The sequence below is a fragment of the Gymnoscopelus braueri genome, assembly GCF_963280865.1.
Source record: "Gymnoscopelus braueri genome assembly, chromosome: 11".
NCBI classification, from domain to species: Eukaryota; Metazoa; Chordata; class Actinopteri; order Myctophiformes; family Myctophidae; genus Gymnoscopelus; species Gymnoscopelus braueri.
In genome coordinates, this window is record NC_137613.1 from 35097218 (window position 1) to 35224379 (window position 127162).

The window sequence follows — 127162 nt, forward strand, 5'->3', positions numbered from 1 at the left end:
TCCTACTTTATTGTTTTGTATATATTTGGCCGACTACCTTCCTGTAACCTTTGGCATCAATCACTTAAAGTGATGGATGATGCCAAAAGAGAGGTACTTTAATATGTCTACATGTACAAGATCAGATTAAGTTTAGTAGTAAGTAAACTATCACAGTGTATTTCACCAGGCCAGCCCAGGAGAAGAACAGTGGGTTACTATAAAACATGTCGAAGATATTTAGGAAAATTGGCAGAGGAAGACTTGCTCTCTGCATAAGCCTTTAAGCAAGACCCCTTAGACAGAGGCTAAGAAAATAGGTTCTCTTTTCTTTTAACATGCTCATAAAGTGCACTGTGCTCAAAGTGAAACTGCAAAAAAGCAGCAAACATTTCGGACATAGGACCTACGTCAGTGCATGGACTTTGGTGTCTAATTTGAAAGGTACAATTGACACGGAATTGTGTTCCAGGAAATGCAATGGTGGGGAGCTGGGACTAGGCATTCAGTGATGCAGAGTGAGCAGCGGAACAAAGTACAACAGGCTATTGTGCAGTCTAAACGGAAGTGGTCCTTTGATGGAAAACCCAAAAAGCAACCTACCGTGGCATTATCCATGTGTGTGTATTGGCCGCAACCACATAGGAGTGTATGTAGGCCACTGGTTCTCAAGGTGGGGTCCGGGGACCCCCAGGGGTCCTTGAGGGGGTTCCAGGGGGTCTCAGCAAAATTAGTTATAGCATCAAAATCCCTTTAACCACTTCAACCCTATTTTATACTTTGGCTATTCGAGAAAAGCCGATCTACAAGCTCACGATGTGATGCGTTGTGAGCTTGTAGATCAGCTACATTTTACACAAATCTTCTTTTCTCAATTTTTTTTCATACGGGCGTCCGCAGACAAATGTGTCAATTTGGGGGTCCTTGACATGAAAATGTGAGAAACACTGATGTAGGCTACTTAGTTCAGCTACTAGAAGGTACTGACAAGCACAAGTACAAATGGTTGTAAACATGTGCGCTTACATGATACAAAGTATCATGTTTAGGTCAACTGTAAATGAGATGGTGGAATTGGAACATTTCTCAACAGAACAAATGGTGGAAAATATTATGACAAAGCCTGTAACAAAGATCACGTTGATCATGTTTGGAATGATGGCCTTTTTGAATGACGTTTGTCTTTTGAGTTAAGAGGCTAAGATCATGAGATCAAGCGGGGGTGTGTGTAATGGGATAATATGTATGACGTCCTCTCAAGATTGTGTTTTGCATATGGACAATGGACGATATGAAGCAGGCAGCCACTGGTGGATGTATTTTAGGAGAACTTTTAAGTTGTTTGGTCGGACGGCACCCCAAATTATGCCCGGGACAGACATACACAGAGGTTTTGTGAATGTTTAGATATTACATTTGGGAAGAAACTTTACCAGCAGCACTGCCGTCTAATGCCCTTATTCACTATGCCACACTACATTGATAAGAGCAGCCAAGCTATGTTTAATACTGAATGAAATTCTTGTTTGGATCTTACATTTTGACAACTGGAAATTCCAGAATGGATGAGCACAGCTCTGTGAGATGATCCATGCAGTAACAGCACTGCAAACAGCTAGAGGACATTCATTATTCAAAGCAAGCTATGCAGCACTGAACTATTACCACTCCGTTTGTTTGCACTTTTGCTGGCTGAATTTGGGTTTATTACCATAAATTCATGACTCATACTGATTGATTACAAACAGTGACAAGTACTGACATTTCATAGTTGTTTATTAAGACATAAAAATGAGCCACCATTTCATTCATTCACAGAACTTTGCACATTGTAAGACTTGGGACACATCTAGAGACGTGATGTGTGAAGTATGTGTGGGCCTATGGATGTGAAACCTAGGTGGTGTTACAGATAAAATTACAAAAGCCTCTTTCATATGAAGTTCTGAGATGTCTCACTTTGCATTGTCAGACAGTGGTGATTACAGGGATAAGACAGCAGGGGGTGCATTTGAACCGGTTTGGCTATTACAAGTCGTGAATGACTCACCCTCATCTGTCCCACGCTGTCCACGTGGTGCTGAGTCACTAGTCTATTGGGAAAAGGTCATGATGCAGACTATTGACTGTCTCCCTCTGAGTACAGTGTGAGCACATTGACAGTCTGCCAATCATTTAACATGTCCATTTCCAAGAAATTGAAATGACACATCTCCATCTGTGTGTATGTATACATTTAGATATTTTATATATACACACACATATTGTATATACCGTATACACACACTGCACCAGAAGCCGATAAATAAAATCTATGCCGTTGTCAAATGTTCCTATGCAAGATGTAAACTTGAATACTTGTTCCACAACTATAACCTACAGAACCACACCCTTCACAAAACAATGGCTAACAATCAAAGTGGTGTGCAGGTATTAAGAGAGCAAGAAAAATAAGACAGATATGCTTTTTATTTCAATTTATTTGTCTTTTAAGAACCAATATGAATTGGGGATGTCTTCAAAATGAGTACAATAATAAAAAACTGACCATTGCCTTTCTTTCCACCTATTTTCCTTCAGAGTGAGAGTAAGGGTTAACAGCTGGATCTTAGGCTCCGTGTCTGTGTTTTTAATAATGTCATGTTCCGGGAAGTCCTATTATAAAACCCAGTCAAAAGGAGTGAGCAGCCATAGTGAATGGACTAAGTACCTGTCAAAACAATTGCCAAGTGTCTTCACATGTTCAACTGCCTGTGTGAGTGGATAGACAGCGTGTGTGTCAGTGTGTTTGTGTGCACACAAAGGACGGTCAACAGTGTTTGGTGGACTTTTCCAAGGTGGATTGATTATTGCACTCCCGTGAGATTTAAAGAAAAAAAACAAAGTGGAAAAACAACATGGCTCTAAAATAATAATAAAAAATAAAATAAAAAAATTGGATGACTAAGAGTCCTTACCCCTGCCAAACTCTAGACTGCCACACTAATCATAGCAAGTGAATAAATATAGCCGACATATTTAAAACTAAGGAAAACCCCCTAAACTGAAAGTGACTTGAAGCAAGTAAAGGAGGAAGAGACATTACTGCATTTTCAGTGGAACCTTTTCGAGATAGTTTTGTGTGCAAAAAAATAATAAACACACCAATACCAAAATGGACTGTTGTAGTAATATTATAATCATGTGCTGAAGGGTTTAAAAGTAGTTTTAAAAAGGTACATATCCCCTGGGCAATATTAAATGAAATAAAATTCATAACATTTTTCATCATTGTACAACTTACATACGTGTGTTTGTGTGTGTCTGTGTATGTTTTTGTGTGTGTTTGTGTAAAATAGAAATACACAAATGAAAAAAACAATTCATGCCATGATTAAATCTGATAAAAAAAGGAAAAAAAAGAAAGAGAAAAAAAAGAAAAAAGAAACAGGATGGACTTCAGTTGAAAAATCTGGCCCGTGGTTGAACACTAGTAACCGGGAGGCGGGCCTATCTGTGTGCTTTGACCTTCTCATTCATTGGTTCGGCTGGTGAATCCCTAGATCTGGACTCAATTCATTCGATCACCCGTTCGCTCGTGTGATCAATTTACCATGATTCCATGTTTACAAATCATCACAATAATTACTTGATAGCTTTCTGTTCATTTGCATCTCCCCTTTGTTGGAATAGTTTCCCCCACTAGTTGCACATTAAGAGTGTTGCGCTGACTGATAGCCTACTGCATGCAGCAGTTGTGGCCGTTGTTATCCTTGAACCGCAGGCGCATTTTGGGTCTGTATTTCTCGAGGTACATAAGCTGTTTGGAGTTGAAGGCTCCACGTCTCTTCCTGTGGAGGACAAATGAGAGAAAATAAATTACATGATTGATGGGACACATAAATCCGTGAGCACTAGTAAAATAGTAAAATAGAGACATCATCCTTGGCTAACAAGACACAGGCTGTCACCAAACTCTTAAAGCTCAATCGCACTTAAAGCAGCAATCAGAAATGTATTTCTATGAACAAAACGTTGATTTTACCCAATATGTCTGACAAACAACGTTAATACAATATAACTAATACATCTGCAGTAGTTGGAGGTGGTCTCCCTACTCTTCCATTGGTTAATTTAGACACCGGTGTTGGGTAGGTCACCTAATGGTTGACAAGTAGTACTGTCTGAAACTCATAGGTGCAATATATTCCTGGGACAAGCGGGTATTCCTTCAGAGAAAGCAATCTGTCTGTTTTTATGTCCATTTCCAATACAAATATTTATTTCTACCGTTTTATAGTCAGATGTCAAAATGTGTGAAAATATTTATGACATCATATGAATAATAATATATGACAGTAATGAAAGCATTATGACCCGAATCACGATATACATGTTCACAATATAGAGGTTTACATTTGGCTGATCAACAGCTATTTTAACACATTCAATCCGGGGACGCTTCTGTGTCATTTTAGATTTCTTTGGGCTATTTTTGAAATATATATTTTTTAAAGCAAACATTTGTAAAACATTTTGTTCCAGGAACCCCAGAAGCAAAGTTTTGAGTTACAAATGTTCGCTTTTAAAAAAAAAAGAAAAAAAAAAAAATTATATATATATATTATATATATATATATATATATATATATATATATATTCAAAGATTTGCACCAATTTTCAAGATTTTTCAAAAAATAGCAGATCTACAAGCTCGTAGCATATGAGCTTGTAGATCTGCTATTTTTGAATAGCCCAAAGAAATCTAAAATGACAGAGATGCGTTCCCGGATCGAATGGGTTAATAGCAACCATATATCAACGAGATAGTGTATGCGTGGTCAAAGATAACTGTGTAGCGTATGGGGTACTTACTGCCTTATGAACTGCACCGCATCCTCGTACTTCATCCCACATTCAATGAGGGCTAAGGCCACCAAGACCGGAGCTCTGATAGAGGGGAAGGGGAGGGGAGGGGGGAAAGCGAGTATAGGGAATAAAGCATGGAGGAGGAGACATGGGGGAAAGGGAGAGAAGAAAATAGTTAAATGCCAAGGTTCACATGGTTTCATAGTTATAAAAGGTGGGGGGGGGGGGGGGGGGGACCTGGGAAATGGGCCTGGGAAATCAACATGGGGTCCACGGGTTCACTAAGCTGCCCTGCTGGTGTGCCACGCTCACACCCAGGGCCTCATATACACACACACACAAAGCGCGATAAGTTACAGTAAGACAACTTTCTCACCAGAGAGATACTGAGAGGGGAGGGAGGGTGGGGGTGAGGAGAACTTTTCTCTTCTTTTCGGACAACTCGTCGTGTCACATATCCATGCTGACGGAGCATTTGCTCAAGTGGGTTTCCTCTCTCTCTCTCTCCCTCAAACACAAACAAGGACATGCATCAGGGATGAAAGTGTGCGGGGAGGGGGGGATTGAGAAAAAGGAGAATAAGATGGATAAGAATGAGAAAGTTGTGACAGGCGGGGGTGAGAAGAGCGCAACGGAACAGACAAACAACAAACTTCCAAATAGTAGCCTCCCACGCTGGGGGGGGACTTAACCCATTAAGACCTGGAACGCATATGTGTCATTTTTTGATTCGAGCTAAAAAGCGTTATTTTACACTTTGGCTATTCAAAAATAGCAGATCTACAAGCTCATAGCGCGGCACCGAGTGCCGCGCTACGAGCTTGTAGATCTGCTATTTTTGAAAAATCATGAAAATGTGTGAAATTCTTTGAATATATTATTTTAAAGCGATTTTTTTTAAACTCAAATCTTTGCTTCTGGGGGTCCCTGGAACAACATATTTTGAGATGGGGGTCCGCGGCCAAATTCATATCGTTTTGGGGGTCCTTGACATGAAAAAGTTTGAGCACCACTGATATAGAAACATGTGTAGTTCAGAATACTGTTGGGATTTAGAAGACCTTTGTAGAATCGGGTCTTAATGGGTTAAAGAGAATGTTGGCTGGCGCGTGGTGCCGGACATAAGAGAATGTTGGCTGGTGTAAACAGACGGGAGTGTGGTGCCGCTGCGGGCCTAAATGACTGCGGTAAACAAAGGAGGGGGGGGGGGTGGAGGTGGTTTGAAGGGAAGATGAACACAGAATCACCAGCCTGACCAATACTGGGGGAAATTATACAGCCTCTGGAATGCCACAGCAATGCTAAAAGATGGATTAATTGATTGGCTCATTGAGTAGCTACAGTATTGTCGGAAGAGAAGCAGACTAGTGTGTGCCTGTGCATGGCAAAAATAGCATTTGCCAACAACATGCCAACAAAACAAGCTCACAATGTGTCGCGCTGCAATGTGAGCTTGTAGATCTGCTATATTCGGTGCGTGTCACCAAGGCCATACTCGTCAACGTGATTCCCCTTGTAATTCCCAGTCACATGGGCCGCTTTTCGGTGTGTGTGTGTGTGTGTGCGCGTGCAAATCACCTCTGCCTCTACCTCATGACCAAAAGGCACAGGCTATAATTGTGCCTTTTTGCTTCCCTAGACCCAGTCACTTACTGGCTCTTGTCACTCTTGATAGATGACCAAACCAGCTGATTGTCTATTTACAGATGCCCCACACAGTGGCAGAGAGAGGAGAGGCCAACCACTTGAGACCTGGAATGAATCACCAGCCTGTGATAAAGACGACACCCCGAGCAGCACGGGGACAGCTACAAAGAGTGCGGGCTGTCTGGCTCGCACTCAGCCAAGATGGTGTGAGCCGGACGATCGATACCAAAGGAGCCGAGAATGGAGACGGGTGGGAGGGGAGCTGGGGTGAAGGTTGACCTGAGTTTATAAGCAGACGCCAGAAGAAATGGGATTTTTGGAGCCAATAGCGATTTGACAGCCAAAAATGAGTGATTACCATTTCCTCTCTCTGATTTTTAAACTCCTCGCTGCAGGATGGAATAAACCACATTTCCCTGCACAGATTGTGCCAGTACATTTGCCATTTAATTTTCACATCAGAACCAGAAGTGATATTTTCAAGAGTGCAGAAAATAAATACAAATTGTACAAGTAAGGACTCGTAAACACCTAGAGTGTGTTGTGGACCTAATGGGAATGGGCTGAGGAGTGCATGAGGAGTTGCTGGTCTCTCTAAGGCCAAGGGAAATTAAATGGGCCCTGGTCCAGTGCACACTCCAGGGGCCAGTGAAACAGCAGCACTACACTAACTGACTGATACTAACAGAGAGGTGGCTAGAGGAGGAGAGTTGACATTAAAGGCACTAAAGTCCAGTGGGAAACAGCCAGGATCATCCACGAGAACAAGGCTGGCACTAAGTGTCTAATGGTCTAGTGAGATACTGCAAGCTTAGTATCAGGTACCAAATCTTCAGAGGCTAACATCTTAAGAGTATACGAGCCAAAGTGATTATACACAGAAGCTAAAGGTAATAGTCTCATTAGCTTCAACTCCATCCAGCTATAAGCAAAGCCCTAACTACTCAACAGGTGGCCCGACAACGATATCCAGCCCCAACATGGCCCGGATATCAAATCATAATTGTTAGTTAGCCGAATTCTTACGCTACACTTTAGTTTGAGCCACATCTCAATAGCATGGTAACTGAAAATAGATTAATAGTCTGTTATCGGTATTTATCACAAGCTTATTTGACAATAAGCCACCATCAAAGTTATACCTTTACAAAGGACATTTAGACAGTGTCCAAAGCTTTTTCTCCCCCAGCTGAAAACAAAAGGCGCTCTTCTAAAACAGACAGTGATGAGCGCAGCGTAAACCATTGCTGTCAAAGTGGGCAAATCTGCAAGCCCACCATGAACAGCTCATCCAGTTTTTAGAGACTCCCACCCATCAGCCAACTCAGAAATTCAAACGCTTTCAAGCCCAGCAATACAGTCATAGTGTTGTGATAAGCAGTGAAGATTAATAGAAACAAAATACAAACCCAAAGAGCCGTGAGGATATTGCAAGTGGGCACCAAAATCATTGGCCAAGACAAGATTTTAATGATAATATAACCGTATAACGTCAATATAAAAAAAATGCATGTAAAACAATGTCACTGTATTTCTTTAAAAGCCTTGAAAAACTCATTTTGATTGTGATACAGATAAATAGTAAAAAGATATATATATATACACTATGTTAGTTCCATTGATCCAAGCCGGAACACAAAGGATTGATGGTTCATTAAAATAAACATGCTCTGAAAATGTCAGATCTGACCACGTAACGCGGAAGCCAGATCGCTGCCGTGTTAAGCAATGGGTGGGCCACAAACAACACTTTCAAGATTTGGGAACCGCTGCTGTACATAGTAGCAGCAATAAATATATCTGTACAAACAATGTTAATAATAAATAAGCTACAGCCCTTTGCATCTGTTGTGGTTTTACATTGTGGCCTCTGAAGTTAAGTACCTTACCGCTGAGCTGGCCTATAGGACAAATTTACTACACTGTTCTTTCTTCTCCATTTTTTTAGATAATTGTAGGTTTTTCATATCAATTGTCCTATTGCTGCTGTACAGCTTTAGGGTGACCAAAATACCCGTTTGATGTACTCACCGGCCTAGGCCCGCCACACAATGCACAGCGATGCAGCAGCCAGGTTCCTCACGGAACTTTGTCTTCAGCAGGTTGAGCCAGTCGTCCACAATCTGTGTGGGAGGAGGGGCGCCATCATCGAAGGGCCAGTCCTGTGGTGACAGGAGCAAAAAAGATTGAACGTTTTTGGCATTGTATGCATTATTTCATATAGACGTGAATAGAGAGAAAGCTGGGAGACAGGGGGTTCTCCGCATTTTTACTATTAATCTTGATAAATGAAACCTGTTCCTAGAAGTGTTCTTTGTTCTTCATAAGTATTCTTTTTTATAAGTATTGTGAGTTTTTTTTTATTCAGATTTTATGTATTTCTTTACTTTCAACAGCTGCGTGGAATCATGATGATTTTGATACTCTTCCCCCCTGAATTAACCTCTGATGCAATTTCTTCGTTTTTTTTAGACAATGTTGCCTTCTCTGTTTGTTGCGCTTTACCATTTGTATGCGTTTCTCTATACCATAAGTGCGTGTTTACTGACGTGTGCATGCTGATAAGGTCCACTCACACACACATGCCAAGGAAGGCACAGAAAAGAGACAGGATGAACTTTTGCTTGTGCTTTATAAGTATCAGGCTGGTTTTATCTCCAAGCGGGGCTGCCAAAGCAAAGAATAGATGGTTGATATGATCCGCACTACAATCCTAACTACTCTATACAAGTATCCAAATGTACAGAGCTGGTTAGACTTGGAGAACTTAGAAAGTTAGATAGAGAGAAGGGTCAGGGTGGAGCCCCACCAGGGTTTATTTATCTGGGCCAGGGAAGCCTTCAACACAGCAGGTCACAGACACTTGAGGACAGAGCAAGCCCACATGAAAGCATGCATGCAGATCCACGCTCAGACAGGCTGACAGGCATACAAGAACCAACAGTACACTAACAAACTGGGTTAGAACTGTTTTAAGTGAGTGCAATTAATTTACTGTTAGCCGCCTACAGTTTATTTGTTTTATTTCAAGGATGTATTTTACATAAGAAACGTTTCACAGCTTCTATTTTCTATTATGTTTTAGCTCAAGTGGGAAATTGGCATCAGCCACCAGGCAAGCCTTTGGTGGTCTTGTTTGTTGACTCTACCAGCCACTTTGACAGGTAATTAGCAAATCATTGGTAGGATTTGTGAAAATCCATGTGGTGGTTAGAGTTTTAGAACCCATCAGGTACACTAGTTCATGGATAAAGACTTTTTTGTGCCAGTTTTTTTCCTTCAGTTCTAGTAAGTAAAATCAACATTTCTTTGAACTTTGAGACATGCAGGCACATTTAAGAAATAATAAACTAAAAAACCAAACAAAAAAGACAGTTCCCGTTTCTCTTGAGAAGTTACCGGAAAGAACATGTAACATGAAACCATCAAACAGTCTCACGTGTGTGTACACGAGCTGTTTGCTGTGTGTGTGTGTATATGTATACAGTATGGTATGAACTGGTATGTGTACATTCTTACCATGACCTGGATCCCCTCCTTCTCGATTGGAGCCTTGTCATAGGTGGCGTCACAAACTCTCACTAGTGTGTTCACCTCACACTTTTTCAGCTCCTGACAGACATAGAGAGGATGATATTATACATGCAGAAGAATCTGCACATACATTTTGTTTTGTATTGCTATACTTGGAACTGTTAATCCGTTGACTTCATGCATTCTCCAAGCCAAAACTTCACCACTGTATGTCTAATCTTAAGCCATACCCTATTATTCAACCCAAAGTCTTTACCAAAACTATTGCAAAGTAATGACCCATACAAATTCTCACTTTGCAGGCTTGTACGCATCTTTTTATATTATTGTGAGGACATCTGGTCCTCAGAAAAGACAACATGACAAGACCATGCACACGCAAAAAAGTTCGTACCTCGGTGAACTTGTTGAGCGTGGCATTGGTGGGATTGTGGGTGATGAGGAACCTCATGCACTCGTAGGAAATCTCGACTGCAGCGGGGCGGTTCATGTTGGCAAGACGGCTTAAAAAACAATTACAATAAAAATACTCTTACAAAATGAAGGTGACTTTTGGCTCAGATGACAGCAAGGACTTCTAGTAGGTTTCTTTTTTTTTTTTTTTTTTTTTTCTTAAAAAAAAAAAGGTAAAATAAATTAAAAAGAAAAATAACAAGTGTAAAGGGATGGGTCAGGAAGATATTATAAACAGGTGCACAACTATGGGATGATGTACAAAGAGGGAGGGGGGTAAAAAAATAATATGAACTAGTCCTCCAGGATGTAAAAAATAAAATTATACAAAAATAATAATTAAAAAAAAAAAATTAGGAGACTATCCAGGAGTTATCCAATCAGTTTACCCCATTCAGGAGAGCTGTTTGTGATTGGCTGTTCAAGAAGAAAGCGGAAATGATAGATGTCTCTTATCGGCTGGGACAGAGCAGAGCAGTCTGGCCAAGGACTACGCGATTTCCCAGGGGGCTTTTGGAAGATCCAGAGTTTCGCAGTGCTGGCAGTCAGGGGGGTTTCTGGGTAGCGTAGTCCCGCAGGGGGCGGCCGATTCACTTCTCCACGAAGGCGAGGTGCTGAGCCTGGCAAAAGTCTCCGCTGACACTCACCTTCGCCATATATGTACGGCCCAAATCAACACAGAAACACTGTGGACAGAAAAAAAAGAGAGGTCAGTTTAACCATTTGAAAAGAGGTCAGTTTAACCAGTTGATAAACACATCTACCTTAACTGTTCACTCATCTTTGATTTGTAGCTATATGTGATCCAGTGGTACTGTGATTTTTCACCACTTAAGTTTTGCAATGAATTAAAGTAAAGTTCGCTGATGAGAGCCATTTGCACTGGCGCCACCATAACAGTTTTTACCTTACTTACTCAACACTGTGTGTCCACCCCGCAATTACCACAATTCTAGGTTACATCATCCACTCAATGCACCCGAAGAAAAGTGAGCGACAACATGGGTGTGCACACATGCTTTTTAAGAACGGTGCCTCACAGAGCCTGTAATGTCTGGTCTTTAACCAAATAGAGAGGACTCAGTCATCCTGTGCCAAGACCTCAGCAATCTAACACCGGCCGCCGCAAACTGGCTGGAACTGTCTCAAAGCAACACGGGGAGGGAGAGAGAGTGAGTGGTAGGGAGGGAGTAAGGGAGATAGGCAGATGAGGAAAAGTCGACACAGAGTGCAGGCTATCACTCGGCTGGAGCACACAAGGTAGTAGGAGGGAGGGAGGGAGGGAGGGAGGGTGGGAGAAAGGGTCTGGACTTTAGCACCATGTCACAGCCCATAGTCACAAGGTGAGGATTACAGGGTGGGCAAGGCTTCAAACGGCCTGGCATTTTTAACATCCCACGCTCCCCTCCTCTTTCACCTCCTCAAGACCCTGACATTTGACTCTCTCTCTCTCAACGTACCTCTTACAGTACTTCACCTTCTCTCACTTTGCTATGGCAAACTATCACGTATGGGGTTTTTCTTTTAGGTGGAGGTCATGCGGTGTGTGAGCAACGACCATATACAGTATTTTTGGTTCAATCGTCAAGTCTCTTCTTCCTGGCCCACCTGGTTTCTATTGGCAAAACCAACGCTACATCTCCAATTTATTTAACTCTCTGACAATGTCCCACTCTCACTTATTCTCAAAAAAATGGCTAACCACAGAGCCTGTGTCAAGTGTGTCATCAAAGGGGAGTGCCGTAAAACAACTCTTCCCTCATGGTTTCTCCTCTTTGTGTGCCTCCTCTGCAGCCCTTCGCACTTCTTTTTTTTCATATTTGGCGTCTGCTGCGAGGCCACGCAACAAAATGGCCTCTGCTCTTTTAGAGGGCTGAGATTCTCTCTGATGCCTTTAATTACGCTTCTGAAATGTACAGAACACAATGTGGCAATGTGACCACGCAGGCAGGCCGAGTTTGGAGTGGAAAGATGAGTGCTTAGGGAAGGGGCGGCACAAAGGAAAGCTCTTCAGAGGTTTGTTTTTCATCGGCTTCTAATCCTTCAGCAAGACAGCGGGTGGGGACAGGAGCAGAGATGGGTAGAGTATAGAGGCTGTTAACAAGCCATTCACCTGTGGATTATTACTGGGCACATGAAAGGGGGGCAGACTCAAGCAGCAGACAGAGAGAGGGGGAGACGGACAGACAGACAGAGAGAGAGAGAGAGAGAGAAGGACAGACAGACAGACAGACAGAGAGAGGCAGAGAGAGCTTGGGCTCAAGATGATAAGAAACTGAATAGATGCAGAGACCTGGGCATAAGACAAGACAAACACAGCCTCAAAGCAGACTTTAGTATGCACACGAGATTAAGTTCATCCAGGGACAGCCGAGAAGATCCATGACTGTTGACTAAGTATCCGTAGCATAATTCTCCACGCAGTCTTCATGCACGGGCCCAATCTATTCCGCTATCTGTACAAGTGGGGTTAATTTGAGGAAGCTACTGTTGTAGACTGGCTCCGGCCACAGAGCTCTGTGAGAGCTTGTCATCACAGCCGCCTGCCTTCCCCGTCAGTGTCGGGAACTCATGCAAATCACTCAACTGCGTAGACTGGTTCTGCTGTTGTACAGAGCACCAACAGAGAAAGGATAAAACAAACTGGGGTCGACAGTGTTTGCAACAGAGTACACGTGGTCTAACCACACAGGAAAGACAACAAGTAGTATACAGAGGCGTTAAAAATTGTCAACAGGCTGTGAGCCCAATAGACATTTTCACTTCAGTCGAGTCAACACAAATATACTATACGTGTTTGAGTTGACCAATGAGCAAACGGTTTTCCTGTGTTCACAAATATACTATACATGTTTGAGTTGACTAATGCGCAAACAGTTTTCCTGTGTTCACTTTAAAACGTCCAAACATTCAATGTCTTGGAGATGTTGGTAAACAAGTGCTGACAAAGATAACCACAACATACCACAGACTCAGAGTCACAGAACACAAATTACACGATTATAAGATGCATGCCTTCCACATCATACCACATACAGCTACTTCCTCATTGGGTGTAGAAATGCTTCTATAGGCAGCTCATGTACAGTTAGGCATAACAAACAAGCAAAGCAATAAAGCATGATCTTAACACTAAGATCCTAAAAGCACATGCCTGTCAGGTAAGTACAGGTTAGAGCTGAACGATAGACAGAATTTCATCTCAATAACGACACGATATACGATGACTATGTGTTCACATTTGTTGTTTGACATTTTAAGAGTAGAAACAGTGGAAAGTAAGTATTCTTCAAAATAAAACAGCCTCTTTTAGGGAGAGGCCAGCCGCCCGTCAGAGAAAACTCATTTTGGCCGCTTGTATGCACGATCTTATTCTTTCGGTCATTACCCACACATCATGACCATAAGTGAGAGTAGGAACTAAGATTGCACGGTATATCGAGAGCTCTGCCTTCGGGCTCAGCTCTCTTTTCGTCAGTGCTGTACAGCGACTGAAATACCGCTCCTGCTGCTCCGATTCTCCGGCTGATCGCCTGCTCCATCCTCCCCTAACTCATGAACAAGACCCAGAGATACTTAAAATCCTTCAAAATATAAAACATTTGTAAAAAAGTTTGGAATCTTGCTTGAAATTTCCAAACCTGGCTACTGATACTGTGAAGTGCTCCTTTAACATTAACAACCAAGCCCTGCCACAGTACTTAAAGGGGAATTTTAGAACATGGGTTTTCTTACCTTTTCTATGATGTTATGATATCTTAGGATGAATGGTACAGTAGATCGCGTATCTTAATAGCTTTTTTTTGTTGTTTTTTGGTGAGTCCTGACGTTCATAGTGACAGAACACTATGCAACCGGGAAAAAACGGAAGTCTCGCTAGACGAGATTGAGATCTCAAGATTTCAATCTCGTCTAGCGAGACTTTTTTTTTTGCATAGTGTTCTGTCACTATGATCTGTCAGATCTCACAAAAAAAAAAAAAAGGCTGTTAAAATACGCGATCTAACGCAAGGCCTATTGGCGCACGTTTTAAGCTGTGGCGGACCCGGGATGGAGTTGATGACATTTTTCTACTGTACCATTCATCCTAAGAATCATATAATAGAAAAGGTAAGCAAACCGTGGTCCAAAATTCCCCTTTAACCCATTAAGACCTGAGGCGATTCTTTAAAAAAATCTAAATCCTAACAGTTTTTTGAAAAAAGAAAAAAAAAATAGCAGATCTACAAGCTCGTAGCGCGGCACTCGGTGCCGCGCTATGAGCTTGTAGATCTGCTACTTTTGAATAGCCAAAGAAATCTGAAGTGACACAGATACGTTCCAGGTCTTAATGGGTTAAGTTTAAGGAAGTAAATTCATGTTATAATAGCCTTGATGGCATTTCTCTAGAACAAAAATCAACCATTGTAAAGCGAAACAAACAATGTACCAGGACTTGTTTGATTAAATATGTCCGAATCATGCAAAAATTGTCCTGATACGTAGCATCGGCACCTGTCATATCAAGACTAGCCCGAAACAATCAAATGAACAAGGAGCATAAACAACTCCTTGGGAAAAGAGAGGAATATCTCCACTGCATCAAGCGTGTGCACGCACTCATGCACACACACACACACACACAGACGGCCGGGCCACGGCCACTTGGCTCAAGAGACATCGAACAGATATTTGAGGGGTGAAATGAATACATCGCTGCTCACTTCGCTGTTGCTCGCGACAGGATAGTCTGATTGAAAACAAATGCCTTTTAATCACTTTCTTTCTCCTTGGCTCACACTCATACTGCTGTATGTGTCAGCTGGCGCACAGAAAGTACTTTCACAGAAAGTGAAAGTACGAGGACATCAATTGTATTTGTGGGCAGATATATCTCATGTTGTGTGAATAGCGAACCAAGGAAAGTCTCTCTATACACTCCAAAAAGAAAGGAAAAATAACCCTGTAAATACCCACTTGCCCGTTTGGGCGACCAGAAAACAAACTTCACTTGCCTTAACAGATTTGTTACTTGCTCCGGGCAATCGGGCAACCGTTAGTGTCAACCTCTGATAATGATTGTACCGTAGCTAGATCTAACAAGAGTGTAGCCTAGGTCGCTCAACATTAGCCTCAGATTTCTTTTTTTTTTGTGATCCAGCTTGCACGTATGCACAAATACACACACTTCTGAGAAATGTCAGCTCCACTTACATAAAGGATAGGATGTGTGTGTGTGTGTGTGTGTGTGTGTGTGTGTGTGTGTGTGTGTGTGTTCTAAACTGGGAGAAAGGTCAGCGAGTTAAGGCAGAGGCCTAGGCATTGGCCCAGAGAGAGAGTTCCCTTGATGCTCTGCTCCAAAGTCACGTGTTCCCTTGGAGTAGCAGTGTGATTGTAAGTTGGGGTGGGGGGCCAGCTGATAGGGAGACCAGCCCCAATCAGCTGGCCTCTGAAAGAAATCTCCCACACTGTGGCCACAGAGACAGAGATAGAAAGAGAGAGGACAGAGGGGAAAAGAAAATATGGAACAAGAGATGGAAAGTGTGGGAGAACAAAAGCATTGGTTGTACCAACCAAGTGATAAAGAACCATGCTATCTAGAAACAGACAGAACAGGAGGACCTAAACATGTGATAAAGAGAATGGGAACAAGCAGTATTGCGATTAGAGTTCTCAATGTCATCCCGAGTCAGAATGCACCCGATGGAACCCGAAGGGTTATGGCTGGGACAGACTGTATGGTAAATGGGAGTCTAGCTGGTCCAGGCTGCAATATTAATTTAAAATGTCTCCCTCTTCCACACTCTCACTGTGTTGGGCTAGTTACTGCTGCTGCAGATTCTCACTCTCCTTCTCCATTTCTCATTCTTATGTGCAAAAATGTGAAAGATTAATAAAATAGCCTACTGCTTGGCGGTAGCTATGTATTCACCATGATTTCTCAGATTCCAAACACCACCAGCTGGTAACTTTGACCAACAACTTAAACTAGCAATTAGCCCATCAGTCCATTAGACTCTAATGGACTGATAGGCTAATTGCTAGTTTTAGAGTAACGGTTAATAGCAACACATCACTATACAATTACTCCACACAGCTTGAGTGCCAGATAATTCAAAAATCTATTTTAAACAAATAAACATGAAATGGGTAAAATGCATCTAATCGCGAAGTTAATAAAAGCATCTCGTTTAATGCATGCTCCAGATCAGTTTTTAATTTTTTGGCCTAAGTTAAAACATGAAATTACAAAACATAGAATGACCATTAGCATTATATGGAAGAGTAGCTTGTCTACAAGTATGATTAATAACGATAGTGCTGCAACAGTTAATCCAACTAATCGATTATAATAGACGAGAAGAGCAATAACAACATTTTAAGTTTGAAATCTATAGATATTTCTACGCTCGAGTAGTACGAGTACATGTGATATCTACTGGTAATGTTCGATTGAATGTATACACACAATTCAAAGAGAAAAATGCATCCTATGTTTGTACATGTATTCAAATACACCAGCATAAATGAGCCATCAAGTCCAATAGTGACACAAATTTAGATTCAATCATCAATTAGAACGTTTTCCCTGTTGATTCATTGATATATGAATCATGAACACTGTAAGCTGTGGACTGTTTTGCGCCGCAATCTTCATGTTATCACAGCTTGAGCACATAAGGTGAGGGCTGTGAGTGATCCTCTCTAACACAAGGCTAATTGAACGCCTTTCACCATCTAAGGGATTTAACCCATTCAATCCGGGAACGCATCTACAAATGTCTTCTAAATCCTAACAGTTTCCTGAAAAACCGTATGTTGCTATATCAGAAATATATATAATATTTGCACAAATGTTCAAGACTTTTCAAAAAAATTGCAGATGTACAAGCTCATAGTGTGGCACTCGGTGCCACACTATGAGCTTGTATATCTGCTATTTTGGAATAGGCAAAGTATAAAATAATGGTTATAGCTAAAACAATGACCGATGCGTTCCCGGTCTTAACACATTGCCTGCCAGAATTATTTCAGATTTTTTGCAGTTTTATGCCAGAGATTTTTCATTGAGAAAAAAAAAGTACTCAGGAGCCGAGATACAGAATTTTTAAGTTTTAAGTTAACAAGGAAGTGGATAGGAGTCTAGATCTTCAAAAAATCATATCTCCTTGGTCTTTGGGTCAAATATTCTTTTTGATTTTTTTTTTTGAAAGATCAAGTTAACTTGATCTTGGCAATCAATGTTGTTAACATCCGAGGCAAGCGTGGTTACCTCTGCCAAATACGGGGTCAAATATTGGGTCTGCGGCCAAATACATATCATTTTGGGGGTCCTTGACATGAAAAAGGTTTGAGAACCACTGAATCACATACTCAATTCATGGAGTGTGCGTTAAGCTCAGGACTTCCGTTAAAATCAGGTGTTCAGAAACACGGGAAAATGGAAGATCATCATCGCTCGACTAGGCTGACGTTATCTTTAATATTATTAAAGCAACATACGCTTCTTCAAAAGGTAAGAAAATCGAAAAATCGCTGACAGTGGGTGCACGCAGCCAGAAATAAGTCTGGCAGTGAAAGAGTTAATGGCTTAACTGCCACAGGAGTTCATAATGGTGGAGGTGAGGCAGCGCCCTGACACGCAAAACCTGGGCCACCGGGGAGCACCACCACATACGGCCCAAGAGCCCCATCTAATGATCTCCCAAAGCTTCCCTCTCCTCCTCCTTACCCCGCATACATACATCTCTGAACTGTGTGAAAATATAGGGGATTAGAAGAATTGTTGAATAGCCCAGTGGTTCTCAGGTCGCGACCCCCCCCAAAATAATCATATTTGAGCTGTGGACCCCTCCCCCACCCTGACAAGCACTTGGAATTGTAGAAGTTGAGGCATTCAATTTAGTTTGACTCGGTTTCCACAGATAAACATTGTGAAAATAGCATTATCTACAAGCTCACAATGCCTCGCATTTTTTTCCTCTTTCTTATATTATTAGACAATTTGGCTAATGTTTGACCAGTTTTTATAGTATCGTTTGTGATTACTTTTGATGCAGTAATGGTTTTCTTCTTTTCTTTCTTTGGTATTAAAAAGGTCTTAAAATTGTCACTTCTCTGTCATCTGAGGACCCCACAAAAGGTCATGTGGGGACGCCCCTGGTGGTCCTGACCCACAGGTTGAGAACCAAATAGCCACTATAACCACTGTCGTATCCTAATCCCAACCGATCTGGACGACATATCCAGCTGAGCTGCTGGCACAGAAGTGGTCACAAGCAAACAGGGACTTTTAGCCTATGCAAGAGTTGTCATAGCAGCAGCAGTATCAACGGCACTTTGTGGTCTAATTTGCATAGTGCAATTTAAATAGCTTTGAATGAATTCTTTCAAAACTGGCTTGGGTCATGATGACATGAAGCAATAATAAAATTAGACAAACAGCGCCGGAGGGAAGCAGGGCCTTAGCGCTTAGAAACAGAGCACACAGCCTGGAACTGGGAAAGAAGGCTGGAGCAACACATTAACCTTATACACAAAATGTGGAATGTCTGAATTCATCCTCTTCCTCCCATTGGGTCAGATGTTAGTATTGCGTCCAGCCAGTGTCTGGTGGTCTATGGGTGTGCCTGGGTGTCTTGCTGCTGTTTTGTCTGGGATCAGACCGGGCTTGACTGGCCTGTGCTGCCTCGGAGCAGCCGGAGGACTAATTTGCTGTGTGGGCGTCAGGCCAGGGAGCACGGGAGTGCCTGCCATCCCTGCCTGGGTTGGAGGGCGGAGGGAGAGACGAGGGACATGGGAGGGAGCCCTGCACTGCTTCTGAGACCTTGGCCTCGGGGACAAGGAGAACAGCATGGACAGCATGAGGGAGATAAAATACCATGGCAGCGCTGCCCCATACACACTAGGGCTGCACAGTTTATGGAATATAATCAAAAATCTTTATTTTAGGTTTCACAATGATATAATCGTGGAACTTGGCAATTCATTAAAACTATTGCAACTTTTTCTTCTATTGCAATCCCCATCGCCTCACCATTAATAATCACAACTTTGTACAACCGGCCACCTCTCTAGCCAACAGGCTCACAGAGGAACAATAAAATCATAGAGACATGGACATGGTATATTTGACCAAAGATATGACACCGAGAGTCACAATGAAATCTGGCATTAAAGAATACTGTAAAATCCAAGTTCCAACCAAAAATCATCATTGTTATTTATGAATAATAATCACAACATTCAGTAAAATAATAGGGACGCATTTAGCAACTGCTAGATATGCTAAGCTACCAACTTGGGTCACTTGCAATCTGCGTTAAATCCCCCTTGATTGTATGACATTCAGTTAATCCACATTCAGACCACCTCTGTACTCCATTTACTGCTCAATCCTTAGATCCGGTCTAGACACTGAAGACCGCCTACTGTATCCGGTAATTTTCACAACACGCATAGTCGCATACATGCACGCTAGGGCTGTCACCAAAAATTCCATATTAAATATATATATTTGAATATTAACAAATGGAGATGAAACGGAGAGAGATGGAGTAGGGGGAGAAAAACGTTTATATATATATATATATATATATATATATATATATATATATATATATATATATATGTATTAGCTAGGTGAGGGGGCTCATGCTTCTACCCTTGAAGAGAATGACACAGACCAGAATGGCTCTGGAGAAAGACTGCACGCCACGCAGCTCTCCTCTTCCAACTATTTTCTCTTGCATTCAGGTTGGCTGAATACATTAACATCGCTGTATGTGTTTGCGAATTGCCCGTATTATTAAGTGCTAAACCTGCGCAATTCCCACAATCCTGTGCCAAAATTCAGGCCCTGCTCTCAGACAAACACACGCATGGACTTAAAGGGGAAGTTGCCGATAATTTACATAAATCCTAGGGGTGTGCCGATATATCGTCCCGCGATATATCGCGATACGTTTTCGTGACGATATGTATCGTTTTGGGGGAAAAAAATATCGTTTTGAAATTATTATTGTTATTTTTTTTTTTTACAATAATAATAATCAGGCATGCAAACAGCCCAGAGGTGAAAAGGGTGACAACATGTTTTTTTCGGGTCAGGTGTCACACTATTGCCCTATTTGGATTCAAAACGGCTATTGTAGCTGAAAAGCTACAAGTTTGCATGTCTGAATAATGCAAAAACAGAATTATTTGTTTGCATTTGCTTTTTTCTCCCCCATATATTTTCATAATAAAAAAGTGCGTATCGTATCGAAGTTGTGAGCCCAATATCGTATTGTATCGTTTCGTGAAATTAGTGTATCGGCACACCCCTAATAAATCCTATCACATAAATCCTAGCATTCTATCGTGAGGACATGTGAAAATCGGACTAAACACTTCCCGATGCATTGTGCGTGCAAGGAGAGAACTGACCAGAGGGTTCCCTTCATTCCTGTGGTCCCTCTTGGTTTTTGATTGTGCTCAACCTATGCTTACTGGACAGCCTTTCGTCTACTAAAGGGCAGCAAGAGATATACAACTGAGTGATAGTTTGCCCTAGATAAAGCTGTAGTTCACACCTGCCCTGAGGACCCAGCTGGTTGCCTGCCATGACGTCAGCGGTGCGATAGGCTGCGCGGGTGGCTCACACTTAAAGACAAGGCCACTCTCACACTGACACACACACACACACGAGCAAATACACACACCCACACAGACAATGTAGTCACATTGAGCCTCTAGCGTGTCACAAGCAAAGGGAAATACCACCATACTTTAACAAGACGGCTATCAGCTACCCGCTCCTGGGTCAGAGTCCAGCACTGACGGGACTCAATGCAGGGCATGTTGACAGGTCGCTGCTGCAATCGGCACACAGGAAGCACCCTGGACAACAGCCCACTCGCCCTATCAGTCATGCATGAACACACATAATGGCAAACTCCCATACAGGCAAGCAAAACGCATCATGCACGCACCTACACTGGATCAATGCCTATGCACAGCACTGTGCTTCTTATCCCTTTCCTGGGCCTCTGCCATGTACAATAGCCCAAGTACCAGTCAAGAAAATAAAAGCCCAGGCATGTCTGGACAAGATGGGACGGGGGCAGAGGAGCTTTCCCTCCCATTCAACACAAACTCGAAACTCCAGCTGGGAGCACAGGCTCTGTTGCTCTGCCTCTCATAAATGGCACACCAAGTTTTGCATACCCGTCACTGGACCAGAAAGCGATACTGAGATTTGGCATTTTGTGTGGCATTCTGCTTTGTTGACTTTATTCCAGTGACAGGGTGATAATGTGGTAAATTCCTATGACTCTACCCAAGGGTTCTTAGAAAGCAGCCAGTCATCATCATGGGAGAGTTGATTTAACAGGTGCAGCTTAATCAGGACTCTCTCCTTAAAGCACTACCCTGGGCTGAACTGCTATATGGTTAGGCAAGGTAATCTAAGGCAATGGTTAATATTAGCAGATGGTGGCAATGCAATATTAAAATATATTCGGTATAAGAATAGTCCTTTCTAGCAGACTGGAGCCTTAGGATTTAAAAAGTAAGTCAAAGAGAGTAATAGGCACGTCTGTGTTTACCTCTGTAAAGGTAGCAGCATGAGCAGACGGTCTGACTCAGGCTTGTGGTTGTCACCGTCTGGAATATTAAAGCAGTCGTTTTTTTCTTCACAAGACTACTATGGCAGCCCTTGAAGACATACAAGCCTCTCTCTTTGAGTATTAATCTGAAATTGACTCAGAGATAGCACAGTCAGCCTTTCATACAAGATGGAAGGGTACTCTTTTAATGCAAAATGAAATCCCAGTTATAGGTTTCCATCAGCCAAAGCTAACAATTACTTATTTTTGCAATGGCCACAAAAAGCTTGTTTTTGTAGCTATATGTAAAACTGAAAAACTCTCACTTTACATAGAAATGCTGTTAGTTTTACAATTGCTTCTAAACCACACCTACTAATAGCCTTCATGTATGGCTGGGTACTGAACTTCAATACCTTTATGGCACCACCTTAATTGCTTTAATTTGATACTATTGAGTGTCAAAAAAAGCCTTATCATTTTGGTACCACATGTTCACACCTAAATCTCATCAGTGTCAATGAGCCATGCAGCATGCTTGTATCAAGATCTAATAATTTTGGTGAGATAATGGCTGTCTAATAGGCATGCTAAACGTTATATACGTTTCATTTTTTTTCATTTCAAACCTTTATTTATTCTCGAAAGACATTGAGGTTGCCCTCATTTGCAGTGTCGTCGAGATACATACGTGTGTGCGCATGTGTGTGTGTGATGCCAACATTAAAAGTGGAGGCGCGCTGGACTTTACACGCGGTAGCTGTGCCTTCATTGTTTGTGCCTTCATTGTCTGTGTGACAATTATATAAAAAAATGTGTAGTCATGGATAACATTTTGCCATATACTTAGTAGGGCTGAACGATATATCGTTATCGTATCGTTATCTCAATATGAACATGCAGGATATTAGCATTGCAAAGGAAACATATGGGCGATATAAATTCCCCCTGCTTGCCTAGTCCAAAGCCAGTAACATCCCTTTGTTTTTAGCCAGTACCTAAGGAAAATAAATCCCCTCTGTTTCTCTGCACGCTTGTTGTTGTCAACTTGTTGCAAGCCAGTTCAGCTCTGGCACGGGAAGGGTGTGTGTGTGTGTGTGTGTGTGTGTGTGTGTGTGTGTGTGTGTGTGTGTGTGTGTGCAACGAGCATACGTTTGTGTCATATTACTAATAGTTCCTCCTACCTGCTTCATAGTTTGCTACCCTTAGATAGAATATCAAATAACAAGTGAGAGCAACCATTAACAGCCTACTTAAAATTAAGAGTGATATTGACTCATTACATTTAGTTTTTTTGAAGAATGCTTAGATTTCACTGTTGCTACACTTGTAATTGTTGTTATAAGCTGTTTTTTGAAGAATGATTAGTTTAGAATACTTAAAGGGATACTTCACTTTCACATAAAATAAACATTAAAAATATATATAAAAAAAAATGAAAGAAGTTATGGCAAAATAAAGGCCCCCTCACACATTAGTAGGACACTCTAATGCGTGAGGGGGCCATGAATTTTCCATTACTTTTTTCATTTATTTTTAATATATTTTTTAAATGTTTCCCCCCGCCGAAAGTGAAGTATCCCTTTAAGAACACTTAAAATATTATATCGATATTAACATATTTGGCATAAATATGAGATTTTGTCCATATCGCCCTAGTACTTAGAAACACCAACAAATGTCAGAACCCTAATAAATGGGTTTGAGGCCAGCCCTACTAGAACGGCTATTTTGTTGTACAACAAAGTGTAAATCAGGCTTTAATGTATGTACTAGACTGGGATCAATTTGCTTTCCAGGTTGCAGATCTGGTCTAGAAATGGCTACACAATATTTTTTATGTTATGAAGCTGCTTTCTACCAAAGATTTCTACCGTAATGTATAATGCAATTTGCTTTTGTTTATAAAACTGTATGTAGAAAATGCATTCGGATATCGAAGTAAAGATATCGGTTCCAGTATCAAAACTTTCCTAACTACACGTGATTGAACCCTTATTTTATGTCACCCAGAAATAGACGAAAAACATACAGCTCTACCAAACATACCCATTTACCCCCCCCCCAAAAAAAAAACTGACACAAACATACACACAATTCCTGAGGCCTGCCTCTCTGCATTCCTTGGGTGCCTCTGGCTATACTATCGTACTTTGAAGGCTTTCCAAGTTCGCCACAAAGTAAGTCTTACCTCGCCTATTCAGTCCTGTTTGATCCACTCAAGACAACAGCAAAAGGTCTGTTGACATGGTGAGCTATGAAGCATAGAAACATCAAAAGGAAAATAGGCTATGTGCATTTGACAAATGGTTAAGCAGTAAGCACTACTGTTCACAATTCAACACAAAGCCTAGACTAGTCTCAAGCGGCTTCATGAGCCTTAAAATGAAGCACCAAGTATTCACGCACACACCTACACACAAACAATCTTTTGGCGGTGTTGCAGATGTTATTCTGATTTGTTCTCTGTGTGGTGAGAGAATGAGCAACCCAGCCTGTGTTTTCCTGAACATACGAAGCCCCTATGCGCGCATGCATGCATACATACACGCGCAGCAAAGCCTACTTATCACCTTGTGGCCTCTGAGTGAGCACAGATAAACAGTGTGACGATCAAAGGCCTGCGATAGCACTTAGATGGAGGGTGTGGGGAGGACATGCTCTGCTCTTTCTTTGGAAAAGGAGTGGACTGTCACTGTACCAGGGCTCGGTACCTTAGAAAAGGAGAATGGAAAGAGGAATGGGGTTTGAGAAAAGAGATTGAGTCTAAGGCCAGACATGTAGCAGCCTGGCTGCTCCTTTCCTCAAACCTGACACAAATTCAGCTACCAGCCTCCGATCAATTAAGTTTACAATTAGGAGAAAATGGGTAGTATAGAACAACATCTGACTATTATTTGTTGGGAAGGGGACAATATTGTTACACTGATGGCCAAGTCGCAGGATTCATGCAGGTTTCATCAAACTTTCATAAACTTTTTAAGACCACTATGAATGCAACGCAAGACATCCATACTGGCAAAAACAAAAACAAAACAAAAAAAACAGGAAGGATATGAAGTAAAACCAGAGTGAAATGTGTACACATTAAACATGAATGTTGAACTGAACATGACTACACTGCGTATGCGTGTGTGTACAATAACTAGGGTACAATAATCTGAGCTTTTCTCCCTTGGCCGGTTAACAGGGCCTGGCCCCTTAACTTCTCAGATGAGGTCTCTCTAAAATAAATCACGTAATGTAAGACATCTTTTCCTTTCCCCACTTGAATGGTTTAGTGATGTCAGAATTACGGAACATAGTTTGAAACAGCTCACCTTGACGATGTTTAGCTACCGTGTTTAAAGTCCAGAGCGCCCCTACTATTAATGTTGGCAGATTGATCCAAGCGTTTTCAGGAGGTCGCTAAGAGGAACTGAAGGAGTTAACGTTGCTTGAGCAGAGTGGGCTGCTCTCTGCCTGGGGCCAGACTTCGTTAACACAGAGCAATATTGGGAGAACGCCTGCGTTTGCCATACTAACCAAATTTGTTTGGTTTGGCTGGCCCAAAAACTACAATATGACATCATTCAGAGGTTTGGGTGTGCACTGTGCAGGATCAGAACACAAGGCAATTTCCAGTAGGTACAAACACCTCTGAAATCTCTCTAGTGACCATTCATAAACACAACTTTATCGCTAGAAAACCTCCATACCCAAGTCACGAATTCCCCACAGCGCGTCACGATATCGAGGTATTAAATTAACCATTGGTCCCAGCAGTGCTGCCTGGCTGTAGTGTACAACACTGCTTGAGCAAGTCTCCACTCGTCAGTCGCAAACAGCGCGAGCCGTGGTGGGCGGGGTCTGGCTTCCAGAAAACAGGAGCCCTCCCGAACCGAACATTTACATAATAAATGCATGTTCCGCATGAGAAGCATTTCCGGATCTGGAGATCTAGATTAGAGAGAGCAAGGGAAATGCACAACGCAGAGCTCGGTTTGGGACCATTGCACGAAGAAGGACAGTGTCAAAGTTGTATGTAAACTTATCAAAACGCTTCTCATGCTTCTACAACATAAGCATGAGCAACATGTTAAAAAGCGATCCATTATGCACAGATGGGGACACAAAGAAGAATTCTGCTGGTCTCAGCAGCAAACCTTACGATCAACAGACTAACCTACAAGCGTTGAAGCGGCCAGCCTGGGACAAGTCAAACGGAGTAGGCTGCCCACCGCATTTGAGGTGCACAAACAGGAGCCAAAATCATTCATTCTGTGTACATTCATTTCGATGATATGGCTTCATAACTGTATAACCCTGAATGATGTCGCTAACCATTTGCAAAAACCATCTGTTGACATCCCTATTCCTAATGTGCGGGCGGCCACTCCAGCCCCAATTGCATCACAAGAATCTAATTTACCTAGATTTAAACATTTAAAGAAAAAAGGTTCCAGGCCTTGCATTTGCAAGTCAAATCCAGTGCAATATCAAGCCTAAGAAGCAATTGGAAAGACGGTGGCAGAATGTTCTTGGCTATATATACGAGTAGAGCCAAATGCCCGGATCGGCCAGTTTGAACATTCACCCGTTTCATTGGCGTAACGACTAACATTTCTCCTTAACTCTTTAAATGGATCACCAAATGACTGCTGAGACGTTATCCATCTAGAACAACCATGGATAATTGGATATAGCTTCCGCAACGTAACTTAGTAACAATACTTTTGCAATAACAGAGGTCATTCATTTATGAACTCCAATGTAATATTTACATTTTAAGATAACTGACCATTTTTAAAGACCCACTCCAGGCATTCAGTTGATGCAACTTGCAAGTTCAGCAGCAGAACAAGCAGCATTTTAAATCTATACCTGCTATTGTGGAGCACCTACCCTACTCCGTTCTTTATCTAGGTTCATCATGTCTGCCTGAAAATGCACTAGACAGCCCTATTGTTCTGGAAAATGGGTCTTAGGACTGTTCTCCAGCTGCCTCTGAGCTCTTTAATGAGTCATAATCTCCTGTCACAAATCTAAATCGGCTCCCATCCAGAAGGTCATCTCACTGCCTGGTCAGACACACACACCCACACACACACCCACCCACCCACCCACCCAGGCAGCGACGCATGTAGAGTGGGGCCAGGGCTCCGACTCTATCTACATGTATGGCTGCAGAGTGCAGACAGACTAACCATAGACATTTAGTGGTGGTAATCCCTATTCTATGAGGTCACTCTATTCTGTTTAACAAATTAGTAGTAGGGCCATGGTCTATGTGACAACAACATTGATTAGATCAATTGGACCATGCGTGGCTTCCTGTCATGAATAGTGCCAAGATATAACCAAACACTGTCCTCAGTGAAATTTCCATACTGGCAAATTACTGACAGCAGCCATTTTCTATGCCATCCGTCTGTGTTGTAGTTAGTGGGGGCAATGTGATTAACACAGTGCAATCATGCCATTACAATGAGACAAAAAAAAACAGAAAGCACAATGTGCATGTGGCCAGCATCATGGTCCTTGCAGGAGGGGAAAGCCTGCTCACATTCCTGCCGAGAGGTGTGGAATCCCACCACAGCATCAATCCTTCTGACATTTGGAGAATAACATGGCCTTCTGACAGCAACGTCAGGGGATGCCTGTTGCCATACCAACAAATCATCTCAAGGGTAGCAACGGGTGCTCATGCCCGGCTTGTTTGTGTCTCGAGGAGATCAGAGGAGAGCAGTGGTGCGCCACTTTAAACATTTACACAGACAGGCAGAAGGAACAGATAGAGGTGTTAAGGTGGCAGGGGTTTAGATTGCTACCTATGGCACAGATCTATGAACAATTTAAGCTACCTTCATTTCAACATTTACCTGAGATATAAAATATAGCCAGCAATCTTCGATCAGATGTAGTGGCCAAACCCTTTCCCTCTGTCTTATGGTCCCAATGAACACAGAGCTGCCTTGGGCGATGTTGTGAGTAGGAGCCACACGTTTCATGTTTTTTAATAAGCCACTGAAGTAGCTTAAAAAAGACCCTACATCCTCCAATGAGAAAACAGCACAGTGGCAAGGGAATGGGAAAAACACAGCAAGCTTGTTTGTGTGTGTGTGTCAGGCCAGCACTTTCCAGACCACTGTGCCACATAAAAACAATAAATCTTTCTGGATCAGGAAAGGTGGGTAATAAAGGTACCGGAGCAAAAACAACAGCTCCAATAACAACAACAGCCTTTACATTAGCATGTTTTGGCACAGGGCTGTGTTTTTCCATCTGTAACTATGGTCTAGCTGTAGCTACACACAGGAACTGTAAACACTACTGACAATGGAAATCCTATTCCTACCTGTTGCTAGTGTCAGCGGATGGCCTTGCAGCAGCATCTAGAAGAGCTGTCAGTCCGTCAGAGACACTGTCTGTGCTACCTAGCTTGGTCCTTTGCTTTATTGCATTGCTGTGGCAACAACAGTAAACAAGCACAGTGCCAGCATAGGCAGGATTCGCCAAACAACACATTAAAGACAGTACAGAAGGTGCCCATGGCTACCGATTAGATGTGCCTACTGCCTATTCAATTAATGCTCCAAATGATGAAAAGGAGGTGGCACGGGTTAATTCCAGGGCATCACTTTAGGCCAGTCTCAAATAAACAAAATTAGTTGGGGGTCAGGGGGCTTCACTATCAAGTACATAATAAAACCAATGCTTGTGCTCCTTTCTCTTTCTCCTTTCCCTGCAGCCAGGCACGTCTGGGCATACGATTTTTTTAAATGGACAAATCTGTTAAGCCAGTTGCCGTGGAACTGGACCTCTTTGACCCCACCTTTCAACAACGAGGCACCCTGTTGTCAGCCAAAAGCACTACAACACAGAACCCCACCCCCTGCCAGTCCTCCAGGTCCTCATGTTACCGGACAGTGAGCTCACCTTTCACAGTTACGGTAACCAAGGCTGAGGACTTCCCTTCCTGTCACACTCTCCTTTTTTATGCTGCTCATACAGAGAGGGGTACCAGCCCGTTGTTAGTGTGAAATGTCACACACCCATCCGGCTATATTTATGTCTGCTACTCTCAACGCCAGACCAACTGTTCAGGTGAACCAACGTCAGACAATGATCTTGGAAGCAAGAGTTTATAGGCAGATTATGAACCAATATATTAACACTGAATGTAGCAAATGGGATAACAAAGAACAATTGCGATCTTGAATAATATCCAGCAAAAAGTTCTTCAACAGCTGACAGCCTAGATCCAAGGCTTTAAAACCAGATCAGACAAAGCTAGATTTTTAAAATGGCTCACATTACTGGCTCCCAATAGAAACTCAACATGCTATGCTGCTAACGAAGCCTCTGGTGTAGATCTTATGTCAGTTTTACAGCCCTTTGACAAACATTGTTATGCTATTGCTGTGCTGATATTACAAAAATGCGGAACTCCCCACAATAGATCCTCATTAACTGCATGCAACAAAAGGTGCAGCAGAGCACAGGCAGGGACACATATGAACTGAAATGTAATGCAATTTACTGAGAGTGGATACACGCAGGCAATGTGACTGTGACATGTGGTATGGCATCCCATGAATGAGGGCCTCCCATTCCATGGGCCTACCCTTGGGCTGTACTGTATTTGCACTGAGTGACGCTAGGCTATTTCTGGGCCCAAGCATCATGTGACAATTAGCATTCATATAAAGAGGTCAACCTTATACATGACCGACTTATTTAATAAAATGCAACTTAGGAACAAACACTGGATGTGCTCTAATTGTACTCAATTAAGACAGTAATGTACAAAGCTTAAAAGGGCAAGACCACTTTGGTAGAGGTTTGGGTTGTGTAGTTACCTTGCCATGATGTCGGCAAGAAATCAAAATAATTGCATCATTGACTAGAAATTGATAATTCAAAATATGCTCCTCAATGACTTACATTGCATGGCAAAACCCCCCTGGGGGGGTTTTTAGCCCGTAAACGAATGCAAACAAAGTTTGCAACCACAAAACCCAGTACTGTTTGTTGTTTAAATAAAAATGTCAACTTCCTGTTTGAAGATCCGGATCCAGGGGTCTCTTCTTAACACAAATAGCTAAATCGATAGGAAGTTGACAATTTTATTTTAAAAAGAAAACGTACTGGGTTTAGTGATGTTCTATATTGTCAGAATCAGGTTTGTTTGGTTTGTTTACAGGCTAAAAGAGCTCCTCCTGAGCCTCTTCCCCGTGCAACATAATATTGCACGGAGAATATATAGTCAATGAGGAGCATATTTTAAATGATCAATTTATAGTCAATGGAGAAATTATTTTTGATTACTTGCCCACCTTTGTTGCTACATCATGGCAAGGTAACTACATAACACAACCCAACCCTCTACCAAAGTGGTCTTGCCCTTTAACTGGCAAATTATGAATTGGTATCTCAGCATGAAGGATCATCTACAAATGATTAAAGTATCCTTCATGCTCATCTTGTACTTGTACTACGCATGTGGGAGGAAAATTAGGTCACCTTGCAGTGACTCATAGGCAGGAATGTACAATTAGCTTACCTGTTACACCAGTTACTCATTGACTCATCCACCAATTATAGGTGTGTACAGAGCTATTCATTCACATTGGTAACCCATTGATAATGATTACTCGGGGGGGGCGGGGGGGTCAGAAAACTGAAAGGCATGAGAACTTGCTACTGTCAGTGGCTGTCCGATCATCTACCCTAGTCAATTTCCTTCCCAAACAGGTTTCCTCAATTGCAGTCTAACTAAACTAACCCACATGTCTAAATGGTTTTGATCCTTTCCGTTTTGGGAAACATGGGGAGAGGACTAAATTACACAGGCACCTAAACTCCGGCGTTAGCCAAATCTTTCTGGAAAGCTGAACAACTTATTCTGACAAGAACTGTCTACTACTAGCCTTGCATTAACAAGTCAATGATTGAATTAATCGAAAAACGTATAGACTGCACTACCGGTCAGACTTAACCAAATTAAATCTTAGACCAACTAACAGACAGATACCCGGTCCTTATGCTCAAATGTCCATCGTCACAATGACAATACTAAAATGACTTGGGGGGGGGGGGGGGCAATGGCCAACCATGCGCTGGGTCAGATTTTCATAAAGGGCGGAAGGCTTTAAAAGGCTAACGCTAACCCTTTCACAAACAAAAGTATAGCACTGCCAAGCACCAAAATTAATCTAACAAATAGTGACTATTGTATGCATTCCACTGATCCACCACTGTCAGCGGGGGACGAAGCATAATTAAATACTATCTTAGCCATCCTCCGCCCCAAGACCACAATGTCTAAGGTTATAGTTTGCTGCTGTAACCAAGCCTGATGATTCCAGCAGCAAAAGTGTGGGCTGTAATTTAGCAATAACGCAGAAAGCATGAGCAATATTTCAACTATGAAACGCTCTTCACGTGCAGTGGTTCTTCAAAAAATTGCAAAAAACATACTTGGAATATACGACAATAACGGTGTTGATGTCAATAACGGCCAAGTCGCCTTTTAAAAAAAAGGTTCCCCAGGAAATACCCCGAGCCTTGTCAGTAGGCTAAAGCAGCTAGCGAAGTTAGCCGGGCTAGCTAGCTCAACTGGCTAGCTCCACTTCCCCACTTAAAAACCCCTGTTTAGTTTCTCTCTCGCTACACCTCCAAACAAAGCACACTTTCTGACCAAAAACAACGGTCTCGACACCTCGCCAATTTCCAATGAGGGTTTGAAACGCTGACTGTCATTATGTTGGGGGGCGATACTTTTTAGCCAACACCTGCTAGCTTCCTTCCATAGCCACTTATCTTGTGTTGTGCTCTCTCTCGGGTGGTGTGGCTAACCTCGTTAGCTGCTAACTTTTAACGCTCGAGCGTTTTATCCAACGGTTGCTTTTTTAGTTTAGCGTGACACTCATGATCAAGAAACGGAACCAAGATATCCAAAACCCGTTGGTTGGCCCGGGTACTTACATAGAGCAGGTTGAACATTGAAATCCCGTTGCTATCCCGGAGAAAGTGGAGGGAGAGCTAGAAACTGCTGTCAGTAAAAAGGTAAGGTCGCCTTTTTTTTGTTCTTCTTCTTCTTCAATGTGGCAGCAACGAGCAGCTTGAAATCTCCTCGTTCGGTTTGGAATTGAGCTGCCCGAGGAGGAGGAGGGAGGCGGCGTTGCCAGGTTTTGTGAGAGAAACAAGCGATCGAGGTCTGATGAAAACAAGCCTAAAAGAAGCACTTTAAACCTTGGCTTCAACGTTGGCTATTTGAAAATAGCTGATCTACAAGCTCACAACGTCAGCTTATAGATCTGCTGTTTTCAAAAACTCTTGCAATAAAATGTGGAATATTTGGAATGTTTTCGAAACATTATAACAACACAATGCTCCCTGGCACAAAACATTTTCATGAAAATATTTGAGAACCATAATAATCAGAATCAGAATCAGTTTTATTGTCACATCACAGGTTTACAAGGTAAAGAAGTGGGTGAAATTCGTTTTTGTACATCGTTCCCATCGCAACGTTAATTTCCATAGAAAGAAGAGGGGGGGGGAGAAGAAGAGGGGTGGGGGGCAAGTGGGAAGGAGATCAATAAAATAATATATTTTTTCAAACGGAAGCAAGCAAGCCTAAATAAGCAACTACACTTCAGAAACATGCCCAACAAACCACAACCCGCAACTAACTATTTACAAGCCACTTTACAGAAAAACAAGCCCAAAGTCGCTTATAATAAACGGACATGGCAACACTAGGGAGGAGCCTCGTCTCCTCAGTTTGTCTCGATGCCATCGTGTGGAGGGATGGTCGCGTTGTGATTGGCTAGTTGGTTGCCAAGGAGGAGACTGTATCAAAATTACTCCCGTGGACAGCAGCTGTATATACATTCGACACTTCGACAGAGGTGGTTTGTTTTCCTGCACAATATTGTTATTTTTCTCCTTGATATAGTGTTATTTATTATTAGATTTAGTAATTGTTATTGTTGTGTTGTTATAGACCATATTCACACGGCGGCCATATTGGAATTTAACATTGAAAATGCCGCCACCCGGGGTGGCTACTTTCATTGACTTCATAGAAACATGGCCGCCGTGTGAATATGGTCTATAGTCGACAACAAGTGACTCTGACAACCAAACTATCCAATCACAACGCGACCATCCCTCCGGGCGATGTGATCTTGACCCTGCCAGGGAGGAGTTTCCGCGGTCTGTTTTCTCGAGCGTCATTGCTACGCAAGGAGCGTGGATGGTGACACGCGGGTCATCGTAATGACGACAGTCTTGAAAATGACCACCACGAGTTGTTTTGCAACAAAACATGAAAGATTCACCTTAAGCAGTGGTGGAAAGTAACAAAGTACATTTACTCAAGTATTGTACTTAAGTACCATTTGGATGGGGTTTTTTTTAACTTGGAGTATTTCCAATCGTCTGTACTCCACTACAGTTGAAAACTTTAGTTACTAGTTACTTTGTAGATTTGGATTCTTATTACAAAACATGCATTACCCACTTCAGCCCGGGTACATTTCGGCCATTTGAAAATAGCCGATCTACAAGCTCACAATGCCTTGTGTGAGCTTGTAGATCTGCTATTTTCAAAAGATTTGTATACATTTGAAAACTTGTGAAATGGGACATTCTGCATGATGAGTACTTTCTACTTTTGGTACTTTATGTACATTTTGATAACAATACTTTTGTACTTTTACTCAAGTAAATTTTGAATTCTGGACCCAGCCAGCACGCCCACGTGGGACCCATATGGGCCCAATGCGGGCTACTTGGGTACCAAGTGGGCATGGGCTTGAACTGGGCAAATTATGAGGGTCCCAGGTGGGCTGCATGTGGGCTAACTGGGCGTGGGTTGGAAGCGGGCAAGCACACGTGGTTCCCGCGTGGGCTGCATATGGGCTAACTGGGCGTGGGTTGGAAGCGGGCAAGCCCACGTGGTTCCCGCGTGGGCTGCATGTGGGCTAACTGGGCATGGGTTGGAAGCGGGCAAGCCCACGTGGTTCCCGCGTGGGCTGCATGTGGGCTAACTGGGCATGGGTTGGAAGCGGGCAAGCACACGTGGTTCCCGCGTGGGCTGCATATGGGCTAACTGGGCGTGGGTTGGAAGCGGGCAAGCCCACGTGGTTCCCGCGTGGGCTGCATGTGGGCTAACTGGGCATGGGTTGGAAGCGGGCAAGCCCACGTGGTTCCCGCGTGGGCTGCATGTGGGCTAACTGGGCATGGGTTGGAAGCGGGCAAGCCCACGTGGTTCCCGCGTGGGCTGCATGTGGGCTAACCGGCATGGGTTGGAAGCGGGCAAGCCCACGTGGTTCCCGCGTGGTCTGCATGTGGGCTAACTGGCATGGGTTGGAAGCGGGCAAGCCCACGTGGTTCCCACGTGGGCTGCATGTGGGCTAACTGGGCGTGGGTTGGAAGCGGGCAAGCCCACGTGGTTCCCGCATGGGCTGCATGTGGGCTAACCGGCATGGGTTGGAAGCGGGCAAGCCCACGTGGTTCCCGCGTGGGCTGCATGTGGGCTAACCGGCATGGGTTGGAAGCGGGCAAGCCCACGTGGTTCCCGCGTGGGCTGCATGTGGGCTAACCGGCGTGGGTTGGAAGCGGGCAAGCCCACGTGGTTCCCGCGTGGGCTGCATGTGGGCTAACTGGGCGTGGGTTGGAAGCGGGCAAGCCCACGTGGTTCCCGCGTGGGCTGCATGTGGGCTAACCGGCATGGGTTGGAAGCGGGCAAGCCCACGTGGTTCCTGCGTGGGCTGCATGTGGGCTAACCGGCATGGGTTGGAAGAGGGCAAGCCCACGTGGTTCCCGCGTGGGCTGCATGTGGGCTAACCGGCATGGGTTGGAAGCGGGCAATCCCACGTGGTTCCCGCGTGGGCTGCATGTGGGCTAACCGGCATGGGTTGGAAGCGGGCAAGCCCACGTGGTTCCCGCGTGGGCTGCATGTGGGCTAACCGGCGTGGGTTGGAAGCGGGCAAGCCCACGTGGTTCCCGCGTGGGCTGCATGTGGGCTAACTGGGCGTGGGTTGGAAGCGGGCAAGCCCACGTGGTTCCCGCGTGGGCTGCATGTGGGCTAACCGGCATGGGTTGGAAGCGGGCAAGCCCACGTGGTTCCTGCGTGGGCTGCATGTGGGCTAACCGGCATGGGTTGGAAGAGGGCAAGCCCACGTGGTTCCCGCGTGGGCTGCATGTGGGCTAACCGGCATGGGTTGGAAGCGGGCAATCCCACGTGGTTCCCGCGTGGGCTGCATGTGGGCTAACCGGCATGGGTTGGAAGCGGGCAAGCCCACGTGGTTCCCGCGTGGGCTGCATGTGGGCTAACTGGGCGTGGGTTGGAAGCGGACAAGCCCACGTGGTTCCCGCGTGGGCTGTATGTGGGCTAACCGGCATGGGTTGGAAGCGGGCAAGCCTACGTGGTTCCCGCGTGGGCTGCATGTGGGCTAACCGGTATGGGTTGGAAGCGGGCAAGCCCACGTGGTTCCCGCGTGGGCTGCATGTGGGCTAACCGGCATGGGTTGGAAGCGGGCAAGCCCACGTGGTTCACGCATGGGCTGCATGTGGGCTAACCGGCATGGGTTGGAAGCGGGCAAGCCCACGTGGTTCCCGCGTGGTCTGCATGTGGGCTAACCGGTATGGGTTGGAAGCGGGGAAGCCCATGTGATTCCCACGTGGTGTGACTGGTTAACTGCTGGCTAACTGACATGTACATATGGGCTAACTGGGCATGGGTTGGAACACACACACACACACACACACACACGCGCACTCAATCACTCACTATAAATCGTATAATGTGTAAACAGATTTGTTTTTGTTTTTTGTTTTACCACTGCCAAACTAAACACTAATGCCAAAAACAGCCAATCTACAAGCTCACAAAGACGGACAAACTATTCAACCCCATTTTAAGTTGTACTATATCTTCCTCTTTTACCCCAGATTTTAACCCAGTTTCCTGCACAAATGCTGACATATTTTACCATTAAGATAGAGCTTGTCTGCTCAGGGGATGATTTCAATCTTGACCATCAGGTCAGAATTTGTGTCAGATCCTGTGTCTAGGTGAGACATGACCTCTGACACAATCGAAATGTCTCAATAGAAGAGCAGGGAGACTAAATGCAACCACCCCAATTATATATATAGTATAAATTATATTGTATGAACATACTCTACCATACAGATTGGACATTACATTGTATTTTTAAGTATTTAAGTATTTGTTTTTATTTATTAGAGATGGCCATGGCAGGTTAACTGTTTAACTGTTAACCGTTTAACTGGTAACCATTTAAAGGATCCCTGGCTAATAAACCAATCTACAAGCTCAAGCTTGTAGATCGGCTATTTTTGGCAAAGAGGTTTGGTGTAGAGAGGGGAAAAAGAGCAGACCAAGTACAAGTTTACTAAGGGTTTAAGTGGTTAAAGCCCAACTCACTTTTTCTTAGATTTTAGCAAGTATAAATGTGTCGTTTGTGATAGGGAGCAATGATAATACAATTTGTTCATAAGCTTGTGGATTCAGAGCTTTCTGCTTTATTTCAGTTACATGTGCTGCTTCAAGTCAAACTACATTTGTATTCTCCAGTTCAAGTCCAGACTAAATCCCCTCCCCCTGACTGCCTGTTAATGGCCCTATCTGAGTGTGACCCTGTGGGGGTCACACACAGATAGCAACAATGGAACAATGGGTATTCAAATTATCACTTCAAGGCATGCCAGACTAGTCTGGGTTTGGAGGGGTGGGTGGTTTAGTTTATTTATTTCTTTAAAGTTTAGTTTTAATTTTTTATTGTAATATGGATTAGTCAGAAACGTTTTTTTTTAAATAGCCGATCTACAAGCTCTTTTTCAGATAGATTGTTTTAGTTAACTTTGAAAATACACAATCCTGTTTCAGTTAGTTATATTTTTTGTAAAGCCTTGTTTCTTGGCTTAGGCAGCAGTGGGGACACACATATCTTCCTTTTAGAAAGACAGAGAGTCTTTTATTAAAACATAATGAAAACAAGAAGTGCAGTTGGAGGGGGTACAGCATTGTGTTAAACAGAGGTGTGTGTGTGTGTGTGTGTGTGTGTGTGTGTGTGTGTGTGTGTGTGTGTGTGTGTGTGTGTGTGTGTGTGTGTGTGTGTGTGTGTGTGTGTGTGTGTGTGTGTGTGTGTGAGAGAGAGAGAGAGAGAGAGAGAGAGAGAGAGCTCGGGTGTTCATTTAGAAAGCCGAATGTTTACATCCGCACAGGTTATGTTTATAAAGGCTGGTGATGTTTGCTTTAATGCAGTATTACACACTTTACTTAAGACAGGCAAGGCCATTGTATTTAGTTTTCAGTTTGTATTTTATTGTTATTTATTTATTGTTTATTTGCTCAGGCATTTCTAAGGACAGCTAAAGGTCCTGCTTGCTTTGGGTCCTAAAGGCCCCCTCTGTTTGTCCACTAAATTCAAATTTAAACTGACAAAGGACTCAAGGAGCAAAGCAGAGAGGAGGATTGCCTTGTGATGGATTTCTGCTTTCATAACTAAGTAAGTAAATATTTAAATGCAGTACTGATCTCTTTAAGTAGTAGATTGTGCATTACTCTGTTCTCAAGCTAAACTTTATTTTCATGCTGTTTTATGCTGCTCAGTTTGGGCATTCTTCCTGCTCGTCTTGGTGAATCATTGTGTGTGTGTGTGCGCGTGTGTGTGTGTGTGTGTGTGTGTGTGTGTGTGTGTGTGTGTGTGTGTGTGTGTGTGTGTGTGTGTGTGTGTGTGTGTGTGTGTGTGTGTGTGTGTGTGTGTGTGTGTGTGTGTGTGTGTGTGTGTGTGTGATTAATTTTCCTTTATCTGTCTAACTTTAAATGTAATTTGGCAACACATTTGATGTGTACCAGTATATACAGTAATGGAAAGTTTCATAATTCTATAATTTCTAACAGTTGGCTTCTTGTCATTTCTATTAGGAGGACTGAAGAACACAAGGATGCAGAAGAAGGCTCTCTCCAAGTGGTTCACTGGGGCTCGTGATAGAGGTGGAAACAGAGTTTGAGCTCAGAGACAGCTTCCACAACTGGATGATGCACCACCCCAGTAGACAAAATCTCTGTCTCTCTTTCTCTCCCCTTAGCAGCACAATACTTGGTTGGTTCTGTCACTGGGGATTTAAACAGAAAGGCTCAAGAGACACCCACGTACACATAGGGCCCAAATTCATCTGCAACATGAAACTGGATCTCAGAATCCCTCTGCCCTGTTACATGGACAATTGAAGTTTTTGATGCACCTCTTATACACCATTTTTATTCTTATATTTTGTTTCTGTTAATAGTCTCTGTGGAGCATTGTCAGAATATTATGTTGCATTTTTGTGATTTTATGTATATACTGTATGTACACTTGCACGTGTAATGTGTGTGCCTTCTCTTCCTGCACCTTTACACTACTGCTATATTTATTTCCATTTGTATTTTCATTGTATTTTCATTATCTCGTAATATTGTTTTTAATAAATTTGTCAAAATATATATTGTCTATTTTCATCCTGGTAAAACTGAAGACGTGTAAAATGTTATACCCAATTTTTATTTTAGGTGTGTTTACAAGAATTAACACGGTTCATGTTTGCTGCTTAATCTATTTTATTTATATTTAAATCTTATTAGGACCCACGTTGGAAATCAAAGGAACCATTGCACAAACAAACCCAGTTAGGACCCACCTCTGTCCCATATAGACTTGCCTAGTTGGGGCCCACCTGGGGCCCAGGTAGAACCCACCTAAAGCCCACATGGGCATCCCAGTTGGGACCCACCTCGGTCCCACATAGACTTGCCTAGTTGGCGCCCACCTGGGGCCCAGGTAGAACCCACCTAAAGCCCACATGGGGCCCATGTGGGGCCCAGGTAGAACCCACCTAAAAGCCCACATGGAGCCCACGTGGGGCCCAGGTAGTACCCACGTAAGGCCCACATGGGCATCCCAGATGGGACCCAAGTGGACCCCGCTGACATGCCGACATGGGGCCCATATGGTTTAGCCCACCTTGAAACCATATGGGACCCACCTAGGGCCCCGGTGGAACCCACCTAAAGCCCACATGGGGCCCATGTGGGGCCCAGGTAGTACCCACCTAAAGCCCACATGGGGCCCAGGTAGTACCCACCTAAAGCCCACATGGGGCCCATGTGGGGCCCAGGTAGAACCCACCTAAAGCCCACATGGGGCCCATGTGGGGCCCAGGTAGTACCCACCTAAAGCCCACATGGGGCCCATGTGGGGCCCAGGTAGAACCCACCTAAAGCCCACATGGGGCCCATGTGGGGCCCAGGTAGTACCCACCTAAAGCCCACATGGGGCCCACGTGGGGCCCAGGTAGAACCCACCTAAAAGCCCACATGGGGCCCATGTGGGGCCCAGGTAGTACCCACGTAAGGCCCACATGGGCATCCCAGATGGGACCCAAGTGGATCCCGCTGACATGCCGACATGGGGCCCATATGGTGTAGCCCACCTTGAACCCATATGGGACCCACGTGGGCGTGCTGGCTGGGGACTTTTACTTTACTGTAGTATTTCTACATTGCAGTATTGATACTTTTACTTAAGTAAGAAATGTGAGTACTTTATACACCAATGACCTTTAGTAGGCTACTTAAGTGGAAGTGGCACGTATTAATAAGTCACCTGTCCATGAGCACACTTCCCTTGAATAAAATGGCATGGTGTGTGTTCTTGTTGTGTGGTTGTGCGTGACTGATTTTGTGTCCTGACTCATCCTGATTACATCATACAGCTACATCAATACACAGCTACATCAGTACATCAATCAATCAATCAATCAATCTACAGAAAGAAAAATTATTGCTGGTCTCAATATTCACATGTGATCTCTGTTAGATATGATAATAACCCTTGAAGCAGCCCTTGTCAAGAGTTCTTACATTTGTTTCGTTGGAGTCTGGCATTCATATGATGCATAAGCTAACTGATATCAACTAGGCTTTATTAAACATAATAAATTATACAAAAGATGTACCTGAACAGAAATAACAATGGCCTGTAAATACTGTACATAACCTATCTCCCTCTAGTGTCCATTGTGTTACTTGCACACACAAAAAAATGGACTGTCTGAATCTCAAATGCCATAACCGTAACACTTCCAAATATTAGACACACACACATTAGACACACACACACACACACACACACACACACACACACTGTGTGTGTGTGTGTGTGTGTGTGTGTGTGTGTGTGTGTGTGTGTGTGTGTGTGTGTGTGTGTGTTTGTGTGTGTGCGCGTGCGTGCGTGCGTGTATGTGCGTGCGTGCGCGTGCACATGCTCCATTGAATTGAATTGTGTGTGTGTGTGTGGTGTGTGTGTGTGGTGGGGTGGGGTGGGTGGGCAGAAAATGGCTACAAAAAGCCAAGTAATGCTGTTGAGGGGACCCTGCAGTGCAAACCAGCTGAACCATTTTGACCCCCTAACCCCCATGGGCTCAGCGGGGGAGGCTGGGTCCCCACTTACCCTAATCACACTGTATAGGCAAACATTGTGTGAATGATGCCATCACCTACCTGCTCCACAGAGCCTATACACACTGTTCTGTTCTGTTCTTTGGGATTACCAACTCCTGCTTAGACTCTGGCACTGTCTGTTCTTTTGGATTACTACTCCGGCTTTGATTCTCACACATGACATACTACGTACTGTAGGTGACTATGGTTCAGGAGGTAGAGTCAGTGGCACCGGTTCTTCACTGGCTTCATGTCGATGTGTCTTTCCTTGAGCAAGACACTGCTCCCGATGAGGGTGGTATCTTGCATGGTTGCCTCCACCATGTGAATGTGTGTGTGAATGTAACACACATGGTAAAGCACTTTGGATAACAGCGTTATGGAAATGCAGACTATTTTAGACCATTTACTTACTTAATATTCACTCATTTATTCATTGTTGATAGTCTGTACATAATGCATTCACATATTCATTGTTGATAGACTGTACATATTACCACAGATATTCACTGTTGAAGCCTGTTGACCCTGTACAAACAGTACGCTGTTGATAGTCAGTCATATATTCACTGGTGAGTGGTGATATACTGTATATTTATGCTTATGTGATGGTCATCCAGAGACCCTGTGCAGATGTCTTGTGTGTTTAATTCTAACTAATATTGTCTCCGCCAGGCCGAAAGGCATGGCCGAGACTATGTTTTGCACCCTGTCCTTCCGTCCGTCCGTCCGTCCATCCGTCCGTGGACAGCTAATCTCCGGCACCATTGGCTTGATCGCAGCGAAACTGTGCACACACACTCCCTGGATGCCAGAGCAGAACCTCTGCCCCAAAACTTTCACATGGGCTTGTTATAGCGCCACCAGGAGGCAGAGTTTTGCAAAACACATGTTTTGACAGTACTCCTACAGATGTTGTCCAAACATCAAATCGGTACACAGTATCTCTATAGTCATAAAACGAAATGGGTCAGATTTCTCATATTCCATCGTGATTGGCTAAGCTTCCAAAGTTTTCAGGAGTGCTCCGTTTTGAACAAAATGCCTCAAATCATGAACACAGCATGCCATGTCCATGAAATTTTGGAAGGAAGAAATGCCACTTGAAAATGTTCAAATCAGCCTCATGGTGGCGCTAACAGCCTGATTCATGTTTTTACCTATAACTGCACTGATCTGTGTAAAACTTTGTATGTGCACTCCTAGAGGCTAAGGAAAAACCTTTGCCCTGCATTTTTCACTGCACGCACATTCGCACTACGCTGAGGAACAAATGACACCCTTTTAACATTGCCCTATTATAGCGCCACCAGGAGGCCGAATTTTGTAAAACATTTTTATTTACATTACTCCTACAAATTGTGTCCAAACATCATGCAAATCGGTACACATTATCTCTATAGTCAAGTGATCACGAAGAATCAATATGATTTTTCACATTGCATCCTGATTGGCGAATTCCGAACATTGTTGACCCACAATAACCTATCTGACCTGGCAGTGGCCTGTGCTCCGAGGAACACTTTTTCTAGTTTCCTTTTATCTTTATCTATCTTTTATTGGCTTTTGACTCTTTCTCTTCCTCTTTCTTTCTTACCTGTTCCTGTGTTCCACTCTTACTGCTGTTGCCAGTATGACACCTGCAATTGCCCCGGGATCAATAAAGGGATCTTATCTTATCTTACCTTAAGTTATCTTATATTATATTATCTAATATAAGATAAGAAGCACACAAAGGAAATATAAGAAAAAAGATCAGAGACAGGTGTACAAGAAAGTATTTATTGATGTGGTATCAATACAATCAAGTACTGTAGATTTTGTATAAGCAGACAAAACATTTTCAATTAAAAAGAGTGCATTTAATACCCAAATTCTATTGCATAGAGTGCACGCAATAGCCATGTATAAGACAAAAACCTATAAGTTGATACATTGTACATTACACAAAAAAAATAAAAGTCCACAAATAATCCTTCACAAACAATGCTAGAATGCTAACTACATAACTGTAAATGCTCTTAACTCAGCAATGGTGTTAAATATCATTTATACGTTCTAGGCTTCGGTGGTCGGTTTTGGCATTCCTATTAAATTATCACAAATGTATAAATACTTCATTAATTTCATGTGCAAATGGGAATGGCCGTTTGTATTTATCGAAAACTAAAACAAACAAATATCCCTTAAGAACCGAAGCAAGACTTTTTATATATATTTTTTTCTTCTTTTCTTTTTTTTTGTCCAGAAAAATAGAAAACAAGTCAAAGCAAATTTGTGATCGAGACAGTACATGGATCTTACTGACACTTGTTAGATGATTTGCACAAATGGCAAACTCTGCAAGCAAGTGACATTGTCTATAAAACATGAAGGACATAGAGAGTAATAGCCACATGTAACTTAAATCGGCATTTCAAATGTCTAATAGGAGACGACCAAACACACAAACAAAAATGCAACATACAGTACACAAGAGAAAGCCTTGAAATGTCTAGTAGACTCACACAAAAATAAGGATAGAGAAACTGATTTTGGGGAGTAGGTTTATGTAATTGTGACAAATGGGGCAAGAGTGAGTGCATTCTTCGCATTACATCAATGCAAAATACTGGTTTTCCAGAGTGAGTCGGGATGGTGCCATTGGTATAAACATCAGAGGTTGCTTAATTGCCATTAATGTATATCAATTAAATATAATACATTCATTCCAATTGAACATATTACTGATTGGCTGGCACAAACTTGTACATTGACATTCCATCATTAAGGCATAAGGTAGTTCTAAATTCAGTGTGAATGAGACCATGCAGGTAGCATTAACTAGGCCTATAGTCAATGTGCACAGACCATGCAGTACCACTTCCTCTGGAATCATTTTTGGACAGATGCACATGAAGGTACATAGACAGTATTATGCCTAATTTATGCTCCGTCGTACGACAAGTATAAATCAGTCTTTATGACCTCCGCGTTTTCAACCTGAAACCCCTTCCATCAGTGTTAATGCTGATCTCTCCCCTAACAGCTCTGCCACTGCAGCCCTTGTCAACAGATATCTATGCAACAATTTTGTATGTGATCATACTGTTTTTGTTGTTGTTTTGTTTTATAACTTGGTACAGCACAGAATTATTGCACAACAATATGACACTCATACAAAAAATAAAAATAAAATAAAAAACATAACCTGCTCAGTGTCGGTCAGAATTTCATGTCTAGAATGTCTTCTTGTTCTGTGTAACGCAGTTGTTTCATTATCCTCTACTTATTACATTCACATAATCATAACTTTGTGTTACCTTGCGAAGGCACCTTTAGTGTGTTAATGTGTTCTTCCTCTAAGCCCAAAGTGTGGCCCATACATAATTGAAGTCATGTCTGTTGTGGAACATTGACCGGAATGTAAGTGTTAAAGATTTTGGAACAGCTCTCAAGTTTATCATTATCCTTGCTGAACCTTTCACGACCTGAATGCCAGGGGTTCAATGTAACATAAATACATACATACACACATGGCCCGAATGCCAGGGACACAATGTGACACAAGCAGAACACACACACACACACACACACACACACACACACACACACACACACACACACACACACACACACACACACACACACACACACACACACAGCCTGAATGCGAAGGGAGCAATGTGACTGACACACACACACACACACACACACACACACACACACACACACACACACACACACACACACACACACACACACACACACACACACACACGCGCGCGCACACACACGCACACGCACACGCACACGCACACGCACACGCAGTAACAGGTAGAGAAGGATACTTATAGGACATACAAGTACATGAATTCACACAGTATTTATCTCACTCAAATTCCTCACCCAGAAGCAATGAGTAAACCGCTCTCACCTCTGTGCCACGTCCTGTCCCAGAATCCTAGCAGGGGCATGTAAACTGTTATGCAACCTATATTTCACAACCTGGGCCTCAGTCAGTCCCCTGACTTATTCATGGATAAAATTAAGATCAATTCTCAATTCCTACTGCCTAATCTGATACTTTGCGATGTTCCATCACTGACAACTGCAATATTCAAGTGGGGTTGGCTTAAGTTCATCCCTCAAAATTCTTAAGAGCGGCACTATCTGTGGAAATTGAGATGAACTAGGACCAATTGAAAAAGGATGTATAAGAACAAGGTGGCTATTTTTTCTACATTTCCCATTTCACTCTAAACCAGCTTGCGGTGTCTTCCTAATTACAGTAGTATGTGGTTAGAGTGGGGCTTTCAATTGACCATATTCACATGGTGGCCAGCTTACATCATACTTGACGTGGGGTTTCCCAGCGCCCTGAGTATGGCATAAGCTCAAAATAGCCGGCGTGTGATTATGATCGGTGTGTGCCATAACAATACAGACTGTTCACTTGGTATGGTAATGTAAATGGCAGGGTCTCTGTGATTTCTTGGTGGTAAGCATAGCGAGCGGTGACATAATGGTTACAGGTCAGGGTTACCGTGCCATGATGGGATTTGCATCATGAATGGCATGTTTAAGCCAATTGATACTAAGTAGGAAGTAGGCTGTACTGTTTGAATACATACCTCAATCCATGTTATACTTTATGTAAAAACAACAACAACATAATGCTGTGTTGATGCATTATGTTGGTTTTTGATGGCTTTTACAGGACCCGGACTGAGCAAACCCATTACTTCAAATGATTGGCTTTGAAATACAGAAAGTAGTAGCCTATAGAAACCAGCACCCAACAGCCACTAATTCCATCAGACACCTATTCCTGTTTAAATGTCAACATACTGAACGTTGAACTCAATTGATTTGACTTAACAGTTCAGAATTAAGAATACAGTTGTGCTTTGCTGTTTTTGCTCAGTATATTTCATAATATTGCTGTGTTGTTTACATGCCTATATTGGTCTTTCCCAATTTAAATAAGGATGTGTGTGTGAGTTCTGTGAGTTTGATGAAGTGACTGCAGCCTGGAGAAGAGATGTACTGTACCTCCCAGGGTGTAGAGATGTCACCCTATTGGTGTCAGGACATAATGGGCAGGATGTGCAGTCACACGGGAAGGTTTGTTACTTACACATTGCAAAGTAAGGCACTCAAATATTTGAATCCAATAAACAACAACAAGGATGACAAGGACAAAATAATAAAAAATAAAATTATGACAATTATAATAATTATAATAATATAAGCTAAAAACAACAACAAAAAACAACATTTGAAAGACATCGAAACGCAGAAAACAGCATGAAGTATCCTTCCCCTGCCTTTACACATTTTCCATCTTTCTTTCACAAAGTTTTTTTTTCTTCTGTTTTTACTTTTCATTGATGTTATTGAGGGTGATGCTGATGAGGATGATGGCAATAATATGGATAACTTTATGGGTGTTTTGTTGCTAATATGGCTGCAGGTATTTCAGGTTTTGGGCCATAATGAGGCGCCCGCGCAGGAACACGTTTGAACGAGAAGACAGGGTTATGTGGGACAGAGCAGGAATCCTGAAAAGGACGAGTGGATGTACTCGGTGGAATAGAGGCCGTTGGCCTGATCCGAGGGCATCTGGACCCATACTTGGTCACTCTCCTTCAGCTCCAGCACAGCGCTACCCGAGGCCTGGTCCATGTAGCCCTTCTTGTACTCGTCGTAGGTGTACGTGGCCGGCACATTGTTCTTGTACAGCGCCACCCACAAGCTGGTTCCCTTTACGTGCATGTGATAGGCAAAGTAGTAGACGCCGGACATCGGAGCGGTAAACATGCCAGTGGCCGTGCTGTAGGCATTTTGCCCATTGTACAGGGTCCTGTCGAACTTGATGGGCATGCCAGATGGGGGGAAGGGCGTGGAGAGGATAGCGGTGAAGGCCGGCGCGACCGAGGCCGAGAGCGCGCCGTGACTGTACACCGGCCTCTTCCTGTCGCCGGGCACCTCGTCCCCTTCCAGCTGTGAATCGGTCGGCCCCGCCACGACTGTGTGGCCGTTTCCTGGTGCGCCCGGTGGTCCGGGGAGGCCAGGCGTTCCGGGGATGCCGTTAAGCCCGGAGTTTCCTGTCTTCCCCGGAGGACCCTGTGGACCTGGAATCCCCTTCTCCCCCACCTTACCCAGCCCTGGAAGCCCTGAGATTCCGGGTTCACCCTTAAGACCGGGGACGCCCTGTGGCCCCATAGGACCTAGAGGACCCTGGAGGCCAGGGATACCTGACTGGCCCCTGGGTCCAGGGGACCCCAGAAACCCTGTCTCACCTTTAGGCCCTGGAGCACCTGTCAAACCTGGATTACCAGGTAGGCCAACATGCCCTGCCTCACCTTTGGGGCCAGGTTTTCCAATAGCCCCATTAGGACCGGGGAGACCCTTGTCCCCAGAGAGGCCAGGTTTTCCAGAGAGACCACTGGGGCCTTGATCACCTCTAAGTCCAGGCAGACCTGGAGGCCCCTGTGGGCCCAAATCACCTTTAAATCCAGGCAATCCATGTTTTCCTGGGAGCCCCATGGGGCCTTGAAGTCCTGGAGGTCCTGACTGTCCATCAAGTCCTACGTCTCCCATTGGACCTTCCATTCCTGGTTCTCCTTTGTCCCCAGGAAGCCCGGGTAACCCACCATGGCCCTTGTCTCCCTTTGGTCCCATCAGACCTGGCTTGCCATAGCCAGGAGACCCAGGAAACCCAGGAGATCCCCTGGTCCCCGCCTCACCCTTTGGACCAACTGGACCTGGTCCTCCTGGTAAACCATCTAGGCCAGGCTTCCCCAGCCCAGGCGGGCCCGGCAGACCCTGCAGACCTGGCCCTCCGGCCTCTCCTGGCTCTCCGTGTCCTCCCGGGAGCCCCTGATCACCTTTGTGGCCAGGCTGCCCAGACAATCCGTTTGGTCCTGGTTTGCCAATACCTGGAGGTCCAGGTAGTCCTGGACTGCCCTTCAATCCTGCGGGGCCCCTTATACCTGGAAGACCTGGCTTCCCATTTCCATTCTCGCCCCTGAGCCCACGATCACCTGGGGCGCCAGGGCCACCCTTTAACCCTAGCTCTCCACGGGAACCAGGAGGGCCCCTGATGCCAGGGAGCCCAGGTTTCCCATTCAGAGACAGGCCGGCGGGGCCAGGGAGCCCGGGTTGGCCTGGAAGACCTCTGGGGCCTGGTTCACCACGAGGACCAACTTCGCCATTCATCCCCGACATCCCCTTTAGCCCCATCTTTCCCGGGAGACCTGGAAGTCCCGGCTTCCCCATTCCTGGAAAACCTGGAGGTCCCTGGGGACCCGACTGACCATTGAGACCCGGTTTCCCCAATCCAGGTTTCCCTGGAAGCCCTGCTGGCCCAGGTGGTCCTCTTGGCCCAGGTTTTCCCTGGGGGCCTGGCTCTCCTTTCACATCCATCATGGGTGGCATATCTACAAAGAGACAGGAATCATCAACTATTAGTCCCGAAATCTCTAGAAAATCGATTGACGACATTAATGACATTTGTTGAATCTACCGCAAAACCTACAGCTAGCTAATTTAAAATAATAATAGCTATCTCTAAATAATGGAGGATTCAGTCTGAAAAAGTTAGAGAAAATACTTTGTTTTAACTATAGACTTAAAAGGGGCATGTTGCTTCTTATAGGAACAATAATATAAGAACATTTCTTCATAGTTTTGTACATTGGTAGCTTGCTGCTACTTTTGGAGCTAAATCTGCTGTTTTCCTGTTCCTTTGCTCACTTGGTACGTTGCTCCGGCGTGACATGTGTGCATGTTTAATTAATATACATTTTGTTTATCGATGGGGCATGGTTTCACCGTTCTTATAGGGTCTGAAGAGCTGGTTCTGTCAGCAGCGCTGTGTCACATGCATTTCGTTTAGCTCTGTACCAGTGCTATAAACAACAGAATTCCTCTCACTTCTCTCTCTTCGCACAAGATAATTTATGACATCTTGTGCTTGAAAAGAGAGTATAATCCAGGTAGAGCAGCACTGCAGCAGTAACAGCGTTGTAAATCGGCAAGGTTGTAAAACCGACTTCAAACCGAGTCGGAACAGAAACAGTGGTCGTTGGTCTCTGGCAGCTTGTTCGTAAAAGATTGATTCTTTAGTCAGTTAAGTGTCATATAGTTGCCCCGTGTTTATTAATTTTCCACCTTCAACTGCTGGTTAATACATCCTATCAAAATTCGCTCCTTCTCCCTCAACGTCTGACCACGCCTACAATGCTGTGTTGTCTCATATCTTATAGAAGGTTACAACATCTGCACACTGGTTTAAAGCTCCCAAACAATTTGATTAATGATGCAATGTTTCGACCTTATAGGTCTTCATCAGGCAAATGTTTTTCCGACAAACAAAGGAACATATATACAAAAATCATTGGCTAATGACAATATGTAGCATAATAGCCTATTAACATAATGCGTTTTAATATTTGTGTAATCTTAATGACTAATAATGTTATCAATAGTTTTGTTGTAGTAGAATATATGCCACTTTTATAGTTCTTGAATTAAATATAATATGGTGTTTCACTGTGGAATAAGTGAGCCTTTCTGTTTTCCAACAGTGCACAAATGTGCACTGTTTATTTAGGGGTCTGACTTTGCCTGGGTGTGTCTGCAAAGTCCAAGTAATGTTTTGTACTATGAAAGTCAATGGACAGGAGGTAATCATCCCACATGTAATAAATTGTCTCCCTATTATTCTTCCACCAGAATAGCTGTATAGTATAAATCACCACCATTTTTCAGTAGCACAACAGATACAAAAAGAAATGAAGCACAAGACAAATGTTTGACCAATTTCAGTTTTGTTATTCCATGACTAAAGCCTAGGCATCATTCTCTATGTAACATGTAGCCTACTGTATGTAATATGTTATCCACTAATAAACAGTGAGGGAGTGAGAGCCACTTGAATGCACAAGTATGACTTAATCGCTCGGCCCACGTCACTCTGACTCAGACATAACCATAAACAAACCCGATACGCCCATATAGGCAGGACCACGGCCACGTCACTCTGACTCAGACATAACCATAAACAAACTCAATACGCCCGTATAGACAAGACCACGGCTACGTTACTCTGACTCAGACATAACCACAAACAAACTTGAGACGCCCATATATAGGCAGGACCACGCCCACGTCACTCTGACTCAGACATAACCATAATCAAACCCGATAAGGTTGTCCAGAACCACCGATCCGACCGATATGTCCATATATAGGCATATATGGATCTTCAGATCTCCAGACAGATACAGAGATATACTGTATGGGCACAAAAGGGACACAGTCTACTCAGACAAAGCCCTCGACACTTTTGACTCAGACACATCGGTCGGATCGGCGGTGCAACGTAGGTGTGAGGACCGCGTAGCGGCCTAAACTCTAGATGTAAGGGCCTACCGGTATGTGTGTGGTAGATTACAGTGACTGCTATGGTATGAATGGGAGTGTTGAATAACATGATGGTGGTTAGCAACGGTTACTAAGCTAGCATTGGACAATCGCTATTGTGGGGTGAGGCTTAGCGATCTGTCTATTAAACTTTGTACATGATCAACTTTCCTTTTTGATATTTTGTGTTATGTCACATGGCTGTAGGCCTGATCATGATTGCGACACATGCTGGCACGCAGGCCTGGCAGCATATCATTTCTAAGGCTCATATAACATTATCGGTGGTACTTTTGGCTAAAGACCGTGGCAACTGAGGGTTAAATCCATGGTTCAAAAGCACCTTGAAGGTAGTTTTCATAGAAGAGCAAGGCTCATTCTTTTTTGCCTGACTAGATTTTCCTAGCCGGTTTAGGGATTCAAACCTACTTATCTGATGTTTAGGCTCATTCCATCACTCAGTGCTTGTAGCATGGTCAACAGCAGTACACTTAAAATGAAAGAAAACGTGAGGAAAATGCAACTTTGTTTTGTGAAGATTATTGTAAGCCATTTCTACTCTATATATTGAAGACTGTCAGGAACGTGAGAGCAGAGAGCAATGAGCATTAGTAAGGACCAATTATATGAAGATGGGTGGAAAATGGGTGACATGCTCCTTTTAGTATGATAAGCCTGCAGTCGATGCTGCTGATGTCAGCATGCTCGTCATGCAAATAATTGTTTGGGCATGGATCCTCATTTTAACACGTTTTTTTTTTGGGAGCAGCCTCAATTCCAATCCCTGTCAGGCTTTCCCGGGACCACAGTCATCACAAGATACCACATTCTATATTGATTGCGTTGCATTTTTGTTCATCTTTGAAAATTTATTATAATTATGTATAATTATATCCATTATGTAGTGTGAGCTATTTTGCACTGATTCAGCATTGCAAACGTCCGAAATGACTGAAAGTACACACTACAACCTCTAAAAGCTGAAGATTCCATGTTAACTTCAGAGGCGGGGTTTTTCTCAGCCTGACACAGTCAGCAAATGTATAGATACACAAGAAACCTATAAGTTTAAATAGTTCATGACTCATGAATGCTGATGTGAGCCTAGTTCAACATATCTTTTTCAGCAACCTAACAGTAAAAGTTGCCCTCAACTTGCTAAAAATAGGCTATACACACACACACACACACACACACACACACACACACACACACACACACACACACACACACACACACACACACACACACACACACACACACACACACACACACACACACACACACACACACACACACACACACACACACACGTAGTATTAATGTGTCTGCTTTATCCAAAGCGCTTTGCAATATATTTCACATTCAACCAGTCACACACAGTTGGCAGAGGAAACCATGCAAGGCACCAACCTGCTCATCGGGAGCAGTTAGGGGTTAAGTGTCTTGCTCAAGGACACTTCGACACGCAGCCAGGAGGAGCCAGGGATCGAACTAGGAACCTTCCGATTCCAAGTCGGCCCCTCTAGACAAGTAATTTTATGTTTGGTGTTGCGCTCTGAAAATAGCAGATCTACAAGCTCACAGCGCGTAGCGCTGCGACGCGTTGTGAGCTTGTAGATTGGCTATTTTTAGCATGCAACCAAGTGTAAAATCTGCCATTAGGACGCCATCAAGGCCTGCCAAAACACATTTTTGTCCACAAAATCAACTGTAGATTTACTCGACTAAAGATCATAGGATTTTAGTCGACTCAGGTACGGTTGATTTGGTCGAAATCAACTGTCAACACTAAAACTTTTCAGATGACTAAAATATGACTAAAACTAAATGACATTTTATTCAAAAGACTATGACTAAACTAAATCAAAATCTGCTGTCAAAATTAACACTGATGCAAATTCAATCAGGGAATTGGACCACTCAGGAGTAGTAGATCATCATTCGCACATGCTGATGTCAAGCTCCAGCATTCATACTCTCCTGCTGCTGCACTGCATGTTAACACCAGAAATGAGCCCCCAACTGTTTACTGTAGCCTATACATTGTATTGCTACTAGTGTTGATGATGTCTTGTCTTGTCTTGTATAGTATTGTATATTATTTAATGTCTTTAAATGTCTGGATGAATTGAATAACCACGACCACAATGGAAACAAACCCTTATCAACAAATCAATTGGTTCAATATTTATGAAACCCACATACACACTTAACCACTTTAACTTTCACTTTCAAACTTTGTCAAAAAGTAGCGGAAATAGCCAAGATTGTAGATCGGCTATTTTTGTTACCTTTGTGCAACACTGTTCCATGACAAAGTAGGGTATTGATTTATGAAAAAACATAAAGAATATGGAGAACCAAGGTTTCTGCCCGACAGCAGCGATATAATAGTTTTATTACATACTTTGTGCTTACTGAAACCCATTAATGTGGTGCATAAAGAGACATTTTGCTATTTGCAAGCTAGTTTGTAGCTACCTACCCACAGCCAATGGGTTACATATTTGAACATTTTACAAATACAAAAATACAGTAAAGGTCCTTGCACACTGGTGCGTCTTTTCGTTGCGTTTTTTTTACAACAATGAAAAAAATTGAAAAAACAATGAAAAAAAATAAAACGCAACGAAAAGACGCACCAGTGTGCAAGGACCTTAAGGCTTATGGTAATATATATTTTTTGTGACAAGTTGACTCTTTGATGATCGATGAAGGTCACTGGCCATTCCAAAAGTGCTGTAGCATAATGGACTAATAAAGTTTCAAAACACATTCTGTATTCATATCAGCATGTATAAAAATCTTTCGAAAATAGCAGATATTCAAGCTCACAATGCATCGCGACGCATTGTGAGCTTGTAGATCGGCTATTTTTAAATGGCCAAAATGTATATAGTGGTTGATGTATGTTTTGTAATAATAATAACAATCTACAAAGTAACTAGTAACTAACGTTTTCAAATAATTGTAGTAGAGTAAAAGTATAATATTTGCCTCTGTAATGTAGTGGAGTAAAGGTAAAAGTACTGAAAATTGGAAATACCTCAAAATTGTACTTAAGTACAGTACTTAAGTAAATGTACTTTACACCACTGCCATTCTGTTGTCTATGCTGGCCAACATGCAATGAGACGTTCTGACCACATGGTGGCGGTAACAGCATAATGTTCACATGAGCAACAAAAGCCTTTCACTTGGTGGAGTCCCAAGTTCCTTTCAGAGCCACACTCTTAGCCATGCAACCAAACACAGCATGCCTTTAGATTATGGACGTGCACTCAGGTCAGTATCTGTGCTATCTCTGAGAGCGATTCCCAGGAATCTAAGGTTTCGGAACGCTTCGCTGCACTTCCTCTGAATGTGACTCCTGGAATGTGCCGTTGTCAAACATTATTTCACGGCAACTTACTGAGAATGTGTCTGTCATGAGAGAGAGGAAATTTGTTTTAAAGCAGGGGCCTCATGGGTGTGTCGTCCATGTGATGCACAAACGGAGTCAAGTTTGGTAATGATGTGACTGTTCTGGTTTACAGCCACAGTTTTTGTGTGTGTGTGTGTGTGTGTGTGTGTGTGTGTGTGTGTGTGTGTGTGTGTGTGTTAGGGCCAAATGTCCCCACAAGTATAGGAATAATTAGAGAAATAGACATTGTGACGACCATTTACCTGGTTCTCACAAGAATAATGGTTGCCTAAAGGTTAAATATGATTTTTAAATTAGTTTTCACTATTTTACACTTATGCTAGTTGTGCGGTAATATCACACACCAAAACTGCCTTCCTGAAAGTTTTGCCCTCACAAGTGTAGTATATAGTAATACAAATGTGTGTGACAATTTATATTTCTCTCTCTCTCTCTCTCTCTCTCTCTCTCTCTCTCTCTCTCTCTCTCTCTCTCTCTCTCTCTCTCTCTCTCTCTCTCTCTCTCTCTCTCTCTCTCTCTCTCTCTATCCCGCACAAAACGTGAAAAACAGCAGGGTAACAGCATCCAGATGGTGGGAGGAAACAACTGGCCAGCATGGAGCTCGGCCAAACAGCGGGCAATCAGACCTCCATCAGGCCTATGGTGAGAGACCTGCCAAATCCCGCCGGACCCACGGGGTACAGAGAGAGAGAGACACACACTCCACCGAGCTACTCTTTACTGCCCGTGGAGATCCAATAAACCCACAACTTTAGCACACAAAATGTATCTGTCTCTGTTCCCTGGGACCATGTCCATATCAAACACTTCTTAGACTGGGTTGTGTGGGCAGTAATCTCTCAAGAACAGATTCTGCACTGCGTTGGAATCTGTCGTGAAGGCTCGTCATAACATGTACACACTGGGCTACAAGTGGGCGTGCCTTCAGATCAGGAAGAAGGCCGCGCTTTACCCAATCAAATGTAGTGGGTGGGATTCACATGTCCGTCGATCTTTCCCCCTCGAAACAAACCCAAACTAATTTAACAATAGCGTCCGCGGAGCAGACAAAACCACGGAAAGATATTCACATTTTAACTTACTCTTTCATCATAGAAACAAGTGGGCTTATAACCAAAACGATCCATGTTCTCTGGGAGAAGTGGTGTTAGTGTTCCGTGTAGAAATATTCTTAGTGGGAATGAAAACATAGTGGCACCCACCGGAAGTGAAAGCTGAAGGCAGACCTAAACCCCGGTTTCCTTGTGCACTGGCGTTACGTTTTCTTCCGCCCAGAGCCAACAGACATAGAACAAACAGCAGAGGGCGCTGTTTTTCATTTTCAGTTGGCGATGGGTTCCCAGATTGTGTGGGCAGTGGTGGAATGTAACTAAGTACATTTACTCAAGTACTGTATTTAAGTACAATTTGCAGGTGATTTTCCCATTGCTACGTTTATATTAACCACTTAAACCCCAGCATCCGTATTGTGGGGAAAGCTTTCGCTGAAAATAGCAGATTGTGCAGATCGGGAGGGCACGGTGGCGCAGTCGGTAGCGCTGTCGCCTCACAGCTAGATGGTCCTCGGTTCGATTCCCGCCGGGGACGCTGTGGGCGCTGGGGGGCGTGTCTTCTCCTCCGCGTCATCAGCGCCCATACCCTAGGTGGGGTTGGCGAAAGGGCCTACTCTGTGTGGAGTTTGCATGTTCTCCCCGAGTCTCTCAGGGTAGTTAATACCCTCACAAAAACATGTAGTAATCCTGGTCGCTATACTGCCTCCCCCATGACAGCCGGGCACCTGATGGAGGGGAAGGGAACTGGTTGGAATAACGTGTTCCTTCCACGCGCTACGTCCAACCAGGGAAACTCCCCCCTGTCAGGTGACAAGAAGGTCAGTTGGCTCTCATGCTTTGAAGGAGGCATGAGCTTGGCCCTGGCCTCCCTAGGCTGGTGAGGGGAGTGTAGCGCCCAGGATCACTTAGAAAATTGGCACCGTGTGAAAAATAAGGGTTACAAAATCGCGGGATAAAAATGTAATTAATTTAAAGCGTAAGCTTTCCCCACAATAACACAAAACAGAAAATACACTAGGATTGAGCCCTGTGGGACTCCGGTTACCCATATGGGGGTTTAAGTGGTTTAAAAGAATCTGAGTTGTTCTTCCACAACTGGTTGAGGGAGCTTGTTCAATGCTCGTGTCTTGATGCTATTTGTCTTTGTCACTGCGTTGTGTTTTCATTCTTGTCTTGCATAGCTTTGGGTGCAGAAGATGTCCGCATCTGAACCACATCAATGCGCAGTATGGTTTGAATGAGTTGAAATTTGATCAAATTATCGGGTTATTGCCATGGGGAATACTGTACGGATTGTATACTGTCAACTGAAGAGACAAGTGTAGAGTGGTTTGATGGCATCTTTGAAACGAGTTAATAAAGTTGTCACAAATACTTTTATTGTGTTTTTCTGTTTTCCTTACATCTTTTCCTTACGTATGCACAACTGCACGCATGTCGCATACACACACGACACACACACACACACACTTTGCTTACCAATATAATGTCCCTTGCCCTCTCGAAAAGGGGGTCCGATGGGCCCTTTCATCATGGGCTGCATGTACTTCATTTGGGGCATAGGGGGGTAGCCTCCGGCCGAAGCACAGCCCCCCAGCATCAGCAGCAAGCAGACAGGTGCCAGCAGCATGGTCACTAGCCTCCCAGGCTCCAGGCGTCACACACACGTACAACTAGAGGAAGGACAGAGAGCAAGAGAACATGTTTTGAATAGCGATTCCCAACCTCTGAGCCCACTGGTGGCCCATTACGGTTAATGTTGATGTTTGTGTCATGTTTGGCCTACTATAGCGACAATAAATACAAATGTCCATATCTTTTTTGTAAAGCTACAGGGTGCCACTAGGGCGGCTCCAGAGCCGCGGGTTGCTGACCCCCGAGCGTGCCTTTCAAGGACACTTTGACAGTGGGAGCCCGAGATCGAACCGGGAACCTTCCGATTCCCATTGATTGATTGATTGAATACTTTATTTACAGTTTGCAGATTGTACAGAGGTATGGTTTACAATTTTTTTTTAAGGATACGACACAAAAAGCACCTGGGGGCTTGTTTCCACTGTGGTCCCGTGTATTCAATTCATTAAGACATTTAAAAGACGTACAAGCGGCCGCTCTACCTCCTGGGCAACTGCTGGGCATGTATGCATGTAGAAGTCCCTGTCTGTCCATATCATTCATGCCGATACCGATATTGGATTTCAGTAACAAATTCCGATATCAATATATTGGCTGATATTCTTATACTGTATGTGTAGGCTCCAACTGTATATGCTTACCGGTATACCGAGTATACAGTATCTGTGATAGCCAATATATAGGCAAGTACAGTATATATACTGTAGGGCTCAAATACCGCTATGCTGGCGTGGGCTTGGTCGGGTCACTGTTTGACCCCAGCTATAGCTGTCAGAAAGTGTGACAGGCGGACATGTTGACTTTAATTTACTGCAGGAAGAAGTGATCACTTCATCCTCATGTTACCACTGCCAAATATTTACACAACCCTGGTCAGGTGCAAGCAGGAAGCCACTGGAGGATGGCGTGCGTCTGTGTCTGTGGCGCTCGCGCGCACGTGTGTGTGCGTGCGTGCACGTCCGTGCCTATATCAGTGTAGGTGTGCAGCCCCTGAGATGATGTGGGAAAGTGGGCCAATTTCCTCTTCAACCCCACCTAGTAACTGCACAGTAAAATCCTCAGGGTCAATATACAAATGGAACCAAATGGACCCCGTATGGGTTCATTTGGTTCCATTTGCACACTCTCCGGTGTTAAATTAACATGAAGGATTTTACGGTGTGAACTGCCGTCTATTCACCGGCGTTTTGGGCCGATGACAGTCGGGAGCTCCCTTGCGATAATAACGTGACGCAAAATGTGATCCTGGGCATAACCTGCTCGCTTTTTAAAACAGCAACAATCTCACACTTACATCACGCAGGGAGGGGAAGGCAGTAAGCTATGCACAGCTGTCCTATATGAGTTCCTGTCTGGTCGTTTGGAAAGGGCAAGTGCTTCCTTCCGAAGCATTGGTGACAGATTCACATAAACCCACATTCAAGGCCAGTGCAGTCTTTTAAGTCATTAAACGGGAATTCCGGCAATTTTGAACCTAAATCCTATTGTTCTGATATGAGGAAATATTAGTTCTCAAACATTTAAAATGTTCCCACTTCAATATCAAATCCCATTATCAAACCCACAGTTTGATATGATTTCTTATCTCTGAGACCCCGATCGATACTGTAAACTCCTCAGTGTTGATTTATCTCTAAGAGTGTACAAAATCCATGTGAACACACACAGTTACAGACCCGTAACTCCTCAAGGATCCCTGGGGGTCCCCGGACCCCACTTTGAATAGCAATGATATTCAATGATACATAGTGCGGGGAAAAATAACCTATGTCTTCTGTGTATTTCTCCCGCAATATGTGAAAGTGTACGCCAATGGTGTCAAGCGGGTCACTTTGCATCATCGGACGTACACCTCTGCATTTCTCAGGAGAAATACACAGAAGAAATAGGGTATTTCCCCCCCCCCCCCCCACTCTATATGATCTCCTCACGTCAGAACATGGGAATTAGGTGCAAAATGGCCATTTAATTACTTTTTGTTATTTAGCTGACTGAATACCTATACAGTAGACATATACTGCGGTATATGCAGGCACACAGCTGAGACCCAACAACTCATATGGCCCCTGAACTCATCCAGGTTACTTATATGAGTAATGGACCACAATGGAAACAGTACTACCTGTACTGTTAATAATTGTGTTAATAAAGTATTCAATCAATCAATCAATCAATCAATCAATCAATCAATCAATCAATCAATCAATCAATCAATCATTTTCTGATCAAGGAGTTTTGGCAGTGATTCTGAAGTAATGGTTCTCAACCTATGGCGTATTCTTCTCCCAAACATCAATTCAGCATCGGTCTTTACCTGAGTGTAAGAACATGTTCAAGTCATGTTTGTTTTTGTAGTGTTTGTTTGTTCCAATTCTTGTCCCTTGTCTTTGTTTTTCTTGCTTTGTGAAAGAATGTTTAAGTAAAAGCACTCTGTTACAACATTTTACCAGCATGTTGTAAATAAACATGAATTGACTCCTTTCTCCTTACTTAGATCCTGTCCTGTCCAGTCTATAGTATACACATACACTAATGTATCCCACTTTGGCCTTGCACCCACACTGGGCGAGACCTATAGTCGTTTGAGTGTCTTAACGGAAGTACTGGAATTTGGTGGAAGTGCTGCCCAAGGAAGTTACGTTGAGGCTTTACAGATCTTTTTACATTCCCCTTGCATGGAATGTAAAACGGTCGAAAAAGACAGTTTCTAGGGGAAGTACGTACGGCGGAAGTCCCGCTCTGCATTAGGTCGTAACCAGGCCTTTTCTCCTCTGAGATGAGAAAGGACTGGGAACGAGGCTACCTTGCACCCATGGCAACCTCACTATGACAATCCCAGGGCTGCTCTTCTTCTATTTCCTATCCTAAATGACACAGAAGTACCATCCCATCCTCTGTCTCGATAAACCACCTCTCTCTGACTCCTGCACTGTAAGCTGACACAACCCTTATGCTTTCTTCTCCATCTTTATGCTTTCCAGTTTGTTCTGAACAATGGCAGAGCTCCCCTTTCCGCATGTGTTTCCACAGGTTAGTGGTACCAAGGCGGTTTGAATTACACTATTGTGCCGTGTAATGTTTTTTATTATTGTTAGTTCTGGAAGACATCAAGCTGGTTTTGTCCAGTCATAACTCAGATGGTAATATCACAGCCGCGCTAGGCTGGCCTGTCCCGTTAAGTCCTCAGCGAGCTGGCTTTGGCTTCAGATACCGAGTGCAGAGTTCAGTTGCAAGCAATTTATGATGTGGCGCTACCAATACACAAAAGTATTTGGACTTTTATTGTAAAACAAAAACACGACAACTTGGATAATGACTGCAATCTGTGCCAGGAGCAGGGAGTAAATCGGGAGGTCAAAGCAGCATGCCTCGGCTCGTAACTAGCCAAAAAGTAAAGGTGTTGCTGTTTGCCACCGTGTGTGTTGAGACTGGGCCTGTTTAACAGCTCCTCTCGTGCCGTCATATGAGGTTGTTTTGCACTAGCGAGCACATAGTTCAGCGGTCAAATTCTTGCTTAACAGCCATTTACAGATGTGTTTTCAAAGCCCCAAGCAAGTTTTTCTGTAATTAGTCATGTCTACATGCTCTACGTATGTGTCTGCGCGCACGCGTGTGTGTGTCCATGCTTTGTGCTCCTGTGCGTCTGTGTAATCTGTGTCAGCACCTAAGAAAAGCCCTCACACTACATGGAGCCAAATCATAATGAAAATGCGACAGTGAAAGACGCGGGGGGATAAAGGGAGCTGGAGACAGCATGACCGAGAGACAGGGAGAGGGATTGAGCAGCGCTGGTAGCCCAGTATTTGGTTGTTTGGCCGACTGGCTGACTGGCTGGCAGGGAAGCTGGTCTGTGGGTCTGTGGTTTTGTGGTAGGGGTAATTTACATGGCTGTTTTGGGTGCCCACCATCCTGTAGGCGTCAAGCCCTCTCTCCAATGGACTGGGGCGACACACACACACACACACACACACACACACACACACACACACACACACACACACACACAAATACAGATGCAGTGCATACACGGGGATCAGACACAGACGAGTTTGCAGACCACCACACAATCTGTTTATCAAATGTTTTTGTTGAAAAGTTCTGCAGACGCAGTTAAAAAGTCTCACGCAATCCCTACTGGTCAGGCCACCGTGGCTCAGACAAACACACACGCACACGCACACACACACACACACACACACACACACACACACACACACACACACACACACACACACACACACACAAATTATAACTTTTTGTGAGTGAACACGCATGCATACTCCTGCTAAGTGGTTATACAGGGTGTCTTAAAAATACCCAAACAGTTTAACTTCCCCTCATTTTCACGTGATACCGGGCCATTCAAAACAAACCATAACATAACTGAAATGTGAAGGGAGAGAGGGTCTAGTGAAGGAATCAAAGCCTTCTCCTAAGCCTTTAAACATGAGCGGCATCCAAAGTTACTGCCGAAGAAGAAAAAAACTCGTTTGGCAGACTGGTGACACTTTATATAAACCAGATTTAAGAGAAAAAAATAACCACTGTGGACTAGACATTACAGTAACAGCTCCAGAAATACGAAACAGAACAGAAAATTGTTTTTAGCGAGAAAGAGGATATTATGGCGGCTGATCTACGGGGCTAAGGGACCCTGCCAGGCCAGCAACTGGCATTCCGTCGTTTGTCTGATGTGCCTACTTCAAGACAGCTGTCAAATATTGCAGAACATATGCAACCTACACCTCAGACACAAAGACACATGTTGGCAAAAATGCCTGTTATAATAGCGTCTATTTCAACAAGCATTTTTGCACTGCCATCGCATTCTCAGACGGGCACACATACACACGCACAAGTCTATCTCTAAACCACCTGGTTAACCTGCGTTTTGAGACAAAAACCTGTGGTTTGCGGTTGATGCCTTTCTCTGACATGTGGCGGGTGCCAGTTTGCTGGAACAGAGATGCTGCTAAACGGAGCAGGGCTCCGGCAGCCAAGGCGGACTTCTGTGGGCCTCCAAACCCCCAACTCACCAGCAGCTCAAGTGGCCTGTCTGCCCAGACCGGGGGGGAGAAGCATGAAGAAGAAGAGACACATACGCGAGCCAAGCAGACACTTACCTAAGTGCTCCGTCTGTCCTCTAATGAAATCAGCAGTGCTTTGCCTTTGGGGAAGCAAGGTGGAAGGTACGCTCTGTCTATGCTTCCCTTCACGTGGCAGGCATGTACTGTGCTGTACTGTGCAGTAGAGGGGCCGCTAGGGAATCAGAAGTTTCCCTGTTTAATCCCCAGCTCTTCCTGGCTTTGTGTCGAAGTGTCCTTGAGCAAGACACCGGACTGCACTCGATGAGGGTGGTTTCTTGCATGGCTGCATCCAACGTTGGTGTGTGAATGTGTGTGAACGCAGATTGTAAAGTGCTTTGGATAAAGGGGCTATAATGCAGGCCATTTACACAGCCAGGGTCTATCAGGCATTTCCTCGACACGAGGAGCCGTCTGTGAAGTTGGTCGTGGGGATACTATGTCGTGGAGGGAAGAGGAGGAGATGGGTTGTTTTTAGTGGCGGCCATTTGAGCAGCTGCTTGAGTGGAGGACATCAACACCCGACCACGATACACCGTATAATGCCAGGTTGGTCTTTTATGAAAACACCAAGGTCGTGATTGCACTTTCGGTCACAACCACGCAGTTGGTTACTCTACACGAACCACAACCGCACATTATGGCCGATACATCCATTTCGAATCTCGACCGCAACCATAACCAATACTCTTGCTATTGCTATAACCGTTGCCTGAACCCACGTTGGTCCTGCGCAGCTCCTATTCAACCACAGTGACGTCCCTTTGTTCAGCATAGCTGACAAGACAAGCAAACCTTTTGAAACTTTAAACTCTCTCGCGCCATTGACTATATTCACACGGTGGCCATTTTACACTAATGTCATATTTGGGCAGTGGGAAACCTCCCTGCATGATGTCAGAGCTGAAATGGCTGCTTGTGTGAATATGGACATTTATGCGTTGTCTGCCACCAAGTATGAGGAAGGGGTACAACGACCTACACAGAATTCTAATCATAATATACCTGTGGTCTTGGGAGACATGATGATGATGCAGTCTGTGGTCTAGACATGCTAGTGCTATGTCATTTTCCACACTGGCATAGAAAACATGTGCAGCTGCAAACTTTAATTCTTTAAAATACACACCAACATAAACGTGTATTGCTAAAACATCTGTTCCTGACGACATAGAGCACTATTGACCATTGACCTGTGTGTGCTTTGTCCTACGCGTGTTTAAGAAAGAGAGAGAGAGAGAGAGAGAGAGAGAGAGAGAGAGAGGGGGGGGGGACAGAGAGAGATTGATGGCAGAGGGAGAAATTGAGAGTAGCGTTCAAGTGAAGACTGGCGGCCGGAGGCACACAGCGCTTATTGAGTCTGAGGGCGTGAGTATGTGTGAGGGCGGGGAGAGGAAATTGAGCGTGCAGGATTTTATTTGGACAATCACCTTTCTCTGAATGAGGTAATCCCTCTCGCAGCCCGGAGTGGCACCCGGGCCGTGAACACCCTTCCGGTGTAACGCAGAGTAGTAGTTGGTTTGCGGCCTCTCAGCTTGTGGCGGCTTTGAACTGCACACCGAATTACTCAGTGCTGTTTGTGTAAATAATCACTTGCTGATGACTACATAGCTCCTGGACGAACAGTGTGGCTATTCAAGGTGTATGTGTGAAGTGTGTATGTATGTATGAGGGCATGTGAGAGTATTTATGTGTGCTCAAATGCCGTCAGAAAATTGGCAGCAAACCAATTTGTGTGCATCTATATTGCATGGCGTAAATGGCACATTAACAGTCACGCCGTTAGCTGTCAACGAGTGGAAAGTGTAATGAAGCGTTGAGTCAGTGGTTCTCAAAGTGTGGTACAGGGACCCCCCAGGGGTCCTTGGGGGGGTTCCATTGGTTAATATATCATATAAATCACTTTAACCACTTTAACTCTATATACTTCGGATACTCAATAGTAGCCGATCTACAAGCTCACAACGTGTCGCACATGCGTTGTGAGCATGTAGAATTGTTTACATTTTAAACAGCACATATGTTCACTTATTGGGGTCCCTTTCCTGGCACAAAGTATTTTCAAATGGTGGTCCGCAGGGCCAAATACATATATCAATTTGAGAGTACTTGACATGAAAAGGTTTGAGAGCCACTGTGTTAAATTGCTCTCTCTCTCTCTCTCTCTCTCTCTCTCTCTCTCTCTCTCTCTCTCTCTCTCTCTCTCTCTCTCTCTCTCTCTCTCTCTGTGGTTCTCAGGAAAATACTGGCCCTTAACGTGCAACCACAAAAGAGGTCCTGTACTCTGCCCAGCCTCTCTCCTGTTGGTTCCATGCTTAACGGAGTCATTAGAAATAAATGATCCATTTAAAGTTGTCAGGGACCCGCCGAGGTGTGACGCAAGCTGTTTACACTTCCACTGACGACATGCTGGTGCACGTATACGTATGCAGCACATGCACGTTCAGGGGCCATACATCAATCAGACACAGTCCACTAATATGTCAATATGTGACATATGACAAACACACACCCTGTTCCCTCGCATTCTTTCACGTTTTCCAGGCTCTATTCAACCTCTGAGGGTTACTAGTGTCATTTGCACGCGCATGTGTGTGTGTGTGTGTGTGTGTGTGTGTGTGTGTGTGTGTGTGTCTATGTGTGTCTGTCTGTCTGTTGCACACACAGTATTTGGAAATGTCTACGAAAACTATGCTGATATATATATATATATTTATTAATTTTGTAACCTTTATTTACCTTTATTGATACCGATCAGAAGCCGGATAAAGGATAACATTTAACCTCTAGCTTTTACATCGGCTCGTTCAGCTTATAGATCAGTTATTGTCGCTGCAACACACCTGCGTACAACGTGTATAAATTAAACATAACAACATGCCCAAAATAGGGATGCCAAGGTTAATGTTGTTAAAATATAGAGACAGAGATGGAGAGAGTTTGTCCCCTTCCTTCATCAAACCCAAACCTGGTCTAAGAGAGCCACTGATACGCCAATATCATCCATCTCTCTGTGTCTCTCCAGACCGAGGTGAGGAGATGATGTACGACACCCCATGCCAAGCTCACACACATGCATCCCCTGCTTTTGCGAGAATCCTTCGCACCCGCGTCTGCCTGCCTGCCTGCTCAACTGTCTGATCCGTCTTGGGAAGTGAAAGTAATTCCTCTGATGACAGCATGACTGATTGCACTGATTCTCTTGGCTCTCACATGTATCTGTGTCACTGGGCTTGAGGGAGAGCAGTTATATTAGGAGAGGACAATCAAAACAAACAGGCCAAACAACAAAAAAAGAAGAGATCCGGCAGGGAATCAAGGTGAAACTGAATCATGATGGTAATATTAGTGAAGATGAATTATGTCAGCAACTATCGATTATTTTCTTGGCGTTTGTTGTACTGCTAACTTTTTCAAATGAATTGAACAATCTAGAAGCGCATCACATTTTACACTTTGTCACACAACAGTGTCACGCAGTAATAGTGACATTAGGCGATCTACAAACTTCGGTCAATGAAGTACAGTATGTAGGGTTTAAGTTATTAAATGTGTTGGTTTGACGGAGTGTCCGAGGAGTTGAACAATGGTAAGAAAAAGGAACCAGAGGGTATAGGCAGCGGAAAGGTGTGGGAGTGAGGAAGTGGAGCGTTGTGGGGAAAATGTAAATAATATATAATTCGGACCCACCAATAGACCTAGCAGACAGCGAGAGTGTTCAAACCTGGATGACTTCATTCAGGGAAGCACACTTAATACCAATGGGGCACTGATCTGAGTGCAGAAGCAGACACACTAACAGCGAGATGGGGTATAATGGATTGTGCATGCGTAGCGTACCCAGTGTTGCCAGATTCTGTGAGAGAAACAAGCAACCAGGTCTAGGAAAACCAGCCCAAAAGAAGCGACTATGGGCCACATGAGCACTTTAACATATACATCAGCTATTTGAAAATAGCAGATCTACAAGCTTACAACGCGTCGCGATGCGACGCGTTGTAAGCTTGAGGGGAAATTATAATAAGCAGATCTGGCAACCCTGAGCGTACCTCTACTACCTGTGTGTGTGTGTGTGTGTGTGTGTGTGTGTGTGTGTGTGTGTGTGTGTGCGCGTGTGTGTGTGTGTGTGTGTCTTGCACTGTGGAATCAGGGGTGACAGTCAAACGAAGGCTAATTAGACACAGAGCTATTAACCTATAGGACCTCACACATGTACAGCAGAAGGGGACGCCCCTCACACCCACACGGCTCAGACCGAGGGGCCTCATTCATTCTTTAGGCCCCCGAGCAGGAACATTTAGGGGCCAATGAAAGGGCATTCATTACAACAGTCTGGGCCCCCGTACTGCAATTCCGACCAAACTGCCACTTCCCCCTGTCTCTCCAGTCTCTCGAGTGAGACAGAGGAAAGAAAAGAGACAGATTGTGTGAGACGGGGGAGAGAGAGAGAGAGAGAGAGAGAGAGAGAGAGAGAGAGAGAGAGAGAGAGAGAGAGAGAGAGAGAGAGAGAGAGAGAGAGAGAGAGAGAGAGATTGAAAGATAGAAGTCAGTGAAACACTCTGCGCCAGACCTCTCCTCCTGACCTGCCAAGTTCACAGAAGCTAAGGAAGAGAGGGAGAGAGAGAGAGAGAGAGAGAGAGAGAGAGAGAGAGAGAGAAAGAAGGTAGAGTACTCACTCAGACAGAGAGGTATATACCTTTCCACCTGACCTGTCGGTGCACCTAAACCCAATATGACCAGCTGATTAGGTAATCGGGAAGGAAAGGAAAAAGAAGAAAAAGAAAATAACGAACACGTGAAGACCAATCGGCTTCCATCTTTTTCCCGCAGCGATATATCTTCTGTTCCTCAATGAAGCGAGACGTGCTCCAATAAAGGTATACAACCATTCACTCTTAAGCCGTGACATTGCCATCAGCGGCTCAAAACAAGCGTGGAAGTGTAGCGGTAGCATGGTTTTTGTAGAATCGGAACATAATACGAGGGTAGAGATTTATGGATTATTAGAATAATTTCACAGAGGGCCAGAGAACGTGAGTTATTATTGGCCGGGGTCAGGAGTTCAGAACAGCGGGACCCCTCTTCTCTCCAATAGGAAAACGTCTACAGACACCTTTAGTAATCTAATCCCCCTGTAAATCAGACGGATCACCCCTTCTCCCACTGCCCCGTAGGTCTCCACTGGCAAACCCGCCTCTATTCTCTCCTCCCTAAGCCTCTCTTTCTCTCTGTGCACAGCACATTTCTGGTGTGAATGCTCTTATTGTGTGCTGCCAAGACCTGACCAAGCAAGGCCCTTTTCTCTCTCCCCGTTTCCCGGTGTTTGTAAGCCCACAAGTACTGACACATATTACTCAAGTCTCCGTAATTCTCTCCATTTAACACAATGCAAAAGGTGGTTTGCGGGGAGGGGGGGGGGGGGGGAAGGGGGGTTGAGCAGTGGAGAGGGACCCTGCCTACAGCAGGCCGCGAAGAAAGGGATGAAATAAAAACATTTGGGGTTGTAGATGCAGTGACGAAACGTAACTAAGTACATTTACTCAACTGTACTTAAATACAATTATGAGCTACTTTACTTGACCTAACTTGTATGTCCATTTTCAGCGCTTTATACTACTCCACTACATCTCAGAGGCCAATATACTCCACTACAATTATAAAAAAAACTTTGTAGATTTTGATTATTATTACAGAACATGTTTTATACGTACTTCGGCTATTTGGAAATAGCCGATCTAGCTGAAGTAGCCGATCTTTTTAGATTGGCTATTTTTGAAAGGTTTTGAAAAATGTTATAGTCTTTTGATGCCAATACTTTTGTACTTTTACTCAAGTAAAATTTTAGTATTTCTGTGTTGTGGTATTGCTACCACAGTAAAACATCTGAATACATTCTTCACCACTGGATAGATGGATAGGAGGTGTGTAGACCAGACATGGTAGCTGTTGTTAACCACTTTCAAACTGTAATAGATGTACCTATTTAGGTAATGACATTATAGGCAAACCGTTTCTAACGTTTTAAAACAAATTGTGAAAATACACAATCTACAACAAGCTCGTATGTTATTTGACTATTAGTGATAGTTAGTAATATACAAAGCGTATACTATTTTATCGCTGTGTGACACTGAAGTATAAAATAGGGCTTCAGTGGTTAAGGTGTGGGCCCCTTTGATTGATCCAAGCCAGAACACAATCGAATCGACTGATCGATCATTAAATGTTCTGAAAAATGCATGCGGCCAACCCATCTGACCACTTAACACGGCAGCAGAACACTTTTGAGATTTTCAAGTGGGCCCTGATCCAGAAAAGGTTGGGAACCGCTTCTCTAGTGCCATGTCTCCCACCACCGTGACCAATGTGGGGGATGCTGGCTCCTTGTTCTTATACTCTCTGGGTGGGTTGGCTCTCTTGTTGCCAGAATGGGATTCATGCATACTGCTGTAGGCAGGCCCTCACACATACAGGGCAGGGAACACACACGAGATTGAAACAAATAATCTCATAGAGCTGTGTGGGAAAATAGATCTATAAAGCAACAATTTTGGTCAGATTGGTTAAATTCTTCCCCCTTTTCTTCTCACTTGAATAATTCTGTAATTTCCCGTTGGACTGTATAGTCTTTCGCTGCATCGGGAGTGTGTAGGCCAGCACATGTGACCTCCGATACTGGTCACCTGACAGTGCATGAGGAGCTTCACTCGGAGAATGTAACGAACGTGAACGAACGCGGACGAGGCGCCCTGATCAACCTGTAGGAGGCGCTATACTATAAGCCCTGTCTGGCTTAGTTTCCTCCAGCGAAAACGGACATTCGACTCTGTGCATAACTGTGGTCTCAGGTTTTCAGAAGGTGGCCTACCCATTTCCTGTTCCGGATGATTTTCCCATAGCTTTGTCCGATTGGCTCGGCAGCAGGTTTGAACCATATAGAGTTATAATATATCCAGAGGGCGGACTGCCCCGCCCCCCCCCAGCTATTAATTTCAATGAAAGTTGTTCACTGGCGTTTGAAGCACCCTGAAGAACGCACTACTTCCACATTTGGGCACCAAATTTGGGGGCCCAAATGCGGAAGTCTTGAGCACTGAGCAGGCGCACTAGGGTTTCAAACGGTAGAAGCATGCGCAGTGGCGTTTTAAATGCGGAAGTGTTGCATTCTCAGATTTGACCACCAGGCGACGGCCGCTTCGCTGTCCTACCGTGACTCTGGGGGCTTGGTTTGAACCGGGAACACGTGACACCTTCACACGTATTTCCAGTTCAAATCGGCTGCTGAGCCAATCAAACGAAGCTACAGTATGGGAAAATGACCTGGAACACGAAACGGGTATGCCCTCTGAAAACATGGAACTACAGTCATGCACAGAACCTGTAGTGTTTGGGATTTCCCTAGTCTCCACAGTGTTGGGGCAGGAACCTGCACATTTGATCAAATTCAGATTCAGTATTTAAGGCTATGTGTCATATTGGAAATAACATTGTTGCAAAACAGGGACAGGCTGTTTCCCAGACCTCATTTCAACATTATTTCAACACTTTGACGACCGGCGGTTCATCCACAGAACACGTCTGCTGCGGCGGCGAGCAGGCCCATGTGGACAGAGCATGATTTAGGATTCTGTCCTCGGAAGGTGCGAAATGTTCTGTGGCGCTGAAATAGAGCAAAAACCCAGAACAATCACAAGCCATTTAATTGTTCCATTCCTTTCTCCAGGATCAGGGAAAATATTCCCAAGCTGTACAGATAGCTGGCGATGACTTCCAGAGGTGGAGAAGCCATGAGAAATCCTTTTATAGCCCTGTTTCCATCAAAGCATTTCACATTTTGACAATCCGTCAAAAAAGCTAAGCTAATGCACATCGCCACCGTCACATGCGATCACTGGAGCACCGATGGAGGGAAGGTTGATGAGGCACGTGTGAGCGGAGGGAGGGAGAGGGAGAGAGAGAGAGAGAACCGAGGCAAGGTGGAACGGACCGAGCGGAGAGGAACGGAATGAGATAAGCACCTTATGACCGCGAATGAGATGGAAAGCAGCATAAGGCAGAGGGAAGGGGGAGCGGAGCGAGGAGGAGGCACGGAGGGGACATGAAGTCATTATGACAGGCGGAGAGAAAAGTATAGGCAGAGAGATGGAGGGGTGGAGAAATGAAAGAGGGCAAAAAAAAAAGTAAGAGCTTGAGCCCTTGATCTCTGCCTTGACCCACTTCAGATGTGTGCCCCGCCAATCATTTCACACACTTCTTCCACTCACTGCCAAAACAGCCACAGCCCACACACACACACACACACACACACACACACACACACACACACACACACACACACACACACACACACACACACACACACACACACACACACACACACACACACACACACACACACACACACACACACACACGCCAGTTGGCAGCAAAATAGAGAACGGCCTACTTTGCTGTTCAAAAATGGATGGAGAATCGAAAGGTAGAGAGGAGATTATAATTTAATAAGGAGCAGGAAATCTCAGTCAAATCCCCCTGAAGGAGCTGAAATGCCTCCGTGCTGGAGGTTATGGGTCTATGGGCTCCATCTGAATGGGCTTTCCTGGCACTGGAAGCGAGGCAGACAACCAGGGCGGCAGACAAGTTTGGAGCCATCCTCTAATAATGACAAACCCTTGGTGTACAATTTGTGAAACAGAGCCACGGGCTCTCAGATGCTTTCATTACTGGCCAGTTGTATGGTTGAAAATACATGAACGGGCGAGGCTGAAATTGGAACAATAGAGTACATTAACCTATTTATTAGATTGGTAGATGTTGAATGCTTAATAATATGGTGAGAGTAATGAGACTGTCAATGAACTGTCACAACGTTCACAACAACATGTTGTGAGCTTGTAATTTGGCTATTTTCATATTGTTTGACTATTATGCAGAATTTTCGGCTATTATGACAGAATAGGGACGCGCATACAATATATAACAGCTTTGAGTGTATTGCTTTTATAACACAGTTGCAATTAGAAAAAGATTCACCCACCATTTTAACCAAACATGTTATGTCAACATGTTGCTAACCAAAATGTATCATAGCTGTGGGTTATAATCATTATACAAAGGAGCACTAGATCCTAGTATCTCTCCCAGCCAGGCCTATGTGTAGTCTGCAGCTTTGGACTCAGCCTAGAACACTTTAGTGGGCTGTGAACTCTCGCACCCTATTGCTAAGTTTTTTTTGGTTCACTGACGGGTATCAATGAGAACTATCTCCCTCCCTGGGCCCTATCTTCTACCCGACGCAAGGCGGTGCCGGGGGCAACATGCTTTCTATTTGTTATTTATATAGTTTCAATGTACAGATTGTTATTTTGATAGTACGACTAATGCTAGGTTCTTGGTTTACCTGGGATCCTAGTTTCTTGAGGTACTACACTGTCTCTCTGCCTGTGATTACCTTGCTTATTGTAAATTGATCCGGATAAGAACGTGTGCTAAATGCCTAAATTGTAAGTTGAGTTGACAAGATATCACAGATATCTCTTGGACATGAGGAGACATTAGGCTACAGGGATTCTGTCCTCAGTGATTCATGGCCACTGCGTTTGGTCCACCTCTCCTTTCCAAGTGATGTTTCAGTGAGCAGAGAGCTTTAGCTTCCCCCACATCACTACAGTAGATCACATTATTAATGCTGCTGCCATAGACGGTCAAATGCAATTTTCCTCTGCAGAAGATTGTTTGCGTCTCCTCCAATCCGTCATTTGAATAACAATGCACCAAGGTTCAAGCACTCTAATACAGAGGCTTAATACAACTTCTTGAGATTTGCACAAAGATAACACGCTATAAACTAGCTAAATTGTGACCAGTGACATCATAAGCGACATCATCGGTAGACAGGACAATATTTAAATCTCTTTTTCTTTTTGTAATGAATGAATGTACAATGGCTTCTATTTCAGCCTGCTCACATTCCAATATGAGAAAGGCTGTAGTTTCTATTAGCTTGGAATCCTAATCGATGATGTCATTTGTAGGCAGGTTTCTGAATTGTCCATAGCCCACCAATGAGATGCAGAGCAACTGCGAGTAGACAGAAATGGCCAAATCTTACAATGAGCATTAGTGAGGACCAATTATATGAAGATAAGGTAAAAAATGGGTGAAGTGCTCCTTTAATTATTAATGTGATCACTCACTTTAAACACAAACGACCCTGACCGGGAGAGACTGTAACACTTCAGACCAAACAAGTGGAAAAGAAACCACACAAGTTTCAGAGGGCCCGTGTCGTCACACACACACACACACACACACACACACACACACACACACACACACACACACACACACACACACACACACACACACACACACACACACACACACACACACACACACACACACACACACACACACACACACACACACACACACGTGCATTACGCAGACCACCAGCATGAAGCATATAGCCCCTCTGACTGTGGTCCTAAGCTAAAGTCCACCCCACCCATTAGGATCAATGCTAGTCTTTATTAGCTGCTGGCTCTGAGCGCTGACTATGTAAGAGGACCCTGCCAACCCTGGCCTCACACCTCTCAGAACCACCCCACTCGCACTGGGCTGAGTAAACATGGCTGTGTGTGAATGTGCGCGTGTGCGTGCGTGCATGATGCAAAGACATTCATAAGCTGCAGCAATGGAAAGGGGAAAGGGAGTATTTTCAGGTCCCCGGGGCGAGGGGATATTACTTTTACTGCTTCACCCGGCAGATGGCTGCTCAGATGAGCACACAGGGTTAGGTGCTCAGGGACACTTCGACACAGACTGGGTGAGCTAAGAGTTATACAATGAGACCTTCTGATTCCCAGCCAGACAAATGGGGGAGACGTGAGGAGGCGAGAGATTTGTGAGCGATTGGAGTTAGACTTTAATGGGTGAAAGGAGTATATAATCAGGCATTGTTATTGGAGATGAAGCAAGAGCGTGTGGAAGATATTGGAGACAAGTAACAACAGAATGGAATAGAACTACATACGATATGACTGAATCATCACAGTCAAATAAAGCCTCTAGCAGTTGACATTGTGAAAGTAAACCAAGGCTGAATATCCTCCACAGGTGCTGCACGGAAAAAGCCATATAGCGTTATTTTAACTGACATGGTCCATTTGGTTCCATTTGCACACTCTTGGCGTTAAATTAACACTGAGGATTTCACAGTGTGCAGTACCTCCCAAAAAGCACAAACTTGAAATAAATAGGGCTTGTGCTGTGTCTGCATGGTCAAACACAGTGTGCTTGTCTGGTTTGAAATGTGTACCAAAAGAATAGCTGCGGTCTGTATTAACTGCAACGTCTCCACAGGGCCATGTAAAAGCTGTGAGAACACGGAGCTGGTGTATCCCATTGGTGCAGTGTATCGTGGGCCCACGCCAGGCACGATGAAGGTTATAAGAGCCTCCGGGGAGCCACAGCTAGAGGTCAGACTAGACAGTACGGAGAGCCCTGGGAGGTGTCAGACACTCCGGGGGGACGGAGAACGTGGCCTGTGGGGGCCTGGGAACGTGTCCAGTCCGCCATTCGACTTCACAATGCCGGGTGTCCAATTTTGGCCTGTGCTTTCACACAGTCACAGGGTTTCAAGTAAGCATGTCTCTATAAACCCACACATCCGACCATGCATGCCCACAACACAAAGGAGTCTGGTGACTCCCCTCTGTGAATGTGGTGGCGATAAATTGTGCCACTGTACGAGCTGTCTGTGCAGAATGAAAATCATATATTGTTGAACAAATCGAACAACCAGAGGGGTCTTGAGTGTTTTTTTTGTTAGTCTTTTCCACTTTTTCTCCCAATTTAGTCCATATGCCAATAACAGAATTGTGTGTATCACTGCTAACCCCTACAGTTGGTAACGCAGGAGGGTGTAGATGAGCTTGTCTCTCCTCCAATACACGAGAAGTTTCCAGCCGACTGTGAGGTGTCGCGTGCAGAGGAACACATTTTTCCCACCCAGTTCCACTCCACTGCCAAGCAGGCTGCACTATCCAAGCTGTAGGAGTCGCTAGTGCAGTGACACAGATCGTCCTCCCCGCTCGGCTTCCCACCTGCAAACATGGCCAATTATTGCGTTTGTCGGAGCGCCCGGGCCAAGCCGGAGGCACCGCGGAGGATCCAAACCCCTAGTCCCCACGGCGGAGGGCAGGAACTTTAGCCCGGCACCACCCAAGAGCCCGCAGAATAACCAGAGGTTTTAACTTCTGGCTTTCACAAACCAGCCCCTGAAAAATAATAACGCCATCGGTGGCTGGCTAACAGAGGTGTAATATAATCATAAGGGCTAATTTCCTCGTGGAACGGCACAGTAAGCTACGTCTCACACTTTGGCAACACAATAGCATTGAACTTTCCAAGAGAAAAAAGGGAGGAGGAAAGAACTTGGCCTGCTGAAAACAGCAACAGCCAAAATTCTCATTAATATGTCTGAAATCATATTGTGGATTATTTATAGTCATTAGCCGAAAAGCGTTTGATTTTAAACAGAAGACACACACTGGGTGTGCTGTTACACTCTGCACTCTGCTCTGCAGTCATGTTTGTTCAATATCAAGGAAGGAAGGGAGACAGACACGGCCGCTCTGCCAGAAACCCTGTATCTTGTTTCAATCATCACAGTGTGCACGTTTAAAGAAGGGCAAAACAATCAGCAGGCCAAACAAGACGCTGCATATCTGCAGCTAATGACAACGTTGGTGCCAACCGTGGCAATGTAGAGCTCTTACATGATATGATGGTCTATAACTCGCTTTCGCTAAGACCGATTGGCTTCCGATCCGAGCGGGGGGCTTCCGATCCGAGCGTGGGGTCCGACCAACATGCCCATATATGGAGATCTCTGTGTTTTTCATATACCTTCCATGCTGACCAGTTTTCATTTTCTCTCCCGTTGTTCTCATTCTCACTCAAGCACTATCCTCTCTCTTCTCACAGAATGCTACAAAACGATGGACTCGACACCTGTAAGACTGTGATGTGACAAATAAAACTGATTCTGATTCTGAACAATCTTAAAACTCCTTCATTAGCCCCCCCCCCGCCCCTTCCCATTTGACCTTTCTGTGACAAATGAAGCATAAAGCGTCAGGTCAGCTTACATTGACTCCAGTGATGCTATAGAACCATTTTTGGTTCCAGAAAGAACCTTTCAGATCAAGGTTCTTTAAATCATCAGCTTTACATATTTTAACCGTTCTATAAAGAACCTGTAACCACTTAAACCCTACAGTATATATACTTCATCAACCAAGGTCTCCCAGGGGTCTATACTTGGTCTGCTCCTTTTCCCCCTCTATACCACATCTCTTCATCAAAAATAGCAGATCTACAAACTCACATTGTGTGGCATTGCGATGTGTTGTGAGCTTGTAGATCTGATATGTTCTGCAAATGTCCACCCAAGATTGGGAATGCTCGGATTGAAGTGCTTCAAGGAGCCTCAAAATAGTTCTTTGAGGATCCATTTCTGGAAAGAACCTTTGGATCCCTAGAGAACCACTATGAGGAATATGAAGAAATAGTCACTAAATAAAATGATTATTCTATTCTATTCTATTCTTCTACTCTAGGTGATGGTTCTTTGTGGAACCACATAGCCTTTTAAAGAACCATTTGAAAACCATTCTTCTTCTGTGTGTGCAGCTACCACAAAGGCAACTTTAGCCGACATGTAGCGACTGCAGTTGCTGCGGCTGTTTCTCAACATGTGTGCTGTCCTGATTGTGTATGGCCGTCTATCATGTCGGTTAAGCAGACCCCAGGTAAAGAGGAAAATTCACCCATCTGTCAGTGTCGTAGAGGGTTGGGGGGGGGGGGGTCCAGGAACGAACTGCAGATGGGGGAGATGGAGGGAGTTAGAGGAGGGATAAATCTGTCCAGGCCTGAAGCAGGACAGGGGAAGCGTGCCTCCGCCGATATGGGGCTTAATTCAATACTTCCTCCCCGAGAAGTTATGATGCAGGTGGGGAGGAGACGTTGCTGTGTCTCCCTAATCTCTCTCTCCATGCTTCTCTCTCAGCCTCGCTCTCTCTCCCTCTCTCTCTCTGTCCGTCCCTCCCGTCTCGTCCCCACATTGTCCAGCCTCCCCCATCTACCTCCCTGAAGTATAAACGGTGACCCCGGGGGCATTGGCAAGCAAGCAGCCCCCTGTTCAGTTCCCCTCAGCGTGATTGATTTCACCAGGCCTTCTTTTATATTAAAATCAGATCTGTGGACTTGCCTCCCTCTTATCTCCACGGCCCAGTCATCAGGAGGTGATCAGGGAAGGACAACGGAATGTTCCCGTTACCAGGAGATGTGATGTAATGACGTGAGATCAAAGACAGATGACGCTGACCCCGTCGGTCGTTAAGGATTGCGGTATGGGATTAAACCCATACCGCATTACAATATTGTGAGCGGCGAACGCTAGTTAGTATACACTCTTAATATGAAATATGACGATTAATGACTTCTTAGTGTTTATATAAGATGGAAGACTCGCTCCATCCAAAACCCACATTGACCAAATCATATCAATTACCCGAAATCGTAAATATGATTTAATTTAGCGAAGCGCGGACAAGGAATTATTTGCACATCTGTTACTGTTGTAAACACTGCAAAATCATGGTGAATTTACTGACAAAGGGCTGTAAAAATGTCTGGTCCACGACCAAAGTGTTGCTGTTGTGGTTGACAACCGTAGATGGGGAAGGGAGGCAGAGAAGAACAATTAACGTTGAGCGTTTAATGCTGACGAACATCCAGATAATTACGCAACCCTCTGCCCTAAACGAACTCCATTTCCTCTTTCACCTGTTCCATGGAATTCCTGTAGAGCTGCCAAGGCCCAATAAAACAGCGTATTCAGCCTCCAAGAGGCTAGACACAGTAATGGCCCTCTCATTACACATTTTGTACCAAACAGCTGAAATTAGGCAGAAGTTAAGGAGCACCGAAGAACCGATTTTTCATCTGTTTCTTCCAGGAGTGAGATCTTATCGGTCCACCTTAGCAGAGCTCAATCAGTGCAGAGCGTGGATAGAGAGTGATAAGATTAAAGACGAACTATCCTGGTTCGCAATGCATCAAATGGTTCATTAGGGGGCTTGATTCTCATGATCAGATATGTGTTTATCTGTGGCCCGGCAGTCAGAGGAAAGGGGAGGGGGGGGGGGACATTCTTGAGAGTCTGGAGCTAGCTGAGATTGATGGGCCCTTGCTTAGATAATCACTGGACCAAAAGAGGGCTGAAGCAGCTCCTTTGTCTCTGCTTGGCAGCCAGAGCGGACGGGAGGATTGGTGGGAGGAATATGAGAGTTAGAGAGGAATAAAACTTACACCACAGACATGAGAATGAGACACATCCTTGGACAGCATCGGAGGAGTGGGGGCGGATGAAGTGAAGCTGGGGGGGCAGTGGAAGCCAGGCTCCTTAAACAAGAGCCCCGTCCAGAGCAAATAAATCAAGATGGAGACAGAGACCGGTCCCGCGTCTTTACAAACAACACGGGGTGCACGTGTTGTGCTGAAAGAACCATGCACTTGGCCCTGTAAGGGTCGTGTCTCTTTCAAACGTCTGTGAAATGTAGCTGTGGGAGAGCGTGTAGCTGTGAGGTTGAAAAGTGGCCCCTCTTTGTAATTCATCATATTTATTTCAAAGCACAACGAGCGCACTGTGGACCATTTATTATGAGCCCTCTAATGTGGAACATTGCTGAGGTGAATGAAGCGAAGGTGTGCCCTCGCAGGACTGAGAATCAGTCCTTCCACTGGCCTAAACATCTCCAAGGGCGGGATCCTCTGTGGTGTTATTACTCCAAACAAACCTTAATGAGCCAGCCAGCCAGAAGGAGGAATGAATGAGGGGATGAGGAGGGGGAAAAGGGGAGGATGAGTGAGAAAGAAGTGGGTGTTGAGTGGCTCTTTCCCTAAGTGTGTTTACATGTTGTCAGAGTGTAAATAGGTGTGAAGTAAAGTGAGAAGTGTGGCTGGAACACGACGGGTCGAAGAAGAACCATACAGTGGAGACGAGGCTTAACTTGAATTTGTAATTTGCAAGTTCACAGGTGAAACAATTTGTCGTTAAGTGGTTAACACAATACGATTTTGATAATCAATCATCGTTCACAACAGACTTCCTCACTTTTTAAATGATATGTATGTGTGTATGTATGTATGTATGTATGTATGTATGTATGTATGTATGTATGTATGTATGTATGTATGTATGTATGTATGTATGTATGTATGTATGTATTTGATTCTGTTCTATTCATTTCTAAAAGCTTTGGGAAAGTACTTCAATGCAACATTCAGCGACGACATGTCGCCCTTTCAACCGTAAGAGAAGATATCATCTGAGGTCTGATTAAGGGACTTGAATGGCTTCCATCGGCTCAGCCAGGACCAAACCCAGTAGGGAGTGCCTTCCAACAACTGACACAGCAGCTTAACAGCAAGAGAGACAGCGGAGAGAGCAAGTGAGGGAGAGTTATAATGGGGAGAGAGAGAGAGAGAGAGAGAGAGAGAGAGAGAGAGAGAGAGAGAGAGAGAGAGAGAGAGAGAGAGAGAGAGAGAGAGAGAAAGTGACTTGGGTTCATTGGATGACACAATGCAGGCCACTGCGGGAAACCTCAGCTCCTTCATTCACTGTGGTCTGAGAACATAAAAAGCACCACACTGTTTGATCTCTGGACTTGTATACATCTCACAACTTCAGGAAACACACACACACACACACACACACACACACACACACACACACACACACACACACACACACTCACAAAGAGAGAGCTTTGGAAACCATATTCCCCGATTATTTCCAGCATTACACCCCCCTCAACCGACCCCTCATCCCCCTTCCTTCCATTTCCATTCCTCCCACGTTAGCGATCCTGTCTTTGATATCAAACTGGGACGGAGATTAAAGTGCGGCTGAGTCTGGGGGAGCGCTGCATGGTACTGGGCCACAGGTGGTCAGTCACAGGGCGAGACCTCAGACCGGACTGATTCCACAGAGCCACTGTGCCTCCACCTCCCAAAATGTCCCATCTGGGTTCCAGGGACCGAGGGGAAAGTGAAAGGGGCGCCATTGTCTCGCAATCTCTCAACAAGTTTGCATAAACATCAGTGGCATCTATGTTGGCGAAACAGTAGTATCAAGGGCAAGACCACCAGGTTTTTTTTTAACAGCTTTCACCCGGCTACCATCAGATTGTTGAACATGGCCTGACCCACCGCCTGTCACCAGGCTGGCCATGGACTTCACTTTTCCTTGTGGAGCTACGATGTAGATTTTACCGGTGAAAGTTACTGCCCCTTGCGGACCATGCGGTTGAACCAAGGGGCTAGCATCCGGCTTGTAAATTGAGGCTATTTAGGAAGTGTCACAGTTCATATGAATGGCCTGTTTCACCGCTGTTTCACCCCTGCTGGTTGCAGAAGCAATTAGGCTCTATAAGCGGATGGGTTTTTGGACAAACTTTACACTTTTTATTTTATTACCTTAATAAACATTTTCATGAATATTATAATAGCATAATATGCTTCCAGTCGCTAGTTTCTTCTTTCAATCACCATGATATTCATTTTGGTAAATTATGGTCCCATTCATTTTAAAATTAATGATAAAGTAAGGTATGTTTCTAGGGTTTCTACTGGTTCTACTGAGTTTCAGCATTAATTAGCATTAATTAGCATTAATTTCCGTCCGCATTTCGGACCGGATATTAACCGGATATAGAAAGATGGCTGATTTGAAATCGCTGCAAAATATTTCATTTACGGTCTGTAGAAACCAATGGTGTGACACTGTCCATATTTCTTTTACGTTCTATGGGTTCTATGGGTGACAATGCACTGATACTCTCTTTGCACCTTCATCTCATGTACAACGCGCTGATACTCTTTCACACCTTAATGTCTAATATCATGTACATACTGTAGCTGCTGTTATGTTCATAGATATCCTTGATGTTGGCCTCCCCTTGACATGTTTTTTTCTCTACAGTTTGATTTTTCTTGTCCTCCTTGCTCTCCCCCCCTCTTCTTTTCTTTTCACTTTCTGAAAGGAACATAAACTATGGAGCTTGCACAAGAACCAATTCCATTCATTTCTTTACACCTGTAAACCTGTGATGTGACAATAAAGTCGATTCAGATTCTAACACATTGTGTGCATTAGCTGCCACTCTTAATTAGCCACATGAACCATAGCCTCCCTACACTGCGGTGAACATTTGGCGAAAAGAACAGATCTGCAAGCTAACAACGCGTCGCATTGCGAGCTTGTAGATCGGCTATCTTCGCAGACAAGATTTGGTATACAGGGGGAAAAAGGACGTACGGGCCTAGTATAACTTAACTATAACTTACGATAAGTGCAGCTAGGCCGGGGCCTCACCGTCTTGGACAAACAAAGCTTCTGATACCGTTTTGGGAATCCAACCTACGACTCTGTGTTTTCAGGACAGCTCCTCTAACTACCAAGGCAGCCCTCCAAACACGCACCAGACCTTTGTCTTTCATGCTCACCACGTGTGCGAGATATATACTGTATGTACGCTAAAAGTGAATCCCCTATCATCCATTTATACTCTCGTTTTCTGTCGAGGACATCGCTGGGAAGGATTTAACCCATTCAATACGGGAACGCATCTCTGTCATTTTTAGATTGCTTTGGCTATTAAAAAATAGCAGATAATACAAGCTTGAGTTCCGCGCTATGAGCATGTACTGTAGATCTGCAATTTTTTTGAAAAATCATGAAAATGTGTCCAAATCTAAATATATATATTTTTAAAGCGAACATTTTGAACTCAAATCTTTGCTTCTGGGGGATTCTAATGTCTTCTAAATCCTAACAGTTTTTGGAAAAAAAACATATGAGGTTGCAGTGGTTCTCAAACTTTTTTCATGTCAAGGACCCCCAAAATGATATGTATTTGGCCGCGGACCCCCATCTCAAAATATTTTGTTCCAGGGACCCCCTTGAAGCAAAAGATTTGAGTTAAAAATGTTTGCTTTAAAAAATATATATATATTCAATGATTTGCCCAAATGTTCACGATTTAAAAAAAGAATAGCAGATCTACAAGCTCATAGCGCGGCACTCGGTTTGAATAGCCAAAGAAACAGAGATGCGTTCCCGATCTTAAAGGGTTAAGAGCCTTCGCTGTTGAGGAGGAATGTGACCCTGTAGCACCATAAAACAAAATAGTCCATCATCCCTTTGAACCTCCAGCCTGCAACCCCCCCCCCCCATCCACATCCACTGGCCAACATCTGCCCAGCAGCCAAGCACCTGTCTCTCAAAGCCCCAGGAGTACTGTCAGCACCTCGTCCTCGCCTTCCAACCGGGCATGCTCCGTGACCTGCTGCGACCCAGGAAATAGGACCAATTACGGAGCACTTCCGAGGTTAAGGGGGGGGGGCAAGCCCTATGTCATTCAACTTCTGGGATACTGGGCTATTTTATTTCACCCGTATCGTTCAATGTCAAGCTGTTCCTGTCAACGCTGGTCGTTTCCCACGTGTGTGTGTGTGAGAACGATCTTTATCTAAAGGTTTCTCTTGAAGAGACGCAAATGTTTTTCGGCAATTACAAACCCACAAAAAGGAGATATGGGCTCGAATTCGAGACTTTGCACAGTGTTCACAAGCACCTTTACTTTTGGTTTCTTCTCTTCTTTGCTTTTTCTCAAGATATTTGCGAGAGAATAGACGGTGCCAATGACGAATCAGCATTATTCATCCATACTGTACATCTTCAGCCATGTCAGCTATTAGTGTTGGCGGTCGGACCGAGTGTCTGTCACTCAGTCATGCGGTGAGCGTTCCCCTCACTACGTATGGAATGCTGTCAGTGGCTTTACCCTAATCGGACACAGGAATGTTAATAGCACGCTCATAAATGTACCACCATTCCTCATAGCCGACACCCAAACACAGAATTATGGAGAAATGTGTCTTATTGGTATTCCGCTATGGGAAAAATCTTTTAACACCCTATAAAACAGTTTGCTGATTATGTCATATTTCTTCATGCAAGCGTGCATCGACGCTCCAGCCGCTTTCACACTTCTCTTTCCACTTGTTAATTGTTCTCTAACATTGTATTTCACCTATATATTAGGCCTGCGCAGCGTGCAGACGGCGTTGCTCAAGCCGAACCAAATAAATCAAGCGAAAGAATACCACTCCAAGACCAAATACCGAACCTAACCACCAAGACTCACTCCACACAACTGCTGAAGGGACCTGGGAACAAGTCTGGATAACTCCACAATGAATAACCATTCATCATTAATGTGATAACTATTGCCATCGGTGACTTCAAAGGGAAAAGGGAAGAGGAATTGGGGAGTAGGGGGGGGGGTGGGGGACGGGGTGGTGTGCATCAGTGGAAAGCCTCAACCAAACTAATGCTAGCCAGGACCATTTCCATACCACAGTCTGGCGTCATATCCCCAAATGACCTCGTATAACCTGAAGCCAGCACAACACCACATTCAAACGGTATCTGCAGTATGGTCTTCAAAAGCAAAAGCGTGTGCGTAATAAAGCTTGTATTTGCCATATACCGATCGGATCCAAAATAGCAAACACTGAACGCGAAGCAGCGATGATATACCTATATTTTATTTCTTTCAATCAGGAAACATGTGCGTGCATTTTGTTCGTACGCATGCACGGCGAGAGTGTGTTTTCCTGCGAGAGCGCCCGTACAGCACATGGGCTTGAGTGTGTGTGAGAAACAGGGAGCCGGGGTTGAGGCCTGAATCTCTGCTAGAGCAATTATCTTGTTCCTCAAACCTGCCGTTTAATGGAAATCCTAGGCCTTAGCCAAACTACACGCCTGCCTTTAGGTATGAACCTCTGAACTGGTCTCTCTCCCACTACCCCCGCCCCCCCCCCCCAACCATTTCCCTCCCTCCCTTCTTTCTTTCTCTCTCTCCCTCATTCTGCAAAATATTTTCATAGGAGAGCTGACTTCACTGGGTTGCTATTAGTTTCACAGGTGTGGAGAAAGAAACTCCATTAAAATACCCCTGGACATTCCAATGCACAGCTCACTACGCTCTGTCTCTACAGGCCTCTCACCGCGCCTCTCGCTTTCTCTCTCTTATCCTACAATTCATTATTTTAATGTATTTTCAAGATTCCCCCAAATGTAATCACTCACCATATTTCCGAGTTATATCAACCTAATGGTCACACATTTGAGTTATTGATTGTGTGCGAGTGTGTGTACGCTGTGTTCACAAGAGCGCATATACTGTACGTGTCTGTGTGTGTGTGTGTGTGTGTGTGTGTGTGTGTGTGTGTGTGTGTGTGTGTGTGTGTGTGTGTGTGTGTGTGTGTGTGTGTGTGTGTGTGTGTGTGTGTGTGTGTGTGTGTGTGTGTGTGTGTGTGTGTCTGTGAGTGTGTGTGTGTGTGTGCTCTGCCATATATTTTCACAGTAGCTAGTTATGCTACAGGTCTTCTGCGAGTTATTTTTCATTTTAAACAATGTTGAACATTGTAACTTTGGATTGTATAGCTACCTGGTAGTACCCGATATAAATGCAAATTTTGCCGATTAACTTAATCTGATGCTTCTGCTCTGTGAGTGTGGAACTGAAAATACTTGCACTGTATGGAGAAAAAGTTCTCAAAACCACAATTTGACAGTAGCACATACATTTATATACAAACACAAACAAAGTGGATGCTGCCAATATATTTACGTCCTTCAACCTGGTGTCCTTAGTTTGGGCAACAATTTCAAAAAAATTAAAGAAATTAAAAAAGAAAAGAAAATATCTACAAGCTCACAACGTGCTGCATGGTAACATGTTGTGACCTTGTAGATCTGCTATTTTCACCATTCATCATACGACAAAGTCGCTTGCGTTACATCAATATTGGTGACATAGACTTTTGTTGCACCACAGAACTCTCATCATAAAGTGTAAAACAATATGAATATAGACCCGCTGATCCGAACGATATGCCCATATATGGGCACATATGGAGACTGTCCAAACGATCGACTTTGAACTCGGTGTGCGTATTGCCAAGGACCGATATGGGAAGTCGGTCGGATCGGCGGTTGTACAAGATCGATAGATCCGCAGATCCCCTACAAAGTACTCTGACGTCATCATTATGATGTCATAGTACTGACGTCATAGTCTGGCCTGGACTCCATAGGCTAACGCAGAACTTCATGCCCAACGTCGGCAATTCTTATATATATAGAGGTTCGGGTCACTACGTGGCCCTCACAAACGCCCATATATGGAGATCTCTGCATCTGTCCTTGATAACAGAAGAAGCAGATAAAGGTGATAGACAATATTGGAACTCACATCATGGCCTTTAGGAGAACTTGTGGGTGCAGAGTCTACAACCAAAAGGTTCTCCCAAAGTTCAACATCTCGTCAGGTTCATTGGAGGCAGCTGTGGCATCACTTCCACAGAGGCTGGCATGGGACAGAAACTGCGGCCAGATGTTAGACTTCTGCTATTGTTTTCCAATTGAGAAATACCACGCTACTGAAACAGATGGGGGAGGGGGGAGGGGGGGGGGTATAAGAGACACCACCCAAGAGCTGACTGCCATAAAATATGTCCCCTGAGGTTATAGTTGAGACGCAACGGCCACAATTTCTGCGCCTTGTCATTATGCCTGTCTGTCTGTCTGTTTCTACTGCACACTGAAGCTCTCGGGTTATTTCCCTCTCATGCCCATTCTCTCTCTTATTTCTGCCGTCTTCCTATTCCCTTCTACACAAACATATTTGATTTGGATGACATCAGACTGCAGGCAGCCAGGCAGAGACAGACAGACAAATCGATCGATCAATCCCGGAATCCTTGTGTCATAGAGAGAGTTGAGAGCAGAGAGAGAAAAACATTTAAAAATACATATATATGTATAAAAGGGGTGACGATCTGAGCAAGGAGCTCAGCGATTGGCTTCCCTCGCTCTGCAAAAAACGACCCCGGAATGACTCGAAGTCCCGCGCATGCGGCTCGCCCACAAAACTCTTTCCTCTCAAATCACTCATCCACTGCTGAGAAAGCACAACCCCGGGCCCCTTCTGACGCGTCTGTTTAGCACGACTCCGTCTGGTTTGGAAAGGAACATGTTTACTTAGGTTTGGAGAGTAAGGGCAAAAACCCCAACTCTCCCGGTTTCTGTTTTTTCTTCTCCATCTCCTGTAAAAGCTACAGGAGATGGAGGAGAGAGTCGAGGAGGCACCTCCTCAACCTTCAACCACAAGCTTGAGGAGCAGTTTATGTGTGTGGGTGTGTTTGGGAGTCACTGGTTTGGGGTGGGGGAGCAAAGGAGAACAAGCTAATAAGTCTTTTTGTAAGAGATATTTAAGGTCTGGTAATTATCTCTGTGTGTGTGTGTGTGCGTGCGTGCGTGCGTGCGTGCGTGCGGTCTTCTATCATCTATCCTTGCAAAGTAAAAAGCTAAAAAGAAGAGGCAATTGCTTTCCATGCATCTCTTTTAAGGTTAGGCCTTAAAGGATCACTTCACCAATTTTCAACTTATCTCCATATAATCGGCCCTCATTAATGCTCATGGCACCATCTCTGTCTTCTCACCCTGTGTCTCAGAGGAGGGCTGTGGACAGTTCATAAACCTGACTCCCAGTGACAACATCGATAGGCAGGCTTGGTAATTCTAAACAAGATTGTGTTTTAATTAATGCAAGAACAATGTCTTCTATTTCGGCATGCTAACTTAAAGAGAAACGCTGTAGTTTCTATTAGCTTGGAATCCACATCGTTGATGTCATTGGTAGGCAGGTTTCTGAAATGTCCATAGCCCACCAATGAGAGAACAGTGAGCACACGGAAATTGAGCAATTGTGAGGACCAATTATATGAAGATAGGATGAAAATGGGTGACGTGCTCCTTTAAGTTTCAGCTTAGCGTAGGAATTATGGTTACTTGGTTAGGTTGAGATGATTACAGTAAGGGTTGGGCTTATGGCGTGGTTTGGGTTAGCACACTTAAAGTTTCCAGTGTTAAATGACCCATTTGTAACTCTGAGAGTGTACAAATGTAACCACATGGTTACGGGTCCATTTGGTTACATTTGTACACTCTCAGTAGTTAAATTAACACAGTGTAGTCAGATTTCCCAGTGTAGTCCGTGGAAATCAATGGAAGGTTCACACAAGGATAGCAATACTATTATGTTACATTTGTGTGTGTTAGTGAAAATGGAAAGGAAGCATGGAGATTTAGGGAATCAGCAGACAACAGCTGTTTAAAAAGAATGAAGGATTTGCTTGCTATTTTTTATTTATTTATTGTTATGCTTTATTATTTCAAATAGGTCAGCGTGTGGAGAGACAGGACTGCCAAGGACTGGGAGAGAGGAGAGCCATGCGAGACAATATGAGTCAGATTCAATGAAAAGCTTGTAACTAAAATAATAACTGCATTGGATCCTTTGGAACATTCCTTTTTCCATTTCCTGAAAAGTTACCTTCTTGGACATACAAGGTTTCCGCCTGACAGTGAAGATAAGGACTTTACAGTCAGTGTTGCCAGATTCTCTGAGAGAAACAAGCAACCAGGTCTAGGAAAACCAGCCCAAAAGAAGCGACTATGGGCCACATGAGCACTTTAATCAGCTAAAGTGCTCAATCAGCTATTTGAAAATAGCAGATCTGTAAGCTCACAAAGCGTTGCGATGCGACGCGTTGTGAGCTTGTAGATCGGCTATTTTCAAATCAAATCTTGCTGGGAAATTATAATAAGCAGATCTGGCAACCCTGTTTACAGTACAGAACACGAGCTGGCTGAGCCACCAGACACCTCAGAGGATTTGCTTGCTTAAAGGGTAAGACCACTTTGGTAGAGGTTTGGGTTGTGTAGTTACCTTGCCATGATGTAACTCCAAAGGTGGACAAGAAATCAAAAATAATTGCTCCATTGATTAGAAATTGATAATTCTAAATATGCTCCTCATTGACTTACATTGTACGGTAAAACAGCTCTCAAAGTCACTCTTTTAGCACGTAAACGAACACGAACAAAGCTGATTCAGACAATATAGAACATCACCAAACCCAGTACTGTTTGTTTTTTTAATAAAAATGTTAACTTCCTGCTGATTTTACTATTTTAAGATCCGGATCCGGATCCGCGAATCCAGTCCGGGTTTTCTTCTTAATAAAAATAGCAAAATCAACAGGAAGTTAAACATTTTATATAAAAAAAAAACAGTACTGGGTTTGGTGATGTTCTATATTGTCTGAATCAACTTTGTTTGCGTTTGTTTAGGTGCTAAAATAGTGACTTTGAGAGCTGTTTTACCGCACAATGTAAGTCAATGAGGAGCATATTTTGAATTATCAATTTCTAATCAATGGAGCAATTATTTTTAATTTCTTGTCCACCTTTGGAGTTACATCATGGCAAGGTAAATACACAACCCAAACCTCTACCAAAGTGGTCTTACCCTTTAAGAGGCAGGCTGAGAGAATGGATACAATAATGAAGAGATGGAACCAAACGAAAGAAAATAATATGTAAAAGGAGAAGGACGCAGCCAGGATCAGTGGTGGAAGGAGGTTTTTTGCTTAAGTAAAAGTAACAATACCACAATGTAGAAATTCTACCATAATGTAGAAATACTCTGTTACGTACAGTGAGAGTAAGTTAAAGGAGAAATCCGTTTAAGTGTTATCTTTGATGTGTCGCTTATCACTCACCATCCTTGAAAGGGACGTTGAGTTATTTCAGAGAGTCCCGTGTCGTCATTTTTTCGACCCCCTCCGTTGGCATAATGGGAGCGCGTGCCTAAGTGAAATTCGTCTATTATAACCGATGCAAAGTTATTTTTTTCTCTACTACTACTCATTGTAGAGTCTCATGATACTCAAACATGCACTGAAAGTTCCTGAGAGGCTAATGCTAATGCCGAACGAGCTAACGCTGGTTGCTTGTTTCTCTCCCAGAACCTGGCAACTCGGTGTTGCCAGGGAGAGAAATAAGCAAACAGCGTTAGCTCGAAAAAATGACAACACAGGACTCTCTGAAATAACTCAACGTCCCTTTCAAGGATGGTGAGTGATAAGCGACACATCAAAGATAACACTTAAAATGTCCGGATTTCTCCTTTAAGTAAGAGCCCCGCATTAAAACTACTTGAGTAAAAGTACAAAGGTTTTGGCATCAAAATGTACTTAAAGTACCAAAAGTAAAAGTACAATTGTTTTTGAAAATATTTCAATAGCAGAGAGAAGATTTTTTCATTACAGATCTACAAGGTTGTAGATTCGCTATATTCGAATAGCTGAAGTAGTGGTTTTGAATTGATAATACAAATCTAAAAAGTAACTTGTAACTTGTAGTTTTCAAATAATTTTAAGTGGAGAATAAAGTACAATATTTGCTATAGAAAATGTAATGAGTAGAAGTCTAAAGGATAGAAAAATGGGAACAGAAACCTTCACGTAAACTAAAAGTATGTCACAGTTGTACTCAAGTACAAGTACTTTCCCCCAGTGGCCGGGCGCATGGCAGCTATCCACCATCTCCATCACCCGACTTCATATTTGCTCTCCTCCGCCGGCTGTGCTAACACTGACCAGGACCCTGTGGTATGAGAGGGCCGTGTTTAGATGGCTTTTTGCGAGCTCTCTCCGTCGAGAACAGTGCAAATAGACATAATGCCGAAATAACAGCCGCTGGAATGCGATGCCGCGTATGTGGTTGTTGGGCTTGGATGGAGATTCGAGTTCACCAAGCAGACAGATTGCCCCCACCCCCTTTCCTGTTACACACACTGCGAGTCTCCACTGCGTCATGGCTTCTGAGGGAGGGGTCTCTTTGTCTGTGGACTGTCATCGGGGGGTTCAGCTGGCGGACAGTGGCTCTCAAAGCAGTGGTTCTCAAACATTTTCATGTCAAGGACCCCCAAATTGATATGTATTTGGCCTTGGATCTACAAGCTCACGCGACACGTCACACGATGTGATGCGTTGTGAGCTTGTAGATCGGCTGTTTTCAAATTGCAGAATGGGGCCCCACTTTGAGAACCACTGCCTCAAAGAACGGCAGCTCATGAACACACTAGACTAGTTATTTTTAACCTTTTTAATCGCAAGGACCCCAGTTTCAAGATCAAAGGATAGTAAGCGCACATCCGACCTCTCTTGAAACAGGTGCTGGCCCCGAAGTGAACCAAGATCAAAGGATAAAAAGCAGAGCTGCACACTGTTGTTGCTCCCTTAGTCAGTTAATTCTATTATATATGAGTGACGTTTCAAGCCCATGCTCTTCTTCAGACCCAAGTCTTGAGTTGACTTGAGTCTGAAGAAGAGCATGGGCTCGAACAGTCACTCATACAATTGAACATTTTAATTTACTGACTAAGGGAGCAACAACAGTGTGTGGCTCGGCCTTTTGTCCAAGGACCCCCAGTTTGACATACATTACATTAGGCCACGGAACCCCTCTGGGACCCCAATCTATATTATAAAATCCTCAGTGTTAACGTAACTCTGGGAGTGTACAATTGCAACCAATTTGGGGGTCTCCGGACCCCACTCAGATAACCAGTTGCACTAGACGTTTTTGACTAATATAAATTGGCAACATTCCCAACAACTGGCAACAGGGTAAGCCATACAATACAGTATCTATTCTAATGTTCCCCTTCAATAAGCAACAGGGTGACAGCGAGGGTTGGATTTGCCGGGGGAGTGTGGGGGTGGATGATGCAATAAGTTGTGAGCTTGTAGATCGTCCCTTTTCGTTATTTTTGCACATCACCATTGTACAGTGAAGTATAAGGGCTTAAGTGATTAATCAGACCAATCGATTTTGTCGATTATGAAAAAATCTATCAACGAATGTCGATTTGATACTGCTGCTAAAAAACTAAATGTATTAAACCACACACCAAACAAAGAAAGGCACTCAAAAGACAAAACCACACTAGGGTCAAGACGACCAGACTAGTCTATGTAACAATGTCAAGGGACTCAGCTGGGGAAACAATTGGGTCATCACTTTCAAGCTCATCTCGGAGCACACGTCAAATCAACGCAGTACAGCTTTCGCAGTCTCCTGCATATTAAACTTGGCAATCCAGTTTGACGGGAAAACTCGCTTCTCGATTATTTGATTAAAGGTTTAATGACATTCACTTTTACACCACATTCAAAGTCTTTGTCCTGGTCCTTCAAAAAGTGTACAAAAAGTTTTAAGTGAAAATTCCATTCCAGTGATCAATGGCAGGTGTTTTTCTCTCACATTTCTAAAGCCTTTTCAACTGCAATGAAAAAAGAAATCTTTGCCTGCGGGTGTCGCTGGTGAGGGATTTTGCCTGTCAATCATCGCCTCTGCTCCGCCCCCCCCCAAAGGAAAGGATAGGGGAGGGGAGGGGCGAGGAGGAGAGTGGGCGGGATTATTTGACAGTGACCTCACTGTCGAAGGGCCAAGCTCAGATTACTTTTCAGCCTAATTATTCAGAAAACCCCAGACCACAGAAAATCCACTGAATGTTTTAAGTTCAGGTTTTTTGGGTGTAATTGAGGTCATAAAACCCCAAATAAAACATTGAAAATAAAAAAAGTGAAAATGAATGTCATGACACCTTTAACCTACATGAGCAAAATTAAGTCGGTTAATGGTTCTAAATGTCGGTTTCAATATATTTTCAATTAATTGCCTAGGCGTAGCCATGTCCCACATGGCAGGGACACGCGCCATAAAATCCTCAGTATGATAATGTAACTCTCACAATTAAATTAACCACTTAAGCCTTATTTTCCCCGTAATGACCTGCCCAAAATAGGGACGCCGGCCGGGGATAACGTGGTTAACATGTTATGACATTCTTACACCTTTCCTCATGATCTCCGCATCCTTTTTCAGCACATATCTGGAGCAGTAGTGTGGTATCTGAACAGTGTGCAAGTCAAAACATATTAAGAAATGATACTAAAGTAACCTAGTAATAATAATGTGTTGTAGAACAGACACAGTGAATGTGCTAATTCTAACGCAGCAACAGCTGTGAATCTAACAGCTGAGCCTGTGTACCTATGTTTGCGTTGCTCTTATCTTTAGTACATACCTTATATGGTAAATGGTCTACTATAAGAACTGTGTGAGATGGGTGTTTGGGATGCTTATGCCCAGAGGGGCTGCAGGAGAGGGCTCTCTGCCCCTGGATTCTATGATGCTGTACTTGAATGAATGCTGAATAAATGAACATGGAACTGGAAACCCTGACGTCTCTGCTTCTTCTCCTCCATTTCATTACAACTACAAGCCTGCTAAACGCAGTTTATGCCTCATAATATACGACAGTAGTTTTCAAACTTGTTCATGTCAAGGACCCCCAAATTAATATGTATTTGGCCGTGGACTCCCATCTGAAAATATCTTGTACAGGGACCCCCATAACAAGATTTGTGTTAACATGCTAGATTTGTGGAAAATAGCCTATAGAGGTAAAGTGGTTAAACTGATTTTGGTGCTGTATGAACTCATTTTGCTGGGGACGCTCTGGAACACCCTCAAGGACCCCTGGGGCTGGGGGGACCCAGGACCCCACTTTGAGAACCACTGATGGAGCACTCGGCTCCATCTCAGAGAGAGCGAGATATAAAAAGTTGCGAAAGCACAGACTAGAAAACAAACACCGTCTGCCTCCGCTTTTATTTAAATGATGTCCTCAACCTTTCTGTGTGCCCACCTATATCACCCCCCCCCACCACACACACGCACACGCACACACACACACACACACACACACACACACACACACACACACACACACACACACACACACACACACACACACACGTACTCACTACTCCTCTCTCTCTCTCTCTCCATCTCTCTCTGTCTCCCTCGCACAATGTATTGGGGAGGGGGGTTGTGGTTTTTATTGGAATGGCTTAAATGGTCCTTAAAATGCTGCTTGAATGACGAGTGAGAGTGTCTGTCTGCTTATGTGTGCCTGTTTGTACATGTGTATGTGTCCTTATGTATGTGTGCATACATGTGTGCGTGTACTGTGTGAACTGCGTGTGTGTATTGTGTATTGTGTGTGTGTGTGTGTGTGTGTGTGTGTGTGTGTGTGTGTGTGTGTGTGTGTGTGTGTGTGTGTGTGTGTGTGTGTGTGTGTGTGTGTGTGTGTGTGTGTGTGTGTGTGTGTGTGTGTGTGTGTGTGTGTGTGTGTGTGTGTGCGTGTGTGTGTGTGTGTGTGTACTGTGTGTACGGGCGTGTAGTGTAGTGTTCAACCTCCAGACCCATTTCCATGGGCCGTGCCAAATTTCTTTCACCTCCTTCCCCCCTGTCTTGAAGTTCACCACATCTCCCACAGTGGTCACACTCGTTTTTGCTTTTTCCTTCTCCTGCTTGTATTCTTTTTATTTTTTTCCCCCGTCTTCATCTTGATCCACGCCCATGGGGGAAACACATTTGCCTTCTCACATTCAACATATGGTAACAGCTACTAGTTGCTTATCGCACAAACACACATGTGTAAATACATAGCCTTGTCTAGACTGATATTGTGGTGTGCAGCTCTCACTGGAGGCAAATCCCCACCATCTGGGTTTTAATTGGCCTACAGCTCCAGTCTGGGTTTCCCAAAACATCTTAGCACTAATTCATTGTTACTTGCATTGTGAGCCAGAGTGGGGCAGAGATGTGTTTGTGCCATAATATGCTTTTGGAAACAACACTACGGCCTCTAGTTTGAGGGGCGGAAAACCCATGACGAACTCGGACGATAACTAGGCAGCACAGTGTTCTCTCCGAGTTCCTTGAAGGCACAAACAAAATGTCCTGTCAGTGCTGCGATTTCCGCCTTTAGATGCAGTGTGAGTGGCACTCGCCACTTGGGACAACGCCAGGGAAGACATTTGACCTAGTCATGTCGTGGGTATGTTGTCAGGCAACCAAAAATAAACATGGGTTTTGGTCGCAGTGGGACCTTCATCAGACATACAGAATACAAACAATTACCGACAGATGGGCCTATATTCGCTTTGTTCAAGTGAACATAAAGGTCAATAGTTAACAACGGGAGGAGTCAAAGTAGAGAAGGAAATATGTAGCCATTCTAGATTGCGTTAAATTGGGATTTACTGTAACTTGTCGATGTTGTAGTACGTTCCCTCGTAAACAGTTATTGTAAAAACACATTTGTCACTTTTGTCCTCACTAACCTCCACAGCATTTAAACAAACCTGGCGGCACCCGCACTTTGTTGTGTTTCCACCTCAAAGACATATAGCTCAGAAACAAGCTCATCCAGCTTCTTTACACATTTCCCTTCTTCTACTTCTTATTTTTGATTGAATGGTTGAACATTAATATTGACATTATAAAAGTACAGCAGTACGATACAAAAGCCAAATGGATTAATCACAAAAAAAGCCAAAGGCTTGTTTCCATTGTAGTCCATGTGAACTTTCAACATCTACAGGCAACAATACAGCATACGAACGGTGCAGCGGATTCACTTACTGAAGACGCTGTGTCAAATTTCCAAACCCAACAATCGCACTGCTGATAAACATTAATGTTATTAAGCTTAAAGTAGAGACCTCAGTCTAAAAAAGCCTCGCCAGCTGACCCCTAGAGGCTGTGCGGCTCCTTACATCCAGCTAGACCAAAGTAGTTTGAACTGACGAACATTGCCATTGTTAGAGCCCTGTGCTATCACTACACTAGTGGGCCTAAGAATGAAAATGAAGAGAAAAGAAAGGGCAGAAATTAGGGGAGGGGGTATATTGTGTAGTAGTCATTGAAGGAGGAGCTGGAGGCAAGGTCATGGGTTCACTCAAATGGGTTGGGTTCATCCTCTGGGGAGCATTAATGTGCTCAGTAAATTTCATGGCAATCCATGTTGGATTTTGAGATATCTTGTATGCGAGTGGAAATTCTGGCCTAAGGGTGGTGCTAGACAAAAGGCCATGGGCTTACCAAAATCAGTAGGAACCATCCTATAGGGAGCACTAATGCACTCAGCAAGTTCCATGGCAATCCAGCCAGTAGATTCTGAGATATCTAGTTTGGAACCACAGTGTTGGACGGAGTGACTGATTGACTAACCGACTGACTTTGTAATCCTTAAAGCCCTGACATTAGACCCTGCCCTGGTCTATGGGCAACCGTAATTCCTATCTCTGAGTCAGAGATGATTTTGGAAGGGGAGAAAAGCAAAAAACGAGGCCCTGGCTTACAAAATAGGCGTCACTGTCGACCCAGCCACTGTTTTCCAAGTCTGTCAGTCAGTCTGCCTGCCTAACTGTCTTTCTGTCTTTCTGTCTTTCTGTCTGTCTGTCATTCTGCCAGTCTGCCTGTCTCACTGCACATTCAGTCAGCCACCAAAAATGCATTGTTACAGTCTGTGCTGTCTCCCCTCCTCTCACAGACAAACTCACTGAGAGCAATTACAGATACATTCCTGAGACTCTGTGTGTGGAGAGAGAGAGAGAGAGAGAGAGAGAGAGAGAGAGAGAGAGAGAGAGAGAAGGAGGGGAAGAGAGCAAGCAAGAGACAAGAAGGAGAGAAGGCGATGCTAAGGGAGGGCAAGAGAGTGTATCTGAGGTTACAGACAAGACATGAAAACATTCACTCCTTCCTAAAGAAATAATCAGAGGAGTAAGAAGACAGGGCAATGTGTGTTTGTGTTGTTCTACATGAGTAAATGGTCAGCATATGCTCAGCAGATTGGGGACGAGGACATTGACGTCACAATGTCTTCTCTTGTGATAGACGAAGACAGACTCTCAGTATATAGCCATTACAGAAATGCCAAAATAGCCAAAAGAGGCAGAACAGAGCAGAGCAGAATTGAATCGAATTCGCAGGCAAGACTGGGACTGTGAATGTGGCTGTTGTGTCTGGCAGTACTGAGAGCTATGTGGACAATTGGACCCTGGCGGCATTACAAGCAACTTTTTCCCATTCCTCTCTCTCTCTGAATAATCGTATTGAGAACAGTGAGAGGGAGAGAAGGAGGGAGCAACGGAGAGAGGAGTGTCACATGGAGTAGATTAGCAGATTAATCGATGCAGACGCTATGTGACACATTCCTCGGCATCTCTCTCTCTCTCCTTTTCTCTTGCCATGCATCGCTGATCAAGTGGGCAGTGATGGGGAACCCTGCATCTCAGCTCCTGTCCAGGACTGTCCTGCACTGCCGCGATGTTTGGTTCCCATGGTTACCCCATGTGTGTGCGCATGTGCATGAGGATGCATGTGCATGAATGTATGCGTTAGCAAAATCTGTGACGGCAATAATTACATTGGCGAGACCAAGCCAAGGTGCACAGCAAACTCCTGAGTGTTAATGAAACTGAAACTGCAACGGCAATAACTTGATTACAGCGTAGGACCAAACAGCACTCTCTGGCAGTTCTCTGGCATCACGACTTCTGCCTGTCAGAGTTGTTACCTGTCCCATATGCAACGGAATTCGCATATCTGTTTACACTTACTGAAAAGCACACTTGGAAAAAGTACGCGTATCCAACAATGGTCTCTGGTGCACTCACTCCTTACCAGTGGTGTGAAGGCACGGACAAAAACAGTGACAGAAACAATATGCGTCAATAAATGAACATCTGCAGAATGATACGTTTGTATTGGAACTCATGATGTCATACCTGGCTTGTCTGAAGTAGGCCCAGAACGAGGACAAGTGACTACTTTGTACAAGTATCAAATTATCAAGCATAGCGAGGAATCTGTCAGCGTGTTAAGTGTAAAGTGATACCATTTGCTGAACTTATTAAACTGTTACAGCTGCGCTAAATGAACAACGCATGCTTCTACCTGTGTGGTCATCAAATCCACATTGCTAATGATCTGATTTTTTCCAAATTCTCAAAATCTTTTGTGTGCAAATATCTTCTGAAAGCACATTTAACCATCCTCAAAATATCATTACGTCATCAATGTTATTTCATCCAAAATATTGTGAAATTTAACCAAATAGCTAAAATTGTCGATCTACAAGCTTGTAGATTTTAAGCCGACTTTCGCCTATTTTTGCCAAATGCTTGGCTATATTCGCCAAATGCCTATATTTGCTGAATGTTCGCCTATTGTGACACAATAGGGCACGTCATGTGATTCATTTTGTCAATATTGCCCAGCCCATACAGTACATGAGTCAGTTTATTAGCTCATGTGAGCCATCGTCGCAGGAGTTAATGAAGATCAATAGTCTCAGGATCAATGATCATGTTCTCTCTGTTGACAGGAAGCTCTGAGTGCTACTGTATGCATTGTGCATTTGGAGCTATACTTCTCAGGTCTGAGCTAAAACTATCAGACAATCATCACTTTCTCCTCATCAGGAGGTACCTGTCAACAGGCAAGACTCAGGAGGTGAGTAAAAGGAAATAGGCTTGAAGGGAAAGAAACGTTTTAAACGTTGCCTAAACTGGTTTTCTATTCACATGTTTATAGCCCACCAGGGGTTAAGATCTTAATCCACCAGGGTACTGTGCCGTCTTGGAGGGGGTCTACATATGTTCCCCAACACATTCCCCACAAGTGTTGAGGGGATCTGGATTTGTCATTGTCTGTGTTTTAGCATGTGTGTGTGTGTGTGTGTGTGTGTGTGTGTGTGTGTGTGTGTGTGTGTGTGTGTGTGTGTGTGTGTGTGTGTGTGTGTGTGTGTGTGTGTGTTTGTGGAACATGCACGTGCACATAGCGCCTTCCTTTGTTATGGCTGACTTGCCTCAGCTGGCTTTTCTCAGGACTTCTCAGAGATCTATAACTACTGGTCACCTCAGCGATCCTCAGTTTCCCCCATGCCTCTACGACATTTTGTCTATTTACGCAGAGCACGGGCCAAAGAGACTTAACTTTGGACTTCACGTCCTGTTTATCTGCAAACCACATCGTGATGCGCTAGCAGTGCTGCTAACTGTTAACTGGTTTCTATGACCATAGCTGGATATCCGCGCATATGACTCTAGCTCTGTAGCCTGTTTGTTGCTTCTCTGCCGCTAACATGAGGTTCAAATCAGTCGCCTGTCATAGTGGTGGGGACACAGAGTTCAGGACACATCCTCTTGCTGTAATGATCTGGCAGACAGGCCTGTATTCTCCGCCTCTTCCAGTTGCTCTTATACCATCTCTTCTTGTCTCCCGGCCTTCCTCCTGACACTTAGGGGTCTATGTGTTCCTCCTAGAGCAGTCACGATTATAAAATCTTAGTTGACGATTAATTGTCATCCAAATAATTGTGATTAACTATTTAATTGTGTTTTTGACATTGAACATTGGAACGAATGAATACAAATAAAAAAAAAAATCTGTTTGCCTTTTAGGCTTCGTAAACAGAAATTGCACAAGGCAGATATGACAAATGAAATAACATAAATATACAAAGAAATTAGGCTACTAAAATATTAAATAGTTTTATACTTAAAAACAAGAAGTAAAAGTAGCGGATCTACAAGCTTATAACGCGTAGTGACAACGGAAAGTGACACATTGTAAGCTTGTAGATCTGCTATTTCTGCTATTTTGGGAACATTTTTGAAAATTGATGAAACATTTTCACCATGGAAACGATTATGCAAGATAATTGCGATTATCTCAAATAATTACGATTAGACGATTATGTAATAATTGTGACAGGCCTACCTCCATGGAGGCAATACAGATTACCTCGGGCTGTATGTAGTTTCATATCTACAGGGCACACCTGTTTGTCAGGTATTCTGCCACAGTGCAGACTACAGAATATGAATGTGATGGTGTTTGGCAGTATAGAGCACCGAAGTCTGGCGTAATTTACGCATCCTACTTGGGTCACGTTTTTTTCCCCCACTCAGAATTCCCATAGACTTGTTTAATATCGCATCAAATAAGAACTGTGTTCCAATAATAAACAAATGATCCTGGCGGTTTGACTCGTGGATATGAAGCATCAACTGACGGCAAGAAATCTCTAATGTTACCACCGCCGAATTAGTAATTTTTTTAATCAGAAATAGAGTAGTATATAGTAGTATCAAATATGAGTGACTGACTATCGTAAACGATACAGAGCCACCTCCCTGACAATATGTTTATTTTTGGACCACAATTCTTATACGAGACGATTCTAAGATGACCCAAAGTTATTCTCCATGGAAAAATTACTTCCGTGAACCAGGGGATGAACGAGTGACGTCAGGACTTCGGTACTCTATGAGGCCTTTTTTTTTGTCTTGACAACCCTTGAAAACTACATGGTTGTTTTCCACTTGAGAGCCACGGTAAAGGAAGTCTAGCTGATTGCACCGGTGCTAGGATGTTACTGTGCTCATTACTCAATTTCAGGAATGGGCCAGGTGTTACAGGGCAAGCAAACGTAGGAGCACTGGAGGTTGCTCCTCGGACTGAAGCAGAGTTGATTCGTGGAGGACTGAGCTCTGTCTGGGAGTGAACACACAGCCCCTGCATGTTTCTGTTGACACCAGTTCAAATCCTCAGCCAGATCAAAGACGCCACATGCTCTCAACAAAACCCTTTTCAGACCAAGCTTATTTTTCTCTTTTCTGCTCCTTTCACTCTCTGCACTTTTTTCCCTGTACTTTCACCTTCCCTTGCCTCTTTCCCGCAATTACGCCCCCCTTCCCATCTTTTCACCCCATTTTCATCATATACTCCCTCCGTCTCTCTCTTCCTTGTCCAGAGAGATCCATCGCTGTTCCCCTTTCCTAACCATTCACGAGGCTTCCCACATCCCTATCACACTCCCACAACATGTCAGGAAGACTTGGGTTTGTGTGGTTCTGCCCGGCTCTGGGAGTGGTCCAGCTCAGGCTTCACTGGGCTGGTTGGTGGTTGTGCTTTCAGACTGGAGCCCAGGGCCCACCATTCGGAAATGACCACTTTCTCTGGTTCAAATTAGCACTGAGGCAACACAACAGGACTTTCTGCTGGCGGCTCGCTGAGGCAGGAGTAGAGAAAGTGGGGAGAGAGAGAGATTGTGCAGCCATCTGCGAACCACATGAAAGTTGGCGGTAACCGAGTCAAAGCTCATTCTAATTAAGTGTTGTGTTTGTTGGCCAAAGAACACCCTTTCAGAAGTGGCTCATACTTCTGTATTATTTGCAACCCGAAACAAAGATATGGTTAATGTAAGATATATGTTTTTATTCCGTCCTTTATCGTGCCCTATCTCGTTCTCAAAATCTATCATCTAGAGAACATTCCAGTCTCAACACTGCCCAGCTCGGTATGAGACAGATCACTTTCATCCCTGAATTAAGAGCTGCTTAGGTTTAATACCCTGGCTGCTACAATGGCATGTTGCTGGTGACAATAGCAAGTTGTTCATAATTTCTTTTTTCTAAATCAGAGCCTTTGAGTCTTCAATAAAGACATTATGGCTCTGAACTCTGTAAAAGAGCCAACACCACGGGAACATTACTACAGATACCAGATAACAGTGAATTTATGACATGAGCCAAATGTGGTATTACATCGGTTAGAAGTTATGTCATTAGCATATCTGGCTGTGGCTCTAGCTGATGGAGAATCATAAATGTGATTGGCCATTTTTATGAGGGAAAAATATTTTACTTGTGTTTTTATAAGGGGGAAAATGTTCAATTTATCAGAAGAAGCTGAAAAATGGCCAGACGAAGAAGGACTATGGACTTCGATTTCGGTTTGTTTGCCTATCTTTGCAGCACAGCAGCTCAAATGATATATATATCTCCCAAAACACAAATCCACTTATCTCCACTAAATTTCCAGGCAAAGCCATAACCCTTTCCTGTCTTGTCAGTAGGGAACAAAGCAATGTCAACTTATTCTACTGCTACTTTAAGTCATTGAGCTTGTTAGGAACCCTGCCAAACAGCATTGCTTCTCCTGTCTGACTCCAGTACGCTTTGCATATATTATAGGGATAAACAGAAACAAGAGAAGTCAAGTCATGATGGCACACACACACACGCACACGCACACACACACACACACACACACACACACACACACACACACACACACACACACACACACACACACAGTACACTAGGACACATGCAAAATCCACATACAATCTTCTCAGTAAAGCAGGACTCACACCACAGAAAGCTGAAACTGCAACGAGCACAGTCCTTTTTTTACTTCATTTTATCGTTTTTCTATTTGGTTGCTGATTACAGGAAATGATTAGAGGGGAAAAAAGCCTTGAAGGACTAGCTGGGCTGTACGGTGCCTATTGCTTCTGAACCCTAGCCTTATGAAACACATGTTGCTCAATGGGCTGAAATTCTGTACAGAGAGGATTAAGTCTCAAAGCCAAGGCCGCTTCAGGCTTCAAGCCTGAGACAACCGCCATTCTACAAACGAAGACTCCCGAGTTGTGGAAACATGGAATACTAGTCAATAGTATTCTAACTTTCTTTTTTTCTTCCCTCAAACTGCATTGGAGCAATTGGCTATGGCCGAGGAACTGACAAGTATACTGACTTCAAACGACTTTTAAGCCAGTGGCAATGGCAAATATGAAATACCAAGATTTTATTCACGAACCAAAGAATCCGTTTGCCTTCGTAAGATTTGTAACAAATTCTGTCATGGCAAAATAATCAAAAGTAGCAGTCCAAAGCGCTGGGTGGTCCACGGTAAAGGATATGCCCTCCTTCATCCATCCCAGTCTGGAACACAGAGAGCCAAGTCAAACCTCCCATGTTTACCCTGGCAGAATCTGGCATGACCATGCCCATGTTTGAGGCTTGTCGGCAAGGGTTCACCGATGGCTGCGCCTGCGGTGGCCATGTGGTGTGCACCTGTAGCCACCTGCAAGTGAAAGACCTCGCAGAGGGCCAGGCATGGGAAAACACACATGGTTCCAGATAGCCACTGGGTTTAAAAAACAACAACATATCCAACTCCCTGCTGGACATCTGTGTATCTTCAACAATAACGTCATTGAATACTAAACTAGAAAGGTGGGCTCAGTGGAGCGCAAATCTCCATTGGGAGGCATGCCCCAACAATAATACTTACATTGTGTGATGCAGCAACATCAAACAGTATGTTTCTCTCCTCATCGGTCTCTCTGGCAATCTCTCTATTGTCTATATATGGTTATGTCTATTGTATATAGCAGGGGTCTTCAAGAGGGGGTCTGGGACCCCTAGGGGGTCCTCAGAGACACTACAGGGGGGTCGCCAAATCTTTGTGTGATTGGATTTTTCTTTTTACATTAACCACTTAAACCCTATTATCCCTATTCTGGAGAGAACTTAAGCCAAAAATAGCAGATCTACAAGCTCACGCGAGGCGTTGTGAGCTTGTAGATCTGCTATTTTTGGCAAAGAGGTTTGGTGTTGGTCTATGAAATCTATGAAAATACAAATGTATACAGTATGTAGTGGGGGTCCCTGCTTCATCTCTCTTTCAGCTAGGGGGTCCTTGGGCTGAAAACGTTGAAGACCCCTGGTATATAGTATATTGTACAGTATATAATACTGTATATCTACTGAATATTTAGGATTTATAGTGTACAAGATTAATTGCAGACAAACCCACTCTCACAGACACACACACAATGTCAAAAACAAGATCTCTGCATGCCGATACATCTTGTAACATCTGAAATAAACGAATGGGCTACAACTGGGTAGAAACAATTTGGAAATTAAAAAACAAACTGCTTTGTAGAACTAGTGCAAAGATTTGATGGCAGTCTTTCATATTGGGACGGTATTAGGATTGGTCAAATCAGTAGGCGTAGGTTTTTCTCCACTGTTCTAGCCCCTACGTTGAATTTAGATTTCCCCAGATGATCGGTAGGCGGAGAACTCAGACTTTCTGGCTATGCAAGACAATATTACATTAGTGATGTATTAGGTTACATTGTTCAAACTATGCATATCACTGTAGCACACAAAGCTCAAGTTAGCATCTTTTGCTCAACCGGTGATGTGTAGGCATTGTTCAAGATTATGCATATCACTGCAGCCCAATGTAAAGGATGAAGAAAAGCAATTACACTACAGAAATATTTTCAGTTTCCATATTCAGAAGTAGACTAAAGCTTATGTTTGCATCTTAACTACAGTAAACTAAACAATGGAGGCATTGTTCAAAGATTGTTAATCAACCATTTGGGAGACTCTGTGCATCTGCATATAATAACAGTATACTAAAGGTTAGCCAGGAATATCACTTCAAACACTAGCCATGTTTTGAATGGGTTGGGTATAACAATGTATTTGAATATAAGTTGCTAGCTTCAAAAAGGAGATACAAAGTTCCAAAATTCAATAAGGTACAGAATTCCTTTGTTCATCAATCAATTTTGAGGCTAAATTTAGAATCTGGCCATGGGTAAGCAGAACAGTGGCCGTCATTGCTCTTGTCCTCATGTTTTTATGAATTTGTTTTTGTTTGTGTTGTCAAATGTGTGTATTATGTGTTGCATACAAGGCTGCTGTGTCGCAAGACACATTTCAGTGAAAGCTGACCATAAAGTAGTATTATCCTATCACTACTATGCTGACGCTGCTATACTATATGCCAATCACAACTCCCCTCACACTGCTAAGCTCACATTAGCATATTAGCACATCATTGGTGCTTTGTTCACAAACTGCACATTTTAGATTAGAAACTTGCAATCCATAGCTACAGACTGCACAGTGAAGGATTAATGCCAAAATACTGTAGTCTTCAATTAGTCTCTGAATTAATAACCATTATGTATGTTTTGTTATGAGGTTATGAAAGAATAATCCAGCTGTCTACTGTCTGGAAAGTAATGAGCATTTGTTTAGGCTGACTCAAGAATTATTTACTGTTTGATGAAAATGAAAATGATAAATATTTTTCTTATCAGAGTTTTGGTCCAAATTCCATTTCCTGGAGCAATATCCAAGGGAGAGAGAGAGAGAGAGAGAGAGAGAGAGAGAGAGAGAGAGAGAGAGAGAGAGAGAGAGAGAGAGAGAGAGAGAGAGAGAGAGAGAGAGATACAGAGGGATGAGAGAGACAGAGATAGAGACAGCGATAGCGTGTGTGTGTGTGTGTGTGTGCGCGTGCGTGCATGTGTGTGTGCGTGCGCGCATGTGCGTGCGTGCGTGTGCACTCCCCTGCGTGGCTGGATTGCATGTGTCCTGTATTAAGCATCCCTTTCATACTGTCCGTACAAATACAAAAAGGTTTTGTATTTATCCCGCTCCAAAGGGACTGTAACTCCACAGCGAGCCCAGTCTCTCTTCCCTTTATGAACACCTACGCCAACGTCTAAATCAAGCTCAGACTGAACAATAACAAAGTCTGGAGCTCGTAAAGAATGGCCTCTGAAGTGCTATTTCCATGGTCTGCTCAATATTGACCCGTCCATCTGAGGGATATGTGTTGTCGTTGCATCTGAAATGCAGATAATGAAAATAGACACTTGGCGGCGGTAGTAAATTTAACAAGATGAGAAGGGGTGTGGCGGTGCTGGTGGGGGCTTGTTGAGACTTCAGAAGACCCCTTGTGCTCAGTGGTGGAAAGTAACTAAGTATATTTACTAAGTATAAGTACTGCACTTAAGTACAATTCTGAGGCATTTTAGGTACAATATGCTTCTACTCCACTACATCTCAGAGGCAAATATTGTACTTCTTCTTACTCCACTACAATCATTTGAAAACTTTAGTTACTAGTTACTTTGCAGATTTAGATCACTATTACAACCCATACACTAACCACTTAAGCCTTATACTTTGTCTATTGTTTTTTTTTTGTCTATACGTTTTTTTTTTATATTCGAGGACTTTTACTGTGGTATTCTGACGCCAAAAACTTTTTTACTTTTACTCAAGTAAAATTTTGAACATAGGCATTTTACAGAGTATTTTTGGGGGTATTGCTACTTTTACTTAACCACTTGAATCCTAGAATCCCATATTCTGGGGGCAACAAAGGTCAAGTATTGAGTGTTTAAGTGGTAAAGTAAAACAAATCTGAGTACTTCTTCCACACTGGGTGTGGGTGGGGTCTTGTTGACTCTTAGCGCTGAACCCCATGACAGCATCATTGCCATTCAGTGAACTGGGAGGCCATGGATCAACATTATCCTGGCGTCCCTATTTTGGGGCAAAAACTAAAAAACATCATAAATGGCTAGATCTTGGGATCCACATACAGTTGGACAGCTTTGCTCCAATGTGGATCTTGGACTTGTGATGTGAGTCAGTTGAATCAGAATCAGAATCAGAATCAGTTTTATTGTCACATCACAGGTTTACAAGGTAAAAAAGTGGGTGAAATTCGTTTTTGTACATCGTTCCCATCGCAACGTTAATTTCCATAGAAAGAAGAGGGGGGGGGGGGAGAAGAAGAGGGGTGGGGGGCAAGTGGGAAGGAGATCAAAACAAGAGAGCAACAGAAGGCCAGACAAGTTGTCTATGATACCTAAGATGTATGACTCTATATTTCGGCAAGTTGTCATCCCTATCAGTGACACTGACTTGAATTAAAAAACGGCGTGTAATTCTGTGGCCTACTGGCAGTGTGCATACAAAGTTTGGCGCTGATCGGCGCCAATCGGAGATTAGCTCCCGACACACACACACACACACACACACACACACACACACACACACACACACACACACACACATGAAAACACACTCTTCAAGGTTTATATATTGTTAAAATCTTAATATTTTGACAATTATCGTGGGGCCCACTTGCAATATCCTCACGGCCCACAGGTTTGGGAACCCCTGTTCTAGAGAACATACAAAAGTGGGGTCCCAGGGGTGTCCTTGAGGGAGTTCCAGAGGGTCCCCAGCTAAATGATGGATAGTTAGGAACCAAATGGACCCTTATGGGTCTGTAACTCTGAGAGTTCCATTTGTACACTTGTGAGTTAAATTAACATTGATTTTACAATATAAATTGGGGTCCCAGAGATAGAAATGTCATTAAATGGGGGTCCGTAGCCTAATGCATGTCAAACTGGGGGGTCCTTGAAATTAAAATGGTTGAGAATCACTGCTAGAGCCGTAAAACTCTTCTCTTATGGGAGTCCCTGGCATATCTTTTCAAATGGGGGTCCGCAGGCCAATAAGTGTCAATTTGGGGGTCCGTGACATGAAAAGGTTTGATATCCACCGCTCTAGAGAACAGAACACATGCAAACTTTGGGGAGACACAGGGAGAAGCCTCTCACGGCATGATGATAATGTTAGGGTTCAAACCAGGAAAAAGTGTGCCTCAGCAGAGGAGAGCTGAGATGTGTCACGTTCCATTAAATAGGAACAGCACTGGGCTGGGACTGAGTCTGTGTGGCGTTCATTCCTGTTTGTTCCTTTTGGAACCCCTTTGGAAAACACAAAGCTTTCGGGTCCCGAGAAAAAAACGTCCAAACACACCATTGGAAAAATACAAGACCCTGTCTAGAGGAAGTATTGCTCAACGTGAGCTGTTTTTTTGTTTTGTTTTTTGTTGTGCACGGTTAAGCTAACTGTGCCTTGTTCAGGCCTCTCTGATTAACCACTTGAACCCCAGCATCCACATATTCGGGGAAAGCATTGTAGTCCAGTTCTATATGTAATTTCGTTCAAATTTTCGGGGGATTAGGAAAACTATACATTTTTGGAAACTATAGAGTATAACAAATCAGAAAATCCATGATTCCATTTGCGCAGAAGCCAATATGGTGGCCATCTTGGATTTTGCAAAATGGCGACCTTTGAATATTCGTTTTTCAATATCTCGACTTCTAGATTACGTAGGATCTGGATTCTAATGGCTAAATCTACATTTTTAGGGTCAGGAAATATTTTTACAAATGATCAATGGCACAGATTTGGGTCATAATCCTTGATTTTAGGGGGGAAAAATGAAAAATGTAATATTTGTTTTTCCACTATTTTGACTTCTAGATTACATAGGATCATGATTCAAGTGGTTAAATCTACATTTTTCAGGAAATCCAATGGTGCTAATTAAAATCAGTGATCAATAGCACATATTTACATAACAATCTAGAATTGTAATATATGATTATCTGAAGAGACAGAGACAGATGATTTCTCTCATTGACACAAGGTTGCGTCATTTATTTACACAAACACAAACTAGACCAGTCTATCCATCATCCTCACTATCGTCATTGCTGTCACTAGCCAATGTATCTTGACAGTCTTCATCATTTTGGCAGTCAGCAGTACACTGACATCTGACATCTGGGATTTTGGAAGTGGCACCAATATGGAAAATTCTGGGTGCAAACCGAGCTAAAGCTTTGCCGGCATTTCATGCCTTTACAGGAGCAGACAACACTGGGAGATTTTCTAGGATAGGCAAACCTACCTGGTGGAACAGCTACCTCAAAGCTGGTGATGATGTCCTCGAGGCTCTGAAGATGCTTTCTCAAACCAGTGACGTGACAGAGGATCTGCTAACTACAGTAGCTAAGTTTGTATGCCCTGCATACTTACCAAAGGGGATCAAAATTGAAAACATCCCTGAGCTGAGATGGCATCTATTCTGCAAACACATGGCAGAAGGGGACAAGCTTCCACCCACCCTTGGTGCTCTCAAGCAGCACGTCCTAAGAGTCCATATCCAGGCCAGAGTGTGGAGTCAGGCACACATTGCTCAGCAGGAGTTCCTTGACCCACTCAACAATGGCTACTACAAGGACGAGGATGGCCAGCTGAAACCAGTTACAACTGAGTCCCTCCCTGGCCTCCCAGCACCAGAGGCAATCATTGAGATGGTCAGATGTCCCTGTAAAGCAGACTGATCTTCACTTAGATGTTTGTGCAGATCAGTGGGGCTACCCTGTACGGAGCTATGTCAGTGTAGTGCTGACTGCCAAAATGATGAAGACTGTCAAGATACATTGGCTAGTGACAGCAATGATGATGGTGAGGATGATGTATAGACTGGTCTAGTTTGTGTTTGTGTAAATAAATGACGCAACCTTATGTCAATGAGAGAAATCATCTGTCTCTGTCTCTTCAGATAATCATACATTACAATTCTAGATTGTTATGTAAATATGTGCTATTGATCACTGATTTTAATTAGCACCATTGGATTTCCTGAAAAGTGTAGATTTAACCACTTGAATCATGATCCTATGGAATCTAGAAATCAAAATAGTGGAAAAAATGAATATTAAATTTTTCATTTTTTCCCCCAAATCAAGATTATGACCCAAATCTGTGCCATTGATCATTTGTAAATATTTTTAATTAGCACCATTGGATTTCCTGACCCTAAAAATGTAGATTTAGCCACTAGAATACAGATCCTACGTAATCTAGAAGTCGAGATATTGAAAAACGAATATTCAAAGGTCGCCATTTTGCAACATCCAAGATGGCCACCATATTGGCTTCTGCGCAAATGGAATCATGGATTTTCTGATTTGTTATACTCTGAAGTTTCCAAAAATGTATAGTTTTCCTAATCCCCCGAAAATTTGAACGAACCTTCTTTTTTGGACATATAGAACTGGACTATTGGCCAAAAATAGCCAATCTACAAGCTCAATGTTGTTATTCATGTCCTCACTGTTTTTGCCTGATTCAGTGCATTTTTTTTGCTATTATTTTAATGTTGTTTTATGCTTTCACTTTTCTTTTTTTGCTTTATTGTTAAATTATTTGTGCTTTTTCTGTAAAGCACTTGTGGTTTAGTCTTGCTCTGTATAGCACTTTGAGCTGCATTTCATGTCATGAAAGGTGCTATACAAAATAAAGTTTATTATTATTATCATAATTATTAATGGTGGTGTTGCCACAGTAGTTTTTGGTTCGACTCCAGTCAACACTGGCGTTTCGTTTCAAGATAACTCAGTTCATACCTAAGTCTAGACCAATAAAGAAAGAAGTGAGTGATGGGAAGTGAGGTGGAGGGCTGCACCAGTTCCTCTCCATCGTAAGCATAGCTGTGATACTACGGTACGTTCCTGTGATACGCCAGGAGCCTCCGAGACCTCACTGTGACTGAGGCAAGGCTGGCAGGAGTGAAATAACTAAACAGGCATCTGCCAAGCCTTCCCCCTATGCTTTCTCTCTCTCTCTCTCTCTCTCTCTCTCTCTCTCTCTCTCCTCCCCACTCTCTTTCTCTCTCTCTCTGTATTGACGCCCTGCCAATACAGTGGAAAAACTCCCCTGGTTCCAGATGCAGTTACAAGAGAGGGAAAGACAGAGGGAGAGAGAGAGAAACAGAGACAGACAGAACGACAGATATAGAGACTGACAAAAAGAAAGACCAAGACAGTGAGACGGATGGAGACGGTTGGGAGACAGAGGGATTGATCAACAGAGATGGATAGGTAGGGGGAAAAAGAGTGGCAGAGTATGAAAGACAGACAGAAGCAGAAGGTAGAGAGGGCCAGACAGACCGAGAGAGAGAGGGCCAGACAGACAGTAAAGTAAATACATGGACAAAATATTGCACTTCATAATGTAGAAGCGTCCACCAGAGACCATGAGAATGACAGAGTATCCCTATTGTGATTTGTTTTTCCTCGCTCGGCCCCTCCTATCCCTCTCTGTGAATCGGGGCCCTCTTTTCTCTCTCTCTCTCTTTCACTCTCACTCTCTTTATCAGTTCAACTCAGAGCCAACATGTGTCCTTACGTGACTATTTACTAGGATTCATGCTTACTCTACTCACACCAGGGGAGGGCTGTGTGTGTGTGTGTGTGTGTGTGTGTGTGTGTGTGTGTGTGTGTGTGTGTGTGTGTGTGTGTGTGTGTGTGTGTGTGTGTGTGTGTGCGCGTGTACTTGTATTATACTTGTGAGGTCAAAATACCCCCACAAGCATACTGTAGAAGTCCTAATTGTAAGCATTTAATGCTTACAATTAGGAAAACTTACAGGGTGGGGAATAGGGTTAGGCTTTTAGAGGTTAGGTTGAGGGGTTGGGCTTAGAGTTATTATGATTTATTATGATTATTATTATGATTTATACTTGGTTGAGTGCGCCGCCGGTGTCGCGCACCGAAGATGTCGCAGTGTGATGCGCTGTAGGTATAGGCTTTAGGGCAGGGGTCTTCAACGTTTTCAGGCCAAGGACCCCCTAGCTGAGAGAGCGATGAAGCGGGGACCCCCTCTATATTGTATAAAATTGTGTTTCAGATCAACTTTTGCTGCTCTTTTTTCCCTCTACACCTATAACTCTTTGCCAAAAATAGCCGATCTACAAGCTCACAACGCCTCGCGCTGCGAGGCGTTGTGAGCTTGTAGATCTGCTATTTTTGGCTATAGTTCTCCTCAGAAAAGGGATGCTAGGGTTCAAATGGTTAATGTAAAAAAAAATAATCATATCACACAAAGATTTGGCGGACCCCCTGTAGTAACTCTGAGGACCCCCTAGGGGTCCCGGACCCCCTGTTGAAGACCCCTGCTTTAGGGTTAAAAGGTCATCAACAAAAACATTTCATTCATAAAATGCCCTAAAATGTCGATGTCCTCGCAAGTATAGTAATATGAATATGAGTGTGTGCACGCGTGTGTGTGGTGTGTGTGTGAGTGTGGAGATTCACCATCTGACTTACAGCTGACTCCACTGACTCCCACATGTATCTGTCGCGTGACTGGCTAGAGCGGCCGGCTACTGTTGGATCTGTACATGAGGTCGGAACCAGAGGCAACCAGGGGTACACGTGTGTGTGTGTGTGTGTGTGTGTGTGTGTGTGTGTGTGTGTGTGTGTGTGTGTGTGTGTGTGTGTGTGTGTGTGTGTGTGTGTGTGTGTGTGTGTGCGTGTGCGTGTGTGTGTCTGTAAACTTAGAACACACAGGATATCAAAATCTAAGTGTGACTATAGAGAACATAGTACTAGGTCACTGTCTATCTCGGTCTCGGTCTCTCTCTCTCTCTCTCTCTATCTTGCAGTTTCTCTCTCAGTTCAATTCAGTATAAAAAATTATATGGCACGTTATAGAGGCACGGCAAAATTGCTGCATTGTAAAAGCAACATACTGCGCTTGTCAACTTGTATCCAGGCCAACAAGGCCATGAACTAATTAAAGGTGCAGTAAGTGATATTTATTTGTTATAATAAGTGTTAAATAGCTCTATATTCAGATAGTAATCGTTGTCTTTAGTAAACAAACACAAACTGCATTTTCAGGTCCTGTTACCAATTTTATCCAATCAGGAGAGAGAGCTCATGTGGGATAGCCTACAGGATAAACAAGTGAAATTGGAAGTGATGAAGTGATGAAAATGAAACACACAAATTTAAGCTGATAAATGGGTACTCTTCACTGATTGGCTGAAATTGGCATGGCAACCCACCTGAAAATGTGTTTTCGGTTTACTAAAGACCTGGAGAGACGGGCAGACCCCTGTTAATTAACACTCTATATAGCAATGATTACTAACAGAATATAGAACTTTAGCTTTTGAACAGAAATGTTTCGTTTTAACCAAAGAATATTATACACTACCTTTAATACAGTAAATAGCAATAGGCCCCGTTTCGATGACAATGATCTTTATCAGGGGTTGAAAACGCAACAAACCTAATAATAATCAAAATCTACAAAGTAACTAGTAACTAAAGTTTTCAAACAATTGTAGTGAAGTAAATCTTCCACAGAGATGTATTGGAGTAGAGTAAAAGTATTGAAAATTGGAAATACTCAAGTAAAGTAAAAGTACCTCACGACTGTACTTAAGTACAGTACTTGAGTAAATGTAATTAGTTACTTTCCACCACTGGTTGTCAGTCGGTAGTCTGTATCTTTCTCTCTCTCTCTGTCCATTTAGGTGTGTATTTGTGCGAGTGTATGAAATTACAGCCGTGTGTCTTACAGCAGAAAAGAGTGGATTAGGAAAAACACACTCTTTGTCAGAGGAATGTTCTCATCCTAAAAGGAATGGCCTGTTTTCACTCTCTTTCCGCTTTGTGGTGAAATGTACCCAGGACACAACAGGCTCTGATGAGGGAAATTATTTGTGTATCTGTGTGTGTGCGAGCGCACGTGCATATCATCGCTGTCGGGCAGAAACCCTGGATCTCCATATTTCAGCTGTTCAAGTTTTTTCGTAAAAAAAAGAATGCCCTACTTTGTTGTGTGCCAGTGTCACAGGAGTAGTTCACCCCAAAAAATGACTTATTTTCTATCCATTACACACCCCATGCAAGCATTGAATTCATGGAGATTCTTTTGTTTTTGTTGCATCCTTAAGCCAATAATTTGATTACCGGCGGAAAGATGCTAATGTATCCGGTAGGAAGGACACTCAAAGGAGTCTCTTTGAGTCTCCTACCGGAAATACACCCGGTCATCAAATTATTGGCTCAGGAATGCGTCAAAAAACAAACAAAAATAAGACATTTTTGGGGCGAACTATCCCTTTAAGTCTGCCTGTAGGTTTTTAGAAATATTTAATCAATGAAAAGTATTAACAAGAGCTTGTGAATAAATAGGCTAATGAGTACAGTGGATCCATTGGATCCATTTCCTGAAAAGTAACGGTTTTGACGTGTGGGGGGGTTACTTGTGCGTGCTTGTGTGCGTGCATGTACTGTACAGTATATATGACAGGAGCCTGTGCACTTAATGTGACTTCATGTGCATGCGCGAGGTGTGTGTGTGTGTGTGTGTGTGTGTGTGTGTGTGTGTGTGTGTGTGTGTGTGTGTGTGTGTGTGTGTGTGTGTGTGTGTGTGTGTGTGTGTGTGTGTGTGCGTTCAGGGTTCCCGGGAAGGTAAAGGAATAGGTGGGCGTTTGCTTTTCCTGGGCAGTGCAGTGTTGTCGTTCTGGTGGAGTTCTGCTATTCCCTGAGAATGAGTGGCATTCTCCTTCATTTCCTGTGAGCACAGTGCAAATCTGAGACTGATAGAAACACATCTGCTCCCTCTCTCTCTCTCTCTCACACACACACACACACACACACACACACACACACACACACACACACACACACACACACACACACACACACACACACACACACACACACACACACACACACACACACACAACTTTTGTATTACTAAACTTGCGAGGACATCGACATTTGCGTTTTTATGAATCCCATTTGAATTGCATTTACTGTAGGTGATTTTTGAACTCTAAGCCTGAAGCCAAAAATTAGCAGATCTACAAGCTCCAAGTCTGTGAGCTTGGAGCTTGCACACCTGTGTGCAACAAGTATAAATCAGGCATAACTCCAACCCTAACCTGACGTCGGACTGGTGTGCCTAATCCTAATCTTAACCTGAATATTTTCCTAATTGTAAACCTAATTCCCCCCAAAAAACAATAATTTCTCTTGTGACGAGTCCTCACAATGTCTATTTCTCAAATTCTATACTTGTTAGGACATTTGGCCCTCACAAGTATAGTAATACAAGAACACACACACACACACACGCACACGCACACGCACACACACACACACACACACACACACACACACACACACACACACACACACACACACACACACACACACACACACACACGATCATGTGCAGGGCACTCTAACTGAAGACACATCAGGAAACTATGGCATACACGTACACACAAGTGTGCACAGAAGCATGGCAGTAAACAGTTATATAGTAACAGTGTATCCAAAGGCAGATTGACTGCACAAAGCAGTCAAACTGTATGTGTTGCTTTTATTTTGTATATTTTACCACTTAAGGGACGACTTCACCCATTTTCAACCTATCTTCATATAATTGGTCCTCACTAATGCTCATGATGAAATGGTAAAAACTAAATCTACTTGTCTCATAGGGGGGCTGTGGACACTTCAGAAACCCGCCTACCAGTGACATCGCAACGCAGTTTATTTATTTATTTTTTAAACAGGATTTCAACATTTTTATTTAGGTTTTATTAACACGGGAACAATGGCTTTCATTATAGCATGCTAACTTTCCAGGAATAGAAGGCCTGCAGTTTCTATTAGCTTGGATTCCCCATCGACGTCGTCACTGGTAGGCAGGTTTCTGAAGTGTCCACGGCCCTCCTCTGAGACACAGACCGGGTAGACAAAAATGGTACCATTTTATCATGAGCATTAGTGAGGAGGACCAGATTATATGAAGAGAGGTTGAAAATGGGTGAAGTCGTCCTTTAAACCCTACAGACTTCGTTGACCGTGCTCTACCAGGGGTCTATTTTTTTCCCTCTACAGTCTACACCATCTCTTCGCCGGAAATCGACTAGCTCAGAACTTGTCGCATTGCGTTGTGAGCTCGTATACCGTCTATTCTCACCTGTTCACCTATATCATCTGATTGTTGACGTATCATGACACGCCCACAGAATAGGGCCGCTAGGGTTCATGTGGTTAAAAGAGAATCCAGGAATAGAGAAAGAGATACAACTTGGTTGTCGGATATAAATTCCTGGGTGAGAATTCCAGGGATTATGTTTTCTAGGAATGTACCGTAGCGTGCCGTTTCTCAACGTCGGGTCCAGGGACCACCAGGGGTCCACATGGACCCTCATTGGGTTCTGCAACTGTACAAACGGAACTGTTGTACACTCTCAGAGTTAAATGAACACTGAGAAAAATTTGAGTACCTTTACTTTGGTACTGTAAGAATATTTTGATACCAACACTTTTGTACTTTTGCTACACAGGCCTTTCCTTGTAACAGAGTATTTATTTTGTGGTGTTGATACGTTTACTACATTCTCAGTACTTCTTCCACCACTGATCTGGGGGTTCCTTGCTGTCTAGCGCCGTGTGCCAGGACTGTGAATCATGTCTGCTCTGCCCGGCATCCCAGAGTCAGAGGCAGGGTTGCCAGATCTGCTTATTATAATTTCCCGCAAGATTTTATTTGAAAATAGCCGATCTACTAGCTCACAACGCATCGCGACGCGTTGTGAGCTTGTAGATCTGCTATTTTCAAATAGCTGATGTGTATGTTAAAGTGCTGATGTGGCCCATAGTCGCTTCTTTTGGGCTGGTTTTCCTAGACCTGGTTGCTTGTTTCTCTCACAGAATCTGGCAACGCTGGTCAGAGGTGACATTTACGCTTAAGCCAAACCGCTTTGCGAGCCGCGATGATCAGAGGTGAGCTGAGAAAACCAAAGCAAAGTGAGTGTCGAAGCACATGAGGGCTTCAAATGCCACAGAGATGTTTATTTACTGTGCAGTAAGCCGGAGGTTTTGCATGCGTTGGTTACGATAATTATTTACTCAAGGATATGCAAACAGACAAAGCAAAACAGCATCTCACCCACAACGAAAAACATTGGATTTGAGGTTATGTGCCAGTGTGTGAGTGTGTGACTGACTGTGTGTGTGTGTGTGTGTGTGTGTGTGTGTGTGTGTGTGTGTGTGTGTGTGTGTGTGTGTGTGTGTGTGTGTGTGTGTGTGTCCACATGGGATTAGCTGCGACTGTGAGCAAACATGCATTATTACAGTATGTTTGAGTGAATTGGTCCTGACAGCATGACTGTGGACTGCCTGATGTTCCGCCCCCTTGTGGAGACAGTGTGTACAACATCCTACGACAAGTCAAGTCAACCAGAGATGGAGCGACTGGAGAAAGCACAAATCTCTCTCATGTTCTTCTCCCCACCTCAGTGGTTCCCAAGCTTTTCTGGAACAGGGCCCCACTTGAAAAAAGCTCGAAAGTGTCCGCGGCCCACGCATCCAAGTGGTCAGATGGGTGGACCGCGTGCATATTCTCAGACCATGCTTATTTTAATGATCGATCAATCGATTGTGTTCCGGCTTGGATCAATGAAACTAACTTACTTTAAAGGGATAGTTCACCCCCAAAATGACTTTTTTTTTGCTATCGATTAGTCACCCCATGGACACTTGAATTCATGGATATTGTTTTGTTTTTGTCGCATTCCTATGCAATAAGTTGATGACCGGCAGCGGTTCCGGTAGGAGACACAAAGAGTCTCCTTTGTGTCTGCTACCGGAACCGCTACCTACCGGTCCGCTGGTCATCAAACTATTGGCTTAGGAATTCGACAAAAACTTAAAAAATATCCATGAATTCGAGTCTCCTAATCGATAGAAACCTAACTAATTGATAGAAACCTAACTAATCGATAGAAAAAAAAGTAATTATTTGGGTGAACTATCCCTTTAAGTCCCTATTCATCGGTATCACAATTAAAACTATTTTTTTTAAGGTATCAAAGATTTCTTTAAATGTTTTAAACATCATTATTTTTTATGATGATTGATGTTATATTTTAAGTGTTTTGCCAATTATTTTGGGGCGACCTTGCAATATCCTGACGGCCCACCAGTGGGCTGGGTCGGGAATGGCTGCCCTACCTGGCTCTCTCTCCCCAAAGAACAACAGAAGCATGTTCTCGCTCTTGTTCCAGTGGCTGTGCCTCCGTTGAGGTCAGGGCCCTCACTTATTCAAACCAGTGGTCTGAAGTCTTGTAAGGTTCGACCCGGCTGTCGGTGTGTCCAACGTTTCCCACATGCTCTCAAATCTCCACTGATCGTTAGCATGCCTCCTCCCTAGTCTCCATCTCGCTCTAACGGAGCATGTGTAACAGATTTCACATCGTTGCTCCCACCTCTCCCCACCAAAAAAAAAAGATAAAGTGCGACCCAGGGAAATGGATGCAACGGTATACGGGCCGTCAGCGCCTGAAACAAAAGGGAGACATCCACCATACGGTGCCTTAAATCTACGCTGACAGCCGCCCAGGAGCCCTTCTCTTTTAACTTTGACTTTGTATCTTTCGCAGGTCACTTCCCAGTGATTGAAAAGCAGCCAGAGTAATTTCAGGTCTGTTTAGGCCGGGGTGGGGGGGGGGGGAGGAGGGGGGGAGGGGGGAGGAGGGGGGGGAGCACACTTGTTCCTCAACATGGGAAAGTCTCTACAAAAGAAAAGAAAAAAGGCAATAAGAAGAGCTAATGGTGTTTTCAAAGTCACCCCTGAACAGCCGCGACTTCAACACGTTCTGGCCTATAAAGCAACTTCAGTGGCGCTCTAGTGGCCCAGAGCCACACTATAGCAGGCGGTTTTGGCAAAGAGGGGCGGGCGCGAGTGTGCTCCCCATGTTTGAAATGTGCGTGTGTGTGTGTGTGTGTGTGTGTGTGTGTGTGTGTGTGTGTGTGTGTGTGTGTGTGTGTGTGTGTGTGTGTGTGTGTGTGTGTGTGTGTGTGTGTGTGTGTGTGTGCGTGTGCGTGCGTGCGTGGTTGCAGAGAGTGTTAAACACATTTTAGCTGTGTGTTTTGCACAGGGCATAAAGTGTCCATGTGTGTGCTGTTCATTCAGCGTGACTGTTGTATGTGGGCACATTTTGGTCACGCACAGGGTTTTATATCAACGGCCCCCGATTAGGCAGGCCGTGGATGGATTTGGTTGCATGGAGCCTGTCAGTCGCATGTTAAGTAAATGAACATGCAGACATCCAGGTCAATGCATACGCATACATCATACCAGTGGTGGAAGAAGTACTCAGATATTTTACTTAAGTAAAAGAAAGTAGCAATACTTTGCTACAAGTAAAAGGCCTGTGTTCAAAATGTTAAAAGTACAAAAGAATTGGCATCAAAATATACTTAAAGTACCAAAAGTAAAAGTACTAAAATGTTTGAAAATAACACCCACACACACACGCCCACACACACGCCCACACACATTCATTGGAGCCTGCTTAAAGTCCCGCCAGGCGCCCGTTTACCACCCATCTGAAAAGCTCCGAGAGAATACCAAACGTTGGCACAGGGTCGCCAGGGTAACTAACAACGTATCATGCCTTTAGCCGAGCAGCGTGTGCCAGGCCCGGGCAGAGAAATACGACCTCTGTGGTGCCAGGAAAGGGGTGAACAACGTCTGGAAGGAAACATAAATCTGCTGACCTGTGGGTGCTTCAGCAGACATGGCTGCCAAGAGAACAGAGACGAGAAGTTGAATGGAAACTACGGCCTGACTGATTAATAGTTTGGTTGATTTATATATGTGTATAATGTACTGTATATCTCCCTCCCCATTAACAGGGTTCAAAGTAAATCATTCCATCAGCGTCTCTTCAGCTTAAGGTGGGGCTTCTTACAAATAAGTATTTTTATTGTGTGTATTTTGTAGGTTTAATTGATGGACTGATTGATCCACTATAAGTCCAGAAAGGAATCTGTTGTGAGAAAAATACATATAGAACATCAATAATGTATTCTTTAGCCAGTGAGCCATAGTCGGCTATTAGACCTCCGGGTTAAAACCGGGTTATAACTGGTCTAAAAGTGAAAGTTTTTTCAACGTCTAGGCTTAGCCTATACGTTGAATTTTTTTTCACTTTTAGACCAGTTATAACCCGGTTTTAGCCTAGACGCTAGACGTATTTTAGACTTCTAATAGCCCCAAAAAATGCTCAGTGGGAGTCATCTGCAATTACGAAATCCATGCAAGAACGGTTAAATGTTATTCTTTTCAGCGTCGGTAACCATCGAGAAGCATCAGCTGTTTTTGCCTTGTTTTTTGGAATCTGCCTCGGTTCCAAAAAAACCTTTGTCAGGCTCTGATGGAAACCAGTGTGTCTCGACAAGAAGCCCTGCATGTGGGCTGTGTCGATGCATGCATTCCTTTGACCACGTGAACCCCAGCGTCCATTATTCTGGGCATGTAATCATTGAAATGAAACATTCGGTGAAAACCAGGTGAACCTTCTGGGAAAATAGCACATCTACAAAGCTCACAACCGCGTCACGTTGCGATGCGTTGTTAGCAGTGGTGGAAAGTAACTAAGTACATTTACTTAGGTACAATTTTGAGGTATTTGTACTTTACTTGAGTATTTCCAATTTCCAATACTTTTACTTCGACTCCACTACATCTCAGAGGCAAATATTGTACTTTTACTCCACAACAATTATTTGAAAACTTTAGTTAGTAGTTACTTTTCAGTTATAAATCATGATATTATAAAACATACATTAACCACTTCAGCCCTATTTCATACATAGATGCGACGCGTTGTGAGCTTGTAGATTGGCTATTTTCAAATATTTTAGTACTTTTACTTTTGGTACTTCAAGTACATTTTGATGCCAATACCTTTGTCCTTTTACTCAAATACATTTTTAATTCTGGACTTTTACTTGTAACAGAGTATTTCTATATTGCAGTATTGGTACTTTTACTTAAGTAAATAATTGTAGTACTTTTCCCACCACTGGTTTTTAGCTTGTAGTCAGCACAGAGATGTTGTGTAGAGGGAGAAAATGACTGGGCCAAGGATAGACCCTGGGGGGACCCCGGTCAGCAAAGTACACAGAGTTTAAGTGGGTAATAATGAAGATGGCAGCACACTGCTTACCACATGTACTTCTGCAGGCACCTGTGATGCCCTTTTGCACCCAAGTGTGAGTTCAGTAGAGTCATACACCCACTCCCCAAGGACCTAGGAGATTGCGTAACACACTTCAATATCAACTCTAGAAGATATGTATTAGTTACATACCTTAGTGCATTTGTACATGCATGCGTGTGCACACACAAACTCTCTCTCTCTCTCGCACACACACACACACACACACACACACACACACACACACACACACACACACACACACACACACACACACACACACACACACACACACACACACACACACACACACACACACACACACACACACACACACACACACACACACACGCAGGTACACTTCCAGTCAGCCTTCTGTGCCGTAGGCCAGTGAAAGAGCAGGATGCTGCCAAGCATTTTTGGAGTCCAGTGCTCCAGTCTGCTGTCTTTTCCAGACTCTCTCTCTTTCACTCCCCTCTCCGTTTCTCTGTCTTTTCCCTCTCTCTCTCTCCTTCTCTCTCCCCAGCTTTCTCCTTTCCTCTTAAGAGATTGTTGCTGATGCACTGAAGCACGTGATGGCAGAAAAACAATTTATCCCTTAAACGAAAGCACTCACTTTTGGAACAAGTGTCTGTGTTTTTTTTTCTTTGTCATGTTTTCTCAGCCCCGACACAGTGTACTTCTTAAAGTGTTAAAATTGACCTCTAAGAATCTCCATTTTTACTTTCTCGAAGTTAAATTAACAGTGTGGATTTGACTGTGCACTGATTTGTTTCTCCCCCTGTTCTTTCCTCACTGTCATTCTCTCTCTCTCTCCTCTCTCTCTCTCTCTCTCTCCTCTCTCTCTCTCTCTCTCTCTCTCCTCTCTCTCTCTCTCTCTCTCTCTCTCTCTCTCTCTCTCTCTCTCTCTCTCTCTCTCTCTCTCTCTCTCTCTCTCTCTCTCTCTCTCTCTCTCCTCTCTCCTCTCTCTCTCTCCCTCTCTCCCTCTCCCTCCCGCGCACTGTTTGTCACGTTGCATACCTGAAGATTCAGGGTCATGAATATTCCTTCGCTCTCTGTTTGCGATGGAGGGATGTCGTTACAAAGGAATGCAGGCTTGCATGCCAGAGCAGTGCAGTGGATAGACAGATTGAAGCAATGGGGGGGGGGGATAGGAGAGGAGAGGAGAGGAGAGGAGAGGAGAGGAGAGGAGAGGCTGAAGAGAGGAGAGGAAGGGACAAACAGAGGACAGGAGAGGAGAGTGGCCATGTGGCCATTGCCACTGTAGTCCCTCCTGTCACTGCATTCCACCACGGAAACAGCAGGACATGAAATATTACAAACAGTCCAAGTAAACAAAGGCAGATAGTCAGATCAAACGAGACAAAACACGTTGCAGCACACACTGGAGACAACATGAGAGGAAATGTGGAGGATGGGAGCGTGTCATCGTTTGTTTCGGAGACAAACCCACCACGCACAGACCAGTAACACGGCCCAACGCACAACCACACCACGCCCCCTTCTGACCCGTCAATAAACTATGTATCTATATACTGTGCGCACACGCACACGCGCACACACACACACACACACACACACACACACACACACACACACACACACACACACACACACACACACACACACACACACACACACACACACACACACACACACACACTACTGTACAAGTTAGTCATACACTGAATATACAGAGGATATTGAAAACTGTGCAGAGGGCAGGAAGAGGAAACCTTCTCTTGACTTTATTTTCAATTTATTTTAATCAATACCATATCTTGGAGAGAGAGAGAGAGAGAGAGAGAGAGAGAGAGAGAGAGAGAGAGAGAGAGAGAGAGAGAGAGAGAACCAGACACACTGTCTTGCATTCTTGCACTCACACACAGATAAATATATTAATAAACCTTTCCAAGCTTCATTGACAGACAAATGGATGAAGGAACTGCATTGGCTCCTTCCTAATCCAACCATCAGTCTGGTTACAGCGCGCTAGCCCAACGCTAGCACAGAGGAGGAGAATTATGCAGGTCCCATGACTGAGATATTGCACTGTCTGTTTTCCTTTCCTGTTCCCTCATACTGTTGCCTTTGGCTGCAGCGTGCAGCTTTCTCCTGCCGCACACATGTTATGGAAGTAAGAAAAGCAAGGTAGGACAGGGACACAGGGACGCTGATATAGCGAGGAGAGAGGAGTGAGGGATGGATGGCTGGGTCAGGGGGCTGAGGGGTGTGTGGGTGCGTGTGGGTGCGTAGGGGGGGGGCTTACCTTTCCCTCCTCGGGGCAGGGGTTGGAATGGAAGTGGCGATGGCAGTATTAGGTGTGAGCGTCAGGTGGAATCTCTCGTCTGCCTCCCTTCCTTCCTTCAGCCACACATGTCTCAATACTGATGATCGCCTCAAAGATTCACTGAACGCGCAGCCAAAAAAAAAGTTAAATCGAAGTGGCGGGAGGGGGAGGGGGGGAGTAGAGTGCACTCTTTGCAAAAAAAGCCTCCGAACCTTGAGCCAGTCCGATGTTGCTCCCACGTGCAGGAGGATAACAAAACAAAAACAAAAACCAAACCAGCAAAAAAAGCCGCAGCAGCAGCAGGACAAACACCAGAATATTTTCTACCACTGCTGGAGTGAATTGTTCTTCTCCTTTTTCCTTTCTTTTCTTTTCTTTTTTTTTTGTTAGCTTTGCTTATTTTTCTGCCTCTGGAAAAGATTTAGTCCATGTGCTTTTTAGCACGGTGAGATGGTTGGATGGAAGAGAGGGGGGTGGGGTGGAAGAAAAAAGAAAGAGAGAGACAGAGAGAGAAAGAGAGAGAGAGGGAAAGAGAGAGTGAGTGAGTGAGAGAGGAAGGGCAACAACAAAAAAAAAGATCCTCTCTGTGCCGTCCTCGGTCTGTCCAGAAGAATGTCTCAGACGCACCTTCCCAATCTCCGCTCTCTCGCACTCCAGGGTTGGAAAGTAAGAGGGAAAGAGCAAAGACAGAGGGACAAGGGGATAGAGACAGAGAGAGAGAAATAGAAAGAGACAGAGATAGAGAGAATCACAGCACAGTGAGACTCAGGAACTCAGTCAGTCAGTCAGTCAGTCAGTCAGTCAGCCAGGCAGCCAGGCATGCAGGCAGGCAAGGTGGTATACAGTGAGCAAAAGGTTGTGGGTCCAAGCAGGCTGGTCTCCCACTCGCAGGGCTTATAACCAAGGGGCTGTGCACCTCGCTGCTCCAATCTCCCAGGCTTACGCGACGATCCCTCTCCCACTGGCTTATTTTGGGAAAGACAGACAGAATTGTTCACTGGGTTAACCCCTCCTCGTACAAAAAGGCAAGTGTCCGTCGCTGGCCCGCACCAAGGTAGGAGGGGGAGTGAGCAGGATGGAGTGGGTTGGGTCGGGGTGGTTCTGTATAGCAGCAGCACCATAGAGGGGTGGGGTAGAGGAGGCTTCTATTGCCCCTGTTCTGCCCCCTCCCTCCCTACAGTACATCCCTCCCTCCCTCAATATCTCCCTCCTCCCAAACACCCACCATCCCACTCTCTCTCTCTCTCTCTCTCTCTCTCCCTCTCAGTCACCTTCCAAGAAATCACCCACCCCTTCCCCCTGCACTATTCAGAGATCTTGTTTTCCCACCTTGCACACAAACATGTGGGAGACACACACACACACACACACACACACACACACACACACACACACACACACACACACACACACACACACACACACACACACACACACACACACACACACACACACACACACACAGAGCCAAATACAGCTTTTCCAAGTAGCAGAAGCATGTGGAAAGAAGTTGGCGTACACAGAATTCACCAAAAACATCTTCTATTCTTCTATTTTTGAACCCGCTCTCTCTCTCTCCATATGTGAGTTCCTTTGGCCAATAGCTAATGTCCCTACTCTCTACGAGTGTTAACATATGACTGGGTAGTTGTACTACATGGAAAAGCACTTTTTTTACAGTGTAACTGCCAGTCGTGTATCGCAGTTCGATGCTACTTTCACCTACTGTGACAGGAATACAGATGTCATTATGCCCATATAGCATGGTCTGTCATCCTGTTTGGGAATTAATCGGCAAATCACCATGGCAAATATTACATTAGTTTACATTTCACAACCACAGTCGGAGAAGAAAAGACTCACACACGCCATCTTGCTCACTTGGCAAATAAAATGTAATGGGAATCACAACGTTTCGGTCCGGAGACCTTCATCAGGTTATCTTGGCTAACCTGATGATGAGCGTTGTGATTCCCATTAAAGTTGATTTGCCAAGTGAGCAAGACGGCGTGTGTCTTTTCTTATACGTTGGTTAAAAAGAAATTGGTTGGAATTGGTCTTCTCCTACGCACCTGTCAATCTGTGTAGGCGTGCAAGAGTTTTTGCTTGTTTGCAATACCAGTGGTGGTAAAAGTACTCAAATGTTTTACTTTAAGTAAAAGTATCAATACTGCAATGTAGAGATTAAAGAGATTAAAATTCCAGGATTCAAAATTTACTTGAGGGAAGGTACAAAAGTTATTGGTATAAAAATGTACTTAAAGTACCAAAAGTTAAAGTACTAAAATGTTTGAAAATAGCAGATCTACACGCTCACAACGCGTCGCGATGTATATATTATTCAAATAATTGTAGTGGATAAAAGTACAATACTTGCCTCTGAGATGTAGTGGAGTAGAAGTAAAAGTATTGAAAATTGGAAATACTCCAGTAAAGCGAAAATTGGACTTAAGTACATGTCCTTAGTTACTTTACACCACTGACTACCACAGTCATGCCATTCTTTTCTGTAAGAACACAGACAATTTACAGTTTCAAATTAGCCTCATATTTAAATCCTGCATAACAGTTAATAGATTAACAGTATTCTAATCAACGAGGCTAATCATGCCGCGGAAGCTAGCTAACAACCTAGAGGCACTCTCCTGGTACTTGTCACTCGCTAGGTAATTTCCGGTACAACAGAGGTTAACTATAAACAGCGTGTTTAGCACAGGCTTATACATTCAGTATCTAATTGGCAGTGCGCTAGCTGGCTCTGTAATGTGCTGGTGGACCTTGAAGCGAACGCTGTTCTGCGCTTGTGATTGGACAAGAATGAAGAAAGCTGCCCTGGCCTCTTGGCTCTTCCTGAAAGACCTACTGGGATTGAGCCATTAGCCGAGTTGGAGATCAGATAGGGCTTGTGATTCCAAGTAAATATCGAAACACTGCGGAGAGTGGAGAAGTAGAAGGTCATCATGTAAAACCTCAGTGCTGTGTCTTAACTCTGAAAAAAAGGGTTCCTGTTTTGCATTAGTCTGGAGAGAGGATATCTGCACACTGTTTTGAATGCTCCCAAAGTGAACTTTAACCACTTATAAGGGTCACAATTTTGGGCATGTTTCAGGCAAAAATGTTCAAAACTTTAAAAACATTTACAAAAATAGCAATTTATAAGCTTGTTATCCAGCTATTTTCGCTGCACAACACCAGCGTATGACGAAGTGTGAAATAAGGCTTAAGTGGTTGTGTACAACGTTTCATCTGAAAACCTTGTTTTGGTCGGAATGTTGTACGCATTAGAATTCACTTTGGAAGCATTCAAAACAATGTGCGCATATCTATTTTCTATCCAGCACCTGTTTTAATTTTATTTGAATGAGCGCACATTCTCTTGGACTGTGTTTGTGTTTTGCATTCACATTTCAACTTCAGCCCCTTCTAAGCAAACCGCTTGAAAGTTTGATACCAAGCACATTCTTGCAAGATTGTCAGTTGTTATATTGTATACATCACTATTCATGTCAACTAGTTAGCCAAAGTTGGCAATCATGTGGTGCCATTCATTTGTGCTCATCCATTGCTCACAAAGTCTAATAACTGTCCCAAAATCTCCCAACCATTAGAAACACAGGCAGGCTGAACTGTGCCTTTTATCAGACTGCTTCTCAATGAGGCCATGCATACTAATAACTATATTTAATAATCATTTATCAGAAGAAAGCCATTAGGCTCAGATTTAAAATGCAGATTCATCCACAATGCCATTTTCCTCAAACTGCCAGGACAAGCCAGTGATTAAACATGCAACTTTGGGATAAAAAGTGTTTTTTTGTTACTTAAACTCTTATATATAGGGTTTATATATCTCGTCACCAAAAACAGCCAATCAACAAACCCACAACGCATTGCATTGTGCAAGCTTGGAGCTATTTTCGAGGAATGTTCGCCCCGTAATATCGATGCTAGGGTTCACGAGGTGAATACATACAGAGACCTCCATACAGCATGGGCTAAAAGGCCATATAGGCTGGCCAATTCCTGATTGTGCTCGAATGTGTATTTTGCTCAACAGAGAGGTATTTTGTTCATTATTGGGCCCTGGCTAAATTGAATAATCTCTAAAAGAGCGTCACGTCTGTGGAAAGGCCACGGTATATTTAACTTTGACTGAATGGAGCTCTGAACTCCTCGAACATGGAAAGGGTGGAGTAACCAGATGCCTAGCGATGATGTCATCAATAGGAGCCCTGTGTGGTAGTAGGCGTTCTGTATGTAGTCAAACCTGCCATTCATTCATCATCACCAGGTGTGTGTGTGTGTGTGTGTGTGTGTGTGTGTGTGTGTGTGTGTGTGTGTGCGTGCGTGCGTGAGTGCGTGCTGGCGCGTGTGTACAGTATGTGTCTGTTTATGTGCTGAACACAATATTCTTCAATCCTTCAAGTTGACTCTTAAGTCAACATCCATACCTTTCTGTTCACGGCTTAATCAATAAGGCTACGAAGTGGATACGAGAACGTTCTCACAAACGCAGAGAAGGGAACGCCCCGTGTCACCCAGTCACTGCTATGCTACGATTTAACACAATTCGCCCTCTGGTTCCATGGAAATCTCAGCTCACCCTTCCATTGCTCTCACACAGCACACCGATTCTAACTCGTATACCCCCGGCCCGGGCCGTGAAATCCCCAAACCATTCACTTTGCTGTGTTACACCAGTCTCCTCCCACTTACTTGCTTTTACAAGGTGAAACATTCCTGAGAAAAGGGAAAAAACACCTGGTCGTCATAAGTTTCCCCTTCTTTTCACTCGCCCACCCTCTCCACCTCTTGCTCTCTCTCTCTCTCTCTCTCTCTCTCTCTCTCTCTCTCTCTGTATCCATTCCGTTTGTAAGAGGTCGAAAACAAACAAGCAGCGGTTTACTAACTGGAAAGCCGTCGCGTCACGTCAAACAGACGTGGCTTTGCTCCTGGCGTGCGTCAAAGACCCTGAAATAAGCTGTGACAGGCAGCTTGGCGTCACCAAGTCACTACCCTTTACACCACACCCTAATGCACCAGACATAGAGCCACTATGTGCTGATGTAGGGGGGCCTGTTGTGTTCACAGGTGGCATGTGCACGCGTGTGTGTGTGTGTGTGTGTGTAGCAGGGTGTATAAGTTCTTTTAGTGGGCTCTGTGAAAGGTTGAAGTGTATGGCAGGGCGGGGGTTGTTTGTGTTTTCGCATGTGATTGGATTTGATGTTTATGTCAGAGTTAAAAGCTTGTTTACCAATGGTGGCACTTAGTACATTATAATGCATTAAGTTAATGTGGTCTGAGCGTCATCGAAATACATTAGTTCAGGGCACAAACAAACAAGAAATGCGCTAAGGACTGTTTTAAATCTAAATCGCCGTCAACACTGTGTACTTGTCTAGTCTAACAGTCACAAGCGATGTATGTCACTACTGTATAATGCAAATCGTTGTACGTTGTTGGCAGTCAAATGTTAATTGTTAAGTGTTTTTTATGCTGAGAATCTCGACGGGCCATACCAAAACACACGCTATGAACCTCATACTAGTCAATAACATGCCTCGATTTCTATGCCCCTAAAAATCCTTGCTCTTCGATACCCGACTGAACTGGAGGAAGCTAATGTACTTTCCCTCAGCTTAGCTCCTTTTATTCAAACCAGACACAGGTATCAAGTAGCAAAGGTCAAAGTTGAGGGTTCGTGCGGGGACAGCGGAGGACAGGTGTTCCTCTCAGCATGCCTCTCATCCATCCCTCACTCTCTCTCTCTCTCTCTCGCTCTCTCGCTCTCTCTCTTTCTCCCTTTCTCCTCTGCTTTTATACCCGTTCCTCTATTCTTCCCGATCTAGCCTCTCTCTCCCATCTGGCGCCGTTTCAAGAGGGCCGTTTTCTCTCAGGTGATATGTGGTCCACCTTTGTCTGGTCTAACCTTACAAAGGAATGCCTGGCATTCAGCAGGCTGTGGCTGCACAGCGCTGGAGAGACGCAGGAAAGAAAGAGAGAGAGAGAGTAAAGTAAATGCGGGCATAAGAGAACGGAGGGAGAGAGCAATGTTACAGAAAGGAGGGAGCATGACGAAGATTACGAGACTTGAGAGAAGGAAAGACGTGAGAGGCGGAACTGAGCTAAATATCATCGATGTCGGGCGGAGAACTTGCGTGTCCAAAACCGTAGAGTTTCATGAAATGGAAAAGAACCTGCGCCATGGATCTGATGGAGATCTTATGGTCAACAGAATACTTTTCATTGGTTGACCACTTAAAGCTGGCATCCCTATTTTGGGCAGGTCATTATAGATGAAATATTTCAAAAGTTAGAAATTATTATATAGCTAGCTTGATTTTTTTTTTTAAATAGGTTTTTAATTTGTAAAATCCACATAGAGATGTACAGTTAGACCAACAGTATTAATCTATGAAAAACTAAACGCAGGAGGGCACGGTGGCGCAGTCGGTAGCGCTGTCGCCTCACAGTTAGAAGGTCCTGGGTTCGATTCCCGCCGGGGACGCTGTGGGCGCTGGGGGCGTGTCTTCTCCTCCGCGTCATCAACGCCCTAGGTGGGGTTGGCGAAAGGGCCTACTCTGTGTGGAGTTTGCATGTTCTCCCCATGTCTCTCAGGGTAGTTAATACCCTCACAAAAACATGTAGTAATCCTGGTCACTATACCGCCTCCCCCATGACAGCCGGGGCGCCTGATGGAGGGGAAGGGAACTGGTTGGAATAACGTGTTCCTTCCACGCGCTACGTCCAACCAGGGAAACTCCCCCCTGTCAGGTGACAAGAAGGTCAGTTGGCTCTCATGCATTGAAGGAAGCATGAGCTCGGCCCTGGCCTCCCTAGGCTGGTGAGGGGAGTGTAGCGCCCAGGATCACTTAGACAATTGGCACCGGGTGAAAAATAAGGGTTACAAAATCGTGGGATAAAAATTATTTAAAAAAAAAAGAAGAAAAACTAAACGCAGAACCAAAAATGGAGATATGAATTTCCAACCGACAGTTGTGATATAAAACAAAGAGCAGAGAGGAAGAGCAGACAGGAAAATGTGTATATCATTGCTGTTTTTTTTTCATGAATGAATGCCCTACTTCGTCATACTCAAATCACACAAAAGTAGCAAAAATAGCAGATCTACGGTGATCTATCTACTTTAGATAATTTTTCTACTTTTGAATTTGAATCCTGAAAAGTTACAGTTTTGGACATATGAGATGCTATGCATAAAGAACAGAGTCATAAAGACAGGATAGAGGAAACATTGCAAAGTGAAAGGCACACGTACTGTAGAAGAGTGCATAGCGGGTTTTCATATACTTGCGGACAAAAAAAACAACAACCCGGGGGGTGTGTGGGGGCTGCGGGGGGCTCTGAAACTGATATAAATTTCAACAGGGTGGAATTCCTTTGAGCCCCGTGCTGGGGCTCTGCCATGGCCCCTGGCTGGCACAA

The 127162-nt window shown here is 43.9% G+C and overlaps 2 protein-coding genes across 2 annotated transcripts; both read right to left on the reverse strand.

Annotated features, from left to right (window-relative positions):
- Nucleotides 1-1737: 1737 nt before the first annotated feature.
- On the reverse strand, nucleotides 1738-32156 carry ptp4a2b (protein tyrosine phosphatase 4A2b). Its single transcript, XM_080441997.1, has 7 exons — nucleotides 31998-32156; nucleotides 10851-11147; nucleotides 10403-10511; nucleotides 9994-10086; nucleotides 8506-8636; nucleotides 4834-4908; nucleotides 1738-3809 (listed from the first exon to the last, which is right to left on the reverse strand). Exons 2-7 carry the CDS (start codon nucleotides 10853-10855, stop codon nucleotides 3698-3700), a joined length of 525 nt encoding a protein of 174 aa, XP_080298123.1. The 5' UTR covers nucleotides 10856-11147; nucleotides 31998-32156; the 3' UTR covers nucleotides 1738-3697.
- Nucleotides 32157-42301: 10145 nt separating this feature from the next.
- col8a2 (collagen, type VIII, alpha 2) lies at nucleotides 42302-120767 on the reverse strand. The gene is made up of 3 exons (XM_080443401.1): nucleotides 119696-120767; nucleotides 55903-56096; nucleotides 42302-47957 (listed from the first exon to the last, which is right to left on the reverse strand). Exons 2-3 carry the CDS (start codon nucleotides 56051-56053, stop codon nucleotides 46054-46056), a joined length of 2055 nt encoding a protein of 684 aa, XP_080299527.1. The 5' UTR covers nucleotides 56054-56096; nucleotides 119696-120767; the 3' UTR covers nucleotides 42302-46053.
- Between the last annotated feature and the right edge of the window lie 6395 nt (nucleotides 120768-127162).

Excerpts from the sequence above, each read along its gene's own strand:
- col8a2 (XM_080443401.1), bottom strand. The coding sequence starts at position 56,053 with ATGCTGCTGGCACCTGTCTGCTTGCTGCTGATGCTGGGGGGCTGTGCT. Across the intron at positions 47,958-55,902 it reads GGGCAAGGGACATTATATTG|ATATGCCACCCATGATGGAT; the intron begins GTAAGCAAAGTG and ends GTCTCTTTGTAG.
- ptp4a2b (XM_080441997.1), bottom strand. Across the intron at positions 10,087-10,402 it reads CGCTCAACAAGTTCACCGAG|GAGCTGAAAAAGTGTGAGGT; the intron begins GTACGAACTTTT and ends TATGTCTGTCAG. Across the intron at positions 4,909-8,505 it reads TGTGTGGCGGGCCTAGGCCG|AGCTCCGGTCTTGGTGGCCT; the intron begins GTGAGTACATCA and ends CCCCTCTATCAG.